Source organism: Schistocerca cancellata, chromosome 9, assembly GCF_023864275.1.
Source record: "Schistocerca cancellata isolate TAMUIC-IGC-003103 chromosome 9, iqSchCanc2.1, whole genome shotgun sequence".
Classification (NCBI taxonomy): domain Eukaryota; kingdom Metazoa; phylum Arthropoda; class Insecta; order Orthoptera; family Acrididae; genus Schistocerca; species Schistocerca cancellata.
The window spans coordinates 339,949,932-340,094,110 of NC_064634.1; the positions used below are offsets into that span (position 1 = coordinate 339,949,932).

General features: G+C 42.7%; 1 protein-coding gene and 1 pseudogene across 1 annotated transcript; one reads left to right on the top strand and one right to left on the bottom strand.

Annotated features, from left to right (window-relative positions):
* Positions 1 to 5,384: 5,384 nt before the first annotated feature.
* Positions 5,385 to 110,610, bottom strand: LOC126100376 (uncharacterized). Its single transcript, XM_049910984.1, has 6 exons — positions 108,857 to 110,610; positions 65,577 to 65,924; positions 56,941 to 57,145; positions 49,737 to 50,419; positions 37,171 to 37,503; positions 5,385 to 5,772 (listed from the first exon to the last, which is right to left on the bottom strand). The coding sequence occupies exons 1-5, from the start codon at positions 109,340 to 109,342 to the stop codon at positions 37,192 to 37,194; spliced, it is 2,034 nt and encodes a 677-aa protein (XP_049766941.1). The 5' UTR covers positions 109,343 to 110,610; the 3' UTR covers positions 5,385 to 5,772; positions 37,171 to 37,191.
* Positions 65,222 to 65,339, top strand: LOC126102237 (5S ribosomal RNA; annotated as a pseudogene).
* Positions 110,611 to 144,179: the final 33,569 nt, after the last annotated feature.

Genomic DNA, 144,179 nt, shown 5'->3' on the forward strand with positions numbered 1-144,179 from the left:
TTCACCGGGCATTCGCCATACCCACAGCCTGCCGTCCCACCGTCATGTTGTGTACCGTGATTCGTCACTCCACACAACGTTTTTCCACTGTTCAATCGTCCAGTGTTTACTCTCCCTACACCAAGTAAGGCGTCGTTTGGCATTTACCGGGGGGATGTATGGCTTATGATCAGCCGCTCGACTATGAAATCCAAGGAGACGAGGTACTGGCAGAAGTAAAGATGTGAGGAAGGGGTGTGAATCGTGTTCGGGTAACTCAGTTGGTAGAGCACTTGCCCGCGAAAGGCAAAGGTCCCGAGTCTCGGTCCGGCACACAGTTTTAATCTGCCAGGAAGTTTCAAATCCAAGTTTTCTCAGCCTCCGACTAACTGTCATAGTATTTGTAGTATATCCTGATACAGTTTGGAATTCCTGTGTGATGGTCTGTATAGATGTCTGCGTATTACACAGTACGACCCTCTTCCACTATCGGTGGTCTCTGTCAGTCAACACAAGAGGTCGGCCTGTACGCTTTTGTGCTGTACGTGTCCCTTCACGTTTCCGCTTCACTATCACATCGGAAACAATGGATTTAGGGATGTTTATGAGTGTGGAAATCTCGGGTACAGACGTATGACACAAATGATACTCAATCACCTGACCACATTCGAAGTCCGTGAGTTCCGCGGAGCGCCCCTTTCTGCTCTCTCACGATGCCTAATGACTACTGAGGTCGATGATATGGAGCACCCGGCAGTAGGTGTCAGCGCAATGCACTTAATATGAAATACGTATGTTTTTGGGCATGTCCGGATACTTTTTATCACATAGTGTACCTTCGGAATCGCACCAAGGATTTCTCGAAGCAATGCCATTCGAAATCGCTGCTACATTGCGTTGCAGAGGTTGCTGTTAATCAAGTGATGACAGTGTTCTGGAATATCATAGTTTGTTTTCCTTTCACCATTGCTCCCTGCACGAATATCAGTTTTGAAATTGTTTTTGCTTTAGCAGTTTCGATCCAGTAGCTGTAAATACGAAATTTAGCAAATGATTTTTCGACTTTTTTTGGTAGTTTGAACCACTTAATTTTCGCTACGTTGCTTGTTCGTTATTTTCGTGCTAACATTACTGCTTTTCAAGCCGACGAATTTGGTTCGTAAGTTATCCGTTTATTGTTGAGATTTTAAGATGTATAAAATCATTCGAAAAGCTCATGGTAAACTTAGTGTATCAGTGTAACTGAAGCCTGAGTTAGAGAAAAACCGAAGGTAGTTGCGAAGCCGGCCGTGTGGCCAAGCGGTTCTAGGCGCTTCAGTCCGGAACCACGAGGCTGCTACGGTCGCAGGTTCGAATCCTGCCTCGGGCATGGATGTGTGTGATGTCCTTAGGTTAGTTAGGTTTAAGTAGTTCTAAGTCCTAGGGGACTGATGACCTCAGAAGTTAAGTCCCATAGTGCTCAGAGCCATTTGAACCATTTTTTTTTATATTAGAGTTGCGAAGTTGATTACAGAATGTCTGTGGAGGATGATATTTTCTTAGAAGTGACACAGTTCTGTGAGGATTCTCTTGCACAACAAAGGATTCAAACAAGACATTCAAGTTATGTACGCATCAGCTTCCTTCCCTAATGTGTAAGATACTACCTTAAGCTATCACCAGCCATTTAGAACAAACATTATACTTCAATTATTCAAAGAAATGTCTGGCTTTAAAAGTACGTACAGCATTTTGTAACTGATCACCTGTTGCGCCCGTTAATGTTTGTTTTAATTCGTAAGTACGAGGCAAGGTTATCAGAATTTTACTAACCAGTGCTTCTGGGATGTCAAACGGTCTGCATGTTAGGCGAATTTTATGTGTATTAATATTGGCAGTTGTCATGTTGCAGAAGTCTTTTACGTGTATGTGTCATGCTGTTTGCTATGGGGTTGGTGGAACTATAGTACCTGGTGCGCCTTGCGTGGGCCACGTAAGCATGGCAACGATCCACTGACAATCAAAGATAACTCTGATACCTTGACTTAACAAAACGAAATTCACGTTATCGGCCGGCCGATGTGGCCGAGTGATTCTAGGCGTTTCAGTCCGGAACCACGCGGCTGCTACTGTTGTAGGTTTGAATCCTGCCTCAGGCATGGATGTGTGTGATGTCCTTATGTTAGTTAGGTTTAAGTAGTTCTAAGTCTAGGGAACTCATGACCTCATATGCTAAGTCCCATAGTGCTTAGAGCCATTTGAACCATCTAGAAATGTTATCAGTTCAGTTCTCAGCTGGACAGTATCGAGACAAGACAAATGCGCCAAGAAAAAGCTATTCTAATGATTTATTGGATTGCAATTGAAGATTGACCGATAGCTAGGGAATATTATGGAGCACTGAATGTATAATGTCTTGGAACAATATAGTTAAACTTATCTTACAGCAGAGATTCTTGAGTTCTGCTTTGTAGTATGGCAGTATGTGAAAGTGAAAAGATATAAATTTGTGTTACTGATTTTGAATTTAGTAGGCTCAGCTTACTATCTTGATGTGGGAAGATTTATGAAAGTAATAAATAATTACTCTTTGGGAAAGCTAGAAACTCATGTACAAATCAAGATCTACCGATAGGCAAATCGCCGTAACTTGTAAGTCATAAGCGAAATTACAGAACAGTGCAGTGAGTAAGAATCAAGACAGTTTTTACCATTCATAAATTTTGTGAAATCTCTGACTCAGTTTTAAAAATTAAGAAACTGGGCATGCTAGTACACTGAAGTCCATTAAATTTAATCAGTTTTGTGAAAAATTTATAACTGAAGATGTAGTCAGGAAATCAGATTACAGATAACCAAAAGTATTCCCAACAACCCTTCAGAAAGTTTTCAGAAGTCAAACTGGCAAAACGGTGAAGAAATTCACGTTTATGTACCATACTTGAGCCACCTTCATCTTGCAGACGACACTGTGCTGTTTGACGTTAGTGCCGATAAATTTACCAGCTGTGCTAAGAAACCCTTGAAAATGCTTGCTATTTGTACTGGGGAAATGTCATGAAGAAGTGACGATGGTCAATATGCAGGACAGTCAACTACAGTAGGCGCAAAATGGCGTGGCCACTGGATGCGCAGTCGGCTGGGGAAGCGTGGGGAGAGCGGCAGTGGCGGGGGGTAACTCAGAGCGCTGCAGGGGAAATGCCGAGCACTGGAGGGGAAGTGCCGCTTAAACTTAAGCCTACGCTGGGAAATATTAAGTGGGGCCACTCCACACCCACACTTGCATAGTGACCATCTCTTGTTCCGCTAGTATCTAAAAAGAATTCCGCCTAAAACGCAGCGATTTACTTTCGTGTGGCTTGGTAACCATTAGTAACTTTCAGAGAAGCGTCCTGAGTGGCGAATTTGAGTAAAATCTACATATTTCTCTGGTTGTCATACCTAGATTTGCTTCTTTTGCCGAAACAGAGCGCAATTTATCCTGTCTCACCTCACTAACATATTGTGCAGACACAATTGTGAGAGAATTCTGAAATAGTTGTTTATTAAGGTTATTAAGTCAGGAACTGAGTAAAAGTAATTTCAGTAGCTTATCAAAAAGCACATCCTTGGAAAAAAAGTGTAATGTCTTCACATATGTCGTTCAAGAACCCAAAACATTTCTCGTTTTTCAGCTATCGATGGTCCTCAAACATGACATTCTTTCACCGAAAAACTCTGTAGTTATTGGAATAACACGGTTGATAACGAAGTTCCACGTAATAACTATATGGTAAGATACTCTCCTCTATGTATGCTATCATTTGCCAAAATCTAATTTGGATATCTGAAACCATTTATGAAATATGAGGTATGTTGTGAATATTTCACTCTGGCTTTATCGCTGGCACACCGCGTTCTCGAATGAATGTGCTACATCAGATCACTTTTCTCAATATTGGTGACATGTAGATACCTCTACCCGAGTCTAAAGAAAAATTCAATATGTTAGCTAAATTTCATACACAACAACGTATTATGTAATATGCACCAAATGCTAAATCATAGCGATCTCTGATTCTCATTGAAACTTTTCCAGATTTCCCAGAGTGTTCATGTAAGTTTCATAATAACTATACCATTAACGAAATAATGGGCAAATCATCATGGTCCTGTCATATGCAATTATAAGTGAAGCAAAAATGAATTTTTTTTTACTGAGTAGTTTCTGTAAACTCGTTTGAGAAAGATTGCAGGGGGCGCGCCTCGAATCTGTCTTCGCTGACTGCCTGAAAGGTGAAAAACATTTATCGGCCTCCTCTTCCGAACAGAAGAATGAAATCGCCCAGCGCTTTGGACGAAAACTGGTCACCGTGCATTGGCCACCGTATCCTGCACGGGCTATACCAAATGAATTCTGCACACTAGCGTCGCGATTGCCTGAATAATTTTACCACCTGTTAGTAACATTTCAGTATTAGGATACCAAAATACTGTTTCCAATACCATTGAACGTGTTACTTCTTTTAACAGAAAAGCGAAAAATCAAGTGTCCGAGAAGATTTTTAGTAGTTACGACGAGGCATTTGTAGAAATTGGCAGGAAAACGTAATAATTCTAAACGGTGATAAATTTATTACTGTTGCACATTAGGGTTTGATATCACACCATAAAGTTAACTAACAACAATCAAATCACTTCTTATAGCAAAAACAGTCAGCTTAGATCGTAACTGCAGGTTTTTATTCTGGTAACCGCTTTCGGTCCTACATGACCATCTTCAGCTCCAACAGCTCCGTACACTGACTCCAAACACCACCAGAGAGTTAGCAGTCTGAAGACGGTCATGTTTGACTGAAACCGATTACCAAATAGCTGAAATCTAGACGGACTGTTTTTGTTATACTCCTTAAGAAGACTGTTATTGTTTCAATATGAATCAAATCGCATCTGCCTTATTTGCTTTATAGAAGTACACACTTTGAATTACAAAATATGACGTATACATACAACATATTTGTTCAAAAGCTTGATCCTTGATTGGATCAAAAGATCGAACTCATGTTGCTTGGCAGAGAGACGAAAGAAGACCTACTGTAATTATTATTTAAATTTATGTGAATTCAGAAACACAGTCGTAATGAGAGAATAAAATTTTGCAGGGCTCTAGGTAACATTCTGTACTAAAATAATCTTTTAACTCTGTCGGTACGTAAGTGAGCAGCAGTACGGAAGGGCGTGGTTAGAACACATGTAATTAGCTATGACTTATGGAAATAAATACACATGGAGTATGTGTTTCCGTCGTTGCTACAATTAAGTTAATGTAGTTATCATTCGAATTGCTTTTCAGCATGGCGGGCATCACGTACTTGATTCCGGCAGTATGGTAATCTTAAGGATTTTTTGTAACTTGTGAGATATTGAAATAATTGCCACATACGATATTTAAATAACATAATTGTCTCCGTTTATTTCGTGATTACATATGGTACATTACAATACATAAATTAATTAGATTGAATAAGTTGAGTACACAGCTTCACGGCTTGTGAGAACAGTTACCACGATGAGGTGTATAATATGGTATTATGAATATAATGAACACAGTTTCCTGCCACAGTCCAGGTGTAAGTGTAATAACTACTTGAGCGTTGCCATTCCAGTCAGCGGCCGAGCTCCGTGCCGGGGTTTCGACCTCAGACGACATCAGAGGCACCTGCAGCGCGCTCGGACGTGACGTCACCACTGGCCATATTGAGGTGCGTGCGCGGACCACGCCCGCCACCCTTCAACGTCGGCGCGCAGTCAGAGCGCGCGCGCTCGTCTCGATCCCTGTAACAATTTAGACAAGAATTATTATTCCAAATACCGAATCATCACATAATTATTTTCTGGCAGATTTCGCTTGCTGCAATAATGATCGGCTTTTAACGGGAAAAAAAGAAGAATGAAATGATGTCTGAAAGTACGAAATGACGATGTGTAAGCGCATGAGGATAGAAACTCTCTAAGATTTACAACTATTATAAACATATTATAAATTACAGGCTCCGCCAGATATAAACCCTTTAATATTTTCAATTTACCCTTTTTTCAGTTGTTGTTACTTCATCCCCCTCGCAGAATTTAAGCGAGGGATGGCTGTAAGCGGTACAATACTGCGCTCATGAGACAAGAGCATTCTTAAAAATATAACAAAGATGAAAAAAATATATAAGGACTGCTTTCCATTTTTAAATTCAAAATGTAATGACAGAGGGCGAAATATATACGCAATTTAAAAAACATAATTGCAACGTGGTGGTATTCTTCTGTGATCTGAAGGACCTGCACTGGGTGAGAAATATTGTGAGAAAAGAGGATTGTTTCATACCCGTCGAGGGGTGCGGATAGAAAGATAGGGGTCTGTAAGGAAGGAAAACTATTGAGGTGATAGACAGGTGTTGAGGCGGATAGTGGGAATGCAGGTAGTAAGAAAGAAACAGGGTCAGGTGTAGTGAGGTGTGTGGGTAGTGGTTACAACAGGAAAACGGATAGTGATCGATGGAGAGGAGAAAGAGAGAAGACCCCTGATGCGGAGTGGGCTAGATAGGGAAGATTTGAAGATGGTAGGAAGGAAAGGATCTCATTGTCTCGCAGAGGGAATAGGTTAAAGTTGCGCTCGGATAGAATATGGAGTATGTGTGGATGTACTGACGGAGGGACTGGAGGGACTTGTTTCTGAAGGCGCAGAAACACACAAGGGTTTGTGATCAGAGGGGAGCTAATGGAGTATTGGAATCTAATTTGCGGATAGTATAACAGATGCAGAGGTATACATTGTGGGTGAGGAGGGGTTGGAATTTGATGAGATGGTAGAAGATTCATGTGAGGGAAGGTAAATGGATGCGGGAAGCGAGACGGGCTGCATGGCGTTGGAGGATTTGGAAGGACTGTCTTTCTATATATATTACAAAGTGAAATCCTCACCTCGTTCTTATGTGTGTACGTGAAGGTGAGTCTAAAGGTAAATCTGCGTATACAGAATGATTGCGTAATGATGTTAATCACTGTCAGGGATAATGAAGGGCTAATGTATCAACATAAGGTGGGGACCCTGGTCCGGAAACATCTGACAGTTATAAGCGAAAATCTGGGACCAATTGTTCACATTTACTTCTATGAAACACATCTCTTCTACTGGACAAGTGTTCATATCCGTTATGGTATGTATCGTAGAGCTCATGTTTACTAGGCATTTTTTTAAATTTTGTTTTGGTCTATACTATCTTCTCCCAAAATATGGAAAGGAAATGGCTCACAGTAGAAGAAGTCCACTGTCAGAGGTATCAGAAGAATTTCCGCATACAACTTTCGACTCGGTCCTTTCCGAACCACAGCCCCTTACCTCAAATTGATACATTTACCATTCTCCATCATCCCTGAAATTTTTCAACATCGCCACGAAAGCACCATGCGTAATTTACTATCGCTTCCCCAGAAAAGTCACCAGGCTGTAGTTACTTAGTGGTATCCGTGCAAAGCCAGGGATTCTAGCTCTATTATTTTTCAAGAGCGTCTCTTTTTTGACATCAGTTCGTTCCGTATAGAGAGAAATTCTTTCTGAAGTCAAAGGAATGCAAAAACAGAGAAACTGGTGAAAAATTTGGAAGATTTCATTAAAAATATCAGAGGCCTATGTAAGACAAATCGTGGTAGAAAGGGTGTCAGCCACTTGGTCTGTGCAATAAAAACTGCAGATTAGGAACGGACAACAAGACAAACTGTAAAATCTTCAGCAGATATTTTAACAGGCTGCTGGGTTGCGTCGGTTCTCCAGAAGGATTGCAAATAGGAGCTCGAAGAGTAACAGTATCTAATTCTAAGCTATCTAATAAACAACCAGGCAACGTCCTTGCCGCAGTGGATACACCGGTTCCCGTGAGAGCACCGAAGTTAAGCATTGTCGGTCGTGGCCGGCACTTGGATGGGTGACCATCCAGCCGCCATGTGCTGATGCCATTTTTCAGGGTGCACTCAGCCTCGTGATGCCAATTGAGGAGCTACTCGACCGAACAGTAGCGGCTCCGGTCAAAGAAAACCATCATAACGACCGGGAGAGCGGTGTGCTGACCACACGCCCCTCCTATCAGCATCCTCAACTGAGGATGACACGGCGGTCGGATGGTCCCGATGGGCCACTTGTGGCCTGAAGACGGAGCGCGCTTTAATAAACAACCAAAGGAATTCAATAGCCGAAGACCAACACAGCTACAGGTGAAACCTTAGTGGAAGAACTCCTAAAAATGGGAGATTCTTAAGTTAGCGCATGTTACAGCGTTTCGTTGGAAAACTGAGCAGCAAGAGGGCTCCGAAATTGCCCGATGGAAATTGTCTGCTTGGCCTCTTATGCCAATTGATCTCATTCAGCTCCAGCACATCAAAGATGATGGTCACGGGGGATGTGCACGTTTTAGATCCCACTCCAACAAACTACTATTCAACGGTTGTGGATTAGCATCCATGTCTTGCGTAGCCTAAGGGTTAGTGCTGTGATTGTTGCGGAAGGGAGGACTGTCCCGTATATTGGTATATTTGTCTATGTAATTGGAAGACAGTGTTGGTCGAACACACTGCATAGTATAAAATCTGTCTCCCGGTGACGAAAGAGTTTAATTTTCTATAAACGACGTCAACTAGCTCGCGTTGCGGAAACAATTTGGACAACGCCTGCTCGATGGAACACCCCACCGCACAGCAGAAGTAATTGGAGAATCACGGAAAACCTAAACCTGGATGGTCAGACGTGACTTAGTGAATAGCGTTGCCGTCGAATGACAGTCCATTTTATCGAGAAACCAGCCCAGCTTTCAGTGCTTCTCTCCGCATGCAGTAGATATAGTGGCAGCTGATGACATGACACTGATGGGGCGCTGTAGAGGAAAAACACATAGCTAGTGACGCAGGCTTTACGTCACTAATAGGAAAACGAGTGTCGATTAGCAACCAGCTTCAACCGGTTTGCGTTAATTATACTTTCCGAACAGCAAACATGCAGGGTTTCTTTTGGAACAGTCGTGCTGTAACTCAGGTCGTGGCGTCAGGTCGGAGGCCAAAATATTCTGACTACAGTTATATTTCATCATCCATCTATCTGCACTATGACGACTAAATCAAAGTCTACTAAAATGAAAAGCTTAAAATTACAATATTAGTACCAGCCAACTCATTAATACACCATAGCCCTGTCACACATTCCTAAGATACACCTGAAATTACTTCTTCGCCAGGAAAAAACTGTCAGTGTAGAAAAATATCTTGCATTCTGCATGCCAGAAAACTATTACCAGGAGACCACATGGCAATCGGATTCTTTTGTGTGTGTGTGTGTGTGTGTGTGTGTGTGTGTGTGTGTGTTTATAGTACGTAAAATTCAAAACCCAAACATCAATCCCTAAAGAACGTTTGATGCCATTCTTCGAATATTTCCGACCACATCTAACGCTTAACTCACGAGGTGACTTTTCTGTAACGTGTACAACTAGGTGGGGTCCCGGCGAAAATCATTTGAAATTTTTAATGTACGTTATATAACACTTATTTTACTATTGTTTCAGTGTTGTTTAAATACTCCGTGTTGATTTTATTGCCTGCAGCACTTTACTTTTTACCACACGAAATACATACTTTTGTGTGCTTTTTTAAAGTAGTACCCAAAAACGAACTGTTAGAGGACTGAAATTTACTTTCTGAAAGTTGTGATATCTCTGTAGCAAGTAAATGGTCACGTCAAGCTAAATTTCAGGGTTCAAACTTGCACATAAAAACTGCAGTCTGTAGGGAGAAAAAGAATGTCTGTAAAATTCACATTCAATACTGGGAACTACACCCTTCTTTATCAAGACTAAGAACACGTTTATTTTTAACTATCAGTTTAAGTACGGCCTTGGAGAAACGGAAGGTCCACATCACAATAACTGTCCTGAAGCTCTTCGTCTTAATCGTCGTATTGTTCGTTAGCTCAACCGTCATCATTGGCTATTGCAAAATCGTCGTCTTTTTCCGTCTATTTCTTGATCCATGTCACTGACGTCTTCCTCCATCCACCGAATATATCAAATTTAGGAGCGTTGAAACTGACTTCTTCCTGAAAACATTTTGTACCGCACTAAAGGAAACAGGTGCGTAGTCCTCGAGGTGCGAGCTAGGACATATCAGCACTTGTCAATAACACGTGTCAACAACAAACAAAGAAGGCGATAACGCAACCGACAACGAAACATTATAGGATTGGCGATTTAAGCACAGTAGAGGACGTTAGGAAGCCTTCTCCCAGAACTGACTATGGACAGCGAGTTCGAAAATTTTGCGGTGGTCTGACAGACCACATCACGTGAGCTAAAGCTTAATACTCTAAAGAAAGGTCGTTATTTCAACGGGCCGCATGGCCCTGTGGTAGAATGCCCGCCTGCTACATAGGGGACGTGGTTTTGATTCGCGATTGTGGTAAATTTCTATAAAAATACTGCCTTCTGTGTCTCGTGGACGAACAGAGCTAGCTTGAATTCACACTGTCACGTTCGGCTTACTACTGAAGAACTCCGACAGGCACTGGTGCAAGAATGGGAGGCTATACCCCAGCAGGTGCTCGACCACCTGATCCAGAGTATGTCAACCCGTTGTGCGGCCTGTGCACGTGTGCATGGTGATCATATCCCATACTGATGTCGGGGTCCATTGGCAGGAAACAGTGGCGTTTTGTAGCATATGTGTTTCGGAACGGTTTTCTCAAGTTATCACCAGTACCATGGACTTACAGTTCTGTGTCGTGTTTGTTCCCTATGTGCCTATGCTGTTAGCGCCAGTTTTGTGTAGTGCCACGTTGTGAGCACCACAATTATGGTTAATTTATAAGCATGAGTGTATATATAGGAGAGAAGGCTATACAGTGGTTGATTCTTCTAGGAATGTACGCTCTTGGAAAGTTAATAAGAGACCAAGACGTGATGCAGAATGCCTCTCTTGCACAGTCTGCCACTGGAATTGTCTGAGCATTTCTGACGCTTTCACTTTTCGTAAATGAACCAGCAACGAAAAGTTCTATTCTTACTTGGATCTTCTCTGTTTCCTCTATCAGTCCTATTTCGTCTGGAACCCATACTGATGAGCAATATTCAAGTACTCGTCGAACGATTGTTTTGCAAGCTTCTGCATTTCGTGTGCATTCTTCCAGTGAATCTCAGTATGGCACGTTCATTAGTCGCATTTAATTTTATGTGGTCGTTCCACGTCCACTCGCTCCGTACACATACACATAGATATTTTACAGAAGTAATTACTTCCTGTGATTGTTTGCAGTTTTGTAACCATGCAATAAAGGGTCTTTCGCTCTATGTATCAGTAATACATTTATCTCGAGGGTCTATTGCCGCTTCCTGTACTCGCCATCGCTTCTTTGCAAGTCTTCCTGCATTTCGCTATAATTTTCTAGTGTCGTGACTTCTCTTTATACAACAGCATCGTCCGCGAAAAGCCCCGCAGAACTTCCGACGTTATCTACAAGGTTATTTATGTATACTGTGAAAAGTAATGGCCAGATGACACTCCCCTGGGGCACACCCGAAATTATTTGTACTGTGAAGACCTCTCTCCGTTCAGAATGACATTCTGCGTTCTCTTTACTTGAAACTCTTCAATCTAGTCACACAGTTCATCTGATAATCCACACGCTCGTATTTTGTTCACTAGTAGGTACCGAGGATTTGCCTGTACCTACTGCTTTCGTTGTCTCGTGGACGAACAGAGCGATCTTGGATTCACACTTTCACTTTCGGCTTACTACTGAAAAACTTTACTCCGCCATCAAAACATTAGCTGTGTTTAGCTATTAATTTCACAAGTTTCTGTCGCTTTGGCACCTCATCAGCTTCCTTCAATCGAAAGTTGAAGTCCTGTTGATGTATGTATGCTTCAACCTAGACACTATCAGTAAATAATCTGATTTTGTAAGCAAACGATGTAATTTACATTACATTTGGCTCCACTGTCATTACGACTATCATATAGCACATAGAGTGGGGTAGGTAAGTTTATCCCAGATGTATCAAGAACGTTCCGTCAGTTCCTGCAGGAACAAAGACACATTCAAAACATGAATGCACAGTATTAATGTTCCACTATAATATTTATGTAATAGTTTCGACTTGTTAGACCATCGTCAGGTAACTTAATAACAAATGTGTAGTTCACACAACTTCAGCAAGAGTTCGTAGCTGTACAAAGATATGTGGCATTATATGGTTACATCAACACGAAAAGCAAACATAATTTATCATCCAAAAAGACTCTGAATAAATGACTCTCATACTACAGCGTATCCCAATATTTCAGCTATATGTATGTATTACCGAATTATGTTGTAGTGACACATGCTACTATATTATATGGACCAACTAAGAATGTAAAAACAGGCCGAAAAAAAGGGGAGAATGAAGTCTATGGATTGTATATGTGTATCAATCACAACAAGCCGATTATCTAATGGTGAGATAAACAATAACTGGCTGCTGCTACATTACTAAGTGTGACTGGGCATGAATGAAGTTGGGGACAGAAAAAGGATTCGACCTTTGCTAAACATGCTCTGAATGTCTATAATTAATATGATATGAAATGTGATGTTCTCTATAAATGAATTACAGACAGCAAACCAACATTACTCAAAATTCTCGCCATTAATAGACGCAAATTAAAGATTCCTGACCTGGTCCATAGCGACCAAACACAGTTCCATAACCCATCCTTATTAAAGTAATAGTAGTTAGTTATTCTTTCTCTCACCACTCGATAATATGCTTGTTATAACTGTTCCACGTCTTTATTCCACGGACCTCTTCCCCCCCCCCCCCCCTCCTCCCTTTCTTCTTTCCACATTCACCAATTACTCCATGTAACATTGCAGCCTGTACCATTATTCGCTTGTACAACGTATTCGGCTCATAGTTTTAATATTTGAATATACTGCAATATCAGATTCATTTGTTCGGTATTACATTATGCTTGTGTTTCCTATCGATGAAACTATATAATGTCACTTATTTTTGCGCAGCTGTGAACTCTCACTGAAGTTGACTGGACTATCTGTTTAGCATTAAGTTATCTGACGACGGCCTAAGAAGCCGAAAGCCGCTTCATAATGAACTATTAAACAAACATTATTGTGAAACATTAGCGCTATGCAGTCAAGTTATTAATGTACCAAGACGAGTAAATTGGTAGCGGCATGGCTTTTGGTAAGTCATAGCGGCAAAGATGGCGAATTCTCTGATGTACACAATTAATTTTCAAGCACACATCTGTCGAATAACTAAACCTAATTTTCTTCAAAAATTGGAGCTATGAAGTTGTCTCTGTGACACTGACAAGAGCTTTCGAAGAGTACTTCAACAACATAACATGTGTAGAACGTGGTCAAACTGTATAAACATTTGCTTTACGTTTATGACAATCAATGTGCAACACAAGTGTTTCTCAAGAACTGTTCGGTTGCTTTGATGCACATTGCAAAATGAAAAGAAAAGAAGCTCGAAATAGTTTCTGTCTAGACGTAGAGAGAGTATATTTTCCAAGTGAGTAACTGTTCCTTATCAGCGTTCGCCACACTAAATCTCTTCACAGTTCGTTGAGTGGTTCCAGTGCCTAACTGCTTTCCTTTTTTATGGGCCATGATCCATGCCAGTGCTCTTCAGAAGCCTAATAAGACATTTGGTGGAAGCTGTTAACTGTTTCAAAATCTTGAGAGGAGATAAACTAGCGGAAAACGTAGAAAGGGGAAGAAAAGATTCACTCTCAGTAAGTGACCAGTTTATTAGGCGCATCTAGTGGAAAATGGATCCCTCGTCCTTACCATCGGTGTGAGGACATCGTAACCAGCTATGGTACTCACACCGTTGGATGAGAAAGTGTGTGTCTATGTCACGACAGCAAATTGACAATGTGTTCATGTTTCTGTGCTACACGTTATGCGAAGAATCAGAAAGTAACAGAGAATGCTCCACGTCATGAACCTTTGCACAGAATTCGATCGTGTTTTTATTTCTGATCGAATTACATTATTCCCGATTGCTTTTCATCAACTCTCTTTCGATTCTTACTCTTTCCTAGTCGTTTGCCACACAGTACGTGGACAACTGTTATCCATAATTTAGTAATTACATTTCATTTTACTTTTGTCGACACAGTCTCCACTTAACGTGTGGGCCTGAAGTCGTGTGACTCGAGTAAACTTTGTTCCGTGTGTCATCGTAACTGAAGTTGTTAGTGTATCATATTTCGTGAGGCAGAGACTGGGAACCATCCCATAATTTGGCAAAACCACTGAGGAAGACCGTATAAAATTCACGCTGACGCCACCGTGTGGATTCGAACCGGGTCTCTCTCACCTCCGTAACTCGCAAGCTAACGCACAGTCAACACATGAACATTTATGAGCAGATGGTCAGGTCCCTTAAGGATGTTTGTCACAAATAGAAACCGATTTGTGTGAGTATCTGTTTTGATCTTACAACAACCGCTTTTATTGGATACAGTATAATTCTAAAATTTTCTCTCTCACCATTGTTCTTGTTGAACCTGTACGGTGGATGTGCTTCGACGGCCTACTGCTAAATACCTCTGATACCGCTTCCAATACCGCGTCTCACGAAGGAGGTCAACTTATACCGTTCTCACACAACACCTCGCTAGATACTTGAAACTGGTTCGACCTTCGCTTCAGCTGTAACATATCGGTCACGAGCCTTGTGGAAATAGGCATACTTGGAAAGCAACGCTCAAGGCCGCCAAGCCTGGGTGATATTTTTGTGTCTCTGATTCGAGGGCGGAATTCCAGATGTCAGCTGGTTTCGGGGCGTCCTCAAAAGATCGCGTCTGAACAGTATCAATGCATGCTATTCGAAGGCGCACATCAATGTTCAGCCTAACTCCAAGGGCCCATACGTTGTCTCGCATAAAAATCAAATAACATTGGCACTATGTTCTTGCAACGCTCTGCTGTGAGAACTAACTCATGTTGGGTTGGTAAAGAGCACATGATACAGCATAGAAGTTATGCAAGTGGCCCGCGCGAGTGTGTGTGTGTGTGTGTGTGTGTGTGTATGTGTGTGTGGGTATCTTTGCTAGACTCGCGTGTACGTGTTTACCTTCCTTGCCCAGAGAGAGCAACCTGCGTATGCCGACTTAAGCGGAGCAGTCGTGCTTGGCGAGGACAATCGACACTATATGATCAAAAGTATCCGGACACCTGGCTGAAAATGACTTACAAGTTCGTTGCGCCCTCTATCGTTAATGCTGGAATTAAGTATGTTGTTGGCCCACCCTTAGCCTTTTAAATGGCTATGAGCACTATGGGACTTAACATCTATGGTCATCAGTCCCCTAGAACTTAGAACTACTTAAACCTAACTAACCTAAGGACATCACACAACACCCAGTCATCACGAGGCAGAGAAAATCCCTGACCCCGCCGGGAATCGAACCCGGGAACCCGGGTGCGCGAAGCGAGAACGCTACCGCACGACCACGAGATGCGGACACCCTTAGCCTTGATGACAGCTTTCACTCTCGCAGGCATACCCTCATCCAAGTGCTGGAAGGTTTCTTGGGGAATGGCAGCCCATTCTTCACGAGTGCTGCACTGAGGAGAGGTATCGATGTCGGTCGGTGAGGCCTGGCACGAAGTCGGCGTTCCAAAAAAACCCAAAGGTGTTCTACAGCATTCTGGTCAGGACTCTGAGGAGGTCAGTCCATTACAGGGGTGTTATTGTCGTGTAACCACTACGCTACAGGACGTGCACTATGCACAGGTGCTGGATCATGTTCAAAGATGCAATCGCCATTCCCGAATTGCTCTTCAAAGTTGGGAAGCAAGAAGGTGCTTAAAACATCAATGTAGGCCTATGCTGTGATACTGCCACGCAAAACAACAATGGGTGCAAGCTCCCTCCATGAAAAACACGATCACAACATAACACCACGGCCTCCGAATTTACTGTTGTCACTACACACGCTGGCAGATGACGTTCACCGGGCACTCGCCATACCCACACCCTGCCATGGGATCGCCTCAGTATGTACCGTGATTGGCCACTCTACACAACATTCTTCTGCTGTTTAATTGTCCTAAGTTTAGGACCCTTACACCAAGCGAGGCGTCGTTTGGCATTTACCGGCGTGGTGTATGGCATCTGAGCAGCCGCTCGACCATGAAATCCATGTTTTCTCACCTCAGATCTGTCATAGCACTTGCAGTGGATCCTGATGCAGTTTGGAATTCCTGTTTGATGGTCCGGATAGATGTGTGTGCCTATTACATATTACGACCCTCCTCAACTGTCGGCGGTCTCTGTCAGTCAGCAGACGAGGTGGGCATGTACGCTTTTGTGTGTCCCTTCACGTTTGCACTTCACTATCACATCGGAAACAGTGGACCTAGTGATGTTTAGGAGTGTGGAAATCTCGTGCACAGACGTATGACACAAATGACACCCAGTCACCTGACCACATTCGAAGTCCGTCAGTTCCGCGGAGCGCCTCGTTCTGCTCTCTGATGATATTCAGTCATCAACGCATCAGCCGTTTGTGTTTTCCAAGATGCACCACTCACCACGCTGAAGAAATAGCACCGTAAAGATCTAGTAATCGAAGCGATGGTGCAGATTGTTTTTGACAGCTGAGTGTTAAGGGCATACAACTACACTTCTTGCCTGGCGAGTACAGGGCTCTAACAAGGTGACCGTGCCTACTCGTCGCAAACCATTTCGTCTAAATTTATAGCATATTCGCGGCTTGGAAGCGACAGAAGTTGGAACACCAGATAGCCAAGCGTTTAGAAAAAATTGCGTTTCTGGCGCGTGTCGGGCGAGATATTAGCTATTTTCGTTACGTATTTTCCAAGCAGCGTCTGGCGCAACGAACAGAACAGAAGAGAACTGTAATCTGAGGGTCGTGGAGTCCAGTCCTTATGCGGTGACTTTTTTATTTTCATTTTTTACATTACTTCCATTGCAAATAGAAAATGAACAAAGGAAACCACTCGTTTATAGCACCATATGGTACAACACTTTCTTGAAAATATGCCTACAACTGAGTATCGGCCCTTTTGGACCGAGGAACCAAAAAGCGGTAGACAGGTATGGGGAAAAATATAGGAATATTGTCGTCACTTCGTCAAAATCTGGGAAACTTACTGTTTTCTCGTACAAAATTTTTTGAGTGATTCGATGAAGTCCTAAGCGCAGAAGAACAATTTCTTCTTTTAAGTGATTCCTGGGAAATACAAACAAACACACAGTTATAAAACGAGATTTTTAAAGATGGAGAAGGACTGTTATCATCATGACCCTTCCCCTCCTGCCGCCTCCAACGAACTCAAAAAGCTTCAAAACCACTCTTGTCTCATATTAAGAGAAAAGACTGCACCAAAAGACATCTCCTTCTACATGCAGTGGGGGCGGAAAGGCAGGGAGGACGGGGTGTGGTCCGCACCGAGTACATAGCTAGGTAGGACTGATAAAATTTACTGAGTTTTGCGGCAAGGTCCGTAAAAATATATTTTTAATATCATATGGTCTCTTAATGATAAGACAACGCTTCTAAAATGGCTGGAGTGCGTTCCGGAGACTAGCAAGAATCTGGGAATTTAATTCTAAAGCACTGTTTGTACCCCGTGCAAACCATTCTCTCTGTCTGTACAGCTCACATGTTCTTGCAACACTTTTATTGTGTGTAACTTTATTTAGGACTTTGGAAAGTTTTTTGCGGTTTTACCCTGTTTCTACCCACAGACGAACGATCTTTCTGAAATACATTGGAATCACAGATAAAAGACTTCCAGATACACAGTAGGGTGTTTACTACGAACCTATTACATCCGTGTCTCAACGAAGCCACTGAGAAGTTACCTGATTCTTTGGAAACTAAAGAAACAATTGGAGCTGCTCAAACTCTGTTCCTTGCACCGTGTGATTTCTTGTATTTATTTCATTTTTTTTTGTGGGTGTTTATGAATAATTGTGTAAGAAAAGGTCAATCATGTTCAAAAATGTTTACAGATTATTGGGATCGGTTTTGGACTGTGTATTTCTAAGTTGGGAAGTTTACAGTCTTGTTTGAAAAACAAGATAAATTGTGTTGTTGACGAAGCATTTCAGTTTCCATAGACAAGCGAAATTATCTTGTTGACGATGCACTTCAGTTTGAGTAGGACACATGAGATGAGACGCGAGTTCGTGTGGAAAGAAAGTAGAACTAACCGAAAGAAGAAAATTGTGCCTGGAGAGAAGGCTGCAGGCGAGGCGATGACTCTGCACCAGGAACTGAGAACATCAGTCTTAGTGTACATTGGCAAGCTTCTACAAGGAGTCGATACACGTTGCAGAATTATGGAATGTATATCAGATAGTTTCGCTGTTTTGGATGCCATAAATCTGATTAAATCCTCATAAACTGAACTTACCGCGATTCTAAAATGTTTAGTTGACAATGATGATGAGATTTCTGAAGATGATGTCCTTGCAGAAATTCCACGACCACGAAGATTTCTGCAGGTTGCTAAAGTTACGAAAGAAGCGTGTCTTTGTTGGACATCTTCAAGAGCCTTACATATTGTGATTCAAAATGAATTTTCTTGTTCTAGACCTAATTTTGGTGTAGGGATTTTTCTTAACTTCGCGTGTTTCGACCTCCTCAAAGGTGAAACTTATTTAGAATTATCTTAGGCCCGCTATGGTCAAGCACAACTCTCTAGTCTGGCGATTTTATCAGTCGAAAATAGTGTAGCTAAAAGTATCGATTTTGATGAAGTAATTTCAAAATTTGTAGGAAGGGAAGAAGATGAAAGAGGTTCTAAGATACATGTTGAAGTCACATGTCACTAAGAATACGTTTGATTATTTGTACTGCTTCATCAATAATCAACTGGACTGTATTATTCATAGAAGTGCGTTTTAATTATTTGTTTCCGTCCATAAAAACTGTTTACAAAATAGTTAAGAGTATACTTTGCGTACTTAAACACAAATATCAAAACATTGCTTCTAAAAAAATTATTTGATATTTTTGTGCGCATGGGGGAGGGTTGTAGGGGAGGGGGGGGGAAATTGTTGGTGTGTGACAGAGGTCCATACAAGCTGCCAAATTACCCAGTTGCGCCACTGCGTGCATGACCGGTTATTCTCACCGATATATGGCGAAACGATGCTATCCGTGTGGTTGGCTGCCAAGCTGTGCGATGCGAAGACACCTGTTATGAACGTATACCAAGTCTCTTTAAAGTCAGTACCGCCATTAGACTGTTTTTTATTTGCGGTGTTACATTCACACGATCATGATTTCGGCTTCAACGTGCCATTATCAAGTGTTTTATACAGTGCCTAAGATGGCATACTGTCGTATTTAAAATACACTATTAGACACATTGTCTAAGGGTCGATATTTCTGGTATACCATCTTGAGTCAAGATGGTGTACTCAGTGATACAACAAAACAGAATTATCGACCCTTAGACAATGTGTCTAAGAGTGTAATCTTAGGCACTGTATAACACTTAAAACACTTGATAATGGCACTTTGAAGCCGAAATCATGATCGTGTGAATGTAAAACTGCAAATAAAAAACAGTCTAATGGCGGTACTGACTTTAAAGAGACTTGGTATACGTTCATAACAGGTCTTATGGCGGTACTGACTGTGGCTCCACATTATGAAAAAATTAGTAAACCGAGTCGGTTTTTATGTAGACCTTTAAAACAACCGTGTAATTGTAAAAATGGGGCATATATAACGGATACAAGACGCCGAGAAAATTACTGCTTCCCTTGTTTTTACGATGAGTATCACCACAGCACAGTAAACCAATAAATGTATCTAATTTTAGATACGAAGTTGAAGTTTTCGAGTACGACTTATAATCCCTTCCTAGAAATTTATTTACAACCCCAAACTTTCCGTTGCCTGTTCTTTTCATGCTTTTTATGACAATATTGATAAATACAACATGCATTTCGGTTTATTTGCTGTATGAGTAACGTAAAGACGGAAAAAAGTTTCCTCATAGGGAATCGATCGCACGACCGTCGGATTATCTTTCAGTACTCTTTCCGCTGCAGTACGCAGTTCGTGGTCTCGCGGTCGCGTTCTGGCTTACTGAGCACGGGGTCCCGCGTTCGATTCCCGGCGGGGCCAGGGATTTTCACCTGCCTCGAGATGACTGGGTATTTACGTTGTCATCATTCATGAAAGTGGTGAGTTTAGACTGAGCGAAAGTTGGGAATTTGTACGGACGCTGATAACCACGCAGTTGAGCGCCCCACAAACCAAACATCATCATCTTTTCGCTGCACCACCAGCTGCGCGGGAAGTACGCTAACACAAATCGTTGATGGCTCACCCGAACCGCCCAAAAATGCTATTTTCTCTAAACGCTTGGCCATCTAGGGCTCCCACTTCCTTTACTTTCATTTCTGGACGAGTCCGGTACACACCATAAATATGGACGGAATCGTTGATGTCGAATACACGGATATCCTTGTACGCCGCGCTGTCCGGGACTCCCCATGGCCAGAGGGCCACGGGCGTGTTCCGGCCACCCTACTTGTCGGAATCCTGTTCACGCGGCGAGGATACTGGCGGCTGCGGGCCTCTTTGGATGCAGAGGGCATCGGCCGCCGCCGCCGCCGCCGCGCCGAGTGGTCGCGGGACAAGTGGACCGCGGGCGTGCTACTTTCGTCAGACGCGCAGACGAGACCAGACTAGACGAGACGAGACGAGAGAGGCGCCTTTCTAGAGGGCCCGGATCGGCCGGAGCGGGCACACGCCCAGGGCTGCCGGCGGTTGCTGACACACAAACCGCTGCCCCGTGCGTTTACGCCGCTCCTAACGCTTTCCACCCGTCCGGAAACAAGTGTTGCTCACGCGTGCACCGCACGAACTGGCCAGTCAGAGCACACACACTGTTACATCAAGGTGGCATTACATGACACTCCAGCGTGTACAAGAGCGGCGCGTTTCGTCACAGGGTTGTTTGGTAACCGTGATAGCGTTACGGAGATATTTAGCAAACTCAAGTGGCAGACTCTGCAAGAGAGACGCTCTGCATCGCGGTGTAGCTTGCTCGCCAGGTTTCGAGAAGGTGCGTTTCTGGATAGGGTATCGAATATATTGCTTCCACCTACCTGTACCTCCCGAGGAGATCACGAATGTAAAATTAGAGAGATACGAGCACGCACGAAGGCTCTTCGGCAGTCGTTCTTCCGCGAACCACACGCGACTGGAACAGGAAAGGGAGGTAATGACAGTGGCACGTTAAGTGCCCTCCGCCACACACCGTTGGGTGGCTTGCGGAGTATAAATGTAGATGTAGATGTAGAAGTCAGGTGCAGGCGGCCTGCCTCCTAGTGGCAGAACGGGTGAAGCTACGATTTTAGTACACGGTTTGTCCGCCGGGGAGAAACAGGAGTCGTTGTAATCTGCCACGGTTCCGCGCATTCGCAGCAGAGGAAGCGTATACGCGCATCCGTAGAATGCATCATTCCCAGCCGTCTTGCAGCTTGTTATGGTTTCACCTGTGACCAGTGGATAAGATACACGCGAGCTCTTGATGACTCTTCTGGATATTGTGCGAGATATTTTTCAGTGACTATTTTTTTATGGATACACTAATGAAACAAATAAAAATTGTCTTTTTGGTTTTGCCACAGACGAAAGCTGTATATATTATAGAAATAGAATGGAGCAAACACGTACAAGGGTACTTATTGAGGCATACAGAAAGGAAAGGTGTCTATACAATACTTCCAAAATGGTTCAAATGGCTCTGAGACTATGGGACTTAACATATGAGGCCATCAGTCCCCTAGAACTTAGAACTACTTAAACATAACTAACCTAAGGACATCAGACACATCTATGCCCGAGGCAGAATTCGAACCTGAGACCGTAGCGGTAACGCGGTTCCAGACTGAAGCGCCTAGAACCCCTCGGCCACTGCGGCCGGCTATACTGTTCTCTAGATACCCCATATATCCTCAGGTGTTTGATTCTGAGTTTATATGTTTCACGTAAATATGCATACAATTTTTCCTAAGATATCTCTACGTATCTTTTTAACTGGTGAAAGTATCGCACATGTCTGATCTGTTTGCATCTTCTGTATTACTTCAGCGTCCCCGAAAGGACAGGGTTGAGAATATAGTTTCAAAGCAGATGTGCAGGCCGAGACACGACTGTAAATGCCGTTTTGCATCTTTGCGGTGGCACTATTACTTATTACTGTCACTTACGCGAAAATGTACAATCAACAGCATCTCGTCAAAACACGACGTACCCATTCTGGCGGTGTTCCTAAATTTTGTGCATCCTCGGGCCTTATCTCCTTCATTAACAGTGAATATAAATCCCTACCTTCACCTCTTCTTTCTAGGCAGAGTCGAACACAATTCCTATTCCTGTCATTATGTCGTCGTGCCCTATTCCTAAGGAGTGGATCGGTCACTGTAACGGCAAGTGCTGCATAGATGATTGCGTCCTCCATGTCTAAAATGCTGTGAAACGTAGACATAGACAGTCAAGCACGAAAGAGTCAATTGTCTTCTAAACTACAGATGAGTGAAATTGTTGGAAAATAAACTGCTCAATAAACGTCTTTAGGCTATACGTGGCAGTTGTAACTTTCGGATATAGTACCCAGTAGTAGTCCAATTACTGGTTGTTCTCTGCCTCGTTTCTTCCGGGCGAGGTTCAGTCAGTTAAGCTGGAGTGTGTAAGTGACAACATCGATTATTACATTGGCGCCGTCACTGTGGAAGGAAACTAGGTTTACGAGTCCTGGTTATGACACAGCCTAAAATCGCCATGTAGCATTTCCAAAGTGAACGCATAGTAGAGAGACGAGCTATTTTCGAAGTCTGCTGTTGCCGTAAGCTCGTGTCAAATGGCCGCTTTAGAACAGGCACGGTTCTGCTTCCACAGATGTGTGTCTGCGCTGAGCGATAATGCCCGCATTGACGTCAGGCTCTGCCACCTGGCTCATTGTGTTAGCGGTAAACGTGTCAAAGAGACGAGGCTTACGAAAGAAGCGACTTTAGCACTCCACGGAGAGAGTTTAGCAAGTGTCAGAAGCTAAAAACGTTATCACTTCTTTTAAGGGACCTATTCTATAGCTTCGAAAGTCTTTCGAAATCCTTAAGTAATGAGATGCCTAGATGCAAAATACAAGTTTCATATTAAGAAACATATGCTCCTGTGTGTGTATATATTGTCCTAAACTACAGCTCAAAACATTGTTAGCCGGCCGGTGTGGCCGAGCGGATCTAGGCGCTTCAGTCTGGAACCACGCGACCGCTACGGTCAAAGGTTCGAATCTTGCCTCGGGCATCGATGTGTGTGATGTCCTTAGGTTAGTTAGGTTTAAGTAGTTCTAAGTTCTATGGGAATGATGACCTCAGATGTTAAGTCCCATAGTGCTCAGAGCTATTTGAGCCATTTGAACCAAAACATTGTTAGCAGGTGTAAAGTGGGACAGGAAGCTTACAACATGTGCGTTTGGAGCACGGCATTATGCGAAAGTGAACCATAATGTGTGGGGAAAAGGTAAATCAACAGAAGCGTATGGGATTCCGCGCTCTGGACGAAGTTTTAAATGGACTGATGAAATAAGAAATGAGGAGGTTCACAGCAGAATTAGCTAGATAGCTTCATTTCGTAAAAATTGGCATGAAAGTGGGCCAAGATGATAAGACATGTATTAAGGCATCAGGTAATCAAGTCCTTTCCACTAGAGGGAGCTGTAGAGGATGAAACCCATAGAGGAAGGCAGATATTGGAACATATCCAACGTGTAACTGATGATGAAACACACATGTGGCACAGTGCGTTTGTACCTCAGCTGTTAAGCAAACATTGTATAATATGGCAGAGACAGCTACTCTGATACGAAGAGATTGATACAGAAGGGGAAATGGTGGTGGGAGGCATCAAATCAGTCAGAACACTGATGACTAAAAGAAAAGGGTTTTATTGCCCGTAAAGATGTTCCATACGTTAATTCACAAACACCGTAAGAGGAGAGTATTCCACAGCTGTCCGCTAGTTTCCGGTCATGGTATCAGCAGACATTACTCTCACTAATGATCTTCCTACATGGTTTCAACTAAACCCGTTTGAAGTGGTGAACCGTCAAAATTGGTTACTGTGCTAACAGTTAGTAACCAGTTCTTCAAGCCAATCAACGCACCAAGTTTTTTCTAATGTAACAGTCAACCTGTTAAGGCTGTGTCATGGCGCTTCAAAAGAATGATCACTAACATATTAACATAACGCTTGCAAATGTTTGTCGTCGAAACGTAACAGGCAGGTGATGTGGCAAAGGCGAAGCCCAAGTCAGCTGAAGCAAGCTGCCTCTGCCATATTGTACAATGTTTACTTAACAATTGAGGTACAACTGTATTGCGCTGCATTTGTGTTTCATTCCACATTTCGCAGCTGTTGTTGCGTCAGGTTTTGCTGCGAACTGTCTTCCGTTTTCCAATAATTATTCAACACGGCTATACTTACTCGAAGAGTAAAAAAGAGATAAGCCTTCAGTTTCCTTGCAGGCAAAGTCACGAACATTAATCAAATAAATGGCTCTGAGCACTATGGGACTCAACTGCTGAGGTCATTAGTCCTCTAGAACTTAGAACTAGTTAAACCTAACTAACCTAAGGACATCACAAACATCCATGCCCGAGGCAGGATTCGAACCTGCGACCGTAGCGGTCTTGCGGTTCCAGACTGCAGCGCCTTTAACCGCACGGCCACTTCGGCCGGCGAACATTAATCGCACAGGATAATACTTGTCCCTCAGCGTAATAGTATTTGTTGAAAACATTAAGTCGGTGTCATCATACCGTTCCAAATTACATGTGTGCTCTTTGTTAGGTTAAGTTACTACATCAAAAACAATTGCGATAGAGCGCAATGTACAAGACCTAAAGTCACAGATAATTGAACTGCCAGCAAAGTACATTCATAAGAAGGAGTTTTACTTTAAAACGACGGCCACACAAATGATTTTGATTCGATTCCCGCAGTTTTACTTACTGTGAGGACTTGAACGGTGTCCACTTAGACCGGTGAGAACAACTATTTGAACAAGAAACAGTTATTACTATTTCCAGAATCGACGTCACAGCTTGGGAATGTATTTGTCAACTATACACCCTTCTTATTTTTCTGTCTAAACGGTGAATGCAGCAGCGATTGGTTAGCACAGAGTTTCTAAACCGCCTTGTGGCAACCCACTGACGAACCCTGCGATTTTTAACGTCTCCTAAACTTTCGCAGATAAAGTATCTAGAACAAAAATAAATCACAAAATCGTTTCTCGCGATAGTAAATTTGCAACCTGTATCGCATAGTCGTTTCACGATAAATATAAATAAATAAAACAAGTATTGCATGCACTTTATATGTTTGCTTTCTTAATCTAGGAAAAACAATCACATCTGTGTTGTCGCGAAAGCTTGAAATGTTCTTTGGCGCGCCTCGAAGGGAAAAAGATTGAGAAACGTGGGGTTAGCGTAACGTTGTTTCCTGTACGTGACCACGGTATACATCGCGATAAAGCCTGCAATGTCGGCGCTTTCGCCTTACTGAATACGCGAGATTAAATGAATGATGACATGTACTGTGTAAATTCCATTGCCTCGAACCAAAGTTCAGTCCTTTACCAACCGTAGCCCTCCAAATAACACGGCTCGAAGACATTTACGTAACCTCCGATAGGAAGGTCCTCATACTTTGTACGGAACTGGAACAGATGGAGGGAGGGAAGACTAAGTCAGAGCGTCCCATTGACAACGATGTCATTAAACGCTGAGCACAAACTAGGATAGAGATATGATGGGGAAGGTAATCGGTTGTATACTCTTCACTTGACGTAACTCGCGTTAAACCGGCAGCATGTGGGCCCGACGGGGATTTGAATCGTCGACTTCTTGAACAGGTGTTCAATGCTTTACCACTGTGGCATCTCGCTCAGTCTGCAGAGCTTGCATGTGACCAAACAAACAGATTACGAAACAGCTCGCCTAACTTGGGCACAGTTGCTGTCCTCCAGTGTATCTCCTGCAAAGCAGACAGGGGAATAATACTGGGAGAAGAAGACAGCTGCGTTTTCTATAGCTTGGTGGGTCTCGAACAGTCGATCATCACCTTGAGCACACACCTGTACGTTATCCGTTTTTAGCACGCACTGCAAAGACGCAAATTACTCCTATTTATTTACAATTTTCTTTTTAGTTTCTTATTCTGGTTGAAAAAGTGTCATGATGATCTCTCCTTTGGGAAAAAGATTCCGGACTAGTCCCCCATTCGGATCTTCGGGAGGAGACTTCGAAGGGGGACATGACCATGAGAAAAAGACTGAGTAACAAACGAAAGGATAACGTTCTACGTGTTGGGCCGTGGAATATCAGAAGTTAAAACGTGGTAGAGCAGCTAGCAATTCTGAAAAGGTACATCCTTACGCTCAGTCTAGATACAATGGGAGTCAGTAAAGAGAAACGGAAAAACAAGGATTTGTGGTCGGATGAGTACAGGATAATAGCAACACCAGCAGAAAATGGTATAACGTGAGTAGTATTCGTTGTGAATAGGAAGGCAGAGTTATTGTGAATTGTTCAGTAATACGGTTGTTCTCATCAGAATGAAAGGAAATTGTCATCAACATTAATAGTTCACGTATACATGCCGACGTCACAAGCCGAAGATGAAGAGGTAGAGAAAACATATGAGCATATTGAACGAGTAATTCGGTACGTAAAGGGAGATGGTTCAAATGGCTCTGAGCACTATGGGACTTAACATCTTAGGTCATCAGTCCCCTAGACTTAGAACTACTTAAACCTAACTAACCTAAGGACATCACACACATCCATGCCCGAGGCAGGATTCGAACCTGCGACCGTAGCGGTCGCGCGGTTCCAGACTGAAGCGCCTTTAACCGTAAAGGGAGATGAAAATCTAATAGACATGGGGGAGTGGAATGCGGTTGTAGGGAAAGGAGCGGAAGACAGGGTTACGGGAGAAGACGGCATAGTACTAGGAATGAGAAAGGAGATAAACTGAGATGATGATGTTTGGTTTGTGGGGCGCTCAACAGCGTGGTTATCAGCGCCCGTACAGTTACCCAATCATTGCTCAGTCCAATTGCGCCACTTTCCTGGATGATGATGAAATGATGAGGACAACACAAACACCCAGTCATCTCGAGGCAGGTGAAAATCCCTGACCCCGCCGGGAATCGAACCCGGGACCCCGTGCTCGGGAAGCGAGAACGCTACCGCGAGACCACGAGCGGCGGACGGAGAGGGAGATAAACTGATTGAGTTCTGCGAACATTAGGTCAAGATCACTAAACGTGGAGGTATACTTGGAAAAGGCAGGGAGACACGGGAACATTTGTTAGATTACATCGGGCAGAGATTCCGAAATCAGATACTGGTTGGTTGGTTGGTTGGCTGATTTGGGGGAGGGCACTAGCCTGTAGCGATTTAGATAAATCACGGGAAACTTAAATCAGAATGACCGAGCGCCGGCTTGAACCGCCGTCCTCCCGAATGCGAGTCCAGTGTGCTAACCACTGCACTACCTCACTCAGTAAGATACTCGTCTGTAAGGCTTACCCAGGAGCAGATATAGGCTCAGATCACAATTTAATTGTGATCAAGAGCAGGCTGAAGTTTAGGAAGCTAGCCAAGAAGAATCATTGCGCAAAGAAGTGAGAAATGAAGGGAATGAGAAATGAAGTTCTCTGAGGCTATAGATATTTCGATAAGGAATAGCTCAGTAGGCAGTTCAGCTGAAGAGGAATGGACATCTATGAAAAGGGCAGTCACATAATTTGGGAATAAAACGATAGTTACAAAAAAGGTAACTGCAAAGAAACCATGGGTAACAGAAAAAATACTTCGATTAATGTATGAAATAAATAAGTGCAAAAATGTTCAGGAAAATTCAGAAATATAGTAATAAAAGTCAATCAGGAATGAAATAAAGAGGAAGCGCAGGGAAGCTAAGGCGAAATGGATACAAGAAAAATGTGAAGAAATAGAAAAGCAAATACTTGTCGGATGGATTGACGCAGCACATAGATAAGTTAAAACAACCTATGCTGGAACTGAAAACAAGGGCAGTAACATTAAGAGTGCAATGGTAATTCTACTGTTATATGCAGAGGAGAGAACGAATAGGCAGAAAGAGTAGACTGAAGGTCTGTATGAGAGTGAAGACTTGTCTGATGGCATGATAGAAGAAAAAACAAATAAAAAAATAGGTGTCAATACGGAAGAGATAGGGGATACAGTATAGGAATCAGAATTTGAAAGACATTCGGAAGATTTAAATTTAAATAAGGTAGAAAGGACAGATAGCATTCCCTCGCAATTTCTAAAATCATTTGGGGAAATGGTAAGAAAACGACTAGTCACTTTGGTTTGTAGAATGTATGAGTCTGTTGATATACCGTCAGAGTTTCAGAAAACCATCATCCACACGATTTCAAAGATTGCGAGAGGCAACAAGTGCGAGAATTATCGCACAATAAGTTCAACAGCTCATACATGCAAGTCGCTGACAAGAATTATATTCAGAAGAATGGATAAGAAAACTGAGGATGTATTAGATGTCGATCAGCTTGGCTTTAACAAAGACAAAGGCACCAGAGAGGCAGTTCAGAAGTTGCGGTTGGTAATGGAAGCAAGACTGAAGGAAAAAGAAGACATGTTCATGGGATTTGTCGACCTGGAAAAACGTTCGACAATGTCAAATGGTGCTAGACGTTCGAAATTCTGAGAAAAATAGGGATAAGCTGTAGGGAAAGGCGAGAAATACAACATATGTACGAGAACCAAGGGGGAACAATAAGACTGGAAGACCAGGAACAACGTGTTCGGATTAAAAAGGATGTTGGATAGGGATGTAATATTTCGCTCCTACTGTTCGATCTATACATTGAAGAAACAATGACGGAAGTAAAAGAAATGTTCAAGAGTGGAATTAAAATCTAAGGTGAAAGGATATCAATACGATTCGCTGATGATACTGCTATTCTCACTGAATGTGAAGAAGAGTTACACGATCTGCTGAATGGAATGAACAGTCTAATGAGTACAATATATGGATTGAGAGTTGCTGAATGGAATGAACAGTCTAATGAGTACAATATATGGATTGAGAGTAAATCGAAGAAAGGCGAAAGTAATGAGAAGTAGCAGAAATGGGAACATTAAGAAACTTAACATCGGAATTGGTGACTATGGTGTCACCGCCAGACACCACACTTGCTAGGTGGTAGCCTTTAAATCGGCCGCGGTCCGTTAGTATACGTCGGACCCGCGTTTCGCCACTATCAGTGATTGCAGACCCAGCGCCGCCACACGGCAGGTCTAGAAAGACTTCCTAGCACTCGCCCCAGTTGGACAACCGACTTTGCTAGCGATGGTTCACTGACAAAATACGCTCTCATTTGCCGAGACGATAGTTAGCATAGCCTTCAGCTACGTCATTTGCTACGACCTAGCAAGGCGCCATTACCAGTTACTATTGATACTGAGTCATGTACAGTCAAGAGCGACGCTCATCATTAATGGATTAAAGTTAAGTATTCCACCAGCTACGTCCGTTTTTCTAAAGTCTAATTTCCTTGCCTTGTTCCAGACCTCACGCCAGCCTGCGTGAGCTAAAACGCGTGCCTTTCGGCTTCCTCTAATACCCGGTGTTGGCTCTCCTGCCAACCCACAAAAGTGATCTCGAAGTAGGTGAAGTTAAGAATCCTGATACCTAGGCAGCAAAATGACTCTTGACAGACGGAGGAAGGATGACATAAAAAGCAGACTAGTATTGGCAAATGGGCATTCCTGGCCAAGGGAGGCCTACTAGTATCAAACATTGGCCTTAATTCGAGGAAGAAATTTCTGAGGATGTACGTTTGGAGCACAGCATTGTATACCGGGCCTGAAGAGAATCGAAGTCTTTGAGATGTGGTGCTACAGACGAATGTTGAAAATTAGGTGGACTGATAATGTAAAGAATGAGCAGGCTCTGCGCAAAATCGGACAGGAGAGGAGTATGTGGAAAACATTGACAAGAAGAGGGAACGGGATGATAGGACATCTATTAAGACATCAGGGAGTAACTTCTATGGTACCAGAGGGAGCTTTATAGGGTAAAAACTAGAGGAAGACAGAGATTGGGATACATCCTGCAAGTAGTTGAGAACGTAGGTTGCAAGTGCTACTCTGAGGTGAAGAGGTTGGTGCAGAAGAGGAATTCGTGGCGGGTCACATCATACTAGTGAGACTGAAGTTCAACTGGTCAGGTAGTCGTCAAAACTTCGAAGCAGATATGCCGTAAAGTTTACGAAAACAGGTAGGGCACAGTAACAAGAGGAAGGCAGGAAGGGCATCCGTTCGCCCTGTACGAGTCATAGCCAAATCCAGGTACGGAACGGGAAGACCAGGGAAAGAGAGGAAAGGAAAGATGGGTAGTGACTTGATTTGAAACGGCAGTGCTCAGCTATAAGAATAAGTTTTTAACCATGTGGTGCCGCCTTATTTAGACCTTGTTAACATGTGTTTACTATATCACTTCCTCGTCGGTCCGTTTGAGTGTTCGGTAAAAGTTCTCGCAATTGATTTTAAACTAACTTGTCGGTGAGTTAGATATTTGAAACTTCCACCATAGCTCAGAACTTCACGGCAATGCCACTTTAAACAGTTCCTTAGTCTGGTGCGTGGCGGAGGGTACTTCATTTGCCACTGTCATTTCCCCTTTTCGTGTCTCACTCGCGAAAGGTTCGCGGGGAGAGCGATTGGCGGTAAGCCTCTGTGTGAGCTTGAATCTCGCTAATATTTACCTTCACAGTCTCTTCGTGAGATATACGTCGGAGCAACCAATATATTGGTTAAGTTTGGTGAAGAGAAGCTGAAATAAAACCCTAAATTCACAACGTGTCTCTATCGTAAAGTCATCAAAATTTTCGAAATCGGTTGAAAAATTTCAAGACTGAAAGGGAAACAAAATATTTAAATAACAATAAATTTTTAATCTATTACATTTTTTACTTTCATTAGAAAGTATAAAATAGCTTCTAGCCCCATGCAGATTCCTAACCCCTTACGGATAGTGCTGTAAATGTGTGACTGAACTTTCAAGCCGGCCGGTGTGGCCGTGCAGTTCTAGGCGCTACAGTATGGAACTAACCCCTTACGGATAGTGCTGAAAATGTGTGACTGAACTTTCAAGCCGGCCGGTGTGGCCGTGCAGTTCTAGGCGCTACAGTATGGAACTAACCCCTTACGGATAGTGCTGAAAATGTGTGACTGAACTTTCAAGCCGGCCAGTGTGGCCGTGCAGTTCTAGGCGCTACGGTCGCAGGTTCGAATCCTGCCTCGGGCATGGATGTGTGTGATGTCCTTAGGTTAGTTAGGTTTAAGTAGTTCTAAGTTCTAGGGGACTGATGACCTCAGATGTTAAGTCCCATAGTGCTCAGAGCCATTTGAACTATTTTTGAACTTTCAATAGCCACGAAAACATATGTAATACTTAAATCTAAAAACGTGGGGTGCATGCTATGGACGTAAAGAGGTGAACTATTCATGCATCAATTATGCATATATAGCGTGTCAATTTTTGAATTGTATGAAATAAAATCGTCATAACTTATGAACGGTTTGCGTTAGGACTTTCAAACTGCACGGTTGGCCACGGGCCATGATGGGAATTAGTATGGTTTATTTAGCGACGAAGCCCACTTTCAGTCGGACACCTTTGACAGTGGGCCTTTTCTACAGCAAGCTCTTTGGTTTTCCTATTTTGGGAGGACGTAGTGTGGCCCAAATCAAGAAAAAAAAAAAACGTCGGCTAAGCATACATACCTAAAGGCCTATGAACACTTGTTTATCTATCACACTGTGAAACACATCTCTTTTGCTGAACAAGTGCTCATAGGTCTTAAGGTATGGATTTTAGAGCTCAAGTTTGCCACGCTTTCTTGTTTGGTCTACACTAGCCTCTCCCAAAATATAGAAAGTACAGAGCTTGCAGTAGAACAAGTCCACGGACGAGTATCAGAACAATATTCGCTTATCAATTTCGACTCGTCGTTTCCAGAGCAGTGCCCCTTGCTTCAAATTGAGATATTTACCCTTTTCTGTTGTCCATGAAAATTTATAACATCATCACGGAATTACCTTGTATACACAAACCTTTCTCATGATTCATTCTACCCGTTCGTGAAACGCATATCAGAGTCCGTAGAGTAGTTCCTGAGGTTAGCTTTCACATACACACAGAACAACGCAACACGGTCAGCCTTCGCTGCTCGATAGAGTTGCGGCAGCTGTTTACTGCCATTCCCTCCAGACCCCACATCCCCTGTAGCTTTTCAACTCTTAGCTCCCATTATTGTCACGAGATGTCATTCTAAACGCTCCTTATCTCAAACAGATACATTTACCCCTCTCCATCATCCCCGCAGTTTGTGACATCATCATGGAATCATCTTGTATAGTCATAGTCATAGGGTGTAAATTATAATGTAAGACCCATCAAATATGAGCTTAAAGTACTAATGACAAATACAGTATGTGAGCCGTGCTCCGGTTCGTGTTTGTGCGGTTGACAGGTTGGGGTCGTGTATTCGTATTGTGACCTCTCCTTTTCTTAGTCCGTTCACTGGCGCTCTATGTCTGTCCGTGAGTGGTAGCAGCGGCGTTTATCCTGTGGATACCAGGAGATGAGTTACCAACGCCCCTTCTTCTGCATCAGAGCGGGAATATTAGTCAATTACTATGGCCCACCAATGGTAGCCATATGAATTTTAACCAATACCATCACTTCTCCAAAACGAACGCGAGAAAACTCACCCTGTATAAGGGGACGCGACACTCGTCTCTGAATGTGTTCTAGCAGTTGTGGACACCAGAAGATCCTGAGTAATATCCCAGCAGAGGGGTCTAAACGTCGATCATTTTGGAAGAAACATGACGCGGCCTAATAACGAAGAAGATTTTAACTTCAGTTATCTTTTTTTCGTGTGGACCTTGATGACTAGTGAGCAGTCGTACGAAGACGGTGGGCCGTGTTACGGGGTCCGCGGCGGCGGTGCGGTCTGTTGCTAGGCGCCCGCGCTCGCCGGCCAGTTGAAGGTCGGTCGCTGCGGCCGGCAAGGCTGGCGGTCCGGACGCCGGAGGCCGCATCGTCACGGCCCGGTGGCCCGGCTGTCATCGCTCCGCCGTCTCACTCCCAGCCCGCTGGTGCCTCCCCGGCCCGTTAACCGCACCAGTTTTTTCCTGTCCGCTGCCACACCTAACAGCGCCCATTGTCAATCGCAATCACGCGGTACGCCGGAAGGTCACGAGACTGCGGCATACAAAACAGCAAAAAGTAAACTCCCACGTCTGGCAGCAAGCGAGCCCGTTAGCTACTGATTCAGCCGTGTAATTCTGAAGAAGTTCTGTCAGGACCCTCACGTTACATTCACGATGAGATACAGATGCATTATAAGCCCGGAATGAGAAAAATCAGTCGGAAAATAAAAATAAATTAAAAAAATTGCTGTGGTCTCCTCGGAGTAAACGTCCCAACATTACACTACTGGCCATTAAAATTGCTACACCAAGAAGAAATGCAGATGATAAACGGGTATTCATTGGAAAAATATATTATACGAGAACTGACTTGTGACTACATTTTCACGCAGTTTGGGTGCATAGATCCTGAGAAATCAGTAGCCAGAATAACCACCTCTGGCCGTAATAACGGCCTTGATACGCCTGGGCATTGAGTCAAACAGAGCTTGGATGGAGTATACAGGTACAGCTGCCCATGCAGCTTCAACACGATACTATAGTTCGTCAAGAGTAGTGACTGGCGTATTGTGATGAGCCAGTTGCTCGGCCACCATTGACCAGACGTTTTCAATTGGTGAGAGATCTGGAGAATGTGCTGGCCAGGGCAGCAGTCGAACATTTTCTGTATCCAGAAGGGCCCGTACAGGACCTGCAACATGCGGTTGTGCATTATCCTGCTGAAATGTAGGGTTTCGCAGGGATCGAATGAAGGGTAGAGCCACGGGTCTAACACATCTGAAATGTAATGTCCACTGTTCAAAGTGCCGTCAATGCGAACAAGAGGTGACCGAGACGTGTAACCAATGGCACTCCATACCATCACGCTCGCGGTTCTAGGCGCGCAGTCCGGAAACGCGTGACTGCTACGGTTGCAGGTTCGAATCCTGCCTCGGGCATGGATGTGTGTGATGTCCTTAGGTTAGTTAGGTTTAAGTAGTTCTAAGTTCTAGGGGACTGATGACCACAGCTGTTAAGTCCCATAGTGCTCAGAGCCATTTGAACCATTTTGAACCATACCATCACGCCCATGGCGATGACGAATACACGCTTCCAATGTGCGTTCACCGCGATGTCGCCAAACACGGATGTAACCATCATGATGCTGTAAACAGAACCTGGATTCATCCGAAAAAATGACATTTTGCCATTCGTGCACCCAGGTTGGTCGTTGAGTACACCATCGCTGGCGCTCCTGTCTGCGATGCAGCGTCAAGGGTAACCACAGCCATCGTCTCCGAGCTGATAGTCCATGCTGCTGCAAAAATCGTCGAACTGTTCGTGCAGATAGTTGTTGTCTTGAAAACGTCCCCATCTATTGGCTCTGGGATCGAGACGTAGCTGCACGATCCGTTACAGCCATGCGGATAAGATGCCTGTCATTTCGACTGCTAGTGATACGAGGCCGTTGGGATCCAGCACGGCGTTCCGTATTACCTTCCTGAACCCACTGATTCCATATTCTGTTAACAGTCATTGGATCTCGACCAACGTGAGCAGCGATGTCGCGATCCGATAAACCGCAATCGCCTTTATCAAAGTCGGAAACGTGATGGTACGCATGTCTCCTCCTTATACGAGGCATCACAACAACGTTTCACCAGGCAAGGCCGGTCAACTGCTATTTGTGTATGAGAAATCGGCTGGAAACTTTTCTTATGTCAGCACGTTGTAGGTGACGCCACGGGCACCAACCTTGTGACAATACTCTGAAAAGCTAATCATTTGCATATCACAGCATCTTCTTCCTGTCGGTTAATTTTCGCGTCTGTAGCACGTCATCTTCGTGGTGTAGTAATTTTAATAGCCAGTAGTGTTCAGTAAATTAATAACAGAGCCTCGGAATGTTTTAGACCACGTGCTGGACAACCAAAATAAATGCGGAAGACGGTCAACCGCAATTCGCCCTTCTGTCCGCTACCATGACTACACAATAGTGACCAGTGTATGTCTGTCTAAATATGGTTCAAATGGCTCTGAGTACTATGGGACTCAGCTTCTGAGGTAATTAGTCCTCTAGAACTTAGAACTACTTAAACCTAACTAACCTAAGGACATCACACACATCCATGCCCGAGGCAGAATTCGAACCTGCGACCGTAGCGGTCTCGCGGTTCCAGACTACAGCGCCTATAACCGCACGGCCACTTCGGCCGGCCCTATGTCTGATTGTGCTGTGTCATTAACTGACGCTTATTTACAACAAATCATGCCAACTACGATGCGTTTCTGATAAATCTTCCGTGATGATGTCATATACTGCCGGGTTGACGTCGAGGGATAAATGGGCTGACGTCTTGAAACGACACGATTTCGTAGCACTCATACGATAATACGAAAAGTACCAAATACAAAAAGCCTTTAACCGCCACTACGCCGATGCTCGTTTTATTGTAACAAGTCGTACCAAAAAGGTTTTAGAGATGCTCTTAGTTTACTGGTGTTTTCAAAAAGCAATCATACATCTCACAGGAAACGTTCCTCAACACGAAGCAAAAACGAAACGCGTATGATTCTGCCTTGAAAATGAACAGCAATGTGAAATTCCCCGTTCCGACGTCACAAAACTCGGCCAGCTCCACGTTCTCGTTGAATTTCACGACCCCTTTCCCCACCCGTCGTGTGTGGACGGCAAAAGCCTCGTGGGATTTTCGCCACACAGCAATGACGTAGCTGATTAGTCTTAAATTTGTTGAGGTGACCCGCCACCTCATAACCCACGATTGCCGTGCTAAACCCCACATCTTTGATCGCAGGTTTAACGGCTTCTTTGGAGTAACTTTCCTGTGATTGTTACTAGATTTGGTTCGAGTTCACCTGTAGTACTGGCGCCAACGCAGTGAAGCTGGGTAACAGACTTATACACTTTCCGATCGAAAGTACACGAACACCCTACATAATGCGGAGTTGACCACTAAATGTCACGAGACGCGGACACTACGGTCAGGAGAGGTCATTGACTTCGAACGTGGAGTAGTCGTTATATCACCTGAGTAACGGATCCAACAGGTACACCTCAATCTTCTAAAGCTGTCCAAGTCAACGGTTTGTGCTGTGTGAAGAAACAATCACAGCTAAATCAAAACCACGCCGACGGACAGTTGCTTTATGAGAGGGCTGTAAATAAGAAAGCATGAAATGGACGCAATCGAGTTTCAAAGTACTACCAGTAGTCCATCTATCAAAATGACTGTCCATGGGGAGAAAAACTAATGGGATGCAATTGCCGAACAGTTCCCCATAAGTCCCATATTTTTATACGTTTTGCTCGAACCTAAGCGATGCTTGATGGTGTAAAGAGCAACGCAACAGGACAGTGGAGGACTGGAAATGAGTGATTTTGAGTGATGAATCACCCTGTGGCAACCATTGTACCAGCTAGAAAGTCGACTCTGCTGCAGACCGGAGCGTCCATCATCTACACCTTTTCTGGTTTTGACTTTTGAAGAAGAAAGGGTTGCCATATTTTCATAGACATTGACACACGTCTTCTAAAGAGTCCTCTGTAGTGTTCAAACCATCATAAAGATGCAGGAAAGGCTTACCCCATGTTAATGCTCACCAGTATCTGTCAGGATACTTTTGATCAGAATATCTATTTTTCCAGTAGTTGCGAACGAGTAAATGTAGAGAGAATGATCAGGGTACTCTTCCTCCCCTTTCATTGGGAGGAGTATTTTACCCCAGGCGCTCGAGCAACTGATATTGAGTCACTTATTCAGTATCGTGATGAATCACCTAACATGGATTAGGAGTGTTTTTGAAAGCTAAGACCTAGGGAGGAGTGCCGGAGACGGGCGCTCACCTCGGGCGAGTGGTCCCACGCCTACCGGCGGACGTTGCTGGTCCTGAGGGAGCCGCGCTGGTGCGTGGGCGGTACGTCGGAGCGCTCCAGCTCGTCCCCCGAGGACAGCTCGAGGTCCTGCATCATCTGCGCGATCTCGCGCTCCTTCTTCATGTCCGGCCCCGAGAACTTGAGGTTGGCCAGCGAGCCGTAGGAGCGCGACCGGTGCTCCTGGCGGATGCTGTACGAGAAGGCGCGCTCGTTCAGGTGGCCCTTCTTGCGGTAGATGCCCGTGTTGAAAGGCGACGTCGACTCCTCGGCCAGGACTGCGATTTCGTCCTCGTCCGGCGACGCCTGCAAGAAGCATTTGGACTGTTACCGAGACAGTGAAAAAGTATGTCTCTGATGTAATGCCTCGCCATGAGGTTTAAAGCAATGTTATAATGGAGTCGAAAGTTATGGTGCGTCTCCCTAGTTCTTTGGTCAGAGTGTCTAGTTGCTAAGCGGAAGGCGCGATTTCGATTTCCGGTACAGTCTGGAACCGCGTGACCGCTACGGTCGCAGGTTCGAATCCTGCCTCGGGCATGGATGCGTGTGTGATGTCCTTAGGTTAGTTAGGTTTAAATAGTTCTAGGGGACCTCAGAAGTTAAGTCCCATAGTGCTCAGAGCAATTTTGATCATTTTTTGATTTCCGGTACTGCTGTGAGCGGGACTTACTTAGCCCCGTGATGCCAATGAGGGAGCTGCTTCAATGAGACGTAGCGTGTCTAACATTAATGAAAGCGACAGCGGCCGGGAAAACAGTCCACTGAGCTCCACCCCTGCGCAACACATTGGCAGAGAATGACGCTGGTAAATCGCTCACAATCGACCGATTAAGGTCTGAAAGCAGAGCTACAGGGATTGGATCAAAACATAGAAATACCGCGAGAAATGTGTGCTTGAATCATGCAGATGCTAGCCAGGCCTGCGGTTATCCTGTTGTAACTTACAACAAGCGGCGCAGGAGCAACGTCCTCGCCAGCCGGTGTGGCCTTGCGGTTCTAGGCGCTTCAGTCTGGAACCGCGTGACCGCTACGGTCGCAGGTTCGAATCCTGTCTCGGGCAGGGATGTGTGTGATGTCCTTAGGTTAGTTAGGTTTAAGTAGTTCTAAGTTATAGGGCACTGATGACCACAGATGTTAAGTCCCAGAGTGCTCAGAGCCATTTGAAACATTTGAGCAACGTGCTCAGTATAAGTGTCAGTCGCCATCACAAAAATATTCTGTGTAGCGGTGAGAGCATTATGTGGGAGCTAAGTGAAAGTGGCAGGGAACGAAAGGCTATTTACAGTTTGTACAGAAACCAAATGACAATTATAAGAGTCGAGGGGCATGAGAGGGAAGCAGTGGTTGGGAACGGAGGAAGACAGGTTTGTACCCTATGCCCGATGTTATTCAACCTGTATATTGAGCAAGCAGTAAAGGAAACAAAAGAAAAATTCGGAGTAGCAATTAAAATCCATGGAGAAGATATAGAAACTTTGAGGTTTGCCGACGTCATTGTAATTCTGTCAGAGGCAGCAAAGGAACTGGAAGATCAGTTGAACGGAATGGAGAGTGTCTTGAAAGGAGGATATAAGATGAACATCAACAAAAGCAAATTGAGGATAATGGAATGTAGTCGAATGAAAACACGTGATGCTGAGGGATTTAGATTAGGAAATGAGACACTTAAAGTAGTAGACGACTTTTGCTGTTTAAGTAGCAAAATAAGTGATGGTGGTCGAAGTAGACAGATTATAAAATGTAGACTGGCAATGGCAAGGAAAGCATTTCTGAAGAAGAGAAATATGTTAACAACGAGTGTAGATTTAAGTCCCAGGAAGTATTTTCTGAAAGTATTTGTGTGGAATGTAGCCATGTATGGAAGTGAAACATGGACGATAAGTAGTGTACACAAAAAGAGAATAGAAGCTTTCGAAATCTCGTGCCATAGAAAAATGCTGAAGATTATGTGGGTGGATCACGTAACTAATGTGGAGTTACTGAACAGAATTGGGGCGAAGAGGAATTTGTAGCACAACTTGACTAGAAGAAGGGATCGGTTGGCAGGACACGTTCTGAGGCATCAAGTGCTTATCAATTTATTATTGGAAGGAAGCGTGGAGGGTAAATATCGCAGGGGGAGAGTGAAACACGAATACACTAAACAGATTCAGAAGGATGTAGGTTGCAGTAGTAACTCGCAGATGAAGAAGCCTGCACGGGAGAGAGTAGCATGGAGAGCTGCATCAAACCAGTGTCTGAACTGAAGACCACAACAACAACAGCAAGTGAATCTGACGGTGGTGAAATTTTTGGTGCTTCTGTAAACAAGGTGACCTAAGAGTTCGGTGTTTCCAAGAGGCACCGCATGGAAGATCTGTACCACATAGAAGGCAGACGGAAAACATCATCCATTATGTCACAAAATAGATGAAAGCGTGTGTTTAGTGATCGTAATGGACGTTCATTAACATTCGTTGAAGAGGACTGTGACGAAGAATAGAAGTACGACAGCTGCAAAATTCACTGCAGAACTGAATGTCGTACTCGCGAACCCTGTTGGCACCAAAACAACGCGAAGGGAGCACTAGAAGCTGTGGAGTCCAGGGCGAGTTGGAATTCCAAAACCAGTAACCAGTAATGCAGATGCCCGTAATAGAAAAACATGGTGCCAAACCTATAAAACCTGGAATATGGGGCAATGAAAGAATGTCGTTTTGCCGGATGAGTCTTATTTCACTCTGTTTCCAATTTCTGTTCCGAATATCGGTTGATGTATTACATGTCGTGCATATTAATCGATCAGCTTCCCTGTTTCGCTGACACACATTGCAACCTCCTGCCGCTAGAGGTCTCCTTGTAACATGGCAGCGCGTAACGTAACTATGTGAGTGCATGAGGAGCAGTGAGCTGTAATCGAGTTTCTAGCCGCAGGAAACATACCTCCAATTGTAATCCAAAGAAGAGTGAAAGCTGTGTACTTTGGTCACTGTTTCTACATTAGTAATGTGCGGCGTTGTGTTGTTCATGCTCGTAACGAAGGAAACGGTGGTGCTACCGTCAACGTGTGTGTCAGAGCTCAGAGGGGATGACAGCGTACAGCAAGCGACAAGACTCATGAAAATCGGGTTGATGCACTCATCAGAGAAAATCGTTGGGTAACATAGACACAGATCTCAGATAAATGTGGCATATCACGAGAGCGTGCACAGGCCATCGCCGCAAAAGTGCGGTGCGGAAAACTGTTTACAAGGTGACTGCCTCCAATACTCATCCTGACGTCAAACATCGGTCGACTATTTCTTTTACGTTTTGAGCGTCAAAGGCATCGGTTCCTTAACGACAATGAGACAGGTGATGAAAACTGGGTTTACTATTTTGACCACGGGAACAAGGGAACATCGGTGGAATTTCACCACAAAGTGCAACCGACACCAAAAATTTCAAGACCCTTCCATCATCAGTCGAAGTGTCCCGGGACGTTCAAGGTGTGCTGGGAACGGGTTGCGTCCCCAGTACGTAGCAAGTGTCAGTCGCAATCACAAAAATTTTCTGTCTAGCTGTGAGAGCATTATGTGGGAGCTAAGTGCATCCGAAAGTGTTCATGCTTATATAACCAAGATGGCCTAAGAGTTTGGTGTTTCCAAGAGTCACCATATGGAAGATCTATACCTCGTACAAGGAAGACGGAAAGCATTATCCGTTATGTCTAAATGCAACTGAAAGAACGAGTTCGAAGGGTTCGCTCACACTTGTAGCACCCTCTCCTTTAGCAAGATAATACCACAACACACGCGAGCGCTGCGATTTCTGCAACAATCCGATGTCTTGGGGTCACTGTTACTGATCGTCCTCCATACAATCCCGACTTGGTCCCATCCGATTTTCATCTGTTTCCTAAATGTCCCTCGAGGACCAATCTGAAGTGGTAAAGCCGTGCAGGTGCGGTTGTGGCTCCGTAAACAAAACCAAACATTCTATATTGACAACATCAAAAACTGGCCTCTCCTTGCGACAAATATGTTCGTCACCAGGGTGACTATGTTGGGAAACAAAACTGCAGAGATAAAGATGTAGACCGTTAATGAGGCTCGTTTTATTTAAAAACCTTCGCCAGTTTTGAAACTGAAAATTCGAGCGCGTTGCTTTTCAACACACCCTCCTATCTTCTAAAATAAATCGTATGTTCAATATTGTCTCGACTGTTACAACATTTCTCCGAAACCCAAACTGATCTTCCACGAGGTCGGCTTTTACCAATTTTTCTTTGCTTCTGTAAATAATTCGAATCAGCATTTTTCCCGACTTACTAAGCTGATAGTTCAGTAAAAGTACACATGTCGGCGCTTGCTTGCTTGCTTTGATATTGGAATTACTACATTCTTCATTAAGTCCGAAGGTATTTCCCATGTCTCATATCTCGCACACGGGGTGGAACAATTTTGTCGTGGCTGACTCTCCCATGGATATCAACAGTTCCGTGGGAATGTCTTCTACGCCGGGGGCCTTGGTTCGGCTTAGTTCTTTCAGTGCACCGTCAAATCCTTCTCGCAGTATCGTATCTACCATTTCACCACTTACTCTCTCTTCTGTTTCTATAATATTGCCTTCAAGTTCATTTCCCTTGTACAGCCCGTCTACATATTCCTCTCGCCTTTCAGCTTTTCCTTGGCCGGCCGCGGTGGTCTAGCGGTTCTGGCGCTGCAGTCCGGAACCGCGGGACTGCTACGGTCGCAGGTTCGAATCCTGCCTCGGGCATGGGTGTGTGTGATGTATTTAGATTAGTTAGGTTTAAGTAGTTCTAAGTTCTAGGGGACTTATGACCTAAGATGTTGAGTCCCATAGTGCTCAGAGCCATTTGAACCATTTTGAGCTTTTCCTTCTTTCCTTAGTACTGGTTTTCAAAATGGTTCAAATGGCTCTGAGCACTATGCGACTTAACTTATGAGGTCATCAGTCGCCTAGAACTTAGAACTAATTGAACCTAACTAACCTAAGGACATTACACACATCCATGCCCGAGGCAGGATTCGAACCTGCGACCGTAGCGGTCACGTGGTTCCAGACTGAAGCGCCTTTAACCGCACCGCCACACCGGCCGGCTACTGGTTTTCCATGTCAGCTATGATATCATATCTTTTCTCTGGTATAGGCACGAGCTCGCGAATATTGTAACTCGACCGTCGAACGGTTGTGGCGTGTAGATGGTCAGATGACTCCCGGTTTCAGTTGTATCTAGCTGATGGGTGCGTGAGTGTGCGGCCTATGGTCAATGAAGGTTTGAATGTTCTTGTCCAAGCATGAGGTGCCGCAATTCCGCTCAAATGGATGGTTACAGGTAGCTCCGTTTGTCCGGCTGCAAGGAGCAATGGAAGGTGCGCTTTATGTGGGTATTCTTTCAGACAATTTGTATGGCTTTCTGGTATTATAGTGCCCTGTCTTTGATACGATTCAACAGAACAATGTGACATGCGATTTCTCTTTGATTACACGCAAGTGGGTTGATTTTCGGCCACCCCCTACCCTCGATCACCTGACCTGCATATAAGAGACAATTTAAGGGTTGCTCTCAACTCCATGAAACCCAGTACCACTACCGTAACAAATGGTTCAAATGGCTCTGAGCACTATGGGACTTAACATCTATGGTCATCAGTCCCCTAGAACTTAGAACTACTTAAACCTAACCAACCTAAGGACAGCACACAACACCCAGTCATCACGAGGCAGAGAAAATCCCTGACCCCGCCGGGAATCGAACCCGGGAACCCGGGCGTGGGAAGCGAGAACGCTACCGCACGACCACGAGCTGCGGGCACTACCGTAAGACCAGATTTCAGTAACACTGAAGATGAGTGAGTCAGTATCTCCAGAATGATTCAAAAGTCGCGCATAGTCCACGTCTCTCCGTGACTACCCAGGGTTGAGGGCTCGCGAAGGAACGATTCGCTAGTAACAACACGTCTAGTGCTTTCCGATGACCACTTCGTGTATTTCGGTTTCCAGCTATGTCAACTACAGGGTGAGTATTGTAAAATGAAACCCACAGCATAACTGCTCCAAAATCTACCATTATGCTGGTATTAAATTTTATGAGTGATACGTAATTTAAATTTTACATTTATTAACATTATTGTTACACAGTATGCAAAATGGCCACGCTGGGCGTCGAGGGTTTTTACCAGTTGCTTTAATTTCCCGTGAAATTTTCACCTTCAGTCCACCAATATTGTGGAGATTAGTTGCATAAACTCTCTCCTTCAAGTAGCCCGAAAGGGAAAAAGGAGTGCGCGTGCACAGCTCTGGGGAACGTGGAGGTTACTTTCCACCGCTCACAGCTCGTTCGTTTGTGAAAGCTGCATGAGCACGATTCAGTGAAACGTCCGATGTGTGAAAAGGCGCTCCGTCTCGTTGGAAGGAGCTGTATTCTTTTTCACTGCCAGTTAATTTTGCACAAAACTCTTCGATAGTCGCGAGATATACATGCGTAATGACGGCCCGGTGAAAAAAAAAAAAAAAAAAAAAAAAACTATTGATCTCACTGCACGATCACCGGAAACGGCACAGGAAGCACCAATTTTCTCATCGAGGAGTGGACGCCCAAATATCTCGGAATCCTAGCCATTCAGTACTCCACGAACTAGCATCTCGTGATAAAATAACTCATGCCTAGTGTGACATGAAATAGGACATCTGGTATATCTGTCGACGACCAATGTATTTGAGAAGTCTTTTGCAATAATCAATTCGTTTCGTTTTGTCTGTCTCCTTCAGTTTGTGCACAGTTGGGGTACAGCTTGTTTTCATTTCAATTCTATATCTACATCTACGTAATTACTCTGCTATTCACAATTAAGTGCCTGGCAGAGGGTTCAATGAAACACCTTCAAGCTGTCTCTCTACCGTTCCACTCTCGAACGGCGTGTGGGAAAATCGAGCTCTTAAAATTTTTCTGTGCGAGACCTGATTTCTCTTATTTTATCGTGATGATCCTTTCTCCCTATGTAGGTGGGTGCCAACAGAGTGTTTTCGCAATCGGAGGAGGAAACTGGTAATAGAAATTTCATGAGAATATACCGTCGCAACGAAAATGGCCTTAGTTTTAATAATTTCCACTCCAAATCTAGTGTCATGTCTGTGGCACTGTCTCCCCTATTGCGCGATAATACAAAACGAGCCGTCCTTCTTTGAACTTTTTCGATGTCATATGTCAGTCGTCAGTCCCAACTAATGCGGATAACACACCGCACAGCAATACTGCAAGTGTAGTGTAAGCAGTAGACCTGTTGCACCTTCTGTGTTCTGTCAATGAATCGCAGTCTTTGATTTGCTCTGCCCACAACATTACCTATGTGATCGTTCCAGTTTAGGTTATTGGTAATTGGTTCAAATGGCTCTGAGCACTATGCGACTTAACTTCTGAGGTATCAGTCGCCTAGAACTTAGAACTAATTAAACCTAACTAACCTAAGGACATCACACACATCCATGCCCGAGGCAGGATTCGAACCTGCGACCGCAGCGGTAGCTCGGTTCCAGACTGTAGCGCCCAGAACCGCACGGCCACTCCGGCCGGTATTGGTAATTGTAATCCCTAAGTACTTAGTTGACTTTACAGCCTTCAGATTTGTGTGACTTATCACGTAATCGAAATTTCTTTTAGTACTCATATGAATAACTTCACACTTTTTTTTATTAAGGGTCAATTGCCACTTTTTGCACCACACAGATATCCTATATAAATGATTTTTCAATTCGTTCTGGTCATCTGATAACTTCACAAGACAGTAAATGACAGCATCATCTGCAAATAATGTAAGAGGGCTTCACTGATTGTCTCCTATGTCGTTAATATAGATCAGGAATAATAAGGGGCTATAACACTTCCTTGAGAAACGTCGGATATTACTTCTGTTTTACTCGATAACTTTCCGTCTATTACTACGAACTGTGACCTTTCTGACAGGAAATCATGAATCTAGTCGCACAACTGAGGCGATATTCCATAGGCACGCAGTTTCCGTAGAAGACGCTTGTGAGCAGCGGTGTCGGAAGCCTTCTGGAAATCTAAAAATGTGCAATCAATTTTGCATCCCCTGTCGATAGCACTTATTACTTCATGAGTATAAGGAGCTAGTTGTGTTTCACAAGAACGATATTTTCTGAATCCGAGCTGTCAGTAAATCGTTTTCTTCGAGGTAATTCATAATGTTAGAACACAGTATATGTTCCAAAATCCTACTGACAATCGACGTTAGCGATATGGGCCTGTAATTCAATGGATTACTCCTATTTCCCTTTCTGCGTACTGGTGTGACTTGAGCAATTTTCCAGTCTTTAGGTACGGAATATTCAGTGAGCGAGCGGTTGCATATATTTGCTAAATATGGAGCTATTTTATCAGTATACTCTGAGAGGAACCTGACTGGTATACAATCTGGACCGGATGCCTTGCCTTTGTTAAGTGATTTAAGCTGCTATGCTACACCTAGGATATCTACTTCTATGTTTCTCATCTTCGCAGTTGTTCTTGATTGGAATTGAGGAATATTTACTTCATCTTCTTTGGTGAAGGAGTTTCGGAAAACCGTGTTTAATAACTCTCCTTTAGTGTCACTGTCATCAGTAACTTCACTGTTGTTATCGCACAGTGGAGATATTGATTGCGTCTGGCCAATGGCATCCTTTATATATGACCAGAATTGCTTTCTGTTTTCTGACAACTTCCAAGACAGAGTTTCGTTATGGAAATTATTAAAAGCATATTTATTTCTAATTTTTCATTTTAATAATTTCATGTAAATGGTCAATTATAATACATTGTGGCCTATGGCCAAGTAACGTCATCGTTTCAGCAGAGATGGTTTGTCCCCATGATATAAATGGCGTGCTTTACACTTACTGTGTGCAACCAGTTATGATCATTCAAGAGTAAATACACGCTGACTGCTGGTTTCCACACAGACAGCATTGCCTCTAAGCTACAGCCTCTCTCTGGCAGCAGTTCCCGTCTAGGTAGGACATATTTCCCTCCTAACTCCTTTGTAGACTTTAGTTATGCAATGACTAACTTACATTTCTAAAGTATCACCTCTCAGCTCTGCCTGCATGAAATGATGATCCGAATGACGATAAGGAATCAAAAAGGTCATATGGCCATAAATGCGCTTGACTGGATGGTAGAGAGAAAAGATTCTTGACAATGAATACTGGTATCAGGACTGGGCTGGTGGTCCATCAGCATGGCCTAAGCCACATGACCATGTGCAACATTCTCCATGAGAATTGCGACTATCTGTATGACTTGCAACACTTGCAGGCCTTATTACTTATGGATTTGTGTCTGAGGTGACAGTTTGGTCACTGTTGCTGGAATTTCTGTCATCCATCCTACCTGCAAATGAAGATACATTTATGAAGATATCATTTAAGAAGATATCATCAGCCCTCGCACTACTCACCTGCGTGCTACAGAGAATTCCTATGGCACAGTGGCAGGGAACAATCAGCATCAATGCTGTTTGCAGAGATTATGAGCTGCCACCTTCCACAGGCTGCCCAGGTGAGGCATATTTGTGCTTACTGTAGATGACTATGCCATAAACATCAAGATGTGTAAACAAACTGCTGCATCATGCTGGATGTTTAAGTTATTTCTTTATACTAACAATAAATTTCACAGAATGTAGCCACACATATCACTGTATGTACCTGAAAAATGATAGCATTGTACGGCACACAGTTCTGGCAATAAAATATCATAAATATTGACCCATGAAAATTAAACTTTTCAGGATTAAATTTACTAGAGATACAGGTGAAATGTGTGTGCAAATGTGTCTGAAGTATGTTAAATATATGTGAGAAATATTCTAAATGTGCATACACAGGCAAACTCCTAAACTGCTGGAATTATTTTGATCAAATTTGGTATACACAGATATGATCTGGAAAAAAATACTGTGGGGGTGAGACTATTAATATGGGGGAGAAAGAGAAAAGGAGGGGATGGACAGAGAGTGAGGAGAAGGAATAGATGGGCACAGGTTGCAGGACAGAGGGAGAGGTGACTGGTGAAATGAGCAGAGAAAGGGGTGTGGAGGTGATAGAGAAAGGAAAGAGGAGGAAGGGGACAGAGACAGGGGGAGGAACAGAGAGAGAGTGAATGAGGAGATGAACAGACAGAGGTGGGGAGGAGGAAATGGTAAGAGGAAGAGAAGAGGAAGATTAACTTCTCATGGTTGGGATTCACAGTCATACATTTTCGTGCCAACTGACTTAGCTCCACATGTTGTCAGTGCATCAGAACTTGTATGTGTGATAGATTACTAGAACGATGGTAACATCGACAGTTCAGTATATACACTACTGGCCATTAAAATTGCTACACCAAGAAGAAATGCAGATGATAAACGGGTATTCATTGGACAAATATATTATACTAGAACTGACATGTGATTACATTTTCACCCAATTTGGGTGCATAGATCCTGAGAAATCAGTACGCAGTACAGCCACCTCTGGCCGTAATAACGGCCTTGATACGTCTGGGCATTGAGTCAAACAGAGCTTGGATGGCGTGTACAGGTACAGCTGCCCAAGCAGCTTCAACACGATACCACAGTTCATCAAGAGTAGTGACTGGTGCATTGTGACGAGCCGGTTGCTCGGTCACCATTGCCCAGACATTTTCAATTGATGAGAGATCTGGAGAATGTGCTGGCCAGGGCAGCAGTCGAACATTTTCTGTATCCAGAAAGGCTCGTACAGGACCTGCAACATGCAGTTGTGCGTTATCCTGCTGAAATGTAGGGTTTCGCAGGTATTGAATGAAGGGTAGAGCCACAGGTCTTAACACATCTGAAATGTAATGTCCACTGTTCAAAGTGCCGTCAATGCAAACAAGAGGTGACCAAGACAAGTAACCAATGGCACCCCATACCATCATGCCAGGTGATATGCCAGTATGGCGATGACGAATACACGCTTCCAGTGTGCGTTCACCGCGATGTCGCCAAACACGGATGCGACCATCATAATGCTGTAAACAGAACCTGCATTCGTCCGAAAAAATGACGTTTTGCCATTCGTGCACCCAGGTTCGTCGTTGAGTACACCATCACTGGCGCTCCTGTCTGTGATGCGGCGTCAAGGGTAACCTCAGCCATGGTCTCCGAGCTGATAGTCCATGTTGCTGCAAACGTCGTCGAACTGTTCGTGCAGATGGTTGTTGTCTTGCAAACGTCCCGATCTGTCGACTCAGGGATCGAGACGTGGCTGCATGATCCGTTACAGCCATGCGGATAAGATGCCTGTCATCTTGACTGCTAGTGATACGAGGCCATTGGGATCCAACACGTCGTTCCGTATTACCCTCCTGAACCCACCGATTCCATATTCTGCTAACAGTCATTGGATCTCGACCAACGCGAGCAGCAATGTCGCGATACGATAAACCGCAATCGCGATAGGCCACAATCCGACCTTTATGAAAGTCGAAAACGTGATGGTACGCATTTCTCCTCCTTACACGAGGCATCACAGCAACGTTTCACCTGGCAACGCTGGTCAACTGCTGCTTTTGTATGAGTAATCGGTTGGAAACTTTCCTCATATCAGCACGTTGTAGGTGTCGCCACCGGCGCCAACCTTGTGTGATGCTCTGGAAAGCTAATCATTTGCATATCACAGCATCTTCTTCCTGTCGGTTAAATTTCGCGTCTGTAGCACGTCATCTTCATGGTGTAGCAATTTTAATGGCCAGTAATGTAGTTAACAACATACTACGATGTAGTAAGTGTCATACTCATCAGATCTTGTCGGACTCTTATGGTCAAAAGGCTGTAATTTGACGACGACATGTACTCAAGTCAGATAGTTTTATATTCTGACAGAATGTTACTTGAAACTGACCATAAGGCCGAAATTGTAATAGTAACAAATATTTTATACAGTCAATGGCGACTGATGTCTTTTAAGAAGAGGAACAGATGGGTCGAAAGGGAAAAATAAGGACATGAACAAGGAGAGAGGGGCTGGAGGAGATGGACAGAGAGAGGTGGGAGGAGAATATAGATGGACAGTGGGGAAAGAAGCACACGGGGTAGGTGCAGATGGACACAGAGAGGGAGCAGGAGCAATCCTAGAGGGGCAGGAGGGAATGGACAGAGAGTGGGGGGTTGAAGAACTGCACAGAGAGATGGAATGGAGGAAGAAAGTGGAGGGGTTGCCTGGATATTCATTTATTCCATTCTCCAGTCCATCTCGTTCTCCCCCCCCCTAACCCCCCCTCTATGTCTCCATGCTTAATGATGGAGAGAGAGGGTGGGGGGGAGAAGGAGAAGGACTGGAGAATGGAATAAATGAATATCCAGGCAACGCCGTGTGCTCAGCTTGTATAAAATAAAATGAACAGCATTCCAGGAGCCACCTGTAAATAGATGCAGCCACTAGCCAACTGATTGCCGTGTTGGTTTCAGTATATGACATCACGCGCTTTGGACTATGGACTAAGGCCGGCTGTAGCGCGCCACGGAATGAGAAGGACAGCATGAACTCACCCCTCCCCCGTTGACGAGCACGTGCGGGGGCGGCGGCTGCACGGGCATCGGCACGGGGACGGGCACGACGGCGGGCGGCGGCGCCACCACGGGCCCCGCGCCCTTGTGCTTGGCCGCCTTCTTCTTGGCGTGCCGGCCCGGGTGCTCGACGGTGGCGTACTGCTGCATGAGGTAAGCCTCGTGCGGGAAGTGCGCCGGCTGGAAGGACGCGACGGGGCTCATGGGCCGCGCCGACGGCATGTAGACGGGCTCCTCGACGGGCAGCACGACGGGGCCCGGGCCCGGCGGGGGCGCGTGGCGGCGGCGGCCGGTGCCCGGGTGGTGCGGCGCGGCCACCGGCGCCAGCAGCGGCACCGGCTGCAGCACCACCTTGCCGCCGCCCGCCTTCGTCTTGGCCTGCTTCGGCCTGCCGGGCAGCGTCGCCAGCACCAGGGGCGGGCCCGGGGGCGGCGGGCCCGCCGGCGCGTAGTGGTGCGGGTGCGGGTGGTGGTAGCCGTTGGCGTGCCGCAGCAGCGAGCCGCTCCCGTTGGCGAACCGGTGCTGGCTCTGGTGCGGCTGCTGGTGGTGGTGGTGGTGGTGGTGATGGTGGTGGTGCGCGCCGCCGCTCATGGAGCTGTGCGGCCGCAGCAGCGATCCGCCTCCGCTCATGCCGTTCAGCAACATCAGGTTGTCCACGCTCCCACCTGTAAGTTGACAACCGGCATATTACCGGATTCAGTTTCCGGCACAGGAGACCTGCGACTGTCACACGATTAACTTATTTCGCCCTTTAACACCGCTTTAGGACACTCAATAGTAAGGATTGCTGGGGGCGGGGGGGGAAGGTTGTTTGGGGAAGGAGACCAGACAGCGAGGTCATCGATCTCATTGGATTAGGCAAAGAAGGGGAAGGAAGTCGGCCGTGCCCTTTCAAAGGAGCAATCCCGGCATTTGCTTGGACTGATTTAGGGAAATCACGGAAAACCTAAATCAGGATGGCCGGACGCGGGATTGATCCGTCGTCCTCCCGAATGCGAGTCCAGTGTAGCAAGGATTCGTTCCTCATCAAAATGTTATTGTTGATTATACAACGTAAGCTTTCAAGATCGGTCCCGAATTCACTTGAAACTTGGACTCATAGGCAATGTTCGATGTATAAGACTTTCCCCTAGCGTTACATTCTCGACTGCTGGAGATATCTTCAGAGCAGTCTCAGATGAAACATTAGGAGAAAGTTTTATACGTCGAACACTGTGGTGTTAGGCCCGAAGTTTGAAGTGAAGAAATGTTATTGTAGATTATTTCGGGCATGATTCACTTGAGTATCGATATTATGCAAGTAACTTGCCGTAGGTCGCTCTCTGACACAGTCGAAACTTCCCACTGTGAAAGTACGATGAATATACCTACAAATGAAAGAAAAACAGCACTCGGTCACTATTTTTAACAAATTAACCTGGTTTCAACACTGCCAGGAGTGTCTTCCTCAGAATTTAAATTAAAGAATAGTCTAAAAGGGTATTAGTCACGAAGATATTTAAGATAAAGAAAACTGTTATGGCTGCTCGTTACTTGCGTGGTGCAGTTTGCAAAACGGAACTAATGCCCTTTTGGCGTATTTATTATTTTGTAAATGACATATAAGTACTGCCAGTCTTTCACGATGACTCCGTACTTATACCCTATTATACGTTTTTAGTCATAGTTCTGTGACCATGTTATAGAATATAGACTATTCTTTGATTTAAATTTTGAGGAAGACACTCCTAACAGTGTTGAAATCAGGTTAATTTGTTAAAAATAGTGACCGAGGGCTGTTCTTCTTTCAATCGTAACTATTCACGGTCTCTGAATGTGCAGCCATGTACAAAATTAAAATACCTGTTTTGTTTTAGGTACCAGCATTCGAGGTTTCCGAGAGAATGACAGTCAATGTTTTGACCCTACATAAACTGTTAGTGAGTGCGGCATAAAACCAAGCGAGTCGGTGGAGTAGAGACTAACACCACAGCTTTAAAGTCTTGCGACCTATGTTGAAGTCCAATCTTACGTTCTTGTTTCTGTTGTTGTCGCAAAAGCATGACATCAATATTTTTGTTACCTCGAGAAATACGAGGTGCATTCTAGTTCTAAGGCCTCCGATTTTTTTCTACTTAACTACTCACCCGAAATCATTGAAACTGACGTTACTTCTCGACGTAATCGCCCTGCAGACGTACACATTTTTCACAACGCTGACGCCATGATTCCATAACAGCGGCGAAGGCTTCTTTGGGAGTCTGTTTTGACCACTGGAAAATCGCCGAGGCAATAGCAGCACGGCTGGTGAATGTGCGGCCACGGAGAGTGTCTTTCATTGTTGGAAAAAGCCAAAAGTCACTAGGAGCCAGGTCAAGTGAGTACGGAGCATGAGGAATCACTTCAAAGTTGTTATCACGAAGAAACTGTTGCGTAACGTTAGCTCGATGTGCGGGTGCGTTGTGTCTTGGTGAAACAGCACACGCGCAGCTCTTCCCGGACGTTTTTGTTGCAGTGCAGGAAGGAATTTGTTCTTCAAAACATTTTCGTAGGATGCACCTGTTACCGTAGTGCCCTTTGGAACACAATGGGTAAGGATTACGCCCTCGCTCTCCCAGAACATGGACACCATCATTTTTTCAGCACTGGCGGTTATCCGAAATTTTTTTGGTGGCGGTGAATCTGTGTGCTTCCATTGAGCTGACTGGCGTTTTGTTTCTGGATTGAAAAATGGCATCCGCATCTCATCCATTGTCACAACCGAAGAAAAGAAAGTTCCATTCATGCTGTCGTTGCGCGTAAACATTGCTTGGCAACATGCGACACGGGCAGCCATGTGGTCGTCCGTCAGCGTTCGTGGCACCCACCTGGATGACACTTTTCGCATTTTCAGGTCGTCATGCAGGATTGTGTGCATGCGGCCGGCCGCGGTGGTCTAGCGGTTCTGGCGCTGCAGTCCGGAACCGCGGGACTGCTACGGTCGCAGGTTCGAATCCTGCCTCGGGCATGGGTGTGTGTGATGTCCTTAGGTTAGTTAGGTTTCTAAGTTCTAGGGGACTTATGACCTAAGATGTTGAGTCCCATAGTGCTCAGAGCCATTTTTGATTGTGTACACAGAACCCACAGAAATGCCAACTCTGGCGGCGATCTGTTCAACAGTCATTCGGCCATCCCCCAAAACAATTCTCTCCACTTTCTCGATCATGTCGTCAGACCGGCTTGTGCGAGCCCGAGGTTGTTTTGGTTTGTTGTCACACGTGTCGCGCCCACGAACGCACTTTCGACACATCCATAACTCCATCACCACATGTCTCCTTCAACTGTCGATGAATTTCAATTGGTTTCACACCACGCAAATTCAGAAAACGAATGATTGCACGCTGTTCAAGTAAGGAAAACGTCGCCATTTTAAGTATTTAAAACAGTTCTCATTCTCGCCGCTGGCGGTAAAATTCCATCTGCCGTACGGTGCTGCCATCTCTGGGACGTATTGACAATGAACGCAGCCTCATTTTAAAACAATGCGCATGTTTCTATCTCTTTTCAGTCCGGAGAAAAAAAGTCGGAGGCCTTAGAACTTGAATGCACCTCGTATAGTCCAGTTATTGATAAAAGAAATAAGCATTTCAAATCGTTTTAAAACATATGATCATCACAAATCTTGTATGATCTTATAATAGGTGATCCAGCTACCCCTACCGTTGCCGTTTTAAGCAATCCGCATGTTATATCTGGTCTTCAAAAATCAGGCGCGAGATTTTCATACTCTCCCGCACGCTACGTGCAAACTATTACTCCTGCAGAAAAAGCTAGCGAAATCGTTTTGTAGGAAATTTAACGTACAGGCATAAGTTTTCCCTGGAGGATACGGTTTGCGAGTTATTCAAGAGAAACGCACAAAGGTGATATTCAAACGCACCTCCACCCTCACACACATCCCTCACGAGTCATGATTTCTGATACGTTGTGCCTGGCACTGCCTCCGACTATACGAACTATTCCCTACATTCGACGTTTTCTGATCGCTAATGAGGGGTATTATGCCACCAGCATACTCGCCCATTTAGTTATTTTTACTAATTTAAACGTGCCCGTCGTGATAATGAACGAAAAACGACTTTTTTAAACATTACTTAAAACTAATTACATTGAAAATTCGAACCGAACAACAACAAAGTAGTTTTTTAGTCAGAAGGCCAGACAAATACAACGATGTAATTGTTTATTTTATGTCGTTAAAATTCACTAAATTGTTAGGTAAATTTTACGCGGACATCAATCTTACAATTTGTAAATGGCCGGCTACGCCGATGGCGTATAAGGCAAGGCATTGCAGAACGTCGAATGTGGGAAAATCGTGCAGCACAAATTTTTGTACAGTTGTAGGAGGAAGTGCCATGAACAACATCCTACAAATCCAAAGTGTGAGGGTGGGGGTGGGTTTGAAGGTCACTTTTTAATAGCTCGGCATCTAGCAAAAACGTATCCTAGTACAAAATTTAAAGACATTAAATTTCCTACAAAAAGGTTCTGTTCAACTTTTTGTGGGCCTCATAGTTTGCGTGAAGTCAAATTTAGTTTAGGTTAGTTCAATTAGTTTACTGTAGTCAAATTTTGTACCAGAATACGTTTTCATTAAAGGCCATAGTTTTCGAATTATTCAAGAGAAATATACAAAAGTGATCTTAAAACGAGTTGTTGTTGAATAACTCGAAAACCGTGGCCTCCAGCAAAATGTAACCCAGTACAAAATTGAACTACATTAAAATTTCCTGTAAAAATGTCCTGTTCATTTTTCCCGTAGGGCTTTCCTGCAAAAATGACCTGTTCATTTTTTTCGTGGGGCTCCTAGTTAGCACATAGCAAGCGAGAGAAAATGGCAATCTCGCGCATGGTTTTTGAAGGCATTGCGGATGGCCTAAAACCTTCTGGTAGAGGCAGCTGAGTCATCCTGCGTATCATGACGCGCGTATTACCCAGACAACATTCGTGTAGTGTTTCATAATGAGATAAACGTAATTCCAAACTTTCTCTGGCTTAGAGCCCCACAAAATAATTAAAACAGAAAAGTCTATCACTTACTATATTGTACTTTCGCTGTTCACGCAGTGAAGTTTTAACATGAGGCACGACTGTTTATTGTTACATTACTGCTAACTGTTCGCACCCAGTTTCCAGACAGTATACACATATACCCATCAAGACACGCACAAAACTACGTCATTGCACACTATATAGTTTAGGAATACGTAATCCGAAGCTAATAAAATCAAGATAATTAGGTTATTGCGTCTTCCGCCATAAAGAATTTACTTACTTAACGTCAAATACTTAGCTCGTTTATTTATTTTTTATCAGGCGTATGAAGCTGTTTTATGCAGGGAAGCTTGATTCTTTAAAGAATAGGGGCTGAGAGTGGGGAAGGTGTTTACTGGTGTTCTGACAATGGGCCAAGCTGAATCACGTCAATAAAGTTGATGACCTGAAGCAGTGTGCTCAATTATGCCACCAAGAGACTACAATGCTTATTAACGTTACGTGTCAACGCAATTACTACGATACATTAGACCAGGGCTGAGATAATAAGCTGACCTACTCTCTGTGCATACTGGGAAATGGGAAAAAAACCATCAAAGAAATTCAGGTGGGTTGCAAATTGTCAAGTTTCTAATAAACACAAAAGACACACGTAACACAGACTTTAGTCATCAATAATACACTACTGGCCATTAAAATTGCTACACCAAGAAGAAATGTAGATGATAAACGAGTATTCATTATACTAATATATTATACTAGAACTAACATGTGATTACATTTTCACGCAATTTGGGTGCATAGATCCTGAGAAATCAGTACCCAGAACAACCACCTCTGGCCGTAATAACGGCCTTGATACGCATGGGCATTGAGTCAAACAGAGCTTGGATGGCGTGTACAGGTACAGCTGCCCATGCTGCTTCAACACGATAGCACAGTTCACCAAGAGTAGTGACTCGCGTATTGTGACGAACCAGTTGTTCGGCCACCATTGACCAGACGTTTTCAATTGGTCAGAGATCTGAAGAATGTGCTGGCCAGGGCAGCAGTCGAACATTTTCTGTATCCAGAAAGGCCCGTGCACGACCTTCAACATGCGGTCGTGCATTATCCTGCTGAAATGTAGGGTTTCGCAGGGATCGAATGAAGGGTAGAGCCACTGGTCGTAACACATCTGAAATGTAGCGTCCACTGTTCAAAATCCCGTCAATGCGAACAAGAGGTGACCGAGATTTGTAACCAATGGCACTCCATACCATCAGGCCGGATGATACGCCAGTATGGCGATGACGAATACATGCTTCCAATGTGCGTTCATCGCGATGTCGCCAAACACGGATGCGACCATCATGATGCTGCAAACAGAACCTGGATTCATCCGAAAAAATGACGTTTTGCCATTCGTGCACCCAGATTCATCGTTGAGTACAGCATCGCAGGCGCTCCGGTCTGTGATGCAACGTCAAGGCTAACCGCAGCCATGGACTCCGAACTGAAGGTCCATGCTGCTGCAAACGTATCGAACTGTTCGTGCAGATGGTTGTTGTCTTGCAAACGTCCCCATCTGTTGACTCAGGGATCGAGACGTGGCTGCAGGATCCGTTATAGCCATGCGGATAAGATGCCTGTCAACTCGACAGTTAGTGATACGAGGCCGTTGGGATCCAGCACGGCGTTCCGTATTACCCTCCTGAATTCTATATTCTGTTAACAGTTATTGGATCTCGTCCAACGCGAGCAGCAATGTTCCGATACGATAAACCTCAATCGCGATAGGCTACAATCCGACCTTTATCAAAGTCGGAAACGTGATGGTACGCATTTCCCCTCCTTACACGAAGGACCACAACAACGTTTCACCAGACTACGCCGGTCAACTGCTGTTTGTGTATGAGAAATCGGTTGGAAACTTTCCTCGTCAGCACGTTGTAGGTGTCGCCATCGGCGCCAACCTTGTGTGAATGTTCTGAAAAGCTAATCATTTGCATATCACAACGTCTTCTTCCTATCGGTTAAATGTCACGTCTGTAGCACGTCATCTTCGTGGTGTAGCAATGTTAATAGCCAGCAGTGTACTAACGTGTCTCTGCATTAATGTACTGACAACGAGAATCGTTACTAGACTATCCTTACGATTACTGTAGCGTTATGTGGAGTTGTGACTTACCAAGCAGCTTCTTGCGGCGATTCCGCTCCTTGGTGTTGGCGGCGGCCTTCTTGCTGGCCTTCTCTTCTTTGGGCGTGGGCGGCGGGGGCGGCGCGTTGACCGGCGCCACCACCTGTCGCGGCCGCTGCGACCGTGAACTTCGCACCGTCGAGGAGCCGCCACCGTACACCTCCTCGCGCTCCAGCGTCCCGCTGCCCACCCACACCTGCAAAGCGTCCGCGGCCCTCAGCAACTATGTCTACCTGTACGTACTCTCACACACCTTCCTGGTTTGGAGGTACAGGGGATGGAAAAAAATATGGCAAAATCGAAAACACAAAACATGTGATGTACTCTGTAGGAAAACGGTTGACACTGAGAACAGCTTGCATTCGTCTCAGAATGGATAACTTGACGTCCTGTTTTACACGATTCTTCCTGCAAAATAACGGTTAGGTAACGATGATAGGAGGCGTATAGTGACGTACACCATGCTCTCCAAAGTAGACCACAAAGAATGAGTTCTGGAGATTATGGTGGCCAAGGTAGATGCAATCCTAGTGCTTGCAAAATCAGTCCTGGACCATGCGAGCTTTCTGAACAGGCGCGCCAGCCGGAGTGGCCGAGCGGTTCTAGGCACTACAGTCTGGAACCACGCGACCACAACGGTCGCAAGTTCGAATCCTGCTTCGGGCATGGATGTGTGTGATGTCCTTAGGTTAGTTAGGTTTAAGTAGTTCTAAGTTCTAGGGGACTGATGATCTTAGAAGTTAAGTCCTATAGTGCTCAGAGCCATTTGAACCATTTTTTTGAACAGGCTCCTCGTTATCATGGAACAGAGCATCATCATCGGGGAACAAACATTGTACCATGGGATAGACCTTATCAGCCGGAATGATCCCGTGGTCCTTGGCAGTAACGCAACCTTGCGTAGTAAACATGGGGCCCGTGAAATACCACTGTAGGGCTGTCCACATGACCCACGAACTCCTGCTATTTTTCACTTTTGGGTTGTAAACTCGGCCAGAAGTTGAATACAGGATGAAACGAGACTCGTCCTACCAAATGACTTTGTTCCTCTGCTTCATAGTAAAGGTTTTGCGGCTTCGACATCACGTTTTCCCGTTACGCGCATTGTTCAGTGGTTTTGGAATAATAGCTCGCCCAGAAATTTCCAACTTACGGAGGGCACTTCGGGTTGCTTTGGTGCTGACAGGGTTGGCTATCGAGATAGTTCAGCAGTGACTTTCGTAACTGTTTAATTTTTCGTCACAATCCCCTTCATTTACCGTCCGTCACGATCACTTGAATGGCTCTGAGTACTATGGGACTTAACATGCGAGGTCATCAGTCCCCTAGAACTTAGAACTACTTAAACCTAACTAACCTAAGGACAACACACACATCCATGCCCGAGGCAGGATTCGAACCCGCGACCGTAGCGGCCGCTCGGCTCCAGACTGTAGCGCCTAGATCCGCACGGCCACTACTGCCGGTCATGTGGTACAAATCTCCCATATAGTGCCTTTTTAAACACTAAACACTTCGACTACCTAGGATTCAAAAGCACCAACCATACGATGGGCAACGATTCGTCCACTTTCGAATCAATGAGCTCCGACCTAGTGCAATCACAACTAGACAGGACCCTGTTCTGAGCATAACTGACACTTGCGAAGTATTGAGCACATTTTCCCAGGTGTCATCTGTGGTGAAATATCACAGCGCAGCCTGCAGTCTTGCCTAACACTTGTATTTATTTTCAAGCATGAACTGCCCGCGGAATTTTCATATTTTTGTTCAACCCCTGTAGCATTGCTGCCTCGAAAGAAAGCACGGATTCAAGCCATCATGCCTGGGTTTTTAATAAGCACAGTGTCCAAGAAGCTAGTGACCGTCAGGAGACACGCAAATACCGTTTAAAATCGTCACTAACGTTGATAAACACCTTAATTCAGCGAAGAAGAGCATCCAAAAATACCTCCTGGAACGCCATATATACATGAAGTCACTCATTGAAGATTAAACTCGTGTAGCATCCAAATTCACCGCTATGATTCAAACGCTGATCCAAACAGCCCCACAAATTTTCTGTAGTATTAAGGCTTAACAGCTTATTTAGTAAACACAGTCGTGATTGCAGTGTTCTGCGCATCACACGATCGGACCTGGTCCACGCCAGCGATATCTACTGCCATCAAGTATGATGATGATCTCTGAGAAGATCTAAAAGGGTTTACTAAATAAGTTATACTATTAATAAATCGCTGTTTTCCTGGACGAATGTTCCAAAAAATTTTGAAGTACTAATGGGTCAGCTGAGGTGCGGCACAGTGACCGAGTGTCCATAAAACCAGAAGAATTTACGTGCAACCCTGTGAACAAGGCTGTTGACTCGGAAGACGGGCATGCCCACAACACAGTCATGAAGGCGTAGAAGCAAAGGTACATCTGGTCACGGAGAACGCTGGAAATGATCATCTAGGCCCACATTCTCGGTATCTAGAATGAGTCATGGAGCAAAATATACATGCAAAACATCACAAAATCAATACTGCCTGACCGAGCGAGGTGGCGCAGTGGTTAGCACACTGGACTCGCATTCGGGAGGACGACGGTTCAATCCCGCGTCCGGCCATCCTGATTTAGGTTTTCCGTGATTTCCCTAAATCGATCCAGGCAAATGCCGGGATGGTACCTTTGAAAGGGCACGGCCGACATCCTTCCTTAATCCGGTGAGACCGATGACCGCGATGTTTGGTCTCTTACCACCCCCCCCCCCCCCAAACAAACAACAACAATACTGCCTGACTATACCTCATTTCAGTTAGCCATCTGGGCACATGCATCATCAAAAAAAGACAAAATCGCTACTCTTCGGACCATGTTACAGGTTTTCATTCAGTTGCCATCCAGTGTCTGTGTTGTTTGGTCCACTGGTGGACGCACAGCTTCATTTGTCGCTGAGAGCAATGTCCTTTTGCTACAACTCCAAATCTGCACTGTACACAGTTTCCTATACATTATTCACTAGGAAACAGGTTGAGGTGGGCCATTTATTAATAATAGAAATACCTGCAAGGTTTCAAAACTGATTGTCATTCACTAGGCATGGCACTCGTTCGCGCCCCTGCCAATTAGGATCTCTTTACAATAACTGTTCTTACGACGTATTACATGACTGCGGTACACCATGCATTGTAGACACGCTGGACAGTGGCCAGGGGCATGTACAAACACTACACCTTGTTTCCTATCCTATAGTTTCCACGTCGACTAGCCTAACTGCGCTGACTCCATCAACCGACTGGCGCATACACTCTGCTATGACGTACTCCAGCGGTGGGAGGGCCATGACCGCCTGGTAGCGGTTCTACACAATCCAGAGTGCTCCAAAGCGATCAGTGAGCTCTTTTAACGGAAAGAGTGATATTTTGTTTGAACTTGTGAAATCAGTAATTAGATACTAACCATCAGAGTTAAGGGGCCTAAATTATGCGAGGGACGTCTTCAATCAAATGCTGAAAGCATGTTGTTTGTTGTTGTATTCAGCTCGTAGATCAGTTTGATGCAGTTCTCCAATCTTCATCTCTGCATAACTACTGCAGCCTACATCCATTTGAACTTGCTTCCACTAGTCCAATGTTATACTCCCTCAACAACATTCACCTCCCTCTATTTGTATTACCAAACTGACCATACGTTTGTACCTCATAATATGTCCTAAACCATCTTTTAGTGACATTGTGCCATAAACTGTTTTCCCTGATTCCAATCAGTACTTCCTCATTAGTTACCAAATATACCCGTTTAATTTTGAGCATTCTTCTACAGCACCAAATTTCAAAAGCTTCCTTTCTTTTTTGTCTCAACTGCTTATTGCCCACTTTTCATTTCTATACAAGGCTACACTTCATACAAAAATCTTCAGAAAATTCCTCACAGTTAAATTTTAGTAATTTTCTCTTTCTCAGTAACGCATTTCACGCTACTGCCAGTCTGCATTTTATGTAATCTCCTTCGGCCATCGTTTTATTTTGCTGCCCAAATAATACTCATCGACTTCTTTTTGTGTCACATCTATTAATGTAACGCACTCAGCATCGCTTGATTTAATTCGACTACATTCCAGTACCTTGTTTGACGTGCAACTTACAACTTCTTTTCAAGGAACATCCATTCCGTTCAACGTTTCTTCCGAGTCCTTCGCTGCCTCTGTCACAATTAGAATGTCATTAGCAAATCTCTTAAGTTTTTACTGCTTCTCAACTTCTATTCCTTGTTTCCTTCATAGCTTCCTCACTACACAGACAGCGTAAATCGAGGTTGGGCTACAAACTTGTCTCACTTCCATCTCAACTACCACTACTGTTTCATGTCTTACAAATCTCATACGAGGGCATTGCTTTTCAAGGACTGACTGGTCGTGAAATTACAACCACAGGGAAAAATCCGATGATGCTTTGCGCAGTGTTTTGTATAGCGTCTCTAGTGTGCACGTCGACCGCGTCACACCGCAGTTTTTTGGTCTGAGCGCACATTGAGCATATAAAGACGACTAGAATATCAGTGTCTCCCGTCCAGTGCTGTCATTCGGTCTCTTCACGCAGAGGGATTACACCTGATTCATGCAGCCCACACAACGTAACAATCATGTGTGACAGCAAAGTGCGACAACAGGACAGGACCTTTGAAGCAGGACGTATTGAAGTTCATTATACAGGCGACTGTCATCCGAAGACATTGTTCAGCGAGTGGATCAGGTGATTGTAAAAAATTATCTACGAAGGGCAATTCAGAACAACCGAAGAGGAATGTTGTCATCTGGCATTGTTGTTCTTCGTTAAAATGTTCGGTCGCACATTGCAGCTGCACAAAGACGTTCCTGCAGCTTTTACGATGGGATAATGAACTGCGTACCACCGTACAGGATTGCCCGAAAGCACAAGCAGCTGCCTTCAATGAAACGGTACTGGGAAGTTGGAGCCACACAACTGCAGATGCCTATTTCGGGGCAGCGAGAATCTCCATTTATATCTACATAACTGCTCTGCAGTTCACATTTAGGTGCCTAGCAGAGCGTTTTTCGAACATGCTTCAGACTATTTCTCTACCGTTCCTTTCTCCCTAATAGTGCGTGGAAAAATCAACTGTTAAATTTTTCTGTACAAGGTCTGACTTCTGTTATTTTATTATGATTAACATTTCTTTTTATGTAGGCTGCCGACACTAAAATATCTTCCAGAGGAGAAAGCTGATGTCTGAAATTTCGTAAAAAGATCTCGCAGCCACGATAAACGTCTCAGTTTTAATGATTGCCATCGCAACTCGCTTATCATATCAGTGACGATCTCGATCTTATGTCGTCCAATGAAAGTTCAGATAACAGAATTTATCTTTTTTCTGTCACTGAACTTTTAGTGTCACTCACTTCCCTATTTCGCGGTAATACGGAACGAGCTTACTTTCTTTGAGGTTCGTAGAAGCCCACTGTCAACCCTATCTCGTAAGGATCCCGCACAACACTGCAGTACTCTAGCAGAGGACGAACAAACACAGTATAGGAAGACCCTTTACAAGACCTCTTGTACATATACATCTACATTTATACTCCGCAAGCCACCCAACGGTGTGTGGCGGAGGGCACTTTACGTGCCACTGACATTACCTCCCTTTTCTGTTCCAGTCGCGTATGGTTCGCGGGAAGAACGACTGTCTGAAAGCCTCCGTGCGCGCTCGAATCTCTCTAATTTTACATTCGTGATCTCCTCGGGAGGTATAAGTAGGGGGAAGCAATATATTCGATACCTCATCCAGAAACGCACCGTCTCGAAACCTGGCGAGCAAGCTACACCGCGATGCAGAGCGCCTCTCTTGCAGAGTCTGCCACTTGAGTTTGCTAAACATCTCCGTAACGCTATCACGCTTACCAAATAACCCTGTGACGAAACGCGCCGCTCTTCTTTGGATCTTCTCTATCTCCTCCGTCAACCCGATCTGGTACGGATCCCACACTGATGAGCAGTACTCAAGCATAGGACGAACGAGTCTTTTGTAAGCCACCTCCTTTGTTGATGGACTACATTTTCTAAGGACTCTCCCAATGAATCTCAACCTGGTACCCGCCTTACCAACAATTAATTTTATATGATCATTCCACTTCAAATTGTTAGCCACGCATACTTCCAGATATTTTACAGAAGTAACTGCTACCAGTATTTGTTCCGCTATCATATAATCATACAATAAAGGATCCTTCTTTCTGTGTATTCGCAATACATTACATTACATTTGTATATTCCAAGTGCTCTGCCGATAAAATGTAGTCTTTGGTTTGCCTTCCCTACATCATCATCTAAGTGATCGTTCCAACTTAAGTAGTTCGTAGTTGTAGTTGTTAGGTATTTAGTTGAATTGACAGCAATTATATTCCTGCGATTTACCGCACAACTGAAATTTAATGAATGTCTTGTAGTACCCATTTGAATGACGGCATACTTTTCTTTATTTGGGGTTAACTGCCACTTTTCGCACCAAACAAATATCTTGTCTAAATCATTTTGAAATTTATTTTGATCTTCTGATCACTTTATAAGACGGTAAATGACAGAACCATCTGCAAACAAGTTAAGAGGTTCCTCATATTGTGACCTACATCGTTTAAATTAGGAACAGCAGGAAGCCTATAATACTTCCTTGGGGAACGTCGGATATCACTTCTGTCGACTGCTACGTAATGTGACCTTTCTGAGAGGAAATGTTGAATTCAGTCGCGCAGCTCAAGTGGCGCTCCATAGGGAAGCAATCTGATTAGGGGTCTCTTGTGAGGAACGGTGTCAATGGCCTTCCGGCAGTCTACAAATATGGAAACAGTTTGAGATCGCCCGTATGTAGCACTCATTACTTCGCGAGAATAAAGAGCTAGCGTAGAATAGCAACTAGAAGGTTTAGCTTTTGACTGGTAATGAATATTTTGGAAATTTAAGGTAAGAACTATGGCACCAAACTGCTGAGGTCATTGGTCCCTATGCTTACGTACTACTTAATCTAACTTAAACTAACTTACGATAAGGACAACACACACCCACGCCCGAGGGAGGCCTCGAATCTCCGGCGGGACGAGCCGCGCGAACCGTGGCAAGACCCCACAGACCGCAAGGCTACCCCGCGCGGCCTAGGTAATGAAACAGTTGCGATCTTCTATGCAGTTTCCACTTCGCGACCAATCAGATGTTGAGAAAATAGCCCTCCTAAGTGCATTCTTGTTTCTGTGTAAGTGGTAGATAACCCGTCGCTCCCTGTATTTTATCGTTACTACATTCAGAATTTCAAAAAGTGTAGTCCATTCAACACTGCTAAGAATTTGGTGAAAGTATGTTGAAAGAGAAAAAGAGAACAATTTGAAATTTTTGTGTTGATCTTCGATAGCAATAAAGATAAAGTAAAGCAAGAAGTACGACGGAAGTTGAACAATAAATCAACACATTTTTTTCTTGGCCACTTTCTGTGGAGAAAATGCTGACTTTGTTGTGCAGCTTCATGGATTATTCCCGCTTGAACCCCAATGGTTGCATGAAGTTCCGATATCTGGTGACGCTAGATGCAGCCTTCAAAATGACGTCTGTAACGTACGTGCGTTCCAAGCAAAGAACTGTCATTTACTTTCTTTTGCCGGACAGCACCGTAGCTATTCGTAGGCGCCTACAGAATGTCTACGGAGACATGGCAGTGAACATAAACACGGCGAGTCTCTGGCAGAGGCGTTTTTCATCATCGCAAAAAGGTAGCAAAAACCTGTCCGACATCCCGTGCGCCGGTCAGCTGCTACAACGCTGGAAAGTACGACATTGGCATTCGAGGTGATCGGCAGACTCGCTTCTGAACTGGAACTCTATGTTGGTAATGCTGATGCACAAGCTGCAGTACTCAAAGGTGTGTTCTTCCCCATCCATCCTACAGTCCGGGTCTCGCACCTTCCGACTTCCATTTGTTCGCCCGAATGAAAGACGCACTCCGCGGGTAGTGGACGATGGAGAGTTTATTGACGCAGCGAGACGTTGGCTGCGACGTCGAACAATAGAGAGGTACCACTCGGGCATGCAGGCCCACTCAGCAAATTGGCGTAAGGCCGTCGCATTGAACGGAGATTATGTTGAAAAATAGGGTTTCGTGGCCAAAAGAGTAAGGAACAACATGGCGTAATTCTGAATAAAACCAACCTGCTTTCAGGAAACAAAAGTGCCGCATTACCTATCGAAAGTCCCTCGTAAAACACGTTTCTGATCAGTGTGTAACCCATGTAGGCAACGGCCTTGCCGCAGTGGATACACCGGTTCCCGTGAGATCACCGAAGTTAAGCGCTGTCGGGCGTGGTCGGCACTTGGATGGGTGACCACCCACGCCGCCATGCGCTGTTGCCATTTTTCGGGGTGCACTCAGCCTCGTGATGCCAATTGAGGAGCTACTAGACCGAATAGTAGCGGCTTCATTCAAGAATACCATCATAACAACCGGGAGAGCTGTGTGCTGATCCTACGCCCCTCCTATCCGCATCCTCAAGTGAGGATGACACGGCGGTCGGATGGTCCCGGTAGGCCACTCGTGGCCTGAAGACGGAGAGTGTGTAACCCATATGTAACAGATTCGCGGTGACGCACCTTGTGGTTCTCGTCGCCGTTGTAGATGCTGACGTCATCGGTGGCTCCGGAAAGCGCGCTGGCCGCGGAGGCGTTAGAGGTGAGCGTGCCGCCCGCCCCCGCGCTGGAGTGGTGGTTCAGAGACAGGGTGCTGCGTCGCCACGAGTCGCTGTTGCCGGCGCCGCCCCCGCCGCCCCCCGGGCCGGAGTCTCCTCCCTGAGTGGAGCGCAGCGTGCCGTACGCGCTGCCGCCGCCGGAGCCGTCGATGTGCCGCGCGTACGAGGAGTCGGCGTACGCGTGGAAGCAGCACCGCACCAGAGCGTTCGCCGCCATCTCGCGCTTGCAGATGAACGCATGGCACTCCAGCACCTGTCGGCCAAACCAAGAGGACGTGCAAGTAAGAGTCGCTGCTCTAGTACGATTCCGAGCGAGATCAGTCAAACTTAAATATACACACGAAGACGCATATAACTTGCCTCAAAAGTTAGCAAGAACAAGGGAGTTAGACAAAGGTAATGCGCAGACTCCGCCTCTTTTAAACATCTACATAGATAACGTGCCCAGGGCTTAAAACAAAATATCACCTACGGCTTAAAGATCAACAGATACACTACTGGCCGTTAAAATTGCTACACCAAGAAGGAATGCAGATGATAATCGGGTATTCATTGGACAAATATACTAGAACTGACATGTGATTACATTTTAACGCAGTTTGGGTACATAGATCGTGAGAAATCAATACCCAGAACAACCACCTCTGGCCATAATAACGGACTTGATACGCCTGGGCATTGAGTCAAACAGAGCTTGGATGGCGTGTACAGGTACAGCTGCCCATGCAGCTTCAACACGATACCACAATTCATAGTGACTGGTGTATTGTGACGAGCCAGTTGCTCGGCCACCATTGACCAGACGTTTTCAGTTCGTGAGAGATCTGGAGAATGTGCTGGTCAGGGCAGCAGTCGAACATTTTCTGTATCCAGAAGGGCCCGTACAGGACCTGCAAACATGCGGTCTTGCATTATCCTGCTGAAATGTAGGGTTTCGCAGGGATCGAATGGAGGGTAGAGCCACGGGTCGTAACACATCCACTGTTCAAACTGCCGTCAATGCGGCAAAAGGTGAATGAGACGTGTAACCAATACCATCACGTCGGGTGATACGCTAGTATGGCCATGACGAATACACGCTTCCAATATGCGTTCGTCGCGATGTCGCCAAACACGGATGCGACCATCATGATGCTTCAAACAGATCCTGGATTCATCCGAAAAAATGTCGTTTTGCCATTCGTGCAACCAGGTTCGTCGTTGAGTACACCATCGCTGGCGCTCCTGTCTGTGACGCACCGTCACGGGTAACCGCAGCCATGGTCTCCGAACTAATAGTCCATGCTGCTGCAAACGACGTCGAACTGTTCGTGCAGATGGTTGTTGTCTTGCAAACGTCCCCATCTGTTGACTCAGGGATCGAGACGTAGCTGCAGGATCCGTTACAGCCATGCGGATAAGATGCCTGTCATCTAGACTGCTAGAGATACGAGGCTCTTGGGATCCAGCACGGCGTTCCGTATTACCCTCCTAAACCCACCAATTCCATATTCTGCTAACAGTCATTGGATCTCGACCAACGCGAGAAGCAATGTCGCGATACGATAAACCACAATCGTGATAGGCTACAATCCGACCTTTATCAAAGTCGGAAATGTGATGGTACGCATTTCTCCTCCTTACACGAGGCATCACAACAACATTTCACCAGGCATAGCCGGTCAACTGCTGTTTGTGTATGAGAAATCGGTAGGAAACTTTCCTCATGTCAGCACGTTGTAGGTGTCGCCACCGGCGCCAACCTTGCATGAGTGCTCTGAAAAGCTAATCATTTGCATATCACAGTATCTTATTCCTGTCGGTTAAATTTTGCGTCTGTAGCACGTCATCTTCGTGGTGTAGCAATTTTAATGGCCAGTAGTGTAGAAATGGCTTCAATACTCTACTATCCGCAAATGATCAAACGATCATGTTCCAAAATCTTTGAGAAGCTGATGTATTCTAGAGTAGTGTTTCACTTTATAAACATTAATGCCCTCATAAACTCACAGTTTGGTTTTCAGAAGAGTTGCTCTACTATGAATGTCATTTACACGCTAACCAAATTTTACAAGCATTACACAGTAAAATAGCACCAGCCAGCATTTCCTGCGATCTGTCTAAGGCATTTGACTGTGTGAGTCACAGTATTCTCCAAGATAAATTGAAGTTTTATGAGATTGATGGTATAGCCAAGATAATGTCACTTCTACCCAAAATTATGCAGAAAGTTGTACGTAGTTTTTCAACCAATATAGTCTGGTGACATGATTCTGACTGGGGAGAAATCACAAATGGGATTCCCCAAGAGTCTTAGGTCTACTGTTTTTCTTTTTCATGTACACTAAATTGTAATCAGTTCAAGCATACGTACAGAAACAGGAGAAATTGTAAACAATGTTCTTAAAACTATCATTGACTGGTTTTCTGCCAATGGTCTCACCCTCTATTTTGAAAAGACGCATCATATTCAGTTCTGCAAATCTAGGGATACTAGAAGTGTAACAGATGGTGAGGAAATAATAAATACGGTGGAAGCTTCAAAATTATTAGCTGCCCATACTGATGATAATTTAAACTGGAAAAAGCACGTTTTGGAACTCCTAAAACAACTTATTTCAACCACATTTGCACCAAGAATTATACCAAGTCTTGGGGAGTGACACATCAGTGAGCTGACATATTTTACGAATTTTCAGTCAGTAATGTCGTATGGAATAGTATTCTGGGGTAACTCATATTTAAGAAAGAATGTCTTCGTTGTTAAAAAAAAAGTGCTGTATGAATAATATGTGGTGCTCACCCACGATCATCTTGTAGACATCTGTTTAAGTATTTGGGCATTATGATTACTGCTTCACAATATATTTATTCCGTCCCGAAATGTGTTGTAAATGATCCACTACAGCCCAAAAGGAACAATGATATACATAATTACAATAACAGAGGGAAAAGTGACTTTCATTACTCCACATTACGTTGACCTACTTGCTATGGTAGTCCAATACAGTTTAAACTTTAACAGTTTTTTCAGGATGTGCTATTAAAATATCACTTTAGCAGTGGCAAAATTATCGTAATCTTTCCCTGCAAAAGCATGAAGTGCTTCTTGTTTTTGCATAAGTCTCACTGTCGTCCTTAGTGTTTCAATTACTAAGCTAAGGTATTTCGCACATATTGTATTACGAGGTCGTTCTAGTGAGTAATGTCCCCGAATTTTTTAAGTGAAAATTCTTAACGCTTTATAAATAAAACAAACGTTATCAACATTCTACATCTTTATTCATCATTCAAATTGATTTCTCAACATAGTCATCCTGTACATTTCTTCCAACGTGGGACCAGTTTGTTGATACCGTCACTAGAATGTTTTGAGTTTGTTGATGGAGCTACAATCCCACCTCTGCTTGCACCGCTTCATCACTGCCAAAGAGAAGACCTCGAAGGTGTTTTTTGAGTTTTGGAAACATATGAAAATCGGATAGAACCAGCTCGGCAGTGTATGGAGGATGATCGATGACGGTGAACCGAAGGCCTCGGATTGTTGCAAGGTACAACAGCACTCGTGTGTGGTCTGACATTGTCTATCCGAAGGAGAGGGTGCTCGAAGTGTAGACGCGTCTTCGAATACGGGACTCTATTACAGCGGGCTGTGGCTCACAGACTGTCGTAGTTACGTTACACACTATCATGTTACACGCTACAATTCGGAACACTCCACCGAAGATGGCTGCAAATAAATAGACATGAGGGCTACAGAAGTGGAATCTTAATAATGTTTGTTTTGTATAAAGAGCTTAACGAGTTATCACGTAAAGATTCGGAGGCATTACTTTTCAGCACGCCCTCGAATATTAATTAAATGCCACTTAGTAATTTTCTGTTTCATTAACAGCTTTTCTCATCTCGCTTGATAGCTAAGTAAGGCAAAGCGATACTAAAAGTCTAAAGCTCCGGGGTTTGAGAAACATAACAATGCCTGTACATTCTGTCCCACTGCACTAGTGCCCCAAGGGTCCGTCTTTTCTCGTTTATCTCGTCTACACTACTGAGCGTTCAACCCCCCCTCCCCCCCCCCAAATCCTTTAGTATGCTGATGACATCGCCTTCCTCGCCCTCTACCCTGCAGTCCAGAAATCCTAACGATCCCTTCAAATCCACCTGTCAGTTTCTCTTGGTGTCACCAATAGCTCCTCGTGATCAACACCTCCAAAACCCACACTTCCCGCCTCCATGACTTCCGCCTTACCATTTACGGCCGTCCTATCCTGTTAACTAAGACACCGAAATATCTTGGACTACCCCTCGACCGGCAACAAACGTGGAAGCCTCACCTACTAACTACCCAAAAGAAAGCTCTCATTAAACTAAAATTACTGAAACTTCTAACAGGCCAAACTTTGGGATCACACTCTCCACTATTCTCCACACCTACAAAACCCTGATCTGATCCATCCCTGCTGTGCAAATGTATCATGGATCTTCACTGCACCAAAGTTCTCTAAATCCTTCAAAATTCTCGAAAGCCATGAACTCCATCTCGCTTTCTGCATCCATTTACCTTCCCCCACATGCATCCTCCAACATCCCATCAAAATAAATTTCGACGCCTACATCTAACAGCTCCGCATCTCCCATACTAGATTCCAATAACCCCATTGTCTTCCATCTCACCACCAACCTTGGTATGCTGCCGTGCCTTCATACGCACATCCCTTTGTCTATAAACTTACACACATTCCATATCCTGTCCCAGCGCAGCTTCAACCTCCTCCCTCTCCCAAAAGGTTAAATCCACCCCGATATTTAGCCCTTCCACCAACTCTAACAATTCCCCATCCATCCCACTCCACATCACGGCTCTTCTCTCTTTTTTCCTCTCCATCCAACCCTGTCCCTTCCCTCTTGTAACACTACCCTACCCGCATACCACACTACACCACACTGCCTATCTTTCCACCCCCTGTATTCCCACTAGTCACTTTGACTCCTACCTACATCTCTACAGTTTTCCTGCTTAACAGACCCCTATCTTTTTATCCACACCCATCAACCCTATGGTACATATTCTCTCCACCCACAATGCTTCTCACCCAGTACAGGTCCTTCAGATTTTAAATGAAAGTTCAGTGCTCCAGTGACTTTGCAGAAAACAGTATTGCCGGCCAGTGTGGCTGAGCGGTTCTAGGCGCTGCAGTCTGGAACCGCGCGACCGCTACGGTCACAGGTTCGAATCCTGCCTCGGGCATGGATGTGTGTGGTGTCCTTAGGTTAGTTAGGTTTAAGTAGTTCTAAGTTCTAGGGGACTGATGACCTTAGATGTTAAGTCCCATAGTGCTCAGAGCCATTTGAACCAAAAGAGTATCACCACATTGCAACAGTGTTCTTTAAATTGCATATATTTACTGTCGTTTTAGCTGTCCACGTTTAATCATTTTAATTTAAAAACGAAAAACAGTCCTCATATTTTTTCTCATCTTTTCTGTATTTTTAAGAATGCTCTTGACTGAAGAATGGAGTGTTGTGCCGCTGTCACCCCCTGCCCCCCCCCCCCCCCCTCAGCCCACTCCCTCATCTGCTCTTATGGGTTGAGGGGTTTGAAATGAAAACAGAAGAAAAAAAAGAGAGATCTGAGAAACCGGTAGATGCAAGAACTTTCTCTGCCTCTTATTCTTTCTTCCACTTCTAGCAATGATTTTGACATGTGAAAAACGGAAAGTTGCCCCATGATTTGGAGTCCACTATATAGTGTCTGAACCCTAACAAATGGCTAACGTGCAGATACGGCCTCCCATTAAACTATGCTTAGTAAAGCACTACACAGTATGCAAGTGTTTTCCTAGAGTTCGCTGACCCATGCATAACGCACAGATAATTGTACAAAGTAGTTAAAAGAAGCTTTATTTAAAAATACAATTCTTAAAAATATTCTGTTGTATGTAAGTAAGCAAAATATTTTATATTTAACTATACAAAAATCTGTTATTTTTCCGAGTTCAGCAAATTATACTGGTTGAACCATGCATGGCAACTTTGAATTGTGTTATTTTTTAATGTTTTTGACTTTTTGCTGTGCAGCATAAAGAGAGGTATATCATGTTTATAATTTCTGTTTTGTTTTTTAACCTGTTGCTGTAGTGGATCGTAATTTTTTCTTCTTTTACTTGTATTGTAAATTCTCAAAATGGCTATGCAAAGCCGGTGATGTTGTCCATAAAAACTCTGCTATTAAGATAAACAAAAAAACTATGTATCTTCGGCAATGGTCTACTTTTCCTGTCCGTCAGTACAGGTAGTCCTGATATAGCTGTCGTTGGACATGAGCTTTTCCACTTCACAGCCACAACGTAAACAGTCGACTTGGGCAGCTTTAGAAGACGTGAAATGTCGCTGATAAATTTGATCCTCTGGTGGCATCCAATGACTGGACCGCGTTCGAATTCGCTGAGTGCTGTTTCTGTACCGGCAACACAATACTCTCCGCCTACTTTTGTAGTTGTGGGTCCAAGGGTTAATTCCACATTACACAAGTAGTGTATACACATAAACTCCCGTAAAAAGCTGATTATGTGTATAGATACTTCATTCATCCCGGTAACCGAAAATTTTGACGGATTTTGCTTACTATCGATGTCGATACTGGCAAGATATCAATGTATGTGACATAAATGGCCGTATCTTTTGATTACACTGGCTTATAAGTTTACATTTATTACAACGCCAAAGGTCCATAGACCTTAATATGTGACAAATTTCAATTTGATACATCAACCCACTCCAGAGGAAAAGGGGTCTAAATAGACGGACAGACAGACAGACAGACAGAAGAATAAAAAATAATTTTTTTCGTGTGATATAATTACTAATTCTCAATTATCGGATTTTTTCCTTTGTTTGTACTGTAAAACCTTCCTTCTTGTCAATTTTCACAATTCTGGGTCAAAGGAAACTAACCTACAGGATTTGAAGAGTGAGTTTCGGGCTTCAAAATATATGATATAAACGGCCGTATCTTTTGATTGTATTGACTTAGAAGCTTCAATTTATTACACTTCAAAGAGGCGTTAGACCTTAGGACATGACATAAATTTCAGCTTAGTATGTCGTCCCGTTCCTGAGAAAATGGGTTTTTAACGGACGGCCACACAAACAAAAAGAAGGGGGGGGGGACAACAAAGTGATGATATAAGGGTTCCGTTCTTACCTGTTCAGGTAAAAACACCTAAAAACTATATTGCTGAAAGTACAAAAGAAGGAAACTGTCCAACAGAACTGTAATCTGCGAGGTTCTTCGAAGCGCATCTGCTCACAACGCAAGTTACCAGAACAAACGAGCTGTGAAGAGATAACACTTCAGCTATTTCATTGGAGGCCACGCGGCACACGTCACGCCGCGAATGGGTAATACCCGCTTACGAAAGGCTTATTTGCCGGCCTTCAGTAATAACCTACTGTCATTCGTGCAGGAGTGACGCAACGCCTCAAACAGCAGAACAGCCGACTCAGAACCAACTGGGCGTCATTTAACAGCGGAACTTGTGATAAGGGTTTCTTCCACAACTCACTGTTGAGCGAAAAAAAATCGTAGCTATTTTCAAATTTCTGTAGAACAGAGAGAGAATGTAACGTTCCCACTCTTACTAAAAAATTTATGTGTATTCACGCCGGAAACTGTAAGGTGCAGTTAAAAAAGAAACATAATCCAATAAAACAAACGTGTTACATTCATTTCTGTTTTGTTTTTAGGATCATCATTTGTAAGAAAGACAAATTTTTCTTTTGTTATAAATCCATTTACGGGCAACAGTCAGGTTATTAATTTCGGTCGACGATAACCATCTTCAGACCTGAGCAGATGCAGTGTACTACACAAATCGTGTCATTACATAAATAACTGTGGTCCGTACGTGGATTTATAACAAAAGAAATACTTCCATTACATACCTGCCATTGTCGGCTGGAGAGCGATTAACGAATCCAATGTAAAGAAAGCTTCAGATATGATTACTAGTTACGACAGAACTAAGCTGCCATCTTCACATCCACAGTGTGCAAGTGTGGATCAATGAATTCAATTTAAAGAAAGCTTCAGATATGAAGTTTTTATAGCCTTGATCGTGTGTTAGTACACTGGATTACTAACTTCGACAGAACTACGCTGCCATGTTCTGATCTACAGTGTGCGTGTGTGGATCTCAAGATGACAGCTTAGTCATGATGAAACTAGTAATCCAGTCTACTAACACGATCTCAATGCAATAAAAACTTCATATCAGAAGCGTTCTTTACATTGAATACGTCCTGGATCACTAGAATATTTTGCTGTGACTATTTCGCAACTTGTGCGAAAGCTAATTGTTCCCTGATCTCGTTTTCGCCTGTTTTTCTAAATCTCAGAAATTGTTATTTAATTTTAGTTCAAACTCAAGGCAGAGATTACAAAGGAGAATCACATTCCACAATGAAGCTGTCACTTTTACTACAGAACCATGTTTCAATGTAAATTAGTTTCAGCATCTACAACGTTCAGTTCTGTACTAATGCTGCCAGTCCTGTCTACTTACTATAATATCTATGCTTATGACGCAATACTACATATTATATTTTTAAAACACGACTATTAAGTTGCCAAACTCAAGAACAAACAGTTATAAAAGTTCAGAATAAAGATCAACGACAAAAAACGGCAGACCTCCTAGGATGAAAAAAACTGACCGACAGCAGGAAAGAACGGACACTGGGCTCTGAGCACTATGGGACTTAACTGCTGAGGTCATCAGTCCCCTAGAACTTAGAACTACTTAAACCTAACTAACCTAAGGACATCACACACATCCATGCCCGAGACAGGACTCGAACCTGCGACCGCAGCTATCGCGCGGTTCCAAACTGTAGCGCCTAGAACCGCTCGGCCACACGGCCGGCGCAACGGACACTATCAATAAAACTGAAAACGTAGAAATAATGACCAAAAGAATTTTTAAGAAAAAGTAACTACATGAATGACAAAACAAAAAGAGAAATGTTGACATATATATTAGAATTATTCGGCATATTCGTAAAGACATGATGGAGAAGAACATTTAGCCCATGTGAATGGAAACATCTGTCTTGAAACAAGATTAAATAGCTCTGTTTCATAAACGCAGAAGTATTAGTTGTTATATGATGACTGCAAAATATACATAAGAGAAGTGAATGAAGGCTGGGTAAGAAATTCGGCTAGATGATGCCCCACGACTGCTAAGTGTTTGGAAACCTCATAGTGAAAACGGCAAGACTTGGCAATAACAGTAATCTGAAGACTGAAACAGAGCTATTTATTACCAGCTCTTGGAGGTTAAACATTGTCTTTTTTTTAACTAGGTGATGTAGCTGAGGTCATTTAAGAGGAGAAAACATGCGATTTTACACACATCAAAATAAGTTTTGCATTACCTCGGTTCCAAGAGTTCCGGTACCTGTACATAACATAGAAACACATATCTACATAAACATCATTTCCGCCCTTTTTGTTGCTCATGAAAACCACACATTGCTTGATGTGCCACCATACAGCGAGACCTTCAGAGGTGGTAGTCCAGATTGCTGTAAACACCAGTACATCTAGTCCCCAGTAGCATGTCCTCTTGCATTGGTGCATGCCTGTACTCGTCGTGGCATACTATCCACAAGTTTATCCTGGCACTGTTGGTCCAGATTGTCCCACTCCTCATCGGCGATTCGACGTGGATCCCTCAGAGTGTTTGATGGGTCACGTCGTCCATAAACAACCCTTTTCAATCTATCCCACGGATGTTCGATAGGGTTAATGTCTGGAGAACATGCTGGCGACTCTAGCCGAGTGATGTCGTTATCCTGAAGGAAGTCATTTACGAGATGTGCGCGATGGGGGAAGACGAATGCCTCGCCAATATGCTGCCGATATGGTTACACTATCGGTCGGACGATGGCATTCATGTATCGTACTGCCGTTACGGCGCCTTCCATGACCACCAGCGGCGTACGTCGACCCCACATAATGTCACCCCAAAACTGCTCGGAACCTCCATCTCGCTACACTCTCTGGACAGTGTGTCTAAGGCGTTCAGGCTGAGAGGGTTGCCTCCAAACATGTCTCCGAAGTTGCACATCATGCAGCCTATTGCACACAGTTTGAGTAGTAACACGACGTCCTTTGGCCGCAGGAAAAGCATTATTCAAGATGGTGGTGTTGCTGTCAGGGTTCCTAAGAGACAAAATCTGTAGGTAGCATTCATCTACTGCAGTAGTAGCCCTTGGGCAGCCTGAGCGAGGCATGTTATCGACAGTTCCTGTCTCTCTATATCTCGTCCACGTCCGAACAACATCGCTTTAGTTCACTCCGAGATACCTGGACACTTACCTTGTTGAGAGCCCTTCCTGGCACAAAGTAACAATGCGGACGCGATCGAACCGCGATATTGACCATCTAGGCATGTTCGAACTACAGACAACACGAGCTGTGTACCTCGTTCCTGGTTGAATGACTGGAACTGATCGGCTGTCGGACCCCTTCCGTCTAATAGGCGTTGCTCATGCATGGTTGTTTAGATCTTTGGGCTGTTATAGTGACATCTCTGAACAGTCAATGGGGCTGTGTCTATGATACAATATCCACAGTCGACCTCTGTCTTAAAGAGCTCTGGGAACTGGAGTGATGCAAAACTTTTTTTGATGCGTGTATTTTAACTGAGACGTTCTTCAATAGATAGGTTCCTCTCCATATATAGTGTCGTCACCTATATGCGGAAGAACAATAGAAATGGAGTAGGAAACTTTCTGACAAAAAGGTCAAGCACCCAGAAGGGGAGTAGGAAACGAAATAAAACTTCACTGATTGCAATACCGAGTCAAATTGATAAAGAACTTGGCAGTATCAGTCTATTTATCAATATGGCGTCGTACCCCCTGTGACCTGATACACGCAGTAATTCGGTTGAAAAGGCTGTGATACAAACGTTGTATCTGTGCAGTCCTAAAGCATTCACTGCCCACCGACCAGCGCAGCGCCGCGAAACGGCATCAAAAAGGCGCTGACCCGCGCGCCAACGGAAGGAGTGGGCAGCGCCACACCTCCAGGAGGAGAGAGTTCAGTGCCCCCTGTCAACGTTGATTTAACCAGCTGCCCATCGCTATTCAACCAAGTTCGGTCATAGACTTTCAAAGCATCACTACTGAGTAATAGGAACACGATACTTAACCTGCGTCCAACGAGTACTGACTGTGGAGCAGGAGCCACAAGAAGTTAAGTTTCTTCTCTTTTTGGAAAGAAAGTGTTCAGTTAATTCTCAAATGTTAAGTAAAACTCATTTTGGATTCCTGCCACCAGCCATCGCAACTTCTCTCCTTCCTTGTTTGTGTCAATCTTGTCTCCTACAGTAGCTGACACAACAGTATCCTCTCCTGAGCTGGCACGCAAACTATTGTAATTGGCCCTTCATATCCTGAATATTAACACTACGATGGAGTTGACGTCCGGTATGATTATATACGTGTGGGTTCAGGGGCTGATCTGAGGCTCTTGCTGGCCACTGTAATATCCCAGCATCACGCAGACAATTCATAGAGGTACGTGCCGTATGTGGACGAGCACTTGGTGTTGAAAAATGTCATCAGATACTGTCGCATGACAGGGGTACAACATGAGGACGCGGCATGTCCGTGGCGTGCCGTTGTGCCTTCAGCGTTCTCTCATTCAATATAAACCAAGAACTGAAGTCGTGGTGGATGGATCCCTACCACATGACGCCAGGAGTGACAACGCTGTGCTTCTCCAATATACTGAAACCTGGAAATTTGTGGTACGGTCTTATGGGACCAAACTTCTATGGTCATCGGTCCCTAAGCTTACGCTAAGGACAACACACACAAACATGCCCGAGGGAGGACTCGAACCTCCGACGGGGGAGGCGCGCGAACCGTGACAAGACGCCCTAGACCGCGCGGCTCCAATATACTGAAATAATGCGACCTCTCCCTAGATCGCCACCACTCAATGACGATGGCTCTCCGGCGTGGTGCAGAGCCGCGATTCATCGCTGAAGACATGCTTCCCGGTCACGACACGTCTCCAAGCGCTTCCGTTTGGTTGTGATGGTGAAGGTAGCCTACGCGTTGGTCTGTAATTAGGTAGCCCGGCGACTACTTGTCCCAGACTAATGGTACGTGAGGACAGAATGCTACAGGGAATCCATTACCTGTTCTCGGATGGCAGGCGCAGATGTGAAGGACTTACTATATGATTGGTGCAAAATATGGCGATCCTCTCTAGTGGTGGTCAAGCGTGGTCGCTCGGAACCTTGACTACGAGTATGCCGGCTGTCACGTTCCCACGCAGTCCAACGCTTGTGCTACTGTCACACCGGAATGCCCTAGATATCTGGATATTTCACGATTCGACCTGATGGCCAAACGGTAACCCAGTAAGAGAGCCATTTCAAACGAATATTGAGAACGCTGTCTCAAACGAGTATGCGGCATCTCTGCAGCCTTCACACCTGATCTCAACCGAGCGGCGTAGATCAATGGTTGGCACACTGGACTCGTATTCGGGAGAATGACGGTTCATACCTGCGCCCGGCCATCCTCACTTAGGTTTTCCGTGATTTCACGAACTCACTTAAGGCAAATGCCGGGATGGTTCGTTTGAAACTGCACGGCCTCTTTCCTTCTCCATCCTTCTCTAATCCCAGCTTCCTGTCCGCCTAAAATGATCTTGCTGTCTACGAGACGTTAAACACTTACGTTCTCCTCCTCCTCACATCACTAAAGATATGACGCATTTCGAGAATCTTCATATAGTTCACCGGATCTAGCAGCTTCACTTAACATGAACAAATCTAATGCAGTCTGGTAGCTTTCCTACCTGCGAGAGAGCACTCACGTCGATGGTGTCCATTTGTACAAGGTTTCACTAACTTTCAACAATATCTTTTTGCCAAGCAGTGTGTATACGGACTACGATAATTTGCAGCACACAGTATTGTAACTCCAGATCAAATCAGCAAGAGACCAACTAAGTAGTTATGAAGCAAAAATGATAAGTAATTGATTTTGAATGAAGAAACCCCATCAAATTGAAGGAGGAGAGAGGAGACTAGTGTTTAACGTCCCGTCGACAACGAGGTCATTAGAGACGTAGCGCAAGCTCGGGGGAGGGAAGGATGGGGAAGGAAATCGGCCGTGCCCTTTCGAAGGAACCATCCCGGCATTTGCCTGAAGCCATTTAGGGAAATCACGGAAAACCTAAATCAGGATGGCCGGAGACGGGATTGAACCGTCGTCCTCCCGAATGCGAGTCCAGTGTGCTAACCACTGCGCCACCTCGTTCGGTACCATCAAATTGAAAATAGTCATTAAAAGGTAAGCAACAGAACAAAAAAAGTTTTAATTCACGATTTAATAGACATAATAAGATTAATTTTCTACGACATGTTTGTAGATACACGCGACAAAATAACACAAGTAACGATGGAATAATAACACAATTAGGACCCTCTCCACAGATGTGGAAATAACCAAAGTTTGTCGTACCTGGAGACAAGGTTTAATTAAGGTGAAGTAGTTTCGTTAGAAGAATAAGATCCCAGGTGGCACTTGGTACCTCATCACAAGCCAAAGTAAAGACAGTCGCTATCAGACGCAGCCACGAATGAGAAACGTCGGCGAAGACGCACCATCAAGAGGTTTCACACGCCATCGCTGCTGGAAGAGTACTTACGTCAGAGCGCAGCACAGCTTGCTCCAATATGTTAGAGCAGCATGTAACTGTCATTCAGTACCTTTCAATGATATGACCAGTTATTCTTGTACTCTGCGACAGTAGTAAGTGTATATCGTTATCAAGTCAACGTGGATTGCATCCAAGTTAAGTATTCGATATTAAAGTGTTTTACTAAAGTTAATTAATATTTTATGTGTGCTGCAGTACCATCTCGATTTCCTGCTGGGGTAAATCTAGGCTTGCTATGACACACAACAAGAATGAGCGATTTCCAAAGAAAGTCTACCACTACAGGCCACAAGGAAGAAGAACGGAAGATGATGCAGGCAAAATGGGAAGATTTATAAAGGGCTCGGCATGTAGGCATGAGCAGTCACAGCTTAATACGCCTTTGTAGGAGATGATGACAAAAACTGTTACTTAAGACGTTACGTAACTGGTGTCAAGGTTTTCCGTGGCTGTCGTGAATAATTTGAGGCCAATGTTAGAGGCTCATCCCTAAACAAGGTCATCGACGATTTCCATTCGCATCCTATGTTATGTTAACTTTTAATCTCCAACGTTTCTCCATGCCACGTTAAGACTGAGTCGAAGAAAATGGAAACGAAGGCTGCTAGCTCACTGACATACATTGATACACGTGACAGTTATGCAACGTAGGTCGCCAGCAATAGTTGCCTGCCGCACAAAAAAAAGCTCGCGACGATGTCGAAACGGTTGTGCAACTACAGTCACTGTTGTGCGGTAGCCCGAAAGTTCTATTAGGCGAGCAGGTTTCCTAGTGATGCGATAAGTGAAGTGATGCAGTGTCGAGACGATGCTGAACCAGAGAATAGTGATAACACTTTCAGGGTAATACGTCACGACGTATCGTGCGGCACTGCAGCAGAAAACAGTCACAACCGTACTTACTTGTAACGTCTGAGTCATCACCATGATACATCGCCAATTGAATAAGCAATAATACCTGTATTTATAACGAGAATGGACTAATAAGGTATTGTCCTGTACAGCGTAGTTACTTCAGATTCCAGACTTCCTATCACTCGGCAGAACTGCAGGTTGCAACGGGCCCGTAATTGTATCCACATCAATATTCGTCTCTTTTTGTCATGTCTTCTGGCTTGTTGGATGCGGTTTGACACTGCTTCCTCTCTTTTTCCATCGCTTTATATCAGCACGTGCATCGTAGTCTTACAGTATCTGTTGAATATCTGCCAATCTCTGTCTTCCCCTACAATTTTTGCAGTATAGAGCCGCTCAGCTACCACGGATGTCCCTGATGCCTTAAATGTCTTGTCATCCTGCCCCTTCTTGTAGTAGGTGATTCCCACATGTTCCTTTCCTCGCCAATTCTGCAGAGGACCTAATTTCTTATCACCCATTTAATTTTCAGCTTCCTGCACCCACAACAGTGCATAACGGAGGATTACTTACAACAGTAGCTACTACCTGTCCTATTCCGTCTGCGAACAGAAAGAGAGAAAGACGATGTTCGGTATGCCTCCTTTCCCGCCTTAATCTCGCTCATATCATTCTAATGATATCAAATCGAGACAATCGTTGGATGAATTTTTATTCTCGAATCAAAGTCCTCCAATTTTATCTAGAAGGTTTGCATACCTATTTGTTACGATCCTTGCAACGTTCCGTTGAAAACCATCCCGAGTCTTCCGCGAGACTAATTTGACATGCGGCCCAGCATTGAATCAGTGACGCCCTTAACAGAAGCCGTTTAACTTTCGCTGAATTCTCAAAAGTTTGCCACTAATTCTGCCTTCTGATATTATCGACTTCTTCCTGCGCTTTATGCCATTGTTGTTTAATGAGAGGTCCGGTAGTTCAAAAGGAAATACTGTCGTTCAGCGTTTTCTTGCAATAATTCAGTGAGAAAAATTTCGTGAATGATCTAAGAGTGCTGCTGAATCCACGTGAGAAACTTTTTTTTGTGTATTCGGAATCATGCTGTGTTGGGGTACAAGCGATGTTACCAGGTGACCGAGTGGTACGGTATGGAACGCCTTTTAGAAATGCAGGACGCAAATTATCAATTGGCTTGTCTCTGCTACTTATCTCTCGTGTACTCTTTGGAAGAAAACTTTGGCAACCAGCTGTTCCCCAATAACAGCAGTTCCCCACTAATTGTGGTTTCACAATCACACTGTGTTCTGGTGAAGTAAAAAGTGTTTTGCTACGATATTTGTGAAAAATACTTGTTATAGTTACGTGTGCATCACAACACCTCAGCATTATGCTGAGAATGGCCACACGAAACGTGACAAGCTACCTACAGTAATTAACACGCGAGTGATCCAGAAAATTCATGCACACCTAATGTAAAGAATAAATAAAAACGAAAACCGACTGTTGATGGCACAGTGGTGCCGAAACATGTTTGGGTACTGAGAAAAACGGTATTTTGCATAACTGGCGGACCTCACATCCAACAAAATAATATTGCTTTTTCACATTCCTCTCTCATTACAGATACACGGAAGTACACGAATTTCAAATGTGCTCCTTCTATCCCAATTAATATCCACAACCATAGAATAATAAATAATCACAGAGTTTACAGCATACAAAAAAATCGCAAATGTTAACTCAGATATAGTGAAAGCTAACATTTATATCAAGTAGCTGACTTGAATAGAGTTACTAAAATGTTGTGTCCCATTATTAACAAAAAAAAAAAAAATGCGAATACTCTATGTTGGAAGTGACGCAACGCCTCAAGGTGGCCAGCCTTGGAGTGTTTCAAGCTGTACTTGATTTTTTATGTTGCCTGTCGATTTTGGCCAAATTCGGAAGGTGTTCACGTGATAAAATATGTATTCAACTGTCACTCCACAACTGCAGTAACTAATCCACGAAGTATTCTTTTTAGGCCTAACATTGTTATGACAAACATGTTCTGTGTCTTGAAATGGCAATACAGAGTACATGCTTGTTACAACAATGTCATACCTATACCGAACATTTCAAGCATACACTGAGGAACAATGAAAATATCGCACCAAGAGAAGGTAGCATCGGATCGAAATGAAATTTATTACACACAATGATACAGATGAGAGATTCTCTTGATCCCAAAATCAAAACAAGTAAACGCCAAGAACAAGCAGACAAAGCAGTGAAACATCAATAATACGAATAACACGTTGGGCCACCTTTTGCTGCAATACGTGCCGCAACACGGTATGGCATTTAGTTCGTTACACGTCTGATTTCTCCTGAGGCACACTGGCACAGAGATCTTGAACAGCCAGCTCCAAATCACGTACAGAGCGTTATGACAGCATTTGGCGTTTCAGTTGGTTCCACACATGCTCTGCAGGGGACAAGTCCGGAGAGCAGACCAACCGTGGAAGAGTCGAAACGTGATGTAGGAAATCTTGAGCAACTCCAGGAGTATGTGGACCAGCATTATCTTGATGGAAAATTGCCCCCGGAAGACCGTGTAGGAAAGGTCTCCATGGGGTTGAAGAATGTCATGAGCATAAAACCGGCCAATTAAGGTTCCACGCACCGTAGTCAGAGAGGAAAGGCTATCGTATGCTACGACCCGGCAGACCATTACGCCAGTAATGCGGGCGGTGTGTTGCGCTACAGTGTGGATGAAGCTACACGGTTCACTATCCTGCGTCCACACACATATGCGGTTATCATCCGACCGCAAAATGAACACTGCGTTTTGCCAGTCTGTGGCAGCCTACGTCGATCTGGCTTGGCACACGTGAGGACAGAGTCGCAGATGTGTTGCAGTTAACGTCAGTACACGCTAAGGGCGCCTGGATTCCAAATTCGCAACTGCGAGGCGTATGCAAATGATTTCTGGAACGACTGGTATCCGTACACCTGCTTGTATGGCAGAGCGAGTCACTGTAGGTTCCTTTATTGCTTGCCGCACCATCCTTCGATCCCCTCGCCTCGTCGTCTTCCTGGTCGCTACAGTCCTGGCATATCGTACTTCTCCACCGCAACCAGCACCATCTGACGCGACACTCCAAACGATGGACCTAGCGAGCCACACGGCGTGTCGACCCGTCTTTGACTTTCAAGCTGATGATTAGGCTTCTCCGAAACTGGCGTAACTTTGTGAAACGTCGTCCAAAATGTCTACCAGGCACTTTGCGCCCATTAACATCTTCCTCAAATTGGGGTGTGAGCACAAGAACGCAAAATCCACAAGATTGGCAAAGTTTTACAGAAGTTCGAAATATGGCGCGTACTTCAATGCGAGATGCTTTTAACAATTCCCACAACGAAATTCTGTCTCGAAATCTGGCAGAAAACACAAAGAGATTCTGGTCATACATGAAGCACACCAGTGGCAAGACGCAATGAATACCTTCACTGCGCGATAACAACGGTGAAGTCACTGATGACAGTGCCACTAAAGCAGAGTTATTAAACACGGTTTTCCGAAACTCCTTCACCAAAGAAGACGAAGTAAATATTCCTGAATTCCAATCAAGAACAACTTCCAAGATGAGAAACATGGAACTAGATATCCTCAGTGTAACAAAGCAGCTTAAATCACTTAATAAAGACAAGGCCTCCGGTCCAGATTGTATACCAGTCAGGTTCCTTTCAGAATATGCTGATACAATAGCTCCATATTTAGCAATTATATACATCCGCTTGCTCACAGAATATTCGGTACCTAAAGAGTGGAAAATTGCTCATGTCAAACCAATACCCAAAAACGGAAGTAGGAGTAATCCGCTGAATTACAGGACTATATCACTAACGTCGATTTGCAGTAGGGTTTTGGAACATATACTGTATTCGAACATTATGAAGTACCTCGAAGAAAACGATTTATTGGTTCAAATGGCTTTGAGCACTATGGGACTTAACATCCATGGTCATCAGTCCACTAGAATTTAGTACTAATTAAACCTAACTAACCTAAGGACATCACACAACACCCAGTCATGACGAGGCAGAGAAAATCCCCGACCCCGCCGGGAATCGAACCCGGGCGTAGGAAGCGAGAACGCTACCGCACGACCACGAGCTGCGGACAACGATTTATTGACACATAGTCTGAACGGATTCAGAAAATGTCGTTCTTGTGAAACACAACTAGCTCTTTATACTCATGAAGTAATAAGTGCTATCGACAGGCGATGTCAAGTTGAATCCATATTTTTAGATTCCCAGAAAGCTTTCGACAACGTTCCTCACAAACGTCTTCCAACGAAACTGCCTGGCTGTGGAATATCGCCTCAGTTGTGCTGCTGGATTCTTGATATCCTGTTAGAAAGGTCACAGTTCGTAGTAATAGAGGGAAAGTCATCGAGTAAAACAGAAGTAATATCAGACGTTCCCCAAGGAAGTGTTAGAGGCCCTCTATTATTCCTGCTCTATATTAACGGCGTAGGAGACAATCTGAGTAGCCGTCTTAGAATATTTGCAGATGATGCTGTCATTTACCGTCTTGTAAAGTCATCACATGATCAAAACTACTTGCAAAATGATTTAGATAAGATATTTGTATGGTGCGAAAAGTGGCAATTGACCATGAATAAAGAAAAGTGTGAAGTTATCACATGAGTACTAAATTCCGATTACGCGATAAGTCACACAAATATGAAGGCTGTAAATTCAACTAAATACTTAGGAATTACAATTACAAATAACCCAGATTGGAACGATCACGTAGATAATATTGTGGGTAGAGCAAACCAAAGACTGCGATTCATTGGCAGAACACTTAAAAGGTGCAACAGGTCTACTAAAGAGCCTGCTTACACCACGCTTGTCCGCTCTATTCTGGAGTATTGCTGTGCGGTGTGGGATCCGCATCAGGTGGGACTGACGGATTACATCGAAGAAGTACAAAGAAGGGCAGCTCGTTTTGTATTATCGCGAAATAGGGCAGATACAGACATGATACGTGGATTGGAGTGGCTATCATTAAAACAAAGGCGTTTTTTTGTTGCGACGGGATATTCTCATGAAATTTCAATCACGAGTTTTCTCCTCCGATTGCGAAAACATTCTGTTGGCACCCACCTACATAGGGAGAAATGATCATCACGATGAAATAAGAGAAATTAGGGCTCGCACAGAAATATTTAAGTCCTCTTTTTTCCCGCGTGCCATTCGAGAGTGGAACGGTAGAGAGACAGCTTGAAGATGGTTCAATGAACCCTCTGCCTGACACTTCATTGTGAATATCTGAGTAATCATGTAGATCATGTAGATTTGCAAAGTTTCTCGTTTGTACCTCTGTTCCCTCTAGGTGCCCTATTTTCAATGGTCTTAAATGTAATTAATTGCCGGCCGGTGTGGCCAAGCGGTTCTAGGCGCGTCAGTCTGGAACCGCGCGACCGCTACGGTCGCAGGTTCGAATCCTGCCTCGGGCATGGATGTGTGTGATGTCCTTAGGCTAGTTAGGTTTAAGTAGTTCTAAGTTCTAGGGGACTGATGACCTAAGATGTCCCATAGTGCTCAGAGCCATTTGAATCATTTTTTGTAATTAATTACTGCAGTTGGGGAATACATATTTTATCACCCGAAGATGGTCTGAATTTGACACAAAAGGATAGTCAAGACAGAACATCAAATACCGTTGGGCATTAAATGCGGTTCCAAACATTTATGAAAGCTGTTCTGCCACGCCTATATGACCTGTTTCATCAGTAATGGTTCAGGTAGTGGACCGCACACAACCCAGTTTTAAACTGGAATCCGCAGCTTAAGCGCGACACTCCCACGGACGCCTCCACGGCTGCAGCAGGCTGGTGGAGCCGCCAACGCGCCTGTGCAGAGTGGCGAGGCCTCGGCGGAGCGACCTTCCAGGGGACAAGCGCCCCCCACTGCTGGAGCAGAACGCTGGAACCGGCTGCTGCTGCAGCCAGAAATAGCGCGCTCCAGAGTGGGCAGCGGAGCCGCCTATCGCGGCCATAACGAAGCGGATGCCGGCTACCCTGACACGTGTCACCCGTTCTTCTGTTACCTGCTAGTGAACTTTCTTCCTGTCTGTTATCACTTTTCGGCTTGTACGAAGTACAAAAATTTGTTTCGATATTAGGTCGTACCCCGGATCAGAGCTGCAGGGAAAGAAGTGGGGTGTGGATGTAATGCGCTGCGAATGAAGAACTACGCAGTGTGTCCCCGTTCCGTTAGGACTGTGGCTATGACAAGAAAAGGTCGTGGATTATGTTTACAAAATCACTGTATTTAGTCAAAAAAGCCTCCCCCTGAAACAAAACACAGCTGGAATCGTTTTAAAAGTGTTTTGAAACAAATGCTCTAATCCTTTTCTGGTGTTGCATTTAGTACTGCAGCACAATTTTCTTGGATGTCCTTTCAATGGCATCTTTGGTTTGAGGACTAACCAGCTGTCAACTGAAGCCATTTCCGGCGAATACGGTGGGTGTCGCAGGACTGCGATCCATTTGCTGGCCAAACACTCGTGCACAATCTTCGCTTTGTAAGCTGCGGTGTCGTCACGAAGGAGCAACCAGGAACCTGCATTTCGGTATTCGGGTCTATTCTACGAATTCTCGCCCACAGACGCTGGAGAACTCAAAAACCTTAATGTTATCTCACAGCTCCAGTGCCATTTTCCGGCGAATGTCAGACATGTAGCGTCACATTCGCCGCCCGGATGCCTCCTGCTTTGACTTTCTATAGAGCTGTTTTTGAAAAGTCAAGAATCGCAACGCCGCAATACGCCAAGAGTTAGTTTTGAAGTTTGGAATTTCAGACAAGCAGTCATAATGGATCTGTGACATACTTTGTAGTTTTAAGACTTCACGTCAAATCATTCTGCATTCACTTACTGTTAGTCAGAATCCAATGCGCGTCTCGCTTTTTTCCAACTTGATATTGAGCCAATACGTCTGTGTATCTATCGGGGCAGGATTCAAGTTCGTGGAAATAATTTTCATCTGTGTGTGTGTGTGTGTGTGTGTGTGTGTGTGTGAGAGAGAGAGAGAGAGAGAGAGAGAGAGTGAGTGTGAGAGGGTGGGTGGTAACTTCCCAGTCTTTGGGTACGGATCTTTCGTCGAGCGAACGGTTGTATATGATTGTTAACCATGGAGCTATTGCATCAGCATAATCGGACAGGAACCTAATTGGTATACAGTTTGGACCAGAAGACTTGCTTTCATTGAGTAATTTAAGTTGCTTCACTATCCGACAATATTTACTTCTACGTTACTAATGTTGGCAGCTCTTCTTGATTCGAATTCTGGAATATTTATTTCCTCTTCTTTTGTGAAGGCATTTCGGAATGTATTGTTACGGTTTTCCCTTCTCAGTGTAATTTCAAGCCACCACGTCCGACCCAACAGCGTGGTGATCTATCAATCCAAACGCTCAGTTCAAAGTGCAAACATCCCTCACATTAGTTCCGTGCAACCTCCATCCAGACCGTCAGATTTGTCGATCTCCATGTCAGTACTGGAGATGTTGCTTACTACGATGATAGGCGGTGGAAGAATGGCTGTCCCCGATGGTTTTTAGAGATCAGTCTTCGCCACTGACATCGGAAAAGTACGCCAATAGACCGGTGACGCTCGACCCGAAGTACGAATAGTCTGTGTTTCTTCGACATACGAGGGACCGTGAGACGAAGCCACTGATCACTTAAATTACGCCCTTGGAACTATGGCGAGGACCCTCCCAGCACGCTGTCTCACCTCTCACCAGTATTATTCTCAATTGTCTGTCTACTGCTGTAATCTTCATTCTTGCAGACTGTAACCAACCGGTCTCATATCCATTTGCAGCCCGCATGCTAGTCACTGCTGCTTTTTCCTGAGTGTAAGATTATTAGTCTTCCGAGTAAGCAATGAAAAGAGTGAGTGCGCTTCAGGCGCACTCGTAAATCGTGTGGATGAGTCTTCAGATGTGCAGGGGGGCTTGGCTGGAACGGTACGAGTGTGCGCAACATTCCCGAGTTTTCGCAGAGCGCAGAATTGGCCGCCGTTCTGTGGTACAGCGGCGCGACGGTGCGTTTGTTGTGTGGCGCAGTGTGTGTTACGCAAGTCACTGCCGGCGCCTCCCAAAACGTGCTGACGCAATAGGGACACCTGCTGTGACTGGGATCGGCTCGCAGCATCGCGTCACAGCCTCTTGCTCGAACCAAGCTTGTACCAGTGTATGCTGAAAGTCAGATGTTCATACTTTGGTACGTATGAGTTGTTTCTAGCTAATCGGTGCACTTTTTTCAATGGGGACTGAGTAAGTATCGTTTATCGGGGAAACATATGACCGGGTACATACCATTAGTGCTTCGAGAACACGCAAAATAGCACACTGGACTCACCTGCCCCTATCGCGTAAAAGGAAGGATAATAGGAATTTAACGCTTTATCGATTACATGCTGTAAATAGCTTTCTTTCATCTTCCTCCTACTATATACTTGTTGTATTACTCGGATAATTTTTTTTCGTTTTTTTTTCTAGCCTCTGACAATTGTAGGTAGCTGTTATGTCTGATTCGTAAAGCCACTCTGCTCTACCTATTCCGAAAACTAAAAAAAAAAAAAAAATGGTTCAAATGGCTCTGAGCACTATGGGACTTAACAGCTGTGGTCATCAGTCCCCTAGAACTTAGAACTACTTAAACCTAACTAACCTAAGGACATCACACACATCCATGCCCGAGGCAGGATTCGAACCTGCGACCGTAGCAGTCGCACCCGAAAACTAAACTGGGAGTGGCGCTTTACGTCAGCAAGACAAACACTGTTGATGATCAAACACTGGAGATTACCATACTAAATTCAATGTCCACGGAAAATTATATGCAGAATCTTTAGTGCGTGCATTGTTATACAGAAAATGTCAACGTTGTAAATGGTGATGAAAATAATATACTGAGCCCCTCATTCTCACTCATCGGCCACCAGGTTTGATATCTTACTTTATTTTGCAACAATAATCCAACCGGCAGAAAGTCATGAATTCCGTGGAGCGGATAATGACGACTCACTAGAGATGTACCGAAGCTCGAGAGGCTAAAACAAAACGAAAATAATTTCAAAATACGATGTGTCTCTTCTACTACCGATAAAGATCATTTATCTATAAAGCTCCGGTCTTGGTTACAATAAATCTTTTGAAGGTTATTGAATGTAAGATTCGGAAGCACAAATCGCTGTAGAAAACAATATCGTGTCGCAGACAATTATGATCAACAGCTTCTCAAGACCAAAGATTGTTTCATAGCATTTATGTTAATACATGAGTTCTTCTGAAAACAGCTGTTGCTGTGTTCTCGTATGTTCTGGCTTACTCATTTTCGAAGGGCAAATGTGGGCTTTCAGTGAAACGATTCATGTATAGCTGATGGAACTAGGCACATTCCGCAAGGGCAACATGAGAACTTGCTGCACCTTTTAGGCATATCTGTTCCGTAGTAGTCTCATATTACAAGCCACAATGATCACGTTATCCAGATTTTTGCTACTGCCTGTTCTATTCCAATGTGTTTTAATCGTTTCACTGAAATTCGATGTCGAATAAAGGAAGACCGTACGATAAAACAGGAACTTCTTGTTTGTGAAATATAATTTATGAGCACTACATATGCTGACATTGTATATAGTTCCCCAGAAATGAGTTTTTTTCATCGAAATGATGTGGAACGAGCCAGTTTACAATGTACATATGTTAAGTGTAAACATTAATAAACACATAATTTTTTAGTCCCAGTCATTCAGCTGTACTTAAAACTAGGTTTTTCCGACTACTAGCTTTTAAATAGAAATTCGACCATGCAGTAGAACTAGTTGTCCAAGACACTGAGCCACTGACAGCTGTAATAAGAGATAGTGACGGTTAATTTTTCCGCTTGTGTTGTAGGTGTGGACATCACTATTCTTCTCAAATTGCGATGAATTATTTACGACAGATTTCATTAGCGAGTATATCTATTCTGTTGGTGCAGTTAAAATGCCTCACTCTTTGAAGAGATACCTGCTTCACCGCAGCTGAACAGCTCATATTACTCCTACTGCTCGCTATTGAGCAGTCAGTACTTCATTGTAATGAGTTATCCCAGAAAATTATTGTGTAAGACATTATTGAACGGAAACATGCAAAATATATCAGGAGTTTTCGTTTGTTTCCAAAACAAACAGTTACACGAAGACGACAGTAGATGAATTTAATTATTCGAGAAGCTCACTAACACGCTTCTTCAAATTTTCATCAAAAGGCACACTAAAAATTGGGAGCAATCTACCCTATTTACTGACTCTTGTTCGTGTGCTACATCAATTGTTGGTATGACTCTACTTGCCACATAATACTAAATATAGCGTGTTTCCTTAAAAAAATTAACTAAGGGAGAGCCCATTTTCAGAGAACAACGTAATAATTCTTTGAAAGAAACATTAACAATCTCATCTGTTTCTGTTTCTGTAATGGGATTTCTTACATTTACTATTCTGCTTGAATGTGGACACAAAACTGAACTCTGTGGACTCTGATTTTTCCCCAGCCACTAAAATTTTGTACCTTACCAATATTGTTTGATCTGCTCAGCACAACGGTTTGCTTTCTTTTTGTTTAAGATGGCGCAAACGAATTGTGTGTAACACCGTCAAACCCAGAAAAATTTAAGGTTTCCTGAGTTGTGACACGATCAACGCAACCAGGCGCTATTGAACGATCATAAAAAAATGCTAACTGGCCATGTTTTATTATTTAAGGCAGCTTTCAAACACTCAGTGAACACAAGTACGTAGCTTTATGGATAAATGACCTGATGGTGGATAGAACAGATACTTCTCCATGTTTGAAAATGCTTTCTTTCGTATTTAGTTGTTCTAACTGGGAGGAATGTCTTTTTAGAGGCGCAAATTTCCCTCTGAATCACTGGCTGTCACAATGAAGCCTGCTTTAACTGAAACAAGCATTATGGTGACGATACTAAAGTATGTTAAACAAAGTCAAATGGGTTTTTAACAGGAAAGGTGATCCACGTCATATGCTGACGACGGAATTTCCACGAGCGTAGCCATTAATGAGTATTTATGGTCTGAGACATGCCGTAATACAATTAACGCTAGAACTTGCCTACTGTTGGTACTTGAACTGGACGTAATTGTTCTAGTCGCGATATTTTCGAGCTACACGTTATTTAATAATACCCGATGCCAATGTCTTCATACGATATGTTACGGAGGTATATATAATAATGTGAAAAAGTGAAATAATTGTGAGATTTGCTATCATTCTTAGATCTACGAGGGGAAATTACTTTTCATATCCTTTTTGTTGATTTGAGTCAGTACTTGAACTGGACGTAATTGTTCTAGTCGCGATATTTTCGAGCTACACGTTATTTAATAATACAATTTCTCCGATGCCAATGTCTTCATACGATATGTTACGGAGGTATATATAATAATGTGAAAAAGTGAAAAAATTGTGAGATTTGCTATCATTCTTAGATCTACGAGGGGAAATTACTTTTCATATCCTTTTTGTTGATTTGAGTCAGGTAGTAATGCAGTTAAAGACGTTTTAGTTAGCAAACATTTAAATGCGCTGATGCTACAATGAAGGAAGACACCAACTGGGCCCCTTTCGTATGTTTATTCGGGTCACCGGTTTAACCGTTGTGACAAGTCATCTTCGGATACAAACCTAACTACCGTGAATTTCAATTCGTCGTCAGGCCGAAACATAACAAACTAATCCAGACGGTGTGTCACTCTCTTCAACATTCTACATAAATTCATGGTTTTTAGAAACATTCTCTCTTCATTTACTGTATGCAGCGAAGAAATCTTCAGAACTAACATACGATTTAAAAAGTAAAAATGTCACCACCCGAAATCTGTTTTGCAAACCACGATGGTTTTTATGGATGCTCGTCTTGGAAGGCATATGATCTTGCAGTTCCTGTACTGCACACATTATTTTTTAACCGGTGACAAATATTCGCTGCTAAATATTCTCTGCTACAGAGTAGAAATTCATCTCTCTTTGTATGTGTAAAGTGACACTTGTATAACCATTACACTTCTAAAAATGTCATTAGATTATCTAAAAGCAGTATATGTCAACTAACAGTGGTTGGAGGCAATTACACAACTGTATCTGTGCTTTAACGTCGTGCCTATACTCGCGATAAAGGTTTGAGGTTAGTCACACCCAAGCAGATGAGCTGCCTTTGATTTCATGCTGACGGCACTTTTCACGGTCTGCTCTCTTGTTTACGTCACATCCGGTTCCATTCACCCCACGCAATCTACAGAGCTTCACGTCACTGACCTTATGATCCGTAGTCTGTGATGAGCAATTACTTCTTTATACAATAAGCTACATTAATGAAGACTAACGAACATCCCTATGCCCCCCACCCCGTCACCCCCTCCACCAAATTCTAATTTAGAATGCGTCGCTAAATGTCCTCCAGTGTTGTGTATGGCGTTGAAGATAAACCACTGGCAGACGGTACACGACGTTCAGCCCCCCCCCCCCCCCCCCCCCCAGACAAACGTAATTCGAATATTCCACAACGCCCACATCAGTTTAAGGAAACAATATCTTACATCACGGAATGAAGTAGAGTTATTATTGATTTGTAAACTTAATGTGTTTAGAACACAACTTTTTTATTACAGGACAACCTCTCAACTCCGTATAAGTCTGGCGACTTCAACGCAGGGTTAGCACACGAACTCTCAAGCACAATGGCTCGAAAATGCCAGGCTATGAAGGAACATGCATATTTGTGGTTGCGATTTAACTTTTTCGGCTAGAAGGAGATTCGTGTAAAATGATGCGACTAGTACAGGGTGAAAATTATTGAACTATGTGAGAAAAATGTAAATTAATTACAAACTACGGCGTACACACACTTTATTCGGCAAGTAAATGTAACTACAGACATTAAGAGTTAGGTTATGACAAGTTCGATATATATGTATCGTTTGGACCCCGCGACTTCGATAGGCAATCATTCTTGGAAATTACCCATTTTGTTATTACCTTAATGGTATAGTATAGTAATAATAAGAATTACTAGCGAATACTATTCTGTCTTGAAGGCAAAGATATTATGTTAACGTGTGAACATAAGACCTTTGGTTTCGGGCCCGTGTCTTAACACAGTGGGAGCACAAACCGCAGACTGCAGCGCGGCCAGATCCGTGACTGCAGTGGCCGGCCGACCGCCATTTCTCTGAGTCAGCTGCCTGGCCGCTGTGCCGCTGCCTTTCTCTTGCCCTTGCTGAGCCGCAGACACCAGTGCGCATGCGCCGTGCATTGCGTCAGGAGCGGCGTTTTCGTGCAGCGAGCTGGGAGCGCCGCCGCTTTCGTCATTTATCTCCGCACGACCACTCGATCTTTCTCTTCTCGCGGCCCAAGAAACACGCCACTCGTCCCCGTCGTATTTGTCTGCGTTCGTCGCTCACTAAGATGGTTACAACAGTGGGGGGGGGGGGGGGGGGGGGCAATAATCACCGATCACTGTTCTCGCTTTAGGTTTTACTTGTCCAGGAGTGTGATCGAACGTGGTAAGAGCACAGACAGGCCGGTCATATAAACATGTTGATAATCGAAATCTCCTCAGATTATTATTTTTTTTCAGGCTGATATCAATGAATCGTGCCGGTTGTAGAATCTTATTACAAGCAACAGCTCACGAACTATTCCACGCCTATATCTACATCTACACTGACTAAGCCAAGTGTAGCAAAGCACTCCGCTGGATCTTAGGCACCTTTCACCCAAGATGGTAAACGGCCGAAATCGATACTGAAGATGAAACATTTCTTAACAGCAGCTGATGTTTTTCATATTCGTTAAAAGTAAAAGGGCGCGCTGAAAAGTAATGCCTCCGAATTTTTTATGCGCAAACTCTGAAAGATATATACATATGACAAACATTATTAACATTCCACGTCCTTATTATTTATGCCAACATACTTCCAGCCTTCTGCCTGTAGGGGGCTTCTAATTGCAGTTGATAACACGGCAGTGTTAACAACGTAACTATATCTGCGCGTGAGAAACAGAGTGCTGTCAGGAAGTTTCGGATTCCAAGAGTTCGTCAACACCTGGAGCGCTCTCTCCTTCTGTATGACAATACCAGACGACTCGAGATCCCAGAGACATCTGCAACAATCCGACGCTTGGGATAAACTGTCATCGGTCATCCTCCATACAGTCTCGATTTGGGCCCATCCGATTTTCATCTTCTCACAGAACTTAAAGAACATGCCCGACGACGTCACTTCGATAGTGATGAAACACTGAGGCTCCGTCAAACGAAGTCAAACATTTCACAGTGACGATATCAACAAACTGGTCTCTTTTTGGGAGAAATGTGTTCGTCGTCAGGGTAACTACGTTGGGAAATAACTGTGTAGACACGAAGAATAAAGATTATTAACAGTCTATTAAGTTAGTTTTATTTAAAAAGCGTTAAGAGTTTTCACGCAAAAAATTATTTTTCAGCTCGTTCCCGCATTAACACGTGTAGTATTATTTCGGTGTAAATGAGGTGCTGTAATGAAACTTAGCATAACTAGCCGGCCGTTGTGGCCGAGCGGTTCTAGGCGCTTCAGTCCGGAACCGCGCTGCTGATACGGTCGCAGGTTCGAATCCTGCCTCGGGTATGGATGTGTGTGCTGTCCTTAGGTTTAAGTAGTTCTAAGGTTAAGGGACTGATGACCTCAGATGTTAAGTCGCATAGTGCTCAGAGCTATTTCAACCATTTGGCATAACTGATACGCGAGGTTAATTTTGCTCGCGCTTAATTGTTAGCGTACTGAATTCATTATTGGATCGTTTAAGATTTTTTACTAAGAGTGTCAGACTCGGAAATGTCGCCGTATAATGCCTTTGCGAACGAATTCGTTGTTCTTAATGTGTGAAATAGGACAGCAGCGTAAATGTTGAGTTGAGAATATGAGAACGTTCACTTCGAAGTGTGAAAGACGGAAGTTTTTGAGTAAAAGACAGTAATGAATGGTGCGGCGATTACATGGAATATGTATACAACAGTGATGACACTTTTGTTCCAGTTTCTTCAAATAATATGTAACTTTTTAGGCAGGGAATCTTTACAAGGGCAAACATAAACTGGTCTAGTGCCAACATGCCTGTAGAAAACGTGGTCAGCAAACTTTTGTCGTCCTATGAATTACTATACTGAAAAAGACCATTGTGATGAAAAAAAGAACACTGTGATGGTGAGACAACTCTATCAGGAGTAGAGGAGAGGACGGAGATGGAAAGACGGTTCGTAAAGATATCTGAAACGCCTCGGCAACATGCCGGGTTCGATTCCCGGCGGGGTCAGGGATTTTCACCTGCCTTTAGATGATTGGGTGTTTGTGATGTCCTCATCATTTCATCCTCATTCATAAAAGTGGCAATATTGGACTGAGCAACAGTTGGGAATTTGTACAGGTGCTGATAACCGCGCAGTTGAGCGCCCCACAAACCAAACATCATCATCATCATCATCATCGATAACATTTTACCATCTTGGCACCCTTGCTAACGAAGGAAGAAAAAAAATGCCTGGAAGTGAAACACACTTACCTCCCCACAGAACATGGGGATAACTGGATAACACTGGGTGTTCTGAAGAAAATTTTATAAACACATTCTTACAGCTTTATATTTTATTTCCACTTCGTGCCGCATTTCTGAGTGTGGGTAAAGAAGTCTCGGGTCTAGGACCATACAGGACTTTCCTAGGCTCCTCATCACTTCCAGAGAGAGATCTCGGAAGAGGTCTTAGACAAAGCTTTTGAATGTTTATGCTGAGAAACTAACAGACAAAGCACTAGAAGAAAGTAGTAGCAGAAGGAGGCATAAAGATAACTGTGCAGATAGCCGAGCGCGTTAAAGCATCCGCTTCCTGGACATAAGGATCGAATCCGCCTGCAGACTTACGTTAGTAAACGTCCATCGGTTTTCCACATCTATCTCAGTAAATACAGGTCTGCTTCTGCTGTCCCGCCACAAAGACACGAAGTGCTAACATTCTGTAACTGACTCGAAAAACGCCACCGAACACGAAGGTAGGAAGGGAAAAATAAGAAAGTATGCAGATGATTATGTAATGTTGGCTGAATCAGAGCAAGAGCGACAATTTATAATACAGAGAATCGTAAATGTGAGAAAACAAATGGTTCAAATGGCTCTCAGCACTATGGGACTCAACATCTCAGGTCATCAGTCCCCTAGAACTTAGAACTACTTAAACCTAACTAACCTAAGGACTTCACACACATCCATGCCCGAGGCAGGATTCGAACCTGCGACCGTAGCAGTCGCGCGGTTCCAGACTGAAGCGTCTAGAACCGCTCGGCCACAACGGCCGGCTGTGAGAAAACAGTTTTGGATGACAATAAATGCAAACATGAGAATCAGCAGACTCGAAGATTTCACCGAAAAAAGCACTGAAAGGGAGCACCTTAGAACAGGTTAACCTTACTGAGAAACTTCTGTGTGACACTGACAGCAATCTCCGTGGAGGAGATAATTAGGGTATCTATGGGTAAAAGAGATTTTGTTAAAGTGAATCGTGTGTTGACAGCAAAAAAGGTTCGTACAGAATTAAGAAAGAGATTTGCTTTTTTTTCTGGAGTGTGTTATTATGTGGTAGAGGATCATGAACAGTCACAATGAAAAACGAACAATATTTGAATAGCATTTAAATCTGATTGTGGAGAAAAATGCTAAAAGTGTAACGAAGTGACGGAATAAAGACTTAAGAACAGGAGAGAAAAGAAATTTAATGGAAATGATAAAAATGAGGAAAACATTTTGATGGAGAGAATTACTCCGAGGAAATTGCCTGTAACAGTTCTATTGAAGGAAAGATTGCAACGAAGAGAGAGAGGAAGAGAGAGAGAGAGAGAGGGGGGGGGAGAAAGAGAGAGAGAGAGAGAGAGAGAGAGAGAGAGAGAGAGAGAGAGAGGGAGGGAGAGGGAGAGAATCGAATGCAGGATGATTAAAAAAGAACAAAGCAATAGATTGAAGAACAAGCACAGGTCAAAGTGATGCGGACGTCGAGTCATACCTGTCGTAAGACAGATGTATCAAAGAGGAAGCAAAGGAGACGTAACCCCCTTCTACAGGGTGGACCAAATAAAAGTAGCACAGAGAACAGAGTTCCATGGGACAAAGAAACTCAGCAGAGGAAAGGAAATATGGTACTAACCTGACTATGGCAGATGTTGAACGTAACCACCACCCATCTCTTGTCACTTTTGGGCCCTCGTCAGCAAGTTTCTGAAGGCAGATCGTAGCTGAACCACTGGAATTGCTGTAGTCTCATCCGACATGTTGCGCTGCAGTTCCAGAAGACTGTGAGGGTTGTTGCGACACACCTTAGACTTGAGGGCTCCTCACATAAAGTAATTACACTGTGACAGATCGGGTGACATATGTGGCCAGCTACATCCGCGACCAGATCTACCTCTGTTAACAACTCTGTCTGTTGTGAGTATTATGTAAATGTGCTCCAAGGTTGGGCCGTCTGTATGCACAGTTGCTCCAACCTGTTTGAAGTAACTATAGATCTTTTCCTCCTCCGCTAATGTTGCCACATATTCACGTCCAATCGTATCCACCTGCCCGGACCTCTTTTATTTGCCCCACCCTATACATCACAGGCCACAATAGTAGCAGATGAACAAGAAAAGACGGAGCGATCGATTTACAGAACTTTACAAAGCTCTCCTTTAGTGCCCCTTCTCCGTATCTGCAGGGAACTTGCCATTCCTCTGATTTGATAAGTTGATCCGGTAAGCGAAACCGTCGAAGTGTTGAGTAACCTGAAATTTGCACCACAAGACTACGGTGAAATAGCCACGTACAGCGCGAAAACTTGTAGTGCTGCAAGAGGCGTTGTTTGCTCGGCAGCAGTACTCTGTGCTATTTGCACGTGACGGGCGTGACTCGCACCTCAATAGGAATGCAGCCTCTACTGGAGGCTCCTGTTGGGCACAGTGAACAGGGCATTACGAGAGCAGCACCGTCAAAACCGAGACTTCTTACACAGGTCAGCACACGGCCGGTACAGTGCACTGCTCATTGACACACACTGTTCCTAAAGTAACACCCCTCATCACAGGTTTGAGTGCTTCCATAGTATCTTGACATCACAGACCAGAATCCGGATTCGATTTGCAGAGCAATACTCGATTTGTCATTTAATCAAGGCCAGCTCTTGTTAATGAAGGCAGTAAATCGCTAAATGAGCCTGTGATATTGCGGACTTTTGAAAGTAAAGGACTAAATATCGATTAATATAGTTTCATTTATTACCGTGTTTCGGCTACTGCTATAATTAGGTAAAAACATAGGATTCTTAAAACACAGCTGCAGTAAAACCTATGCCTAAACGAGAGATAGCCTTTATTGAAACTGACAATGAACTACGTTTTATGAGTGCCAAGTTTTGACCTGATGATTCCGGTACCTGAAATGTCGTAATACTTAAAAACATATATAATAAGCGATCTAGAGGGCTTTATTCTCACTGCCACTCTCGTCAGTAGAACGGAAGATATTCTATGATATAATACAGAGCTTTTTATTACTCTTCCATACTGATTCGTGTCCTGCTTTAATCCTCTGCTTCTATAGCCACGCCTTCATGAACGCCATGTTTCTAATATGCCGCTACTGCAGTCTACACCTCACTAAATAAAATGTGTCAAGAGTATAATTGCAGATAGTTCTATTGGTGTCTGAGTACGGTGTACTGTACAACATTACAACCATATTTACGTCATTTGCAGACTAATGATTCAAACGGCTCTGAGCATTATGGGACTTAACATGTGAGGTCATCAGTCCCCTATAACTCAGAACTACTTAAACCTAACTAGCCTAAGGACATCACACACATCCATGCCCGAGGCAGGATTCGAACCTGCGAGCGTAGCGGTCGCGCGGTTCCAGACTGAAGCGCCTAGGACCGCTCTGCCACACCGGCCGGCTTGTAGACTAATAATTACAGCTATTACAAGTGGTACGCTTTTAGATTGGGTAGTACCTCCAAGTAAATGTGACAAGAGCTAGCCATTAATGTTTATTCTTCCCTGGGCAGTAAGACAGGTGTTAAAGCATAGATGCGTCGACTCAAAATTGATAGTCTTTACTGACAAACTTACTCCACTTAGTGGTGCAGTTACGAACGTGCAGGAAACCTCATTTCCTAAAGTTTATGATGTGTTTTTCGGAAGACTGTTCGAAGCAATGAAAAAACAACCAACTCGCCGATGTACATATTAAGGTACCACATGTAAAAATATCTCCACTTAAACCCGTTACAGCGTGTGTATTGCCTTTGTGACGGAGATAGCTAACGTCTCGCTCTGCGGTGGCATTACAACCACCTGCAAAGAATTTGTATTTTGAAGTGTAGGAACTCTCATCCGCAAAAAGTGTTCCTTCTGAGGACGTATTAGAAAAAACCACGATGTCAGTAATGAAACACTGGTAGACTGACGATTTGTAATGAATGAACAATCCGGAATGGCAAACCAGAACAGCTGTGAAACGCACACCGGCTTCAGAGACATCCAACGTCAGTCCCAGATGCCACGAAGTATAGTCCACTCGCGAAGCAGATACATTAACAAAAAAAACCTTCGTTCGACCCTTACTTGATTATTTCTCGACAACATACAAAGAGGAGCAGTGTGTTTAGCCACCAGTTCCTTCAGTAGCATCAACTAGAGCGCTACGGAAATGCTCAGTGAACTCCAGTGGCAGTATGTTGCCAGAGAGGCCTTGTGCATAGCTGGTTTGTTCGCTGTTACAGTTCCGAGAGCGTACGTTCATAGAAGAAGAAACTGTAATATTTCTTGCTCTTATGTATAATTCGCAAAATAACCATGAAAGGCTTATCTTCCCGTGCATCATGCTACTCTGCGAATGATTTTATTTGCGAAGAAAACATCAGTAAGAAAACAGCTTCTCGCCTATCCAGAACGTGAAAGAGATTTTTACTGGAGCGTCATTGCGTTCTGTGTATCTCTATCTCTTTCTGTACCTGCACAGTTTCTACCCATGATCCTACAATTCAATAAAACGTGCATTCGTAATCGCAAATAGCCCCGATTTTGTTGTTTTCAATTTCGTTTCACTAATATCAGTGACTACGCTGCCCGGTAATTGCATTATCAGAGACAGCTTTAGGGAATCTGCGGCCGCAATGTAACTAGATCCCAGGTGGTAACATTAATGTACTTAATGTACAACCTCTCAGTTCTAGCAGTCGCAAAAAAAAAGAGAAGAAGAAGAAGAAGAGATATATTCTACATTAGGCTTTACTGCTTTTTGCTAAAAGCAGAGCTGACTATCACTCTTATTGTTAATTTTTCAATGAGTGGATGTTACATTCATCAGTCAGTGAAATCCAAGCGAAAATCTAGGCTTTGTCGGCGAAATCAAGTATTGAGAGGACTTACAACAGTGAGACAGTCTGGAAGAGATGCAGCCATATTGTGGATATCATGGAACTTAAGAGATGTGAAGTGTTTTCCACTAATATCAAATACTTACATACAGTTTGACTATTACTGGGGACAAATTATTCTACAAAATATCCTTAACTTGCATCTGATAAAACGTGGATATAAATCTTTTTTGTGAAGTGGTATACTATCTTGTTCCACGCCCGTGTTGTGTATATCGTTATTAGTATTTTATAACGAATGACTATCTTAACTTCCCTTGTCTTCAAGCGAAAATTATAATTATTTTGATATCATGAATAAACTAATGTGTACTAGTGACAAGAATAAAAGAAAAAAAAAGAAAATAGTAGGATTAGTCGAAAGTAGTAAACCAGAAAAGTGGCCCCCTGTAAACGAATTTCGAGCCAATCTACTTACATATTGGGCTAAGAATGAGAGTACTCTCAGAAATTAGAGTATGCTTCAAAACTACTTTAGAATACAACGATAACATGTCTGATATTTCCACAACTGTTTCGATTTTGAGATATATTGAATATCATTGAGCAAGAGAATCATGGTGCTATAGGAATCGACAGAAATTTATCCAGCAGGCGTGGCGGGACAAGACTCTAAAATTGTAATTTTAGATATAAATGAGTTACTCAGCTTCGAAACGTATCACGTACGAAATCACAAAAAAATCTTATTATGTCGCTGAGAATACTGTAACTGAAGATTGCACATGTGGGCAAGTGCCCCCTCTTATACCACCTTCTCCCTTGCGTACGCTTGTAAGCACCACAATACTGTTTAGCTGTTACCGTCGTAAAAGTGTTGTTTATTGTTTACGATATCAACTCTCGAACTCATTTCTCCAGAACGTTACCTGTGAGGACGTTTAAAAGAGCAAGTATACGCAAACGGCACAGAGATGCTTAATCAGCGTATCACAGAAGTCTGTGATAGTATTTGACATTATTTGAGAGTCGTTTACACCGTACGATGGTTCATCATGTGGCAACTAAATGCGTAAATAGAAGCAGTAGAAGAGTGTTTTCGACATTTGATACCAGTTTAGGACAGTTTATCAAGTCACAATAAAGCACCACCAATTTCTATGAGCCAAGAATATTGTAAAGTGCGGTAAATTTGTTACCATTTCAAGGTTTGGTTTCAACGCTCTGGTGTATTACTTTTAGAGGTGGGAAGAATTATGTTACAGAAAGTAATTCCTGCAATAGTTTCTCTGGTCAGTAGCTTTATATGGAAGTGAAATGTAAACTATGAGCTTTACAACGAATAGTAATTTTGAAATGTGGAGGAACAAAAGCATGCTGCGATTAGGTGGATGTACAAGATAGCCATGCTGCGATTAGGTGGATGTACAAGATAGCCAATGTAGATATACTGATTAGTAGGAATGAGAATCTAGTTTTACGGTACTTCTTATTAACTGAAGGGGTATGTCAATAGGACACATTCACAAGAATCCAGGAACAGTTAATTTAATAATGAATGGAAACGTGTCGGGGAGTGTGCGGGTGAAGGGGGTGGGGGGAATGTTAGGTTTCAGTTTTAGAGGGAGCTGCAAGCTTGCCAATAACATTTACTTTCAAATAACTGGAGGTTTCAGTAGCTGATAGGGATGATGAGACTTACACAGAACAGAATAGTGAGCTTCAGCAAACCAGACTTCGGACTGACGACAACAGTATTGGTTCCTGGTGAACAATTTATCAGGATGTAATAGGTAACAACACCAGCTCAACAATTGTGAACACTGACTATCTTATAGTGGACTATGTTGCAACATCGACCTTTGGCTATTTTCTGGTGGAACACCGAAAATACCATGATTTATCGCGTTTCGGAATTTAAAAACATTAACTACGTGAACATGGCATCACACAATGCATCTCCAATAGTCACTCAATACAACATTTTTAGCACCCTTGCCGTAAATAACAGCAAACTAACGAATATTTTTAGGGCGTGATATCAACTGACGCTGTTAACGGAACATATCAAACGTTATATTTTATGTTGCAAAAAGTGATATAGATTTTTTGGTTTTTAGAAAATCTTACATTAATTATTGTGCCAAAAATTTTATTGGTCGTCAACGTTGTTTATATTTCTAATGTTGTCACTGGTTTCGGTTCCGTCGAACCATCTGTTCAGACAAGAAAAATAAAATGACGAAGCACCACATAACCCAAGACACAAAAAGCTGCTATTACACAATACGTAAAATCAACTGTACCAGGGCGTACCCGAACATGTCGGCTACAACTCTGTCCTGTATTGCTATATGCAACGGGCCCGGTCCGCCAGGTCATATGGATCGAGTTTACGTAATATTCATGCTATGAATTGCTGTTTTACGATGTCACATACATGTTGCTGACAGTACGCCTAAGTATCTCTACATTTGGTTTTAGATATGCTGTAACAGTAGTGTTGTCGATTTTAGGTCACATAAACGTCAGTTTTTTTTCATTTTTCTGATCTCCACAAATCTGAAGATGATTCTATTAGGAACATAAACTGGGTAAAGCATTAGGAATATATGTTACTTGTAAGCAAAACAAAATTTATTATTTTATGAGCCTGGTTTGACATATGGTTAAGTACGAAATTTTTGCGACGTTGCACGTCAGAATGGTCAGGTCGTTTCCCTTTCTACAGCGTTCCTTCAATAATAAAACAGAAACTAGCCGACATACAAGATTTCTAGGTGTGCTGCCACGTCATATTGTAAAATAACTGTCACTGAATGAAATCGGTATTTTGGATACTGTTGTCGTGCATTCCTCTTAGCCTACTTGTGTACTTGACGTCGGTGGCCAATCAACAGACATAGAGAAATGGCACCGCAACCGCGACGTCAAATTTTTTTAATGGCTGTTGTTACACAATGTAACTCCGGATCATACCCAGAAAATGATGTCTACGCGTTTGTTTCACCTGGTAACATCAGACTTTTGCTTTTAACCAGACACCCTTAGTGATTCAACACTACATATTGGACATTACAACAGTTATATATATGGGACAGTCAAATGATAAAGAGACAGATGGAAAAAAGTAAGCAAACTGTTTGTTTTTGAACAGTAATAACTATAGCCGTTAAATACATTTATTCCACTGTGAGACAAGACGATCAGTGGCATCAAGGAAATACGTTTCCGGTTCCCTGCGGAACCATGATTTTATTTAGGGTGCACCTCTTTTACCGCAGGCAATCGACGGCCACAAATGTGTTTCTTCAGGGCTTCAAAAATATGGAAACCGCATGGGAAAGACCTGTCTCTTTTCGTTTGGCTGCCTTTTAATTAATGATAATAATATTAACACACAGGATGTCCCAGGAGGAATTACCAATATTCATTGATATGATAGGAACGGTCATTCGAAGCGAAACTCTACTAAATATTTACTCTAAAACGAAATATCTTAAAGTGCTATGATCACTTCTTCATCTTCGATTACAAACTTCTTCTACTGCAAGCTCTTCCCATATTTTCGGAGGAGGTAGTACGTACCAAAACAAGAAAAAATAGTAAACATGGGCTATTAAATACATACCTTAAGAGGTATGAGCACTTGCTCAGTTGAAGAGACGTGTTCCACAGTAACGAAGATGAACAAGTAGTCATTAGCTCTTAATTTACGCATTTTGGAACCCATATTTACTAGATATTTTTGCGTCGAATAATTGTTCCTTTCATATCCCTGAATGCTTAGCATTCCTCGCGGGACATTTTTGTATAGTAATGAATATATGAAATTTAAGAAACGTCACTCTTATTACCGTTTTGTCAAGCAACCTCGCTAGTAGTTTCTCGTCGAATGTGAGTAATGATACCTAACAGAAATGCGTGGTAATAGTACAGAAAGAATCACTCTATAGAAAATTAGACTGCGAGAAATAATGAGGTAAGGTTACTGATGAGGTGCAAGTACGAATAGATAAGATGCAGGTTACAGGGTGGATTGTTCCACAGTTGAATGACTGAAACTGAGTAGGAGATGAGCAAGATTTAGTGCTGTGCAAACGTACCCGATCTGGTATTGCAGTCATTTTATGTGTGAGCAGGAGAATTATTGAGGACACCAGTGACTAAAAAACGGATAAAGAAAATAGAGTATGTGAAAATCACATCTCCTAACCAGTCGCATCCAGTCTAACTCAGCACTGGAAGGACTGATGTTATGAAACAAGGGAATGTTGCATATTTATCTTAGGCAAGCATTTACTGCTAGGTCCAGTTGTGTGTAGTCTTTAGTATTTCTACCATGTTCAGCCACATAACAGTCGTCAGGTTATGGTAGGATTAAAGACTAGACTAATTTTGCTTTCATTTCAGGTGGAAGCACTTTTTTCTTAACTTTTGGACCGCGTGAATGCTTGAAAGAGATTTTCTGCATGCTGCAACAATTTGTTCTTCTCAATCTAAATGCTCGTCGAAGACTATGCTGATAGAGGTGTTGGATAACGTAAGTTGGCACTTAAATACTGCTGGATGTCATCAGCATATAAGTGGTAGTTACAATAATAAAACACATATGAAATATCGTTGTCATACAGCGAGAGAAGCAGTTGACCAAGGACTGAACACTGAGATCTTTGGAGAGCACATGTTCTGATAATCAGTTACTTACATGTTCTATAGATCATTTGAACGATTCTTTTATCGAAATGATGTGGCACCAGCCAGTTTACAGGACATATAAACATGGTTAGTGTTAACATTAATGAACACACTATTTTTTAGTGCTACTCATGCAACTCCACTTAAAAACTTATTTTTTTAACAGGCTACCAAATTTTAAGTAGAAATCCGTCGATCAATACAAGGATCTGTCCAGGGGAAATTACTTCAGTTTAGATTTAAGACCTGTTTTGCCATTTGCCAGCATTTTATGGTATAGGGCATTTTTGTTGCTGCATATTGAACGTCTTTGTGAGCCAATGTCAGCCTTTTCCACCTAGTATTGTACTTGTGGACATCGTTGTTGTTCTCAAATTGTGGTATAATATTCATAACGAATTTCATTAGTGAATATATGTATTGAGATGGTGCAGTTAAAACGACTAACTCATTAGAGATACCTACATGACGACCACAGATGGAGGCCACATTTTATGCTCACTGCTTTGTGCGGTCAACACTTTCTTTCTATGTGATGAGTTACTAAAAAAAATCATTAACAACCACTTCTGTTGCTTTCTCTCTAAAGGAATTTACTACAACAATAGTATCGTCTGCAGAAAGTACCAGTTATGCTTGTTGAACGTCAAGTGTTAGGTGATTCACAAATATAAGAAATAGCGATGGACCCTAAATTGAACGCTGTGGGACTCCATTTCCCATTTCTCCCAAGTCACTAAAATTTCTACCGTTGAATTATTCAGGACCAGGTTTTTGCATTCTGTTTGTTTAATAGAATTTAGACCAGTTGTGTGTAAATCCATCAATTTCATATAACAAGATTTTGAGGTAACTGACAAACCACAGTGTTGCCCTATTTGAATGATTCACACCGAAATCAACAGTATTTAATGTCTTGCTGAAACCAAGCTGTGTTAAAATGGTCGCCTCACGCCCGTGGCACCACTAATGTCGTCAGTTACTTTGATTGATACTCTTGCTTGCTTAGACAGGAGTGACGCGCAATCTACTGAGAGTAATCCAATAAATGTACCAAGACTCCAAAATCGTCGTTGCCAGGAAGGAGACTGTTAAAAGTAACAACAAACTTAGGCCTACAAGGACGCACTTTTGTCTCTTGATACATTTTAATATCTATGTTGATATGTTGAGACAATGACTAAAATAAATAGAATCTGACATTCCTATACCTTGTACATATGTTTGACCTTCCATTTAACATTCAACAAGCACAATTAGTACTTTTTGCAGATGGTTCTAGTGTTATAACAAATCTTACTGTACAGAAAGCAACGGAAGAGATTGTTGTTAATGACGTTTTTCAGAGAATTATTGATTTACCGAAAACGAACTCTCCTTTAATTTTGAGGAACATGCGTAAGCGTAACTAACGAAATTACTTACTGACAACACTCTTTGCTGTTTACCAATTTCTTACAGTTGACTGCACGGACTTCCTTCAAAAAACCATTTATGAATTAAATGTCACTGTCAAGAGCTATAACTTAACAATCTCGACCCAAAAACCCAAAGTGATGGCTTTTAAACGTGAAGACCCGCTCCCAAGCAAAGTTGTTATATACCATCAGGAAATAGAGACAATCACAGAATTCAACTTCTTGGGATACACCATTTGCTTCGCAAACGAAAAAGACATGTCAAAAAACATTGAAAGCTTCAGTTACATTAATCGGAGCAGATGTACTTCGATGTAGAGCTGAAGAAGGAAACGATAATGAAGTTCTACTGTACAATGGGAACATCATCAATACTTTATGACAGTATAACAAGGACGATATCAACCTCGAAATGAACGAAAAGAACAACAATCAGAAGGAAATTAGGACTAAAAGCATACATGGACTGGTCAAGGAGTATAAAAATAAAATGAGAGATCATGTCACAACAGAGAATCGATATTGAATTCCTAAATTAGAATTTAATTATAGACCAGCTGGAAAAAATCAATGGTTAGACCAAGAAAGAAGTCGGAAGATGAAATAATAAGTAACCAACACAACAGAGGCGCTAAACATGAGAAATTAACAGGTAAGTACCTAAGACATGGGAAGGCAGAAGATTGTGTACGTCTGCAGGCTTTCGTACCGGTTGTCATTATCATCATCTACGTAAGGGGTTCGGCGTACTGGTCCGTTCCGTCTTCAAAATGGTCCACCCATCTCTTCACAGGTCACGCTCAAGATCTATTGGTTTACATTGTTTTGTGATTTTAGCGATTTTCGCATCGGGAATATTACTTATGTTCTCTTTCCATATTAAGTGATACTATTTTAATGTGGTAGTTATGATTTGCATATTCTGCTCATCTCGAATGAAGTCATTTCTCTTTTTATCCATTAAAATATATCCACCCAATATCTAAGGAAGTTCATTTCACGTGCTTCTCTTTTCACCTCTATTTTTAAGGGTCCAGCTCTCGCACCCATAGTGGAGTGCAGATATCGTCAGACCCTTATAGAGCTCAGTAGAGTATCTCTGTGGACTTACTTTCCCAACGTTCTGCAATCAGTTCCACGGAAATAGCTGAATATGTCTAACTTATTTTGTATTTCATTATTTGCCCACATGCAACCTAAACACTTAAGTGTATAACTTGTTTTATGATCTGTTTATCAATTTCGATTTAACTCGCATGCACTGATGTCCCAAAAATGCCACTGATTTTTTCTTCGCAATGGAAAGCTTCAGGTTGTATTCCCTGGCTATGTTCCTTAAATTAAAAACAGCTTCTTGTACGTCATTTTCATTCTGACTAACAATTACTTGGTCGTCAGCAAAAAGCAGCGTACTCAGATTCAAATTGATAACTCTCATTGTCTGTACTCAAGTTTTGGGTACGTCGTCGATATGTGTACTAAAAAGAAGGAGTGAAAAGGGAGACCATTGTATTAATTCCTTGGTTTATTTCAGCCACATCATGTCTGCTGCCCGATGTTTTTATTTGTACACAACCCCTGTACAGCTCTTGTCACTGAAAGTAACATCTTCTCGGTTCTTACAACACATCACGTTTCTCTTCCATTTCTTCTGAATAATCGACGTTTCGGCCTCTCTTCTAGGATCTCCTTTAGGTTCCGGTATTCACAGCCAGCTAACCGTGAGCGTCAGAAGACCGCGAAAAATATCCCAGCAGAGGGGTCGAAACGTCGATCATCTAGCAGAAATTAAAGGGGAACACGTTGTGGCTTAACAATGTAGATTTCACCTACACGAAGAAGATGGTTCTTGCTTACGTCAGGAACTAATCGTTACTGAGCACTCGTTTATGTGGAAATAGTTGTTTTGACGAGAGGAAACTTCCCCTATATTTGTTTAACCTATTGTGGCAACTGCTGACATCAGTACTGACCTTGATGCCCGTGGTACGGCGCAATATGGCGGCGAAGAGTGGCGGGTGGCTGGGGTTGGGGGTGCGCGCGAAGGGCGAGTCGAGCGGCAGGAAGCGCGGGCTGGGCCCGCCCCCGGAGCTGCTGCTGCTCGACAGCAGGGTGCCGCCGCCCCCGCCGGCCCCCAGCGCCGCCCCCGCGCGCTCTGGCACCAGCACGTAGCGCACGGCGGCGCAGTAGTGCAGCGAGTCGATGGGGAAGAAGCGAGTCACCTTCTTGTGGTTCTCGTCGACGTTCTCGAGCAGCAGGCCGTTGCTCCAGACGCTGAGCCACGAGTCGATTCCGCGCGCGCCCAGCGCCCCCTGCTCGGGGTAGAGTTCCCGCAGGGGCTCCTGGATGCCTTGCAGGCCATCCTTGGTCACGTGCGGCACGGCCGAGCCCAGGTACAGCACGCGGCACCGGCAGATCGGCGTCGACTCCGGGTCGTCCCCGCCCCTCGAGTTGGCCATCTCTGTTGCTTCTGCTCGTCGGTCACTCGTCACTCGATACGCATCGGCCTCGGCGACACAGGTCAACTAGTCTGTCGTAACGTACAGCGAGACACTACGCAAAGCCACAAAGGCTGATGCTTGGGTAGCTATTCGGTTAATAAATCTGCTTGTTGTAACTATTCTTTGAACAACCACAGCTGCAGGCCCACTTCGAAAAAATTTAGAGTAAATTTTCCAACGTATCTGGCGCTATCCCTCCGTCGCGTTCCCAATATTCCAACGTCGCTCTTGTCTCGAATCCAATTACAGAACCAACTGCAATAAGTCAAACACTATACACAATATAACTAATCCAAGTTTTCAAACGTCAACACACACAGTCTGTACGTCTCTGTTGAGAATCTGGTTGTACAGTGAGGTAAATTATATAGTTCCTGCGGCTGTTCTGGTATGATGACCAGCGACCTTCGAAGCCTGTTGCTCTTTCTTCTCATATGACGTCAGCAAAGATGGTACTTGACCTTGACCTCACTCTTGGATTACTGTATAGCCGAATAAATCTACACTTATTGATCAATAATTCTGGAGTTTATACGAATGCTGGACTTAAAAACAGTAAAATAAAATAACACTCCCGATTTTGGCACTGTAGTTATGTCGAAAACGCACACCGTTCACTTCCACGTCACAAGTTCAGTTGATGGTAACTCCAACTCGCAGTATCCAGTTCTGCTTTCTTGCTTCCTGCTGACTTCCGTGTGTCGTTTTTGTAGAACTCACGAAATATGTATCTGTTTGTTTCACACGCGTAAGGCACGGTACAACAGAGACGGCAAAACGATTGTTCAAAATGGCTGTCGGCAACGATTGTGGCACTTTCCTCGTCGATTACTTGTTCGCGTCAATTTGGCAGGGGTACTAGCTCTTCTTTGGACGGCGTATGGCACATGGAGAGTTTTAATCCAGAGCCGGGAAGTACAGATCGAGGGGAAGAGAATCGCGGAGCGTCGTGAACGAGCGTCTGTGTCCAGTGCGGACCACGGCCTAACGGAACCCGAGCGCGCAGCACCTCCGGACAGCTGGCTCCCGGCGTTGCGGCCAGCGTCGCGCCACGTTCATCGTCGCCGTGTCCACGTCTTCAGCTGTAGGCCGACACCCGCGACGGGCTGCGTGTGTGACGTGTCTGTCTGTGTGTGTGTGCTTGCGAGAGGCTGGCCAGCGCCCCGCTGCCTGGAGAAAAGTGCCGCGACCACCTCTCCGTCACGAGCCTAACCACGGACTGCGGCCGGCCGCTACCTGGGGCCTCCACCTGCCGGCGCGGACCCACTGCGCATGCGCGACCGGCCCGCACTGTACAGTCGGCGCCAAGTTTCTGCCCACACCTTGCGGGAATTATACATCACCGTTCAGTTTTTCAAGGCCACGTTCGATATTTATTGACTAGTTTGTCAAACCTTCAACATAATGAAGTGACCTTCACACCATCAATAACGCTGTCAAAATTCGCCAACTTTGATTCCATTCGGAATCTATCCTTTTTCATCACTGGTCATATTATTTTATTTATGTGAAATATGAGAGGTAATATTATTTTAAAAAACTCGTATTTCCATGATGTTTCAGTGAATTTCATGTCATTTGACTTCTTACTATTGTTATGTAATTTAATTATCGGGGCAAACATATTTATAATTATCGACAAATAAATGGAAAAAAGGATAGAGTTTTCCTCCAAAATGTGTGCCTGCCGCAATGCGCGGTTTGAGCCGCCATCTCCCGGATCGCGCGGCCCCTCCTCCAGAGGTTCGAGTCTTTCCTCGGGCATGGGTGTTTGTGTTGTTCTTAGCATAAATTAGTTTAAGTTACCTTAAGTAGTGCGTAAGTATAGGGAGCGATGACCTCAGCAGTTTGGTCCCTTACGAATTCTACATCTACATCCACATGATTACTCTGCATGATGATCATTCCTACCTATGTAGGTTGGGCTCAACAAAATATTTTCGCATTCGGAAGAGAAAGTTGGTGACTGAAATTTCGTAAATAGATCTCGCCGCGACGAAAAACGTCTTTGCTTTAACGACTTCCATCCCAACTCGTGTATCATATCTGCCACACTCTCTCCTCTATTACGTGATAATACAAAACGAGCTACCCTTTTTTGCACCCTTTCGATGTCCTCCGTCAATCCCACCTGGTAAGGATCCCACACCGCGCAGCAATATTCTAACAGAGGACGAACGAGTGTAGTGTAAGCTGTCTCTTTAGTGGACTTGTTGCATCTTTTAAGTGTCCTGCCAATGAAACGCAACCTTTGGCTCGCCTTCCCCACAATATTAACTATGTGGTCTTTCCAAGTGAAGTTGTTCGTAATTTTAACACCCAGGTACTTAGTTGAATTGACAGCCTTGAGAATTGTACTATTTATCGAGTAATCGAATTCCAACGGATTTCTTTTGGAACTCATGTGGATCACCTCACACTTTTCGTTATTTAGCGTCAACTGCCACCTGCCACACCATACAGCAATCTTTTCTAAATCGCTTTGCAACTGATACAGGTCTTCGGATGACCTTACTAGACGGTAAATTACAGCATCATCTGCTAACAACCTAAGAGAACTGCTCAGATTGTCACCCAGGTCATTTATACATATCAGGAACAGCAGAGGTCCCAGGACGCCTCCCTGGGGAACACCTGATATCACTTCAATTTTACTCGATGATTTGCCGTCTATTACTACGAACTGCGACCTTCCTGACAGGAAATCACGACTCCAGTCGCACAACTGAGACGATACCCCATAGGCCCGCAGCTTGATTAGAAGTCGCTTGTGAGGAACGGTGTCAAAAGCTTTCCGGAAATCTAGAAATACGGAATCAACTTGAGGTCCACTGTCGATAGCGGCCATTACTTCGTGCGAATAAAGAGCTAGCTGCGTTGCACAAGAACGATGTTTTCTGAAACCATACTGATTACGTATCAATAGATCGTTCCCTTCGAGGTGAATCATAATGTTTGAATACAGATATGCTCCAAACCCCTACTGCAAACCGACGTCAATGATATAGGTCTGAAGTTCGATGGATTACTCCTACTACCCTTCTTAAACACTGGTACGACCTGCGCAATTTTCCAATCTGTAGGTACAGATCTATCGGTGAGCGAGCGGTTGTATATGATTGCTAAGTAGGGAGCTACTGTATCAGCGTAATCTGAAAGGAACCTAATCGGTATACAATCTGGACCTGAAGACTTGTCCGTATCAAGCGATTCGAGTTGCTTCGCAACCCCTAAGGTATCTACTTCTAAGAAACTCATGCTAGCAGCTGTTCGTGTTTCAAATTCTGGAATATTCCATTCGTCTTCCCTGGTGAAGGAATTTCGGAAAACTGCGTTCAATTCACACACATTTGAACATGTTTCTATGCCTGTCGTGACCTGCGAAATCCCTTATAGGTACTATGTGGTAAGGTACACGGAACTACTTTTTACCTCAACGCTTCGAGATGCAGACACATAGGCAGGCTCCATTTGGCAATTAACCTGCGTAGCGGTGAGACGTAACTAATGTGGCTACGTTCGTCTTACGAAGCTCAAACGCTAACCACTTGACCACCATGAACTCTAACGCTCGGAACCTATGTACAGACTCATCTGTTCATAATGGATTCCTCGGAGTTGCCGAGTAGTGCACCTTACTAATTGCACATTCCATTGTTATGATGTCCTAGTAAAGGTGTACAAAGATTGAAGTAAATCCGTGATCCCAACGTCGTGGCCTCCCGTTGCGAAATGGTTATTGAGTAACAAAACAGTGCACAACAAAACACACTCAGCGAAAGCTTAACCCTTCAAAATTCAAACAGTTTTTAACGACTATGTCAGGTGATAATTTAAAGCAGCGTATCTTATTATATTTCTTTTCATTTCTTGAAGACGTATCCACTTACACTATGTGGTCGTTTATCGGTACTAGCAGGAAGTCGTCGGCAATAGAACTACTGCCGACTTGTGCGACCCAACAGTGAGTGGCGCTCGTTGAATAACTGTTGTACAACAGTCTCCCTTTCATTAATTTCTTAATCACTACTACATGTAAGCGCCATATTTGAGCGTGCAGGTTTCTATGCACTGTCACGAAACTGAGCAGATCTGTACGTCACGGGAGTGTTCTCGACGATGCATGAAGTTGTATCTCTGTTTTTCCATAGTCAACAATAAATTGTAAGTAAGCAGTGATGAAGGAATGTAGTTTATTTACAATTATTTGCTTTGTGAATTGTAAAAGAGTTGTGAATAAAGTGCAAAAATACCGATATTCGCAAGCTATTTTTACCTCACAAATGAATTCAATCGAAAAGTATAAAATATACTACCTGTGATGAAACATTACAAGAAAATGGTGAGTCAGATTCAAGTACCTCTATTTAGGAACGCTGCAATTGTACTGATGGGAAAAATATACCGGGTGGTCCATTGATCGTGACCGGGCCAAATATCTCACGAAATAAGCGTCAAACGAAAAAACTACAAAGAACGAAACTTGTCTAACTTGAAGGGGGAAACCAGATGGCGCTATGGTTCGCTAGATCGCGCTGCCATAGGTCAAACGGACATCAACTGCGTTTTTTTTTTAGACAGGAAACCCCATTTTCTCTTGTGCCCAGTGGCAGAACTGTACACGACGTTCAAAGTCGTCGCCATGCAATTCCTGGTGCATAGAAATATGGTACGGGTGCAATCGATGTTGATGTAGCATTCTCAACACAGACGTTTTTGAGATTCCCGATTCTCGCGCAATTTGTCTGCCACTGATGTGCGGATTAGCCGCGACAGCAGCTAAAACACCTACTTGGGCATCATCATTTGCTGCAGGTCTTGGTTGACGTTTCACATGTGGCTGAACACTTCCTGTTTCCTTAAATAACGTAACTATCCGGCGAACGGTCCGGACACTTGGATTATATCGTCCAGGATACCGAGCAGCATACATATCACACGCCCGTTGGGCATTTTGATCACAATAGCCATACATCAACACGATATCGACCTTTTCCGCAGTTGGTAAAAGGTCCATTTTAACACGGGTAATGTATCACGAAGCAAATACCGTCCGCACTGGCGGAATGTTACGTGATACCACGTACTTATACGTTTGTGACCATCTATCACAAAGCGAAAAAAGTGGTCCAACTAAAACATTTATATTTCTTTACGTACTACACGAATATGTAATAAAAATGGGGGTTCCTATTTTGAGAAAACGCAGTTGATATCCGTTCCACCTATGGCAGCGCCATCTAGCGGGCCAACCACAACGCCATCTGGTTTCCCCCTCCAAGTTAGACGAGTTTCGTTCTTTGTAGATTTTTCGTTTGATGCTTATTTCGTGAGATATTTGGCCCGGTCACTATCAATGGACCAACCTGTAGATAGCCATCTCACAGCTAAAATACAAGGAAATTACGAAATCAAAACTGATTTACATAAAATCATAAGTAAAACGCAACGTTATCCAATGTAAATGATCATTCCAGTCAACACACCATCTGAGTGAGTTTTAATTTAACAAACTCCCATCAGTACGCGTCACCGTACAACTTGACTTGAGTAAAGGCGCAGTGAAACTGTGGTTATTGTTTATAACGAGTACAGCAGCCTCACTTTGCGTCATGTAGTGGAAGTAACGTCCTTCACATTCCAAAAAACTAACTAACCCCGCTTTTTCCCTATACAACAGTTCAAGACCCATTTTTATTAAATTAACACAGCAAGTATATTTGCATATTACCTTTAAAATACACCAAGAAGCGCCAATGTGCAATGTTTTCATTCACATGTCAGTGGTGAAGTGATCCACGAAGTCTGATGCAAGAGATCATTAATTAGTTCATACAACTGTCGCCTACAGAAGTGTTGCATCACATTCGAACTGAAAATTAAAAATTCTTTGAAGATCATCTTGATATAATATGGTTGCATACCAACTGGAATTCGTCGGAAGCTAAAATCTGGTGCAGTCGCTAGTATCATAGCTGTTAAGTGATCCACTACATAATAAATTTAAAAGAAATACAAAATTACATATGAATCTTTTTTTTGGGGGGGGGGAGGGGGGAAATCAGTTAACTTAATAATAAAACACTCAACACTGAAGATCAACATGACAAGGCTACTTTAACCAAATACAATAAATAAAAGCATACCGACACGCTCAATTGACATAAATTTCTTACATAGCGTTATGTTACCTTACGTCAATAGAGGGCGTTAGTACGTTTTCCCTTGTATTTTAGCAGTGAGAATGACTGTTTATAAATGAAACCTATATATGCAAGAATAATAAAATACCAGTGGGACTGCAATGGACTGCTGTACACTTATCCATCATTATAATTGTCAATATTGTCAGCTAGCGACGCGAATTCACAAGGCTAAAATGTCGAACACCCAAAAGAAAGTGTGTACCGAAATTATATTAGTAACGTAAATTGCGTTCCTTCTTTTGCGATTGAAAGAGAACTTACTTGCACTATGAGCGTTTCGGTTATTTCGAAGCAACTTTAGTGGGAACTATAACATTTCGGTTTTTTCTTACAGAGCTGTTTGCCAGCATCGTAAGCAGTTATCATGTTTTACAATACTACTATAAAAAAAGAAAAGATTACTCATGATTCTTTGTTTCCTATTGCATTTCTATTGTTCTTCCTCATTTAGGTGATGACACTATATATGGAGAGGATCCTATGTATTGAAGAACGTCTCAGTTAAAATACACTCATCAAAAACAGTTTTGCATCACCCCAGTTCCAAGAACTTCTGAAGATAGATGTTGACTGTGGATATTGTATCACACACACAGTCCCATTGACTGTTCAGAGATGTCACTAAAACCGCCCAAAGATGTGAACAACCATGCATGAGCAGCGCCTATTAGACGGAAGCGGTCCGACAGCCGATCAGTTCCAGATATTCCACCAGGAAGGAAGTACACGGCTCTTGCTGTCTGTACTTCAACCATGCCTAGACCATCAATACCACGATTCGATGGCGTCCGCACTATCACTTTCTGCCAGGAGTGGCTCTCAACAAGGGAAGTGTCCAGACGTCTCGGAGTGAACCAAAGCGATGTTGTTCGGACATGGAGGAGATACAGAAAGACAGGAACTGTCTATGAAATGCCTCGCTCAGGCCGCCCAAGGGCTACTACTGCGGTAATGACCGCTACCTATGGATTATGGCTCGGAGGAACCCTGACAGCAACGCCACCATGTTGAATAATGCTTTTCGTGCACGCACAGGACGTTGTGTTACGACTCAAACTGTGTGCAGTAGGCTGCATGATGCGAAACTTCACTCCCGACGTCCATGGCGAGGTCCATCTTTGCAGCCACGACCCCATGCATCGCGGTACAGATGGGCCCAACAACATTTCATTTTTTGATAATTTACCTGCAACCCCCTCTTTTATACTTTATTGCTAACTGATTACATGTATAATTTGCATCCTCGCCATCTTGTTCATTGATTACTTCGTCGTCAGAAAATAGTAAATGGTGCACATAAGTTCTATATATATATATATATATATATATATATATATATATATATATATATATATATATATATATATATATATTGGTGCCCAACCTAAGAGCCAGTTTCCATTTTCTGCATGGAGCTTACATTTGTCAATATTTCACACGATATTAGTACACTCCTTTTTTTCATATAACTTTCTCTGTAATAAAAAGAACGCTATAATAATAGCAAGTCAGATAACTCTCGCTCATAATCATAACATCCTAGGTCCCGGATTCTAATCCAGACACTTTTAATTTTTTATATTTTCAATAAAAAATCATCAACATTGGCGGCCGAAGACCATGAGTAAAAGATGGGATAACGTACGAAAGGATAAGTTCCACGGGTCGGGGAGTGGAATGTCAGGAGTTTGAAAGAGATTCGAAAGTCAAAAAATTTTAAAAGTAAAATTGTAAGGCTCAATCTAGATATAGTGGGCGTCAGTGAAGTGAAATGGAAATAATACAAGGATTTCTGGTCACACGAGTGTGGAGTAATATCAACAGCAGCAGAAGTGGTATAACAGGAGTGGATTCGTAATTAATAGGAAAGTAGGGCAGAGAGTACTCAACTTTGAATGGTTCAGAGATAATTTTGTTTTCATCAGATTCGACAGCAATCCAATGCGGACAACGATAATCCAAGCATAAATAATGACATCGCAAGCAGAGCAAGGGATAGAGAAAGTGCGAGTATACTGAATGCGTTCAAAAAAATGGTTCAAATGGCTCTGAGCACTATGGGACTTAACAGCTATGGTCATCAGTCCCCTAGAACTTAGAACTACTTAAACCTAACTAACCTAAGGACATCACACAACACCCAGTCATCACGAGGCAGAGAAACTGAATGGGTAATTCAGTAAACAAAGGGAGGGGAAAATCTGATAGTCATAGGAAATGGAACACGGTTGTAAAAGGAGGAATACGAGTAGAAGAAAGGGCCATGGGAGAATATGATATAAGCACTAAGAATGGTAGAACAGAAAGACTAATTGAGTACTGTAGTAAATATCAGAAGGTAATAGCTGATACTCTTTTCAAGAAAACTAGAGGAGGAGGTCCACTTGGAAAAGACGCGGAACACAGGAAGATTCCAGCTGAATGACGTGGTCAGTCAGAGATTTCGAAATTAACTATTGGAGCAGATATAGACTCAGATCAAAATTTAGTACTGGTGAAGAGTAGAATGACGTTTAAGACAATTGAACGGAAATATCAGGTGTGGAAAGAAATGGGACACTGGAGTACTAATGAATGACGAGAATCGTTTGAAGTTCGCTATGGATGTGGGCATTGAGATAAGGAATATCACAGCAAAAGAGGAGTGTAAGTCTGTAAAAAAAGGGGAATCACAGATATTGGACACTCAGACACACGTCCAAAAAAGGTAACTTTGAAGCTTGGGTAACAGAAGAATTACTTCAAATGTACGGCGAAAATAGGAAGTACAATGTTTTCATGGAAAGACATGAATACGCTAATATAAATCAGAAATGAAATAAATAGGAAGTTCAAGGAAGCCAAGACGATGGCTGAGAGAAAGTGTGAAGAAATCGAAAAAGGGATGATCATCTGAAGGACTGACTTAGCATATAGAAAAGTCAAAACAATCTGGAACGCCACTGTTAGAGGGGACCGTCTTGTGACCCAGATGTGGGCTGAGAAACTAACACGTATTTCAGAGTAACCAGGTACTGAACACTCCCTCTACATGCATTACACCCTTGAAGTCACTCCTATAGATAATTGGGTCTCTTTAGAGCTCCTCGATTTCCGAACACTTTTTCATGCAGTACTGATTTTACGGCTATTTAAGTAAAAACATTTGCTTGGAGTATTTTGTCGGATTTACGAGAGGAATGAGGAGTCCTCTGTAGAAAGTAATGTGTGCAAATGAAATTATGCTGTCCACATACCCTCCGCAACTGAAAATTCTTTATCAGCGTACGCGGATACTAAAATACTGTAATCCACTATAACTGGTTCCATAGATTAGAGGGCAGACGGTGGGCTTTCGCCTGGCCTCAACTTCTTCTGGTAATGATCTACTACATAAAGACAATTCAAAGATTAATTTTGTTATCAAAAACCTTGTCAAACTCTTGAGCGATTTTGTCTATTCCAAATTCTTATACGATATTCTAATCAGTGTTCAGATTGACATTGGCTGCACATTTTTAATGCATATGATGTATACAGCCTATTCGTGTGAGGTGTCAAAAGTCCTGTAATGCCTCCTAACATAGTGTTGAACCTTCTTTTGCCCGGCGTAGTGCAACAACTCGCCGGGCAAGGACTGAACAAGTTGTTGGAAGTCACCTACAGAAAAAAATGGTTCAAATGGCTCTGAGCACTATGGGACTTAACATCTGAGGTCATCAGTCCCTCTAGAACTTAGAACTACGTAAACCTAACTAACCTATGGACATCACACACATCCATGCCCGAGGCAGCATTCGAACCTGCGACCGTAGCGGTCGCGCGGTTCCAGATTGAAGCGCCTAGAACCGCTCGGCCACAATGGCCGGCTACCCGCACAAAGATTGAGCAATGCTGCCTCTATAGCCTCCGATAGCTGGGAAAATGTTGCCAGTGCAGGATTTTCTGCACGAACTGACATTTCGATTAAGTCCCATAAATGTTCGACGGGTGACCAAATCATTCACTCGAATTGTCCAAAATGTTCTTCAAATTAATCGGGACATGGCGCAGTATCATCCATAAAATCTCCATCGTTGAATAGCTGCAAATGATCTCCGTGTAGCCGAACATAATAATTTCTAGTGAATGATCGTTCGTTTGGACCTGAGGACCCAGTCCATTCCAAGTAAACACAGCCCACACTGTTATGGAGTCATTCCCAGCTTGCACAGTGCCTCGTTGACAGATTTGGCCCTCGGCTTGGGGGGGGGGGGGGGGTGTCTGCGCCCCACTCCAATCCTACCGTCAGCTCTTACCAGCTGAAATCAGAACTCACATGACCAGGTTATGGGCTTCCAGTCGTCTAGGGTCCAACCGACATTGTTACGAGTCCAGGAGAGATACTGCAGGCGATGTCGTGCCGTTAGCAAATGCACTAGTGTAGGTCGGTGCTCCCATAACCCATTAACGCCAAATTTCGCCGCACTGTCCTAACGGCTACATTTGGCGTACACCCTACACTGATTTCTGCGGTTATTTTATGCGGTATTGCTTGTCTGTTAGCACTGACAACTCTATGCAAACGCGGCTGCTCTCGATCGTTAAGTGAAGGCCATCAGCCACTGCGTTGTCCGCAGTGAGAGGTGATGCATGAAATTTGGCAGTGTCAGCACATTCTTGACACCCTGGACTTCGGAACACTGAATGCCGTAACAGTTTCATGAATGTAAAGTCCCATGCATCTAGGTCCAACCACGATTCCGCATTAAAAGTATGTTAATTCCCGTCGTAATGCCATAATCATGTCGGAAAACATTTGGGGTGAATCATCTGAGTACAAATACAGCTCCGCCAATACACTGTCGTTTCATGCCTTGTGTACGGGGTACCACCGCCACCTGTATATGTGCATATCGCTATCCTCAGTATTTTTGTAAATATATGGTGATAAGTACATGTATCCTATACACATGGGAAAGTTGTAAGAAAGTTTCGTTAAGTTCTTCAGCGATTTACTTCAAATTTTAAGAGGATAGCGTAATAAACGTTATGCTAGCGATTTTTTTAATATGTTTACATGAAACAGAAACGATGTCAGCAAAAGTCTCGAAAAGTTCTGCACCGATGTATCTCTAATTTTCACCCAATACTCCAATAAATGTTCGGACGGACGTAGGCTACATATTTTTTGATGTACGAGTATACTGTATGTATACATGTCTATAAAATATATACATCTACATGACGACAAGTCATAGCTAGAAGTTGTTACCAAAACTCTCGGTAATTTCTTCACAGATTTGGTTCAATTTTTTACAAGGACATATGTTACATATTTGTAATATATGTAGGAAGGCGAAAGGAGGAGATGTTGACTCAGACACAGTCTACATATTTTTCTACATATGTATAGTATAATAGGAAGAGACTTTAGCAAAATTCTCGAAAATTTCTTTACCAATCAACTCTAGATTTTCAGACCACGCGCTACTAAAATTTGGATAGCCATATTATATATATGAATGTGTGTAAAATATAATAGGCACAACAGGGTCCTGTTTTGTCTTGTACCTCGCAGCCGGTTTTAACAGAAATGTGTATTTATGGCATATCGGTATATGACTGGAAAACTCATACGCTGTATGCCTGAGACAGCAACCGATTTACCCAGTCATTTCGAGCGACTTCAGTTCCCAATGAAGATTTCCTTTCCAACACCAATAGACAAGATGCAGAGTTAGAAAGAGGGAGGAAACAGAGGTGGACAGAGAGGCAGGGAGGGGGGGGGGGGGGTGAGAGAGCGAACATTGAGAGGGGAAGGATGCACAAAGAGAGGAGAGCGAAAGAGAGAGGGAGAAGAAGGTGACGGACATAGAAATTGGGCAGAAGGCGGAGTAGGAGATGGACAGAGAAGGAAGGAGGAGAGAGGGGGGGGGAGGAGATGGTGAGTAGGACATACATCCAATTGCCATACACATTTAGCAGTTCTCGTCATATCTTGCGTATTGTTAAATGTCTTTATGTAATTCATTAATCAAATGGACGTTTACTGACTACATTGTTAAACCATGTTGAAGTGCTACAATTCGCAATGTAATAAGCGTTGCATTTTGCACTTTTCGATGTATTTAATACAAGCATTGATAGAGTCAGTGATTTTATAATACATATCATATGTCTAAGCTGATGACACGCTGGCATTAAGGACAAGAGTAGCTTCCGCATGGTGTGTCACTGCCAAGTACTATTCCTAGATGAAACTTGGACTATGCACAGAAAGAAATGCTACATTATAAAAAGGGTAACGGGAAGAAGTACTCAATGAGACGAACAAAAAGGATACTTTTATTCGAAGACAATGATTACACTGAAGCCACAGTGGTTCACATTGGTCCCTGTTACATTGCAAACGGAGAGCTCATACTTGTTAACAGGTTTTGTGATCACCACGGACGACAGTGCACGCTGTGCCATGCGCTCCCATTCTGACCACAGGGCTGGGAAGATGTTCTCGTGGCTGGGCGTTCCATTCCCCCACCAGTCCAGTTGTCTTAGGAAACTTCTGCATGGACATTCATTAATATTCAAAACGTCTCCTTCGTTTCACTTCCTTTATAGCTTGTTAATGTGCAGATTAATCAGTGCTTTCCTCCCTTGTTCTCTAACTCATAACAGCAATCCGGCTTTTGTTCAAGTTCCGAATAACCTTTTGTTCTATATTAGAAAACTAAAAATCCGCCTCGATTGCGAAAAAAGCACCTAGTGTTAAGTGTTAACCCAGGTTTCGGCGTGGATAACACCTTCTTCAGAACAACAATAAAACCCACAAGTGCCTAAGAAGACCTTTGTCAATGATCAAAAGAATACCATAGCTATACATTTATAAACGAAAAATAAAAGGAAAACGCAAACAGTACATATGTACAAAGTCTAAACCACTACTTAACTTAATGGTGTACGCACCACTTCACACCGGCCTATGTTCGATGGACCATGACCCGCCATAAACTGCAGCTACAAACGGTCGCTCACTTACAATCGTGACCCGCTATCTATGCACATGCGCAAGACAAGAGAAGTTACTTGAATGCGCATGCGCATACGAATACGAGAAAGATTATACATGGGTCGGGGCTAAATAGCCCATATATTCCCAACCGTGGATCAACGTACAGTATATCAAAAAATGAAATGAATAGAACAAGAAACGAGCTAAATAGGAGATGAAACCTAAAAATAACCGCACACGGTTGCTCGTGCTAGTAAAGAAACTTATATAAACGTCGTTGTAATAAAGATATAGGGATAAAACGTGAGGTGTTCAACGGGCTAAAATCACCTTCATCGTAAAAGGAAAATGAGGATAAAAAGAAAGAAGATGAACAGCTTGACCAACCGCGCTTGCCAATCAGCGCGCGCATGTGATAATCCCCAGATCATCACATTTACAACTATGAAGAACAAAGTTTATGGTGGGTCATGACCCATCGAACATAGGCCGGTGTGAGGTGGAGCGTACACCAATAAGTAGTGGTTCTGACTTTGTACACATGTACTGTTTGTGTTTTCCTTTTCTTTTTCGTTTATAAATGTATAGCTATGGTGTTCTTTTAAACATTGACAAAGGTCTTCTTAGGCACTTGTGGGTTTTATTGTTGTTCTGAAGAAGGTGTTGTTATCTACGCCGAAACCTAGGTTAACACTTAACACTAGGTGCTTTTTTCGCAATTGAGGCGGGTTTTCAGTTTTTTAATATATTAACCAACGATTGCTGACGCGCTGCGATGTTGAAGGTTCTTACCTCATCTTCTCTATACTGGAACCCAGCTAGTTTCCTCATCATCTCCCTCTAAGGATTAGATATATAGACCTCTGTTCCAGTCTCTATCATCCTTCCACCTCTTACAAAGCCTTTCTAGTTATCTTTTTCCAGTAGACCGTTAATTCATTATTATATTAGGTAACGTATTTTCTATCATTCTCCCATCCCGAAGCATTTCATTCTGTTCTCATCTATGTCGCGATTAACTGAAAATATTTTTAAATCTGATCTTACTGTTTCATTCCTTATTTTAATCATTTTATTACTGCCCGTTATACAGCTCTAGATTTATTAACCTTCTTCTGAGTTTCTTTGACGAAGGTAAGTTTGTTATAGGTATATCCTAGATAATAGAAATGGGATACTTGTTCTAAATTATCTACTACAAAATTATTTATTATTATTTCCGATCTGACTGGGTTCTTTCCTTTGAAAGCCATTGTATTTTTCTTATTCACAGATGTACTATAGTATATTGCTCTTTGTAAATTATTTTCTGTTTCCTGTATAATTATCTGGCATTCCGTGTATGATAGAGTATTTAATGGCATGCTAAATCCTATTCTCATTCCTAACTGTATGTCATCATTTCACTTCATATTTAGATCGTCAGTATAAAATTAAATAAAGTGGGTCATAGACTACACCATTGTGGAATACCTTTTTAGTCTGAACTTACAACTGTTCTCATATTTACGTTTAGACTCTGTATTGTATTAAAATAAGGTGTTTACGAAAACTTTTCATCTCCAATTTTTTTCCATAAAAGGTGTCTTCTTTGCCTTATCAAAGTCTTTTTCATAATTTGTAAATGCTAAATGTGTCTCTAAGTCAAATTGCTGGCATTTCTCAGTTATTTAACACCTATAAATATATTACCATTACTTGAACGCCCCTTTCTGAAGCGCAACTGTTCCTCTGAAATTCTTGCACCATTGACAGTTTGCAGTCTTTATTTAAGAATTTTTCCATAAATTTTATATCCTGCATTTGGTAACCTTAGTACTGTACAATTCCTACCTCTTACCATTATTGGCTGTGTTCGATTGTTTAGGTATGGAACAGTTCCTTCACCGAATAGTTAAGAAATGGAAAAAGCTAAATTTTGAAATGATTCCTCTCTATTTGGTTATTTCTGCATTAATTCCGTTTAGACCATTATTATCGATAAGAATTTCTCAAGCTTTCTTCCAGTAGAAGATGAACTTTACGCTTAGAATTTTCTCTTTGTGTTTTCTTTACATTTGTTTGTGTCGTCTATCATACTAACGTTTCAATGTCTGAAGTAACTCGGAAATGATCAGTACCTGTACAATTATTTGTAAATGCGAGAGCTTCTGGAATTTAAGAGCTTATTTTTTTACTGTCTGTTATGTAATGAATTGTTGAGCAGAACCTCTTGCATTCCGTTTATTGATTTATGTCTTTCTAAAGAAAGTGTTTGCAATTTTTATCTAATTAGATGTAGCAAAAGTTCTTATGGTCTTACAATTTTCATTTAAAATTACTTCACCAAATAGGTCCACTGCAGTTATTATTGGCACTTTTACTATGCTTGCATTTATGTCTCCTAGTACTTTATAGTTTTTCACAAAATACCTCAGAATCTTCCCTTTCCCTTCTTCAGGTACATATACTCTTATGACACAAAAATGTCCTTTATTAGTTCTAAATCTAGCAATTATTGCACTTTCATTTGTGTAGTCATAAAAATTTATCTTTCTTTCCGATTTTTCACCCATAAGAATACCTACCCCGCTCATACTCGTTGTGTTTGTTCGATTCCACTGAAAGCTAATGCGTAACTATATAAATGTTTGGTTACTTTCAGCTCCTTCATTTTTTCTGTTTGTTGCTGTCAGTTGCTTCTTTGTTTCTGTTATTCCGGCAATATTTGTATTTCTTAGCCTTAAATATTCTATAAGCTCTGATTTCTTTGTATTAAAACCCCCTATTACATTCCAGGTACCTATACATAAACTGTCTTTAACTTATTTTCCATTATCACAGCATGCCATCGTCTTTGAGAAATACCCGGTTTATTCCTTAGAGACTTAGGGTTTTTAGTTTTATATATAGATGGGTAACTAGTCCATCACACAGCCCCCACCCTGTGGTAGAGACTTTCGTGTAAGGAGTAAGACGCCTACTGTGCATGATATAGGAACATTTTATTGGTCAGTTTCACTTGTATTGTAGAAGACTCTTACAGAAGTACGTTGTCTACCACTTATACCATGAATAAATTTTATTTACAAAAATAATTTGTTTACTATATTTGTAATGTATTGATTTACTGAGACATAATTTTCCATGGCTCGAGTCATTCGTATAAAAGATCGATTGCAAAGGCCTTAACTTCTACAGCTACATTTATAAAGCTTGGACACGTGAAGGTATACATCGTCTTCGAACATTAAGAAAAGCATTGTTGAGCAAAACAGCCCGCTGGAGGTAGAACAGCAGTAGCGGGGAGAGGCAGTCGCAGTAGAATCTTGGGCGGGTTACGCCGGTGATCGGTTGGCTCAGCTGAGAAGCTCTGACCAAGCAAGTCGTTTCCTATCGAAGATGAGAAATATTGAGATTTGGATAATAAGCCAAGGACCGAATATCATTGGAAGAAAGACTTTTGGAATTTGATTTTGATATAGAAACTACGTAGCAACCAAAACGTATTGGTCGCATTACTTTGCGTGGATATAGCGTTCATAGTAATTTGTTAATTTTCATTGTTCAATGACTTCCAGTGTTAGTTAATGGAGACGATTTATCAGTCATATGTCCAATGTATTAGCAAGTTCCATCTATTTGTGTTAGTTAAAAGGAGATTTTCATTCAATAATTTAAAAGTAAAACTAATAGCAGTTTTGTTCTTCAGGAATGCTTGTCTTCTGTGATAGGGTTAAAAAGAATGAGTATTTCTGTCAAAGGGAGTTTAAATGTTTGATTTGAAATTCTAAGAAAACTAAATAAGTTCTGATTTAATTTCATTTTTCATTTCTAATCATACTCTCTCTTTTCTCGTATAGCATGCAATTCGAATACGTTTTGAATTCAAGGGAACTAAGAGCACTGTTAGCAAATGAACAGAACAATGAGTGGATATGATGTTGTCTTTCTTGACAAGCGTTAAATTATAGAGGCAGTGCAGCACTTTTCTCCTTCAGCTTATTATGTCGCAACAGCATTTTGATTGGAAGCTATGCCAATACAGAACAGAACCGAGCGTCCACTGCAGATAAGACGTTATCGAGTCTTAAGTACAGAACTCATGTGGAAGAATGTTTCCTTGTTGCGTGCAGTGAAATAAATTAGACAGGAACACATTCTCGACACGTAATGGGTGTAGCCACTGTGAGTGAGCTTTTCTGCGACAAGGTTAGTTACGTTTCAATGAAGTTCCTCCCATTACGAATGTCTAAATTAATCCATTTTCATTTTATTACAAACTTGTCGCAATGTGCCATCATTAAATACTTGTAGTTAGATGCTTTCAGGTTTTAAAGCAGCATATCTTCTCCTCGGTAGATTTCTGACCTGAGCTTGAGAGACCAATCTCCCCTCCTGATTGTTTTCCATTGGAGTTACTCCCTTTGGGAAGCTGGATCAGTCATGCCTCTAGAATTTCTATTCTGCTATAATTTGTACTAACATCCCCTTTTTTGTCTATATTATGTGTTTCTAAAATTAAACGACTAGTTTAGAGTGTGCTAGCAATCATCCTCAAACAATAAATTTTAATAGTGGGTGTAGTACTAAGCTTTTCGTACAGTCCAGTAATTAAGATTATATTGTACATTACGATCAGTATTCCACATCCTTGACTACATCAAGCTTTATATAATTTGTACTCTTTGTTCTTGGTAAGAATCCTATTATTATTTTATCCAACACGTAATACGGTGCGCGGTCTAGATCCGGCACCTCAATGTTATTTAACTAACTAACTAATTTTCGTCTAAGAAAAACTTTAGGTGGTTAATAACCAATTCCAGTAATGTGGCTAATGAGAGAAAATTAGTTTAAGAAGTTTAGGAATACGCATTAGTAATACTTGAAGGTCCTGATCCAGGAATCATATTCTAATAGCCATATTTTTGACTACTAATTTGATTCTTCTTGACTAATCTCTTTAAACTTCCACCCACTCTTCATTATTACTAAACTGCGATCTGTCTTTATACTGCTGCTGGGTACGCCTTACAATCAGATACTGGATAGTAAGGCATACCGAGGAGGAGATATATACTCAGATCGCAATATAGTAGTGATGAAGAGCAGTCTAAAGTTTAAGACATTAGTCAGGAAGAATCAATGTGCAAAGACGTGAGATACGGGAGTACTAAGGAATGAAGAGGTAGGCTTGAAGTTTTCTGAGGCTATAGATACTGCGATAAGGAATAGTTCAGTAGGTAGTTCACTTGCAGAGGAATGAACATCTCTAACACGGGCAATCATAGAAGTGGGCGAAGAAACCACGGGTGACAGTGGAAATACTTCAATTGATTGATGAAAGAAGTACAATAATGTTTAGAGGAATTCAGCAACACAGAAATATACGTCAATTAAGAATGATATAAATAGAAAGTGCAAGAAAGATACGGCGAAATGGCTACATGAAAAATGTGAAGAGATCGAAAAGTAAATTATGATCGGTAGAACTGACTCGATACAGAAAAGTGAAAACAACCTTCGGTGAAACTAAAACCAAGGGCGGTACATTAAGAGTGAAATAGTAATACCACTGTTAAGTGCAGAGGAGAGAGCGGACAGATGGAAAGTGTACGTTGGAGGCCTCTGTGAGGGGGAGGACTTATCTGATGTGACAAAAGAAGAAACAAGATTCGATTGAGAAGAGATAGGGCATACAATATTAGAATCAGAATTTAAAAGGGCTTTGGAAGACTTAAAATCAAATAAGGCAGAAGGGATAGATAATATTACATCAAAATTTCTAAAATCACTGGGGGCAAGTGGCAACAAAACAACTATTCATGTTGATGGGTAGAATGTATGAGTCTGGCTACATACCATCTGACTTACGGAAAAACATCATCCACACAATTCTGAAGGCTGCAAGAGCAGACAAAAATGAGAGAATTACGCACAATCAGCTTAACATCCCATGCATCCAAGTTTCTGACAAGAATAATATACAGAAGAACATAAAATAAAATTGAAGATGTGTTAGATGACGACCAGTTTGGCTTTAGGAAAGGTAAAGGCCCAAGAAAGGCAATTCCGTTGCGGTTGATAATGGAAGGAAGACTGAAGAAAAATCAACACACGTTCATAGGATTGGTCGAGCTGGAAAAAGCGTTCGACAATGTAAAATGGTGCATGATATTCGAAATTCTGAGGAAAATAGAGGTAAGCTATAGGGAAAGACGGGTAACACACAATATGTCCAAGAACCAAGAGGAATCAATAAGAGTTTAAGACCAAGAAGGAAGTGTTCTGATTAAAAACGATATAAGACAGGGATTTAGTCTTTCGCCCCTACTGTTCAGTCTGTATATGAATGAAACAGTTACGGAAAGAAAAGGAAGGCTCAAGAGTGAAATCAAAATTCAGTTTGAAAGGATTTCAGTGATAAGATTCGCTGATGACATTCCTATCCTCGGTGAAAATGAAGAACAATTACAGATCTGCTGAATGGAATGAACAGTCTAATGAGTACAAAATATGGACTGCGAGTAAAACGAAGAAAGACGAAAGTAAGAAGAAGTAGTAATAATGAGAACTGCAAGAAACTTAATAACAGGGTTGGTGATCAAGATATAGATGGAGTTAAGGAATTCTGCTACCTGGGTCGTAAAATAACCCATGACGGACAGTGCAAGGAAGACATTAAAGGCAGATTAGTACTGGGAAAAAGGGCATTCTTGGTCTACATGGGATAAAAATCAACAATCATCAGTGGCATGTGACTGCAGAAGTCAATAGAAATTAAGGACATGAAATATACAGACATAGCACATGCAGGTTCATAGAATATTCCAATGGCTGACACGTCTGGAGATAAATTAGTAACTCATACGTATTGCCAATGGGACTGCCACGATGAAGTTATCAGGAAATACGGGAGAAGTCTAACAATTAATGAATCGGGGCAAGTAGTATTGGAACCTTCTATACTTTCAGGAGCAACTAAATATCTTAAGAGAGAGAGAGAACAGCTCGGTGAAGTAAGGAGAAGCAGGCGTTAATAAAGATAAACTGGAAGATAAGTGAAATTACTTATAAGCAAATAGCAACAGCATCAACTTACCAACATAAAACAGTTGGCAATGAAAAAAGAAGTCAAGAGTGACTAAAACATGCATAGCAAAAAATCTAGATAACATTCAAAAAATACTCCAGCTGGTGGATGCAGGAAAGGAAAACAAGATTTATGGAACCCGAGGAAGCATTCGTCAACGTAAGTTTAAGAAAGTGTTTAGAATCATCAGATGAATAGTGGAAGAGCAAACTGACGACTATTCGAAACCATAAAATTAAAGACAGATAGACATAGTTCACGGGGTAACATTAAAACAAGTTCGGTGTCAGACAGGATTGCAGTACCTAAGCAGTGCTGCTGAACGTTTTTGTTTGTCACATATTTCTCTTGATGTTCTACAGACTTTAAACATTGGGTACACGACGGATCACATGATACCACTCAGATAGCTACGACGTTTATTTGGAAACACAGTTTATTCCTGGAGAATTTTCTTGGCGATGGGTAATTAACTTTTTAAACTTAAAGAAAATGAATCCCAAGTAGTTCAAGCGTCCCTAGGTAGCACTGTTTTGTTTCCTTCAATCTGTACTTCGAACTTATTAGCGTCTGCAAATGTCAACATAGCGCGAGTGTATATGATTGTTATGTATGGTTCGAGTCACTTTCATTTGAAGTGAACTCAACAGAGCGTGCCATGTTTAAACTGAGAAGTGAGTATAAAGATTTTGAACTATTTACTGTACCTACTGGGAGAATTCTGCAATAAATTTCAACTAGTAATAACGAAAACATTTCAGAAATCAGGAGGAGATATACTTGGATGAGGCCAGAAGGCATCGGAAGACTCAAGCCAGGTTCCATCATGATGACACAGAGACCCCGTAATCAGATATCGTGTTACAAGGTTTACCGTAATACAGACTCGTATGAATGACGAAGATTAGAGTGACATTTAACAGAACCGTGAGACAGAATCAGTGTTGAGAGAAAAGGGATTCTGAAACGCTAAGGAATGATGAGATGGGTTTGAAGTTCTCTAAGGCTGTAGATACTGCGAAAATGGCTTCCACAGCAGACAGTTCATTTGAAAAAGAATGGGAAAGGGTAATAACAGGAATTGGACAGACAAATTTTAAGGACCTGCTGAATGGAATGAACAGTCTGATGCGTACAGAATATGAATTGAGAGCGACGGAAAAAAGACGAAAACAACGAGAGAATGACATTAGCGACAAACTTATCAAAACTGGAGACCACGAAATAGATGAAGTTAAGGATTTGTGCTCGCTAGCAATTCAAATTAAACATGATGGACAAAGTGAGGAGGACATAAAGGAAGACAAGCACAGGCAAATTAGCTTTCCTGTCTAAAAGTATTTCTATACTACGAAAAATAGGCCTTCATTTGAGGAAGAAATTCCTGAGAATGTACATGTTGAGCACAGCATTGTATGGTAGCGAATCATAGATTATGGGAAAAAACGGAAAAGATGAGAAGCTAAGCAATAAGGTGCTATAGAAAGATACAGAAAATTAGTTGGACTGGTAACATCAGGAATGCGGAAGTTCTCTGCATTATCGGCGAAGGAAAGAACATATGGAAAACACTGACAAGGAAAAGCGACGGATCATAGGACATGTGTTAAGACGACAGGGAATAACTTCTCTAGTACTAGAGGGAGCTGTAGAGGGCAAAAAATGCAAGGAAAGACAGAGGCAGAAGTACTTCAAACCAATAATTGAGGCGAGGAGGTTGACACAAGAGAGGAAATTGTGGCAGGGCGCATCAAACCATTAAGGAGACTGATTATTCGTAAAAGAAAGAAAGAGATAGACAGAGAGAGGGAGAGAGAATCAGACGACATCATCCGGCTGAATACGTAAGAATATTTCAGAATCATTGTACGCCGGGTCAGCCTAAAATCACAAAGGAACTCTTCCTTCTTCACCACTATGCTACAGCTTCAAAAATTACGGGATTTTTGTCATGCGTATATGGACAGTTAAGGTAAATTACTGAACAGTGGTTATTGTAATAACTATGCAAACAGGTCTCTGCCGTGCATAAAGCGCCGTCTCTCACAGAACCGTGGTGAATATGTGCGCCTGCAAGCGAATATGTAGGCAATCGGCAGTGCCGATGAGTCTGAAGCGTTGCCTGACCGGCGGCGTACGTTAGGAACGCGCTAACGAATGACAAAGATAAAGGGGGTAAATAGATGTAGCCTGACGTGAAAAATCAGATCATCTTACAATGGTTAGACATATGTTTCTTTCTATCTCTTAGTTTCTTCTGCCCACTGCATGAATTATGAATGGCATACTGGACTCGCGTAATTGGGTAGACAAAAATAGAGAAACATGATATACTGAGAGCTATGGTTTCATATGTAGGTTCCATATGTCTATATTTCCGAAAGGTATTTGGCACGGTGTCTCACTGCAGACTGTTAACGAAGGTTCGAGCACAAGGAATCGGTTCCCAGATGAGTGTGGCTTGAAGACTTCTTAAGTAACAGAACCCAATATATTGTCACCGACGGCGAGTCATCACCAGAGACGAGGATATCGTTGACACTACCCCAGGGAAGTGTGACAAAAATTCTATTGTTTTCCGTGTACGTAAATGACGGGGCGGACAGGATGCGGAGAAATCTGCGGTACTTTACTCCTGATGCTGTGGTCTACAGGAAGGTGTCGCAGTTGAATGACTGTATAAGGGTACAAGATGATTTACACAAAATATATAGTTGGTGTGATGTATGGCAGCCAGCTCTAGATGTAGGTAAATGTAAATTGATGCGGATGAGTAGCGAAAACGAACCTGTAATGTTCGGATACAGCGCAGTGTGTTGCTCGACACAATCACGTCTTTTAAATAGCTGGGAAAAACGTTGCAAAGCGACATGAAATGGAATGAGCATTTGAGATTGTTCATCTGAAAAGGACACCGCAGTGGAGACGACAGCGCGACCAGTTCTTCAGTATTGCTCGACTGTTTGGTATTCACACCAGATCTGATTAAAGAAAGACATCGCAGTAATTCAGAGGCAGGCTGCTAGATTTGTTACCGGCAGATTCGAAGAACATTCATTTCAAGGAACATTACTGAGAAAATTTATAGAAACGAAATTTGAAGCTGACTGCAGAACGATTCGACTGCCGCCAGCATACATTTTGTGTAAGGACCACGAAGATGAGCTCCGAGAAATTAGGACTCATACGGAGGCATATCGATAGTCGTTTTTATCTCTCTCTGTCTGCAAATGGAACAGGAAAGGAAGTAACTAGTAGTTGTACAAGGAACCTTGAAGTAGGTACAAATAAAGAAAACTGGAAAATTGTAATGTATTATGCAAGAGCATAAGCGATATAACAATTACAAAGATGTACGTTTGGAAGAACGCTATGAGGCAGCTGTCACCGAGGCAGAGTACATGTAACAAAGAGCTTATGTTAGGTCACACAGTGGTAGGTAGTTGCTCAGGGGGAGCTGAAGTAGCGCACCAGAGGCTGGCAGTGACTGTTGCCATGCTGAGGAGTGGGCAGTCGCATAGTATTAAATACTCAGTGTAATAATTTCAGTTTTGTGTATTAATGATTTATGGAAGAAATAAGATTTGAGGTAAAATTAATTAAGAAAATGCTACAAATATTATTTTGAAACTCTGATGAAGAGTCTTTCTGCATACTGTTACATCGATCTACAGTAAGGTAATCAGTATTTATATATTTATGCGCTTTTGCTGTAGAACGAATTTGAATGAGACCACCTTTGTATGTAACCCCAAGTTTTTTATTTTATTTTTTGTAAAGATCATTTCTTTGCATAAATGTAATTTTTATCATATGGCTTGACAATTGTAAGTCAGATTATGCTTATCCATTACGGATATTTTAGAACTGTGATTTAATTGAATGTAAATAAGTTATATAAAACTGCAACCAATCAATATGATTTATTCATGAACCAGTTTTCGAACCTTCTCAGGTTCATCTGTAGATGGTTTCTGGAAGTTACATAATTATTTCTAGCATAATGCTGGATGCTGGCTCTATGACAAAAAGATGGAACACGCTTCAACGTATCGCCATGGCTATTGCTTGGCTGTCGATATGGATGAAAATTTAGTTTTTTATTTACTGCGACAGTATGGGCGGCTTTTATCGTTAGTGTCGATTTGTCTGCCTCCATTTTGATGTTTAGTTGTTATATCACTACACACACCTTCACACAAACTATATTAATTTACACTCTGACAGCATGCGCTTAACAACTGTAGCTTGTAACATTTTGACAAAAAAAATTGTCATAGGCCTACTTTGCACAGAGATGTAATGTGTTCTTTGTTACATGAATTAAAGTCGATATAACGGCAAATATTTTAATCAGACTGGTGATAACATGAGAGGACAAAATAAAGTAAATAAATAAATTACTACAAGAACAAACTTCAGGCGATCAGATCTCTTATTTCTATTTGTATATTAACATATAATACAGGCAGTTTATAGCAAATATTTTAATCATGATTAGCATTAACATGAACGCCTGGTAATTAATAATACAGAGTTATTGTATTTGCAAAGAGATACAGCTGTTTGTATGACTAGGATCTTTATATTTAAAATTAAATTTTTAGATTAATAACAAACCTTCAAATGAACTGTTGACTTATTTCTGCTGTTACGTTAACTTGATCTAGGATATTAGTAAGAGTACATTCTGTTAATTTTGGCTAAAGGTATATGTATAAAAGTTATAGTGTTTTTAATGGACTAAAGCCGTTTGTATGGCCATACACTTTATATTTAAAAATCAAGAACAAATGTTCAAGTGAACTGTTGACTTATTTTTGTTCTTACATTAAAGTGATCTGGAATATTGGTAAAGGCAGCTTCTGTTTGTTCCAGCTAGAAGTAATATCTATAAAAGTACTGATTTATGTTAACAATAGGGGGCTTTATCATTTAGAGATATAGTGCAGGTTTTATTCTGTGGTAGGACATTACATTGACAACAGTGTAATTAGGACATAAAAAGATGGAAGGGAGTCGTTATGGACGGGGGGGGGGGGGGGGGGTTGGAGAGGCGATGTAGGGTTCGTTGAGTGGTTACTTTTTTGAACTAGTAGATCTTCAAAATTCTGAAGGAAAATTTTGTTTCTCAGTTCAATTTGGTTATTGAGTAGGTAGTCAGGTGCTGAATTTGTGTACACAAATATTTCAATTTATTCAAGGTCAAGTTTTGTGCCGTTGTTGACAAAATCTAGCATTTGGAGATTTTGTTCTATGTTGTTGGCAGAATGATTGTGTCGGGCAAGATGTGAGGCAAAGCTGGATTTATTCAGGTTCTAAGACAGAGTGCTTCTATGTGTTCTTTAAATCTTGTTATGAAGCTTCTACCAGTTTGTCCAATGTAGAAGCTTGGTCATGAGTTGCAAATGAGCTTGTATAAACCTGACATTTGACACTGTTGTATAGTGACTTTGGTGCCTTGTATGATTTTATTTTGTATTTTGTTGGTTTCGAGAAAAAGATAAATGCTCTGATTTCAAAGACTGCAGTAAAGTCCCCCAGTATCTCTTCTCAAATAGAACATAGGTTTTTTGACAAAGTGATAAATACTACAGAAATATGCCTTGGTAGTATTGGATTAAAGTTGTTAAACAAAGGCCTTAAGCACAATTTTATCCCCTCACTAAATAAAAGCAACATTAAAGACCTAATAGTTAGCCCAAAAATTGCATGCACAGTAGCTAAAGTGAAACACAATGAATAAAATGCTATAGCTCATAAGACAAACATCATCATGAGAACCATTCACCAGAACAAAATGTACAATAAGATGAATACTGAACATAGGACATTATGTGACATAAACATGAAACTTTCAACTTAAAATGCCGTCATTGTCAGAGCAGACAAGGGGAGCACAGCATAGATGAATCGGATTATATTAGCAAAACTTACTTCAGAAAGACTAAGATAAAAGAAGTAGCATATGACCCTACTCCCAAATTCCAAGATAAAATTAGAAAGTTGCTTAAGAACTGCAACTTCTTGTTGGTGATGAACCCATCAGCATCAAAATTAAGATCACAGCCTAAGATACACAAATCAGAATGTCCAATACGTCACATTGTGAATTCCTTCAATAGTCCAAACTATAAAATCACCAGGAAACTTGATGATGTTATCCGCAAGGCATATGTATTTGAAAATAACTTCTCCAACAAAAACAGTTATGAGCTCATAAACAGCATAAAATATATCCCCATCCCAGCCACAGCTAGATTTGCATCTCTTGACATAGTCAATCTACATACAAACATACCTGTCAAGGAAGTAATTAGTTTAATAAGAAACAACTTACCAAAACATGGAACAATGGGTAGAGCTGAAATCTACAAACTCCCATAGACCCTAGAGCTTATATTATCACATATTTACTTCATGTTCAACAACAAGTTTTACATTCAGGAACATGGACTGGCAATGGGTAGTAGTCTTGCAGGCTTGCTAGCAGACATATATATTAATAATATTGAAAACACCTTTTTTAGATCCCAAACCCAACTAAAAGATAAGTTGGTTTACTACAAACGCTATGTTGATGACACTCGCATTCTGTTCTATGGAACAACAGAAGAAATAGAAAATCTAGCCAAAGAACTTAATAAAACACACATCAAAACTCAATTCACAGTACAACATGAAACACCTGAAAGTATTAACTATCTTGATTTAACAATCTCAAATAGAAATCGAAAGCATAAAATTTCAATTTTTCGGAAAGCCAACAATCACCAATGTTACCATACACAAATCTTCTTGCCATCAAGACCAACATAAAAACGCATTCTTCAGGACAATGGTCAATCGCATGCTTAAAATCCAAATGGACACAAGTGAAAGACAAAAAGAAACAGAAATCAGTAAATCAACTGCCTCCAGCAATTGGTACAATCCTGCAATAATAGATAAACTAATCCATACAGCAAAATTAAATCAACCAACTGCTGAACAACCACCCACAAACAAGAAGCCCACATTTATAAGCCTGCCTTTCCTAGGGAAGACTTCTCATCAAATTGCCCACCACTTCAACACATACAACATAATAATAAGCTTCTTCACCAACAACAAAATACAAAATAAAATCAGACATGGCACCAAAACCATTATACAACAGTATAAAATGTCAGGTGTATACAAGCTCATTTGCAACTCATGTCAAGCTTCTACATTGGACAAACTGGTAGAAGTTTCACAACAAGATTTAAAGAACACATAGATGCACTCTGTCTTAACAACCTGAATGAATCCTGCTTTGAATTATAACTTGCCCAACACAATCATTCTGCAAACAATATAGAACAAAATCTTCAAATATTCCATTTTGTCAACAAAGCCACGAAACTTGACCTTGAAGAAATTGAAATATTTATGTACACAAATACAGCACCTGACAACCTACTCAATGACCAAATTGAAGTGAGAAACAAATTTTTCTTTCAGGGTTTTGAAGATCTACTAGTTCAAAACAAGTAACCACTCAACCAACCCTACATCGCCTCTCCAACCCCCCCTCCATAACGACTCCCCTCCATCTTCTTATGTCCTAATTACACTGTTGTCAATGTAATATCCTACCACAGAAGAAAACCTGTACTATATCTCTAAATGATAAAGCCCTCTACTATTAACATAAATCAGTACTTTTATACATATTACTTCTAGCTGGAACAAACAGAAGCTACCTTTACCAATATTCCAGATCACTTTAACGTAAGAACAAAAATTATACGATTGTAACAATAACAGAGGAAATGTTACAAAGAACTTAGCAAGAAACTGAATATAGACTCGATATTCTTTGTGCTACAAATGGTTCACATGAAGAGGTGTACTGGTGATAAATGAATAAATTCTTTGATGTGCTCTAGAATGTGGTGCATTTTTCATTGTCGTATCTACTGTGTTTTTTTTTTTTTTCTTGGGCCTTTGAAATCAGGGAAGTTTGAGTTGGATACTCTATAGTGGCACTTTTAGGTAATGATAATGGAGGGGGATAGCGATTACGCACTCTTCTCTCTAAAGTAGGCCCAAAGGCTCAATAACATTGACGCCATGTGACGGTGGTGGGCAGGAGAGATGCGACAACCCACCCCCATGCTTACAAAACCAATCCTGGGGGTTGCGACCTGTGTGAACATTGGCCCTGTTGTCTAGGAACACAGTATCACCAGTGGGACCAAACACTGTACTATCGGATGGACCTGATCAGTCAAATGGTCACGTAATCCGTGATAGTAACGCGACCTTGCAGAGTAACCAGGGGGCGCATCAAACCGAATCCCCGCCACGTTTCACTCTTGGGACGTAAACTCCACCAGAAACTGGAAAGAGTGTCAAACAATAGACACCCGACCAAATTACATTCTTCCAAGCCTCCGTAGTCCAGGTTGTATGGTTTCGGCATCACGTTTTTCTTTTACGGGAATCTGCATCACTGATGAGTGGTCTAGCTTTCCCTGCAATTCCCCAGTTTACAGAGCTCCCTTCGTGATGTTTTGGTACTGACAGAGTTCGCAAGTGTGACATGCAGTTCTGCTGTCGTCCTCATATTTTCCGTTACAATCCTCTTCGACGACCGTCCGTTACGATCACTCAACACACACTTTCGTCCTCGTTCTGACTTAGCAGATGGTGCTTTCCCGCTTTCCATGTGTGGGTGTAAATCTTTGATGCGGTACCTCTTGCAATATCAACCAATTAGGCTACCTTGATAACGGAACCACCCTTCATACGACCATAAAAAAATTTCTGACATTCGAATTCACTTAGTTCACAACTACATAGAACAGTGTTCTGACCACGACTGACATATTCAACGTATTGAGGACATTGCACAAATACCAAAAGCGCAAGCTGCAGGCTTGACTTCATCTGCATTTATGTTGAAGTTTGCGTTTCCTGCGGTTTGTCTATATTTTTGTCTAACACCTGCAGCTGTTCTTTCGGTTAAGACATTGCTGTTACATAATGGATTTCAATATAATGCTGTCTTTTAACATCAGTCGAGCACGCTCCAACTTCATAAGGGATGCAGTATTGACTGAAATTGGAATTTAAACTTCCCTTATTTGCACAGCGTGGTTACAAATTATGTCCGATTTGAAAAGGTCACTTTTCACAATCACTGACATAACACCTAACATCAGTATCATCTCGATGATGAATATTCACCATTTGGATGTAAGAACTATATGACATTGCTTATCCGACTGGATATTTGTACGTAGCTGATGAAGTTATTGTTATTGTTATGTACTGATAGCAAACCTCTGTAGTTAGTATGTGAATGAACGCACAAGGGAACACATTGTTGTTGCAGTTCCACGGCCATTTAGTAATTGTATATCGCGAGCCTCCTTCAAGATCGGTTCAAAACAGTTACAAACAATTTTTGCGACATAGGAATCATCTACAGTCAATCAAAATATGCTCTGGGAGTCTAACTGTATGTGAAGAGCGTAAATAAAAATGTTGTACAATCATAAAACTCCCGGATTTAAGATTACGGTGCAAACATGAATTTCCTTTTAATCTCAGAATATAACCTAATGTAAAACAGAAGTTACAAAAATACGTATCTTCCGTTACACAGCGTACTGAGTCCTATCACTGAAGCAGTTCTTTCCAATGACGAAAGAGACGTTGTCACGATCTGACGGTCCCATTCTAATGTACGGCTTGTCACAGCTGATATATTGTGCTAGTGCAGGGGAGATCGCTACGCATATTACGTATGGCTGATGGCTACCGACACATTACTGTTTCCTTATAAAAGGCGATCCCCAAGCAAATTCTCTAACATACAACTCCTCCAGATATATGTCTACTTGACTTGTTAACGTTCGTCTATCCACTGGAAAAAGTGAGTGAGAGAGCTGAAGTATTGTCCCAGTGTCATTTAATCAGCACATTAAACAAGATATAAAGGAAACGATATCAAGGAGTAATCTTGAACTAGAATTAATGTCCATACGGAAGAAATAAGAACTCTAAGGTTACCGACACAGTGCAATATTTTCAGATTTGCCACAGGAGGTAACAGGACAGTTGAACGGCATGGGTAAAGAGGTTACTAGATGAACATAATCAAAAGTAAAGCAAGTGTATTGGAATTCATTAGGATTAAATCGAACGATGGTGAGTGAATTAGGTTAAGAAATGAGACACTGAAGTAGTAGATGAGTTTTGATATTTTGGTAGCAAAATAACTGATAATGAGGGAAGTGGAAAGAGTATGAAATGCAGACTGGCAGACTGACAGTAGCAATAAAAGGATCTCTGGAAAAGTGAAATGTGTTAACATCCAATATAGGTTTAAGTGTTTGGAAATCTTTTCTGAAGATATTTTTAGGGGTGTGCCCTTGTACGGTGGTGAAATGTGAACAATAAGCAGTTCGGACAAGAAGGAAATAGAAGTCTTTCAGTGTGGTACTACAGACAATTACTGAACATTAGATGGATATGTTGCGTAGCTCTGAGGAGGTAGTGACGTACTGAAATGAATTGGGGAGAAGAAACATTACGGAAAAACTTGACTAAAAGAAGCGATCGTTTGTTAGGACGCTCCCTGAGGCATAAAGGAAACGTTTATTTGGAAATGGTAAGGGGTCGGTTGGACGGAGTGGCAAAAATTGAAGAGGCTGAAATAAAGTAGGCACGTTAAAGCGGATTTAAATGAAGAGACTTGCGCAGGAGAGATTAGCTTGTAGAGCCGTACCAAACCAATCTTCGGACTGAAGACCACAACAAGAACAACAACAATAAATGAGGAACTGAGTCATTCATGTGACTTGAACAGAAATAAACCCTGACCAAGGCCAGTTTCCTACCGGAAATTCGACCCACTGCAAGAAAAGCGCTGGCTTTGAAACTGTATTGATACACTGGCAGTTACCGATATTAGGTATCAGTTCTGCGGCTGAATAATCTCTTGACGTTCTGGACGAGTTACGACACACGTTTTGAGAAGCGTCAGTACTATGTCCAGTAAACGCCGGAAGTGCAGGAAAGTCGAGGGCACAATGTTTTCGATTGCATAGTCCGAGGTTACATATCGTCAAGTCAAGTGTTTGAAAATGAACTGGTTCCTTTTTGTGACATATCGTTATCTGAAAAGAAAACCAATAAAGGTGCCAGACGTTTCTTCTGTAAACACAACAAACAAAACATCACTTGTATTTACCTGTTAGCAAGAATGACAAGTTGCAACCAAGAACTCTGAAGGAATATTTTAGCAGTTAGTAAGATATTTCAGGATCAGCTCTCATCCCGTCTGAAACGGTTGTACTAAAAAACAACCTAGCAACGCCTCCGTTTATGTGACAGAAGCTACTTTACAGAGCATTATTGTTAGGTAACGGCCAAATTCAAAGTACATAGACCATAACTTCCAATGGTTTCCATCACAGAACACGAATTCTTCTCGTATGGACTCACTGTTTACGATTATGTGGTTGAAATAAGTTTGCAAAAAATGTGGATGAAATTTATAAACAAAAACAACTACTTTTAACCTAAACATTACAGTTTGCTGATGCACGCCCTTAGCTTGCATTTGATGTGTAAGTGTTTCGGTCTTTTATTTTTCTTGTTTTCACTATTTTTTATCGTAGCTACATTTATTAAATCAATATTACTTAAAATATTACCAACTACATGCAGTCGATTGCATGTACCGAGATAACTTGAATTATCCGCATCGTCTGTAGTTGTAAACCACACTAAATCTTCGGGAGAGCTTATTCACAAATAAACTCATTTACATAGTCTGAGCAAGCGAATAATGCTATCCGTGAAGTCACGAACCATAGTGCTGGTGTCATCCTTTACCGGGTCACACATGAAATGTATGCGCAGTTGCGAATATATATAATCGTCAGCTTTGTGATGGAATGACGACAGTGAATATTTGTGCCGGACCCAGATTTCACGCTTATAGCGAGCTGCCGCCTTACCATCAGGCTACCCGACCACGATTCAGGATCAGATCCTAACTTCATTTATGTCGTTAATCATGCGCTCGTACATTCATTATGTGTGTTCCCGTACAGGGGAGACATTTTAATTGAAAGTCGCTTGCCCGGTGTTGGCGGATGAATACGACATTGCAGTGCTTGTGTTGTTCAGGAGTACGATGCAATATCCTGCAGACGCGCAGTGCAATATCACGTAGCATACGGGTTACAGAGCTAGCGACAACTCCCATGACGTCACGAAGCCGGTGCAGCGCGAATCCTATTGGAGTTTCCTCTGTAATCTTGGAAATGGAATAAGCAACGGCCGAGTCCTAATCCCATAGGCCAGGGTTGTGGGCAACATGCTGATTAAAGTACCAGTATTCATTACTTAAGAAATGTTTTAAGGCTGATAATTCAATTTAAAAGTTTACCACTGCCTATACTTTCGTCTAAACTGAAAAATGTACACCTGATACAGATTGTTACATCACAGTTCCTCATTTAATTGCATATCCTTACTGAACTTAAATACACTGCTAAATTTTGTTGTTGGATAAGATTCAGATACATTTCCTAGGGATTTGATCAGTTCTACGCTCCTAGAAAAAAACGTAACTGCCTCGAGGACTCTGTTCAATAGCACCATAGTGTAATATACGCATACTGGGCGGTTTTAGTGTTAGTGATTCATTTGTCACGGTCATCGGCGATCAGACGGCGTTTAGGAGCACTCTCTGTGCAACCTCTGTTTTGGCTCTTCAGGTAGTAAATGTGCTGAGTTCAGAGGTTGGCAACAGTCATTGTAGGGTACGGCCATGCCTGACCGATGAGTACCTACTGCCGCTTAATATCTTCAGTTATTTGCAAGGGGTCGCAATGTGGGCTGTGGGAAGCTGAACAGACTCATGGAAGGATTGCTGAAAGTGTAGCGATGGTGTAACGCTGCTTTCAACAGCGATCCGTAGAGAACTCCCACACTCGTGAACCAGTACAGAAACTTGCCAGGATCGACGAATTGTGCGAACAGCGGTGGCAGATCGAATATCATCCAGGGACAAAATCTTGGAACATGTTAGACATGCTGTGTTACCAAGGACCATTGCGAAATCTGCCCTCACCAGGAGCAAACCACGTATCCTTCGGGCCAGGCTACCATTGACACCACGACACCGCGAAACATGCCTACTCTCGTGTAGTGAAACAGTGGACTTGAGAGTGAAATGAAGTTATGTTGTCTTCACTGATGAGAGTAGGTTCCGTTTGTTATGCGATTGATAGAAGTACACGTGTATAGTGTAGACATGGTGAGGTGCTTATTTCAAGAGTGCAGTCGCCGACGACACAGAAACCGCATTCTACGCTTCATGTTGTGGTCACATTTGGTGTTTCTCTAGGATAAAGTAAGTAATGCCCGCTACATTTCACAGGCTGTTACCCACGTTCTACTGTCATTTCTTCGACAGGAAGGTAATGTGCTATTCAGAAGGACGTTGTAAATCAACGTACGGCTGCTGCGATGCAACGTACTGTTCGTGGTGTAACTTAACTGCCCTTATCAAAAAGTAGATCTCTCGCCAATTGAAAATGTGTAGGACATGATGAAGCAGCAAGTTACTCGTTCTCCAGAGCCTGCACGAAACATCTGCCGAATCGCAACAAAAGATCCAAGATTCTTGAGACATTCTATCATAGGGTGCAATGCGGCCTCTGTCTCTCCTGTCCTCTCACCTGTTTCTCGTCATATGTTGATGTTGTGGTCTTCAGTCCAGAGACTGGTTTGATGCAGTTCTCCATGCTACTCTATCTCATCTTCATCTCCCCGTACCTACTGCAACCTGCATCCTTCTGAATCTGCTTTGTGTATTCATCTCTTAGTCTCCTCTACAATTTTTACCCTCCACGCTGCCCTCCAGTACTAAATTGGTGAGCCCTTGATGCCTCAGAACATGTCCTACCAACCGATCCCTTCTTCTAGTCAAGTTGTGCCACAAGCTCCTCTTCTCCCCAATTCTATTCAATACTTCCTCATTAGTTACGTATGTGATCTACTCATCTAATCTACAGCATTCTTCTGTAGCATCACATATGAAAAGCTTCTATTCTCTTCATGTCCAAATTATTTATCGTCCACGTTCCACTTCCATACATGGCCACACTCCATAGAAATACTTTCAAAAATGGTTCAAATGGCTCTGAGCACTATGGGACTGAACTGCTGTGGTCATAAGTCCCCTAGAACTTAGAACTACTTAAACCTAACTAACCTAAGGACAGCACACAACACCCAGCCATCACGAGGCAGAGAAAATCCCTGACCCCGCCGGGAATCGAACCCGGGAACCCGGGCGTGGGAAGCGAGAACGCTACCGCACGACCACGAGATGCGGGCAGAAATACTTTCAGAATCCTGACGCTTAAATCTATACTCGATATTAAAAAATTTCTCTTCTTGAGAAACGCTTTCCTTGCCATTGCCAGTCTACATTTTATATCCTCCCTACTTCGACCATCAGTTATTTTGTTCCCCAAATAGCGAAACACA

Excerpts from the sequence above, each read along its gene's own strand:
- LOC126100376 (XM_049910984.1), bottom strand. The coding sequence starts at position 109,342 with ATGGCCAACTCGAGGGGCGGGGACGACCCGGAGTCGACGCCGATCTGC. Across the intron at positions 57,146-65,576 it reads ACGGCGACGAGAACCACAAG|GTGTGGGTGGGCAGCGGGAC; the intron begins GTGCGTCACCGC and ends GACGCTTTGCAG. Across the intron at positions 50,420-56,940 it reads TCGCCGCAAGAAGCTGCTTG|GTGGGAGCGTGGACAACCTG; the intron begins GTAAGTCACAAC and ends GTCAACTTACAG.